At 43.4% G+C, this 111,735-nt stretch overlaps 1 protein-coding gene across 4 annotated transcripts; it reads left to right on the forward strand.

The window, feature by feature from the left end:
• Nucleotides 1–10,784: 10,784 nt before the first annotated feature.
• dhx9 (DEAH (Asp-Glu-Ala-His) box helicase 9) lies at nt 10,785–95,509 on the forward strand. Of its 4 annotated transcripts, none has more exons than XM_085982594.1 (28): nt 10,785–10,892; nt 15,559–15,711; nt 19,725–19,865; nt 23,488–23,590; nt 26,773–26,879; nt 27,768–27,916; nt 31,403–31,449; nt 33,564–33,700; nt 34,769–34,858; nt 38,643–38,804; nt 43,534–43,611; nt 48,982–49,173; nt 49,972–50,113; nt 51,386–51,468; nt 53,584–53,740; nt 54,611–54,714; nt 57,262–57,475; nt 58,589–58,683; nt 67,819–67,892; nt 71,290–71,442; nt 73,412–73,572; nt 74,318–74,429; nt 79,597–79,758; nt 79,879–80,006; nt 81,383–81,612; nt 82,220–82,335; nt 83,544–83,741; nt 91,291–95,509. In XM_085982594.1, the coding sequence occupies exons 2-28, from the start codon at nt 15,601–15,603 to the stop codon at nt 91,625–91,627; spliced, it is 3,783 nt and encodes a 1,260-aa protein (XP_085838720.1). In that variant the 5' UTR covers nt 10,785–10,892; nt 15,559–15,600; the 3' UTR covers nt 91,628–95,509. The 4 variants fall into 4 exon arrangements, with proteins under 4 accessions (XP_085838720.1, XP_085838721.1, XP_085838722.1 ...); XM_085982595.1 differs by lacking the exon at nt 10,785–10,892 and adding an exon at nt 11,038–11,127; XM_085982596.1 differs by lacking the exon at nt 10,785–10,892 and adding an exon at nt 11,228–11,298.
• The last annotated feature ends 16,226 nt before the right edge of the window (nt 95,510–111,735 follow it).

A 111,735-nucleotide genomic window follows, 5' to 3' on the forward strand; every position in this document is an offset into this window, starting at 1 on the left:
AGAAGATGCAAAAGAGATTCACTAGAATTATACCAGAATCATAGAATGGTTACAGCACAGGAGGAGGCCATTCAGCCTGTCGAGCCCGTGCCGGCTCTCTGCAAAAGCACTTCAGCTAGTCCCCCTTTCCCCGTAGCCCTGCAATTTTTTTTCCTTCAGGTACTCATCCAATTCCCATTTGAAAGACACGATTGAATCTGCCTCCACCACCCTTTCAGGCAGTGCATTCCAGATCCTAACCACTCACTGCGTAAAAAGGTTTTTCCTCATGTCGCCTTTGGTTCTTCTGCCAATCACCTTAAATCTGTGTCCTCTGGTTCTCGGCCCTTCTGCCAATGGGAACAGTCTCTATCTACTCTGTCTAGACCCCTCATGATTTTGAACCCCCCCCCCCATCAAATCTCCTTTCAACCTTCTCTGCTCCAAGGAGAACAACCCCAGCTTCTCCACTCTATCCACGTAACTGAATTCCCTCATTCCTGGAACCATTCTTGTAAATCTTTTCTGCACCCTCTCTAAGGCCTTCACAACCTTCCTAAAGTGCGGAGCCCAGAATTAGACACAATACTCCAGTTGAGGCCAAACCAGTTGTGATGAAATATTCCATTCATCACTGCCTGTGACTGTGGTTGGTTTCAGTTTCATTTCCCTTACCTCAGTTCCGTTTCCTCACCATTGTATTGTATATTGTAATGTATTGTGTGTAGGGCTCCGCCCATACCTGGCCCCGATGTAAGCAAGCTCAGTCTGGCCTCATATCCAGTACTGCAGACCTCCGGATGGAAGATACCTCTCTCCACTGCGTGTTACCTTCTAAGTTAATAAAAGCCTTGTTTTGTTTCGCTAACATCGAGTCTCGGAATTATTGAGGCACATCAATTTTATTAACTTATTTTTCAACACAATGGATCAACTCCTGAAACCCGAACGTTTGGATTTGGACCAGCATGCTTCGGACGCATCGGCACGCTTCGGACACTGGTTTATGTGTATGGAATTCTTCCTGGACAATTCCGCAGCCGTCAAAGACGCTACAGACGCTGCGAGTATGAAACTCGGAATTCTGCGGAATTGGGTAAGCCACCGGGTTTACCCCCTCATCCAAGACGCCGACACGTACCTGGCTGCCTGTGACATCTTAAAGGCACATTACCAGCAGCCTACGAATGAGGTGTATGCTAGGCATCTGCTCGCTACTCGCGCACAGCAACCTGGGGAATCGGTGGAGGAGTTCCTAGGCACCCTGAAAATGCTTGGCAAAGACTGCAAGTGCCAAGATGTAAAAGCCGCAGCGTACACTGACGAGCTTGTTCGCGATGCCTTTATCACAGGCCTCAGCTCCACTTACATCCAGCAGAGACTGCTGGAAAAAACGGGATTGGACCTGAAACAGGCTGCGGACACAGCGCGATCCCTGGATGTGGCCCAGAGAAACTCGGACGCCTACTCTTCAGCCCGTGCCGTCCACGCCGCCACGTGTGCACCAAGGGCGCCGCCATCTTGGAAAGCATCTTCCCCGCCTGGCAGCCCGACACCGTCGGGGCCCCGCTCTCCCCCCAGAAGCCCTACGACAGCCGCGACGCGGCGGGGACCCAACTGCTACTTCTGCGGGCAGCCAAAGCACACCAGAAACCTGTGCCCGGCGAAAGGCACCACCTGCTTTAAGTGCGGTAAGAAGGGGCACTTCAGGAAGGTGTGCAGAGGGAACCCCGCCGGAAAACCCGCCACCGCCGCGTGTGCGCCGTGGGAGCGGCCATCTTGGACGCCATCTTGCCCGACCTCGTGGGGTCCGCCATCTTATGAGCAGACAGCGTGGACGCCATCTTGTCTCGATCAGGGCCCTACAGTGGCATCGGTCACAGTGGACCAGACCAGGCCGCACCCGCTATCCAAATCAATGGTGGACATCGAGGTAAACAGGTGCCGGGTTAAATGTTTAATTGACATTGGAAGCACGGAGAGTTTTATCCACCCTGAACTGGCACAGCAACTCTCCCTAAAGGTGGTCCCTACTCAGGGTACCATCTCTATGGCTGATAAAACCCAGACATCGACCATTCTGGGTTACTGCACGGTACAATTGTCCGTTAACGGAACTGTATACGATAATTTTAAAGTATTAATCATGAAGAATCTATGTGCGAGCGTGATCTTGGGCCTGGATTTCCAGTGCAACCACCAAAGCATCACGCTCAAGTACGGTGGGTCCCAGCCGCCCCTCACAGTGTGCGGTCTGGCTACCCTGAAGGTAAAGCCGCCTTCGCTATTCGCGAACCTTACCCCTAACTGCCGGCCAATAGCGACCAAAAGCAGGAGGTACAGCTGGGAGGACAGGCGGTTTATCGCGACCGAGGTAGACAGGCTCCTGAAAGAGCGCATTATTGAACGCAGCAACAGCCCGTGGCGCGCCCAAGTGGTAGTGGTAAGGGGTAGCGAGAAGAAACGGATGGTGATCGACTATAGCCAAACGATCAACAGGTACACCCTACTAGACGCCTACCCGCTACCCCGCATATCAGAAATGGTGAACCAAATCGCCCAATACCGGGTGTTCTCCACCATCGACCTCAAGTCAGCGTACCACCAGCTCCCTATCAGACCAGAGGACCGCCCGTACACCGCCTTCGAGGCGAACGGACGCCTCTACCAATTCCTCAGAGTCCCCTTTGGGGTGACGAATGGGGTCTCGGTCTTCCAGAGGGAGATGGACCGCATGGTACTTGCAGGCAACCTTCCCCTACCTCGACAACGTCACCATCTGCGGTCACAACCAGCAGGATCACGACTCGAACCTCGAGAGGTTCCTGAAAACCGCACAAAAACTCAACCTCACTTACAACGAGGACAAGTGCGTTTTCAACACCACGCGCCTCTGCATACTAGGCAGCGTGGTGGAGAATGGGGAAATCGGACCAGACCCCGACCGATTGCGCCCCCTACGGGAGCTGCCCCTGCCCAACACTCCCAAAGCCCTGAAAAGGTGCCTGGGGTTATTTTCTTATAATTCCCAATGGGTCCCCAACTACTCCGACAAAGCCCGCCCCCTCTTGAAAGCATCCTCTTTTCCGCTCTCTGCTGAGGCCCACGCCGCCTTCAAAAGCATTAAGCAGGATATTGAGCGGGCCACGCTACAGGCAGTGGACGAGAACACTCCATTTCAAGTGGAAAGTGATGCGTCTGACTTTGCCTTGGCGGCCACCCTCAACCAGGCGGGGCGGCCCGTAGCTTTCTTCTCGAGGACCCTCCAAGGGCCCGAGATCAGACACTCCTCCGTGGAAAAGGAGGCCCAAGCCATCGTGGAGGCAGTGCGCCACTGGCGCCACTACCTAGCCGGCAAACGCTTCACCCTACTTACCGACCAGCGGTCGGTAGCGTTTATGTTCAATAATAAACAGAGGGGGAAGGTTAAAAATGATAAGATTCTTAGGTGGCGGATCGAGCTCTCCACCTTCGAGTATGACATCATTTACCGGCCAGGGGCCCTTAACGAATCCCCTGACGCCCTCTCACGAGGGATGTGTGCCAGCGCCACCGGGGATCGGCTACAGACCCTCCACAACGACCTCTGCCACCCAGGGGTCACGCGGCTGTTCCACTTCATAAAGTCCCGTAACTTACCCTACTCGATTGAGGAAGTTCGGTCTCTGACCAGGAACTGCCGCACTTGCGCTGAGTGCAAGCCTCGGTTCTACCGCCCAGATAGAGCCCACTTAATCAAAGCTACACGGCCCTTTGAGCGGCTCAGCTTAGATTTCAAGGGCCCCCTCCCGTCCGTCGACCGCAATGTTTACTTCCTGAACATTGTGGACGAATACTCCCAGTTCCCATTCGCCTTCCCCTGCCCAGACATGACCAGTGCCACGGTCATTAAATGCCTCAACAGCCTGTTCTGCCTGTTCGGTATGCCGAGCTACATCCATACGGATAGGGGGGCGTCCTTCATGAGTGAAGAGCTACGCCAGTACATGCTGTCCAGGGGGATCGCCACGAGCCGTACCACCAGCTACAACCCCCGGGGTAACGGTCAAGTGGAGCGAGAGAACGGGACAGTATGGAAAGCAGTCACTCTAGCTCTAAGGACCAAGGGCCTCCCTATCTCCCGCTGGCAGGAAGTCCTCCCAGATGTGCTCCATTTGATACGGTCGCTATTGTGTACTGCCACGCCTCATGAACGAATGTTTGTCTTTCCCCGGAAATCCACCTCAGGCGTATCCATGCCGTCATGGCTCTCCACCCCAGGTCCGGTATTCGTGCGAAGGCATGTGAGGGGCCACAAGACGGACCCTCTCGTGGAGCCAGTGCACCTACTCCACGCCAACCCCCAATACGCGTATGTCCGGCACGCCGACGGAAGGGAGGACACCGTGTCCATAAAAGACGTCGCCCCAGCCGGTAACGACAACAACCACGGCAATAGCAGCAACAACGATCACAGCAACTCTTACCCACCCACTACTCTTTCATCACCCCCGGAAGAACATCGACCAACGGCACCCCCACCAACTACCCCTTCAACAACCCTGGCGGCACCCCCGGCAGAGACCCAGGAGGCCACCGGGGACACCCAGCCGACACCCGCGGCACCACAACAGCCACGTCGGTCGCAGAGGACTATCAAACCCCCGAACAGACTAAATCTATAGAAGGGGTGAATGTGATGAAATATTCCATTCATCACTGCCTGTGACTGTGGTTGGTTTCAGTTTCATTTCCCTTACCTCAGTTCCGTTTCCTCACCATTGTATTGTATATTGTAATGTATTGTGTGTAGGGCTCCGCCCATACCTGGCCCCTATGTAAGCAAGCTCAGTCTGGCCTCATATCCAGTACTGCAGACCTCCGGATGGAAGATACCTCTCTCCACTGCGTGTTACCTTCGAAGTTAATAAAAGCCTTGTTTTGTTTCGCTAACATCGAGTCTCGGAATTATTGAGGCACATCACCAGTGTTTTATAAAGGTTCATCATAACTTCCTTGCTTTTGTACTCTAAGCCTCTATTTATGAAGCCCAGTATCGCATATGCTTTTTTAGCTGCTTTCTCAACCTGCCCTGCCACCTTAAACAATTTGTCCACATATACCCCTAGGTTTCTCTGTTCATGCACCCTCTTTAGGATTGTACCCTTTAGTTTATATTGCCTCTCCTCGTTCTTCCTACCAAAATGTATCATTTCGCACTTTACTGCGTTAATTTTATCTGCCACGTGTCTGCCCATTCCACCAGTCTGCCTATGTCCTCTTGAAGTCTATCACTATCCTGTTCACTATACTTTCAACTTTTGTGTCATCTGCAAATTTTGAAATTGTGCCCTGTACACCCAAGTCCAAGTCAATATATATCAAGAAAAGCAGTGGTCCTAGTACCAACCCCTGGGGAACACCACTGTATACCTTCCTTCAGTCCAAAAAACAACCGTTCACCACTACTCTGTTTCCTGTCACTCAGCTAATTTTGTATCCATGCTGCCACTGTCCCTTTTATTTCATGGGCTTCAACTTTGCTGGCGAGCTTATTATGTGGCACTTTATCGAACGCCTTTTGGAATTCCATGTACACATCAACCGCATTGCCCTCATCAACTCAATCAAGTTAGTTAAACACGATTTGCCTTTAACAAATCTGTGCTGGCTTTCCTTAATTAATCCACACTTGTCCAAGTGACTGTTAATTTAGACCCGGATTATCGTTTCTAAAAGCTTCCCCACTACTGAGATTAAACAAACTGGTCTGTAATTGCTGGGTTTATCCTTAGAACTGAGAAGTTATTCCTAACAGGAAAGATTGAACAGGCTGGGATTCTTTTTTCTCAAAAAGAGAAGACTGAACGGGGACCTGATAGAGGTCTTTAGATTATGAAAGGGTTTGACACGGTAGCAACATTAACAGCTACCATATGAGGAAACAATTCCTTTAAAAAAAAAAAAAATTCTCCTGTTTCCTCACATGGTAGCTGTTAGAGTCATAGAGTTATACAGCAGAGAAAGAGGCCCTTCGGCCCATCATGTCTGCGCTGGCCATCAAGCCCTGTCTATTCTAATTCCATTTTCCAGCACTTGTTCCGTAGCCCTGTATGCTATGGCGTTTCAAGTGCTCATCTAAATGCTTCTTGAATGTTGTGAGGGTTCCTGCCTCTACCACCCTTTCAGACAGTGAATTCCAGATTCCAACCACCCTCTGGGTGAAAAAGTTTTTCCTCAAATCCCCTCTAAACCTCCTGCCCCTTACCTTGAAACTATGCCCACTGGTTATTGACCCCTCTACTAAGGGGAAAAGTTCCTTTCTATCTACCCTATTTATGCCCCTCATAATTTTGTACACCTCAATCAGGTCCCCCCTCAGCCTTCTCTGCTCTAAGGAAAACAACCCCAGCCTGTCCAGTCTCTCCTCATAGCTGAAGCGCTCCAGCCCAGGTAACATCCTGGTGAATCTCCTCTGCACCCTCTCCAATGCAATAACATAATTCCTATAGTGTGGCGACCAGAAATGCACACAGTATTCCAGCTGTGACCTAACTAGCGTTTTGTACAGCTCCATCATAACCTCCCTGCTCTTATATTCTATGCCTCAGTTAATGAAGGCAAGTATCCCATATGCCTTTTTAACCACCTTATCTACCTGTCCTGCTGCCTTCAGGGATCTATGTACATGCACACCAAGGTCCCTCTGATCCTCTGTCCTTCCTAGGGTCCATAGAAACATAGAAGATAGGAGCAGGAGTAGGCCATTCGACCCCTTAAGCTTGCTCCACCATTCAATGAGATCATGGCTGATCATCCAAACTCAGTACCCTGTCCTTGCCTTCTCCCCATATCCCTTGATCCCTTTAGCTTTAAGAAATATATCTAACTCCTTCTTGAATATATTTAATGAATTGGCCTCAACTGCCTTCTGTGGTAGAGAATTCCACAGGTTCACCACTCTCTGGGTGAAGAAATTCCTCCTCATCTCTGTCCTAAATGGCTTACCCCTTATCTTTAGACTGTGACCCCTGGTACTGGACTCCCCCGCCATCGGGAACATCCTTCCTGTATCTAGTCTGTCTAGTCCGGTTAGAATTTTATAAGTTTCAATGAGATCCCCACTCATTCTTCTAAACTCCAGCAAGTATAAGCCCAATCGACCCAATCTCTCCTCATACGTCATTCCTGCCATCCCAGGTATCAGTCTGGTGAATCTTCGCTGCCTTCCCTCCATGGCAAGAATATCCTTCCTCAGATCAGGCGACCAAAACTGCACACAATATTCAAGGTGTGGTCTCACCAAGGCCCTGTATAACTGCAGCAAGACATCCTTGTTCCTGTACTCAAACCCTCTCGCTACGAAGGCCAACATACCATTTGCCTTCTTAACCGCCTACTACACCTGCATGCTTACCTTCAGCGACTGGTGCACAAGGACACCCAGGTCTCGTTGCACTTCCCCTTCTCCCAATCTATTGCCTTTCAGATAATAATCTGCCTTCCTGTTTTTGCCACCAAAGTGGATAACCTCGCATTTATCCACATTATACTGCATCTGCCATGCATCTGCCCAATCACCCAACCTGTCCAAATCATACTGGAGTTTCTCGGCATCCTCCTCACAGCACACACGCTCACCCAGCTTTGTCGTCTGCAAATTTGGAGATATTACATCTAGTTCCCTTGTCTAAATCATTAATATATATTGTGAATAGCTGGGGTCCTAGGACCGATTCCTGCGGTACCCCACTAGTCACTGCCTGCCACTCAGAAAAAGACCCGTTTATTCCAACTCTTTGCTTCCTGTCTGCCAACCAGTTCTCTATCCAAGTCAGTACCTTGCCCCCAATCCGATGTGCCTTAACTTTACACACTAATCTCTTATGCGGGACTTTATTGAAAGCCTTCTGAAAGTCCAAATACACCACATCCACTGGTTCTCCCTTATTTATTCTACCAGTTACATCCTCAAAAAATTCCAGTAGATTAGTCAAGCACGATTTACCTTTTGTAAATCCATGTTGACTTTGTCCAATCCTGTCACTGTTTTCCAAGTGTTCTGCTATTACATCTTTTATAATAGACTCTAGCATTTTCCCCACTACCGATGTCAGGCTTACCGGTCTATAATTCCCCGTTTTCTCTCTACCACCTTTTTTGAATAGTGGGGCAACATTAGCTACCCTCCAATCCATGGGAACTGTTCTATAGAATTTTGGAAGATGACCAGCAATGCATCTACTATTTCTAGGGCCACTTCCTTAAGTACCCTAGGATGTAGATTATCAGGCCCTGGAGATTTATTGGTCTTCAATCCTGTCAATTTCCCTAACACCATTTCCCTACAAATACTGATTTCATTCAGTTCCTCCCTCTCATTAGACCCTATGTTCCCCGACATCTCTGGGAGGTTATTTCTGTCCTCCTTTGTGAAGACAGAACCAAAGTATGTAATTAATTGGTTTGCCATTTCTTTGTTCCCCATTATCAATTCCCCTGATTCTGACTGCAAGGGACCTACGCTTGACTTCACCAATCTTTTTCTCTTCACATATCTATAAAAGCTTTTACAGTCAGTTTTTATGTTCCCTGCAAGCTTACTCTCATTCTATTTTCCCCCCTCTTAATTAATCCCTTTGTCCTCCTTTGCTGAATCCTAAACTTCTCCCAATCCTTAGGTTTACTGCTTTTTCTGGCCAATTTATATGTCCTCTCCTTGGATCTTATGCTATCCTTAATTTCCTTTGTTAGCCACGGTTGAGTCACCTTTTTGTTTTATTTTTATGCCAAACAGGGATGAACAAATTCTGTAGTTCACCCATGCGATCTTTGAATGTTTGCCATTGCCTATCCACCGTCAACCCTTTGAGTGACATTCCCCAATCAATCCTACCCAACTCGCGCCTCATACCATCATAGTTTCCTTTATTTAAATTCAGGACCCTAGTTTCTGAGTCAACTACTTCACTCTCCATCTTAATGAAGAATTCTATCATATTATAATCGCTCCGCCCCAGGGCGCCTCGTGTAACAAGATTGCTAATTAATCCTTTCTCATTACATAATACCCAGTCTAAGATGGCCTGGTCTCCAGTTGGTTCCTCGATATACCGCTTTGGATATTGTTGAGGGAGATGGCTTATCAGGGGAAGGAGCAGCAGCCAACTTCCTGGCACAGGACGGGAGGAAAAAGAGGGGTAGAGCTGTAGTGATAGGGGATTCTATTGTAAGGGGAATAGATAGGCGTTTCTGCGGCCGCAAACGAGATTCCAGGATGGTATGTTGCCTCCCTGGTGCAAGGGTCAAGGATGTCTCAGAGTGGCTGCAGTGCATCTTGGAAGGGGAGGGTGAACAGCCAGTTGTCGTGGTGCATATAGGTACCAACGATATAGGTAAAAAACAGGATGAGGTCCTAAAAGCTGAATATAGGGAGTTAGGAGGTAAATTAAAAAATAGGACCTCAAAAGGTAGTAATCTCAGGATTGCTACCAATGCCACGTACTAGTCAGAGTAGAAATAGAAGGATATTTCAGATGAATACGTGGCTAGAGAAATGGTGCAAGGGGGAGGGATTCAATTTCCTGGGACATTGGAACTGGTTCTGGGGGAGGTGGGACCAGTACAAACTGGACAGTTTGCACTTGGGCAGGACCGGGACCGAATTCCTAGGGGGAGTGTTTGCTAGTGCTGTTGGGGTGGGTTTAAACTAAAATGGCAGGGGGTTGGGAACCTGAGCAGGGAGACAGAGGAAAGGGAAACAAGGATAGAAGCAAAAGACAGGAAGGAGAAAAGCAAAGGTTGCAGTCAGAGAAATCAAGGGTTTAAATGAAACATGGCCACAGTAAATAATAATTCTAAAAGGTCTAAGAGTGTTAAAAAAAAGCCTGAAGGCTTTGTGTCTTAATGTGAGGAGCATTCGTCATAAGGTGGATGAATTAGCTGCGCAAGTAAAGGTAAACGGATATATGATTGGGATTACAGAAACATGGCTCCAGGGTAATCAAGGCTGGGAACTCAACATCCAGGGGTATTCAATATTCAGGAAAGACAGGCAAAAGGAAAAGGAGGTGGGGTAGCATTGCTGGTTAAAGAGGGGATTAACACAATTGTAAGGAAGGATATTAGCTCTGATGATGTGGAATCTGTATGGGTAGAACTGAGAAATACCAAGGGGCAGAAAACGTTAGTGGGAGTGGTATACAGACCCCCAAACAGTAATGCGGAGGTCGGGGATGGCATTAAACAGGAAATTAGAGACGCATGCAATAAGGACACAGCAGTTATCATGGGTGACTTTAATCTACATATAGATTGGGCTAACCAAATTAGTAACAATACTGTGGAGGAGGAATTCCTGGAGTCCTACCATTCATTGTTTATTCCCTTGCCTTGTTAGTCCTCCCAAAATGCAGCACCTCACACTTTTAATGTTGCTGCCATCATCATTCACACATCATCTAGAGCCATCTTTTGTTTCTTAACTTGTCCCATTATCTCTCCTTTTGCCTTGCACTATCATCCCCTTCGTCAGTCAATCTCTCCTGCCTTCCAGCCTGTCACAGACCTTTCCTTTGTTCAACACACACCAGAGCAGAAAAATAATTATCTATCAAGAGATGAAATGGAAAACAGGAGATGGTCCAGTGGTTATGAGGAAGTCGGAGCAGATGACAGATACAGAGGATGCGCTCAGTCTCTGTGATTGGTGTATTTGTTGAGCGCCTCCTGCTCTGCTGCCTGTTTCTCCAGCTCTCTTCAGGTCTGAGGAAAGGTTACACACCCAAGAGGAGAACTTGCTGCTGATTTACCTGCTCCGCACAGCCAGCATCTTCCCTGCGAGTCTGCGCAGTCACCGCCACACGTCATCCCGCATTGTCTCCAGACAGACCAACTGGCTCCAAGAGAAGGGGCTGAGCAAGAAAGAATACCAAGTAATAGATTAAACTTTAATTGATCCTACCATCATATTGCAGTATTACAGCAAAATTATAGTGTTTCAACTGTAATAGTTGTCACTGTTCAAGTAATGAGTATGTTTTAAAAAATGTATAACGAGTGTGTCGCGAGGTGCGGTCCGCTTTTACTGTGCAAGTTGCTGGCCCGGGTGTCCGGTCGCCATTTTGTCTGTCCCGGCTCCGAGTCGGTGGTTGTTTGTTGCGCCAGTGGGTGAGACGAGGCTCTTTATTGATTGGGGCTGCCGTGCGTGGGTGAGGGTGCGAGGGGTCAAAGAATCAGCGATGCAGGAAAGCTGAGAGTGGAGTTGGACCGAGGGGTGTGAGGCCCGCTGCCGCCGATCGCCTTGGCTCCCCTGGGCACTGTGGCGCCGAGCTGATTGTGGTCAGTGCTGGTCCCCGGGCCTCGCTCTGCAGCAGGAGTGCAGACTGCGGGCGGGTTGGAATCGGAGCTCCCGTGCAATGCAGATTTGCACCCAGTAGCAGTTTTTATGTAGAAACGTAGAAGATAGGAGCAGGAGTAGGCCATTCGGCCCCTCAAGCCTGCTTCGCCATTTAATGAGATCATGGCTGATCATCCAAACTCAGTACCCTGTCCCTGCCTTCTCCCCATATCCCTTTAGCCTTAAGAAATATATCCAACTCCTCCTTGAATATATTTAATGAATTGGCCTCCAGTGCCTTTTGTGGTAGAGAATTCCACAGGTTCACCACTCTCTGGGTGAAGAAATTCCTCCTCATCTCTGTCCTAAATGGCTTACCCCTTATCCTTAGACTCTGACCCCTGGTTCTGGACTCCCCAGCCATTGGGAACATCCTTCCTGCATCATTTGTGATGGTTTCAGAGAATCTGGTACCGTCCCAGGACAAGTTGTAGAAAGTGAAAGTTTGAGATTTGCAGCAACTGACGATTTTGTTACGTTCGTGAGACAGTTCGATGTCATTAAGTTTCTCTTTCCATATTTGTGTGTGTTTGTCTTATATTACAAATCTCATTAGAAAAACGTCTTACTATAAATTCAAATGCCCACGTTTGTCATGGAAACTGCCTTTGTAAGCTTGTCACATTGTAATCACCCCCTCCTGCTATTAGTCATAAGGCACAAAGAGGCCATTCGGCCCATCGAGTCCGTGCCAGCTCTCTAGAGCAGTCCAGTCAGTCCAATTTCCCCGCAAGTTTATTTCCCTCAACTGCCTATCCAGTCTCCCCTTGAAAACATTGAGTGTCTACACTTCCATTGGCAGCGAATTGCAGGTCCTCACATTCCCCCTGTATCTCTTGCCAAAAACCTTAAATCTGTGTCCCTTAGTCCTTCTACCATCAACTAGTGAGAACAACCTTTCCCCGTCTAGCTTATCCAAACCTGTCCTAATCTTGTACACCTCTATCAAATCACCCCTCAACCTCCTTTGCTCTAATGAAAACAAATCCAGCTTCTCCAACCTGCCCTTGTAGCCAAGATCCCCCCCATCCCCAGAACCATTCTGGTGAATCTCCTCTTTACTCTCTCGCGTGCCATCACATCCTTCCTAAAGTGTGGTGACCAGAACTGGACGCAATACTCCAGCGCTTTATAAAGGTTCAGCATAACTTCTCTACGTTTGTACTCGGTACCTCTATTTATGAAGCCCAAGATCCCATATGCTTTGTTAACCACTCTCTCAATATGTCCTGCCACCTTCTGGGACCTATGCACATTAACTCCCAGGTCCCTCTGTCCCTGTACACTCTTTAAAACTGTGCCATTAAGTGTATATTGCCTCTCCCTGTTCCTTCTGCCAAAATGCATCACCTCACACTTCTCTGTATTAAATTCCATCTGCCACTTGTCTGCCCATTCTGCTAGCTTTTCTATGTCCTGTTACAGTCGATTGGTATCATCCTCACTGTTTGCCACACCTCCAAGTCTGGTGTCATTGGCAAATTTAGAAATTCTATTCTGTATTCCAATATCCAGGTCATTTATATTTAAAAAAAAGCAGTGGCCCCAGCACTGACCCTTGGGGAACACCACTGTCTATCATACTCCAGTCTGGAAAAACAGCCATTTATCACAACTCACTGGTTTTTGTCCTTAAGCCAATTCCTTATCCAAACAGCCACTGACCCACCTATTCCGTGAGCCTCAGTTTTGTTAACCAGCCTTTTATGTGGTACTTTGTCAAATGACTTCCTAAAATCCATGTAGACAACATCCATTGCATTCCTTTCATCAATCCCCCCTGTTAACTTCATTAAAAAATTCAATTAGATTAGTCAAACACGATCTGCCTCTTACAAATCTGTGTTGGCTCTCCTTAATTAGCTTAAACCTCTCCAAGTGCCTGTTAATTTTTTCCTTGATTATTGTTTCTAAAACTTTACACACCACAGATGTTAAACTGTAGTTACTAGGATTGTCCTTACACCCTTTCTTGAACAATGGCGTCACATTTGCCACTTTCCAATCTCAGGTACCCCCCCTGCATCTAGGGAAGATTGGAAAATTATGGCAAGCCCTTCCGCTATCTCCTCCCCCAATTCCCTTAACAACCTGGGATGCAATCCATCCAGACCACTCTTAAGCATACCCAGCCTTTCTAGTACATCCTGGCTATCAATTTTCACCCCTTCCATTGCTTCTACCTTTTCCACTTCTACCGATATTGGTGAGACTGCAGCAGCCCAGCCCCACCGATGGAATTATATCGTGGTAGTTTCCATTATAAATGTGAACATAAGAATTTATAATCAAAATATAAAAATAAGGATAGAATGTACAATGAAAATGAGGACTGAATTACGTTTGTGTACTCTGGTCTAATTATCTCCTGCCCTCAGCCTGCTTCAGCTGAGCACTCGACTTGGTTTTGAACTCCCCGTGTGAAATGCAATGGGAAATTGACCAGTAGCTTTATAGAAAGAGATAGATTAGTCGGTTACATTTTTGAGAGATCACATCGTGTGCTCAACAGTTGTACAAATCAGGTACTTTTTAAATTGTAAAATTAGAAGGATTCATTACATTTCCGATAATATAAATATGTATTTCTGTGCACAATGGGTTTAGTATCTATCGTAAACTGTTTCAACTAGACACTAACATTCTTACAGTTTAGACTTCACGTTTTATTGTGGTAGTGGGTTGTGAGACGTTATGTTACATGGGTGTAGGGAGACCTGTCATCTTTGAAGCTGGCAGGACACGTTGGTAAAGCTGTTAAAAGAGCATAAGGGATCCTTGGCTTTATAAATAGAGGCATAGGAGTACAAAAGCAAGGAAGTTATGCCAAATTTTTTATAAATCACTGGTTAGGCATCAGCTAGAGCATTGTGTCCAGTTCTGGGCACCGCATATTTGGAAGGATGTCAAGGCCTTGGAGAGGGTGCAGAGGAGATTTACCAGAATGATGCCAGCGATGAGGGGCATCAGTGATGTGGAGAGTCTAAAGAAGATGGGATTATTCTCCATCGAGCAGAGAAGGTTAAGGGGGGGGATGTAAAAGAGGTGTTTTTGTTAGAGTAGATAATAAGAAACTGTTTCCACTGGCGGGGGGTCGGTAACCAGAGGACACGTGTTTAAGATAATTGGCAAAAGAAACATAAGGGAGATGAGAAATTTTTGTCTGCAAGTTATTATGATCTGGAATGCATTGCTTGAAAGGGTAGTGGAAGCAGATTCAATAATAAATTTCAAAAGGGAATTTGATAAATACTTGAAACAGAAAAATTTACTGGGCCACAGGGAAAGACAGGAATGGGACTAATTGGACGGCTCTTTCAAAGAACCAGTGCAAGCATGATGGGTTGATTGGCCTCCTTCTGAGCTGTATAATTCTATGATCTGCACAGCATGAATTTTAAAACCGACAATTTACTCAACATAAAGAAGCTAGACAAATGAATTTGTGTTGGTATCTTAAATGATATTGTGTAAAGATTTAAAACAAAAACAGGAGGTCTGATAGTATCTGTAGAGAGAACAGGTATTCAGCGTTTTGCTTTGTACCATTCTTCAGAACTCAATAAGAGACGAGCAAGTATACTCATAGAATTGGAAAAAGGCGTAGGGGAGGGGAAAAACAAAATTAGAGAGGAAATATTAGTGTAATGATTGTTGGATGGTGTAACTGACGATGTTGGTCTTTTTACTCCATTATTCAAACATTTCTGCAAGGAAGAGCTACAAGATGGAGAGTGGAACATTTGAAGTGTTTTTGCATTTGTTTACATTGGATTACAAGAGAGCATTGCCCATTCAAGTTTCGCACAATCTGAATAAGCCCCTGTGGGCCTATGATTCTGTTGGTGGGATAAGATAGCTAAATTTAACAGTGTAAAACACGGTCAAAATAAAATGCTAGGTAAAGGTGCTTAGAGAGACACCATTGTGAAGATAGCTACCCTTTATAAAAAAATTTAAAAAAAATTGTCTTCTTGCATTGGTATTTGTTTGCGGGAAGAGGTGGCAGTAGTTAGCCACTGAGAAATAAGGGAGAGAGGAGGTAGAGATGGGGTAACCTATTTTGCAAATATAAAAGCAAAAAGAGTGAACACTATTTCAAGAATGGACTTTTACAAATTGTACTATTATTTAAGTGTGTCTCGGAGACTTTTCCATATTTCTATTCTTGTTTTTCATTTAATGCTGTTTTATTTCTACAGGGAACATTTAACGTTGACAGTGGCTAGTAATCAAGTGGAACCATGACAGACATAAAGAACTTTCTGTATGCTTGGTGCGGAAAGCGCAAGGTCACTCCAAGTTATGACATCCGTGCAGCTGGTAACAAGAATAGGCAGAAGTTTGTTTGTGAGGTATGACATTTTTAGTTTCCTGTTCCAATTGGATTCCATCGAGATATTAAGAGTATTGGGTGTAAAACATAAACGGTTTGCAGAAGTGTATTGGAAAGGGAATAAATAATGGATGGAGTGCGATGTTTAGACCAGTACTGAGACTTCGACCTAGATTTGAGCACAGACCAAGATTTCAACATTAATAGAATTCGATCAAATGCTGAAAAGTCTTGAGATACTTTTCACTGAAGGTGTCCTTAAAACTATAAAACTCGATTAGGATGCATTTTATACAAAGCATGCAGCTGAATTAACATCGGCCCTTTAATTCTGGGCCATGACAACATAAACCTACATTTACAGTCTTATAGTCCTATTGAATTCATTTCTCCTCTATTAAACTAAATTAACTTCTGATTAATTTTAAATCTAAAATCGAGAGTTTAAATGTCTGATAACATGAAATCATGAAAGTGAATTAAATCCTATCTAAATAGAAGTTGGGGAAATAATTAAACTGAAACTACAAAAGGCTTTTGCTCAACATTAATACATTTTTCTCATTGCTCCTCCCCTTACGCTGTGCAACAGGCTCCCCCGTCTGTTTGTATCAGGCATTAACATTTTCAGGGTAATTAATGCACAGTAGGTGGGCAATTAGCACATATAAGGCCAGTAAGGACGGCAGATTTCCTTCCCTAAAGGGCATTAGTGAACCAGATGGGTTTTTATTACAGTTTCATGGTCACCGTTACTGATGGTCGCTTTTTATTCCAGATTTATTTAACTGAATTTAAATTTCCTAGCTGCCGTGGTGGGATTTGAACTCGCGTCTCTAGATGTCAGCTGTGGCTCAGTTGGTAGCACACTCGCCTCTGAGTTCAGAAGGTTGTGGGGTCAAGTTCCATTGCAGGGACTTGAGCACATAAAGCTAGGCTAACACTCCAGTGTAGTGCTGAGGGAGTGCTGCACTGTCGGAGGTGCCGTCTTTCGGATGAGACGTTAAACCGAAGCCCCGTCTGTGCTCTCAGGTGGATTAAAAGATCCCATGGCACTATTTTGAAGAAGAGCAGGGGAGTTATCCTGGCGTCCTGGCCAACATTTATCCCTCAACCAACATAACAAAAACACATTCTCTGGTCATTATCACATTGCTGTTTGTGGGAGCTTGCTGTGCGCAAATTGGCTGCTGCGTTTCCCACATTACAACAGTGACTACACTTCAAGAAGTACTTCATTGCCTGTAAAGTGTTTGAGATGTCCGGTGGTCATAAAAGGCGCTATATAAATATATAAGTCTGTATTTCTTTTATTAGTCCAGGCCTCTGGATCACTATTCTAGTAACATAACCACTATGCTACCATATTCTACGCCATCATACCGACTGCAAATTCATGGCCAATATGTTTTAGCCAAACTGGGCAATTTCACAATCACCTACACCTAATGAACAACATTAGCTGATTGAAAGTCCAGTGTGGCCTCCCCTAACTTAACGCAAAACTTTAAGATGATTTTTTTTTAACTGAGGATGTGCATTTTTCCCTTTAGGTTTCTCTTCTAGCTTTCCCCACAGAACGTTGCACTGCACTACCTATGGGTTACAGCACCTAATTTTCGCGCTATAAAAACAGAAAATGCTTGAAATAATCAGCCAGTCAGGCAGCATCTGTGGAGAGAGAAACAGAGTTAACGTTTCTGGTTGATGACCTTTTGTCAGGGCACCTGATGAAGGGTCGTTGCTTGGTTTGAAATTTTGAGTGGCTCTCACATTGAGTATCAGACAGTGTTCTAGATTCTTTAAAGTCTTGGGCCTAGAAATCCAGTTGTTTGCACCAGCCGCTAGCGCCTTAGGAGGAGGAGATGTGGGGCGCTAGGCGGCTAGCGGCCGGGCGCAGCGCGATCTGCGCCTCTCCCCAACTTCAGTAAAGATTTAGCGGCGGCGCAAAGCCTTTGCGCGCGCTCAGCTGCGCGCGCAGATCCTGACGTCATTTCATCGTGCAACGCCCTTTGTGTGCCCCGAACCGGAAATTCAGTGGCGCCGCCCTTCTTTGCGCCTGGCGCCCCCAGCGACTGGTAGAGGGGAACGGTTCCCAGTCACTGCGGGGGGCGCTATTTAAAGGGGACTCCTCCTGCAGTATAAGTGGCAGCCATTTTGTGCCAATCCCTCTGTGTGAGAGACGGATATTTGGAGAGAGACAAAGGCAGAGAGCTTTCTGCTTTGACTCAGCGCTTGCACAGGTACTTGTGGCTTCAGGCCAGAGCTTTGCACTTGGATTTCACTTTCAGTGCCATAGCCTTGAGTTGCCACATATAATGGGGGCTGCAATGGGTGGAAACGTTGGCTTTCTGCATTGCATTCAAAGGGATCAGAGACGCCGTGAGAGAGTGCCTGTCATGGCCAGACGGAGATTGGCCAACAGGCGTCGGCACAGGAGGCCTTACCCACCCAGGGTATACCGCCAGCAGTTCTCATATCTGAACATGTCTGAGGAGCAGTGTGCTCGGAGGATGCGATTCAGAAGGGAGGTGGTCACTGAGATCTGCCACCTGCTTCGCAGAGATCTGCAGCCACAGCTGAGGAGCAGGATGTCTCTGTCAGTGGCAGTGAAGGTGACGGTGGCTCTCAACTTCGATGCCACTGGCTCCTTCCAATCCGCTACTGGGGGCATTGCCAACATCTCCCAGTTCGCGGTACATTGCTGCATCCGCCAGGTGAACAATGCCCTTTTCAGAAGGAGACGTCAGTACATCTCCTTCCCCATGACCCTGGACAAGCAGCAAGAGCGTGCAATCGGCTTTGGAAGAATAGCGGGCTTCCCCATGGTTGAGGGCATAGAACTGATGAACCAGCAATGGTCAGGCCTTGCTTCAGGGCTGCAGTGTGCAGGGCATGGCAGCCAAACAAGTCGACCCTTCCCCTTTAAGAGCTGACCGGCGCCAGCGTGTCTGCCTTCATTGAGCAACTCGCCACACCTGCGCTGCGCCCGTCCTCGGTGTTAGCGCCCCGGATCGCCGGCTTAGCGCCTAATGATAGTCGTGCATCGCCTGCTTTAGCGCAGCAGCAACCTCTTGGGGCGATGCCACTGAATATCGGCAAAGGTGGCGCGAAGTTGCGCCGGGCGCAAACTTTAGCGGCCGCCCAGCTGTAGCGCCCCAAACGTGGCTATACTGAATTTCTAGGCCTTGGTCTTTTACACCACAGTTCAAGTAGTTACTGTCATGACGAATAGGGTCGGGACCTGAGAACCTCTATTAGAAGTACCTCCCTACTGATCGAACCACACTGCAGTTCACTTACCAGGGAGAGGGGATTCGTGCCTTTGGCTCGTATACGGTTAACCACACCAATAAATAGATTAGTTAAAATAATTAATTGTTTATTTAGCATCTGATTTTTCCACATACATAAATCTCACTTCAGGTGGCTTAGTTCAGTAAAAACGCAGGCATATTTATAGAACAGTTTACGTACACAACAGCAGTATAGTCAAAAAAAAATAAACTCGCCCACAGTTAATCTATTTATTGCTGAGCAGACAGCTACAGATCATCTGCTAAGCTTTCATTTCCCATGGGGTTTGGTTTATATCCCCATCTAATTCGCAGCTAAATCCTCTCCTCCTGCAATGCCATTTTTATTCTTATATTGGCCCCCCTTTTCTAAGTAAGCTGTTGTTTTCTTTTCTTCCCCTTCCATAGCACCTGCTTCCTTCTGTGTTGAGCCCCTTGTGCCCAGCAGTTCTTTCCTTTTCAAGAAAAAATGGCCAATTAAGAAGGAAGGGGCCCCAATCTCTGCAGGGACAGTATTCTGGAAGGGGGGCGGTGGTGGTGTCAAGTGATCTGAAGTGCCCTCATCAAGATGCAGACCTATCTTGTGTTCTTGAGTGACATGTCCATGTTTATACATTTATACCTAGTGTAAGCAGCCATATACAGAATAACTAACTGCTTAGATGGATAGTCAACAAAAAGGCATTTGGAAAGAGGAAACAGACTGCATTCAACCGCAACACTATATTTTGTTTAGGTTCGGATAGATGGGTTTAATTACACTGGTATGGGAAACTCTACCAGCAAGAAGGATGCCCAGACGAATGCTGCCAGAGACTTTGTCAATTACCTTGTTAGGACTGGAGAGATGAAAGCAGATGAGGTTCCCAACTTGAAGGTTAGTACATAATTACTCTCCTTTTAAACATAGTTTATGCTGATAATGAGTAGAAGTATTGAAGACTTTTTATATTTTCTGTGTTGGTGTAGGTCTTTTGCTGTTGAGCCAATTCTATGTGAGTGCTAACAAATCTTAGGATGTAGGCAACCTAAAAAAAAAATCTTCCAACCATTGGGATACATTTAGCTACATTCTTCTTTCTTGCTCTTGTCCGGAATGCATTTATCAGAAAATTGTTTTAATTTTTATGTACAAGTTTGTGTACAGTACACAGGTTTTAGATCAGTATTACATATTATAGAGTGGAAGTTTCATGTTTGCTGTTGCCTGAACTTAAACTATGCATGAAATAACTAAAATCAGTATGTACCTATAAGAACATAACATAAGAAACAGGAGCAGGAGTAGGCCACTCGGCCTTTCAAGCCTGCTCCGCCATTCAATGAGATCATGGCTGATTTACTGCCTCAACTCCATTCACCGGCCCTATCGCCATATCCCTTGATAGAAACATAGAAGATAGGAGCAGGAGTAGGCCATTCGGCCCCTCGAGCCTGCTCCGCCATTCAATGCGATCATGGCTGATCATCCAAGTTCAGTACCCGGTCCCTGCTTTCTCCACATACCCCTTGATCCCTTTAGCCTTAAGAAATATATCCAACTCCTTCTTGAATATATTTAATGAATTGGCCTCTACTGCCTTCTGTGGTAGAGAATTCCACAGGTTCACCGCTCTCTGGATGAAGAAATTCCTCCTCATTTTTGTCCTAAAAGGCTTACCCCTTATCCTTAGACTGTGACCCCTGGTTCTGGATTCCCCGACCATCGGGAACATCCTCCCTGCATCTAGTCTGTCCAGTCCTGCCAGAATTTTATAAGTTTCAATGAGATCCCCCCATATTCTTCTAAACTCCAGCGAGTACAAGCCCAATCGACCCAATCTCTCCTCATACGTCATTCCTGCCATCCCAGGTATCAGCCTGGTGAATCTTCGCTGAACTCCTTCCATGGCAAGAATATCCTTCCTCAGATAAGGCGACCAAAACTGCACACAATACTCAAGCTGAGGTCTCACCAAGGCCCTGTACAACTGCAGCAAGACATCCTTGTTCCTGTACTCAAACCCTCTCGCTATGAAGGCCAACATACCATTTGCCACCTTAACCGCCTGCTGCACCTGCATGCTTACCTTCAGCGACTGGTGCACAAGGACACCCAGGTCTCGTTGCACTTCCCCTTCTCCCAATCTATTGCCATTCAGATAATAATCTGCCTTCCTGTTTTTGACACCAAAGTGGATAACCTCACATTTATCCACGTTATATTGCATCTGCCATGCTTCTGCCCAATCACCCAACCTGTCCAAATCATCCTGTAGTTTCTCAGCATCCTCCTCACAGCACACACGCCCACCCAGCTTTGTGTCGTCTGCAAATTTGGAGATATTACATCTAGTTCCCTTGTCTAGATCATTAATATATATTGTGAAAAGCTGGGGTCCAAGGACCGATCCCTGCGGTACCCCACTAGTCACTGCCTGCCACTCGGAAAAAGACCCGTTTATTCCAACTCTTTGCTTTCTATCTGCCAACCAGTTCTCTATCCAAGTCAATACATTGCCCCCAATCCCATGTGCCTTAACTTTACACGCTAATCTCTTATGTGGGACCTTATCGAAAGCCTTTTGAAAGTCCAAATACACCACTTCCACTGGTTCTGCCTTATTTATTTTACTAGTTACATCCTCAAAAAATTCCAGTAGATTAGTCAAGCACGATTTACCTTTTGTAAATCCATGTTGACTTTGTCCGATCCTGTCAGTGTTATCCAAGTACTCTGCTATTACATCTTTTATAATGGACTCTAGCATTGTCCCCACTACCGATGTCGGGCTTACCGGTCTGTAATTCCCCGTTTTCTCTCTACCACCTTTTTTGAATAGTGGGGTAACATTAGCTACCCTCCAATCCATGGGTACTGTTCCAGATTCCATCGAATGTTGGAAGATGATCAGCAATGCATCGACTATTTCTAGGTCCACTTCCTTAATTACCCTAGGATGTAGATTATCAGGCCCTGGGGATTTATCAGCCTTCAATCCCATCAATTTCCCTAACACCATTTCCCTACAAATATTTCTTTCTTTCAGTTCCTCCCTTTCATCAGACCCTATGTTCCCCAACATTTTTTTACTCGTCAGAAATCTATCAACTTCTGTTTTGAATATACCCAATGACTGAACCTACACAGCCCTCTGGGGTAGAGAATTCCAAAGATTCACCACCCTCTGTGTGAAGAAATTTCTTCTCATCTCAGTCCTGAATGGCCTACCCTTTATCCTGAGGCTGTGGCCCCTGGTTCTCGACTCCCCAGCCAAGGGAAACATTCTCCCAGCATCCACCCTATCAAGCCCTGTAATAATTTTATATGCTTCAATGAGATCCCCTCTCATTCTTCTGAATTCAAGAGAATACAGGCCTAGTTTACTCAATCTCTTCTCGTATGACAGTCCTGCCATCCCAGGGATCAATCTCGTGAACATTCGTTGCACTCCCTCTATGGCAAGTATATCCTTCCTTAGGTAAGGAGACCAAAATTGTACACAGTACTCCAGGTGTGGTCTCACCAAGGCCCTATATAATTGGAGTAAGACTTCTTTACTCCTGTACTCAAATCCTCTTGTAATGAAAACCAGCATACCATTTGCCTTCCTAATGGCTTGCTGCACCTGCACATTCACTTTCAGTGACTCATGTACAAGGACACCCAGGTCCTTTTGAGCATCTACATTCCCCAATCTTTCACCATTTAGGAAATACTCTGCCTTTCTGTGTTTTTCTGCCAAACTTCAAATTTATCCACATTATATTCCATCTGCCATGTTCTCACCCACTCACTGAGCCTGTCGAGATCCTGAAGCCTCTTCACATCCTCTTTGCAACTGACACTGCCACCTAGCTTTGTATCATCAGCAAATTTGGAAATGTTACATTTAGTTCCCTCATCCAAATCATTGATATAGATTGTGAATAGCTGGGGCCCAAGCACCGATCCTTGCGGTACCCCACTCGTCACAGCCTGCCATCCTGAAAAAGACCCGTTTATCCCTACTCTTTGTTTTCTGTCTGTTAACCAATTCTCAATCCATGCTAGTATATTACCCCCAATTCCATGTGCCCTAATTTTGTTCGCCAACCTCTTGTGTGGGACCTTATCGAAGGCCTTCTGAAAATCCAGATACACCACATCTACCGGTTCCCCTTTGTCTACTCCACTAGTTACATCCTCCCAAGAACTCCAATAGGTTTGTCAAACAGGATTTCCTTTTCATAAATCCATGTTGACTCTGCCCAATCTTACAATCTTACTTTAGCTTATGTCATTTCTGTTTTTAATTCCAAAAATAAGAAAGCTTATATAGAATGTAGATTTATGTGCTTAATTTCGGTCATTTCCTTTTTTCAGGTAAGGAATCTTGGTAGTAATTTTATGTTTCAACCAGAACCAATCTTTACACTAGTCTTTCTGATCACTTTTCCATATATTTATGTGAATAAGTATCTCATAGATATAAATTATTTAATTAAATGTTGATGGTTAGTTTCTTTACTTTTGTTAGGGAATTGAACCCGATGCTGTTGCTAGCAGTGAAAGTGATGTGCCGGGGGAATTGCCAACCAGTGTGCCCTGCGCTCCTCACTTAGCTATAAAGAATGCAGCAGGTGAGTGTTTCTGCATTTTTTTTTTTTTAAAAGTGGGACTATTTCAGGCATTTATAATGCACTTTGAACATATTCCTCTGTGTGTTTGTGAGATGTTAAAATAGGAGACAAAAGCCAATTAAAGCTGGAGGTGCAATAATGGCCCAGAAATTCGGGTCGGAGGCTTCCAGAGGGTGAAAGCCTCCGCCCTGCACTTAGCTAGTGTGGTAAACCACTGTCATACCTGTCTGTGTCTGTATGTGTATTCCACTAGGTACAGGTCTGGACATGCCTCGGCTGACTCCTCCCACTATTCCAGGTATATAAGTGACTACCTCCCAGTCCCTTAGTATTCTGGACGGGTCGACCACTCGAGACAAGACCTTCATTCTTTAGTTAATAAAAGCCTGATTGTTACTCGCTCAACTTCAGTCTTTTGAGTAATTGATGGCGCATCAGCTAGCACGCTGGCCGTTGTGCTGTGGGCCCGCATGGGATTCCGATCCTGGGCCTGCTCCAACTGCCGGCGCGCAGTGCTTGTGTATCCCGGGGCGCAGTTAGTTCGAAGCGTCCCCTGGGATCACGTGGGCCACAGAGAGCCAATGGTAGCAGGGAATCTGTATTCATAGATTTGACAGGAAGAGCTGTCAAATGTATGAATACAATTCAGCCCCAAAACATCACTAAATCTTCAAATAATTAAAAAAAAAATCACATTTTTAATATAACTATAAATTACATAAAATAACTATTTTAAACAATTTAAATTTTTGAAAAAATTAATTACAGTTTCTAACAGGGCTAAAAATAAACTTACCTTTCTTTAAAGTATTTACAATAAACCTGTGGGGAAAAAATGTTTTAATTTAACTTAATTCACCACTTACCTTGTTAAAAGCAGGCCTTGCGACTGCTTTTTACAAGCGTAGCTCCTGGAGACTTGCCCTCCCGGAGAAACCTGCAAAAAAACTGAAAGTTCCAGGCGTACGCGCTGCCTCTCTGGCGCACGCGTTTGAGCTGTGAACCCCTTTTAAGGGAACGGAAGTTCCGGTTTCCCGCGCATGCGCAGTGCATGCACAAAACCGGCACTTTTGTTGGGCCTACGCATGAGTACCCCCGTGGGGACCCGAAGTTCTGGCCCAATGTGTTTTATTTAGTGCATTTCCTCCTATTCACAGTGAAACATAAATTACAATTTTCACCAGATGGGCCAAGAACAGCTTGTGTACTTAGGTTGATCATGCAATAATATCTGCTTTATTGTGAGATTAATCATTCATCTACTTGGTTTATTCTTTTCATACTTTATGGTGGATTAGTTGTAGCCATTTCCCTCAGTTCAGAAATTGTTAGTTTTATTCTCCTCTTTGAAAACAATGGCAATGGGCATTGATTTATTAAATATTACTGTCATAGACAGAGAGGAACTGATCATCTTGACATGAACAAACTCCATTCCACTTGCACTGTGTAGAACATCTGGCCAAACTCTTCCCTCATTTTTGTTTATGCGCGAGTCTCAAGGTGACACTCACAACCATGAAGGAGCTTGTAAACTAGTTGATCACAGTATCATGTGGTAAACATTGTGGAATTTGCAACAACTAAGAATAAAAAGAATTTCTTCTCGGTCTACAGATGCCCAGAATATCTTTTTTTGAGGATTTTTCAGCTATTTCTCCCTCCCCAAACAAAAATCAGCTATGTTTAATTAAGAAATCATGGGGTGAAATTGACTACCAAGTCAAAAATAAGCTGCGATTTGACATGTTACGTGCCAAATCTACTACCTCCCTATGATCCTTTTCCAGTTCAATTTTAAGTATTTCTGCATGATCCATATTGTGACCAAAAAAAACCCTTCCAATGTGTATGTAACTCTGTGAATTAGTCTATATTGAATGTCATCTGCCATTGATTTGCCCATTTGCAGATTTTATCCTTTTCCTGCTTCCAACTTAACTGCCTCCCCAACTTTTGTATCATCTGAGAGTTTGGCCAGTGTGCATTAGGATTCTGAATTAATTTCATTTGATGGATATTAGGAATGATAGGGGCCCCATCACCGAATCCTGAATCCTGAAGCATTTTATTCCATACTTTTCCTTTCCCCCCCACCTTGACGTCACTACCCCAATAAATATCTGCTGCTTCAGTGAATTCTTTATCTACGCCCAGGTTTTACTATAAGTTTCAGTTGACCCAAGGAGCTTTATCAATGCCTTTTGTAAATTTAAATATACCATGTCAGGTGGTTGTCCAATGTCCACTTGGGGTGTCACTTCCTGAGAAAAATTAGGGTGTGTAGTCAGGCAAGATCTTGTTTCTCTAAAGTCAATAAGACTAAGTTCAGATTTCATACAGAGTAAGAGAAAGAAAGACTTGCTTGCAATGTAAGCCCATTCAAAATACTTGAACAGCACGGGGTACGTGGACAACACAGGATACGCGGCTCTCAGATATAACACCCCACCCTCAGTATAAGACTCCCAGTTATAGCACTCTCTCTGATACACACCCCACCCTCAGTATAAGACTCCCAGTTATAGCACTCTCTCTGATACACACCCCACCCTCAGTATAAGACTCCCAGTTATAACACTCCCTTTCACATCCCACCCTCAGTATAAGACTCCCAGTTATAACACTCTCACACCCCACCCTCAGTATTAATGGAGAGGTCAATAACCAGGGGGCGTAGATTTAATGTAATTGGTAGAAGGATTAGAGGGGAGTTGAGAATTATTTTTACCCAGAGGGTGGTGGGGGTCTGGCACTCACTGCCTGAAAGGGTGGTAGAGGCAGAAACACTCATCACATTTAAAAAGTACTTGGATATGCACTTGGAAGTGCTGTAACCTACAGGGCTACGGAACAAGAGCTTGAAAGTGGGATTAGCCTGGCTAGCTCCTTTTCGGCCGCACAGACACAATGAGCCGCCAAATGGTCTCCTTCTGTACTGTAAATTTCTGTGTTTCTATGATAATGCCTTGACTAGCTCTTGTAAACCCAGTGAAAAATGGGTCTTTGCCACTGGTCTAAAAAAATATCTCCGGTTTGCATTGATGTGACTGGATGCAGAAGGTGTGCTGCAGGAACCAGCAACTAGAAAGCAATATCAGAGTGCCTTTACACTTGATCTGAATGTATTGTGGAAAAGGTTGTAAAAATGTTCTTTAAATTGTATTGCTTTACCTTTGTAGATTCTGGCTTTGGAGGAGGCAGGGGAGGAGGAATCAGTGGCTATTGGGAACGTGGAGCCAATCTAAAGGAGTATTATGAGAAGAGGGATGAACAGGAAGCCCAAGCAGTAAGGGATATGTATATAATGTAAAGTAGAGCTGTAATGTGACTGTCTTCAATAATTTTGTTAATATATTCAATAAGATAGTTTGAGAAGTATTTTCTGCATAAAACATACCAATAAATGACAACTTAAATTTTTCCCTAATTTGCAGTATTTAAATTCAGATTAAACCAAGTCGTGTTAAGGAACCCAGTGTTGTTAAAAAAAAAGGTTGAAGCCTCTGAAATGAAAGCTGCTCAGATTGTCTTTTGTTGAGATTGTGGATTCAGAAATGTATTCTCTCCTCTTTGCATTACATGTGCTGATGTACTGGATAATTAATAAAATAAACGCCTAGGTATGAGGTTCCCCAGTGCCTTAAAGGGTAAATGTACAGTGTAGTATAGCATTGGGTTACACAAGGAGGTTGGATCTCTGATCTACGATGAGGTACCTGGTTGATGGTAGTGGTGGTGTAATTGGTTTGATGTCTCTGGATTATGCAGCAAGCAAGATTAGCCAGTATTCCCACTTCTGCTGGAAGAGTATGTATACAACACTGCAGGAAGTTGATCAGACTTGGCTGTTATGGATCCTATGCAAATAGGAGCAGGAACCTTGGCCAACCTAGTTTTGACTCTTCTTCCCCTAGTTCAGGGATGCAGCACCGGTTGAAATTGATAGCTCAACACAGACCAAGAATTGACCCCAAGTGCCTCACCACGCTTGACAGTCCTTTTAGCCACTTAGCCATCACAGGAATAATTGCATTTCTTCATGAGCGCCTTTTTTGGTAAGCTTTATGAAAACACAGCTAAGGTCGTTTGTGTTTGTGCATTTATATTTTTATATATAATAACAGCAGTAACATTTCTGTACATGTCTTTGTAAGTAGAGAACTTTTTTTTCCAGACTCTGGAATCTGAAGGCTTGGATTTGAATGCTGGTCTTCATGGCAACTGGACACTCGAAAATGCCAAAGCTCAACTTAACCAATTCTTCCAAAAAGAGAAGATTCAAACAGACTATAAATATGCACAAGTGGGACCTGATCACAACAGGTTTGGCATATTTTGGTTGTGGAATAATCAGTTTGAGCAATTCTACAATAATCCTTTTCATGGTTTTCATTTCATGCAATTCTGAGATGGTAAATCAGTATCCTACCAATCCCCACCTATGAAATGAGGTTGGCTTTCAGCGATGAGAACAATGTAACTGTTGTTTGCTCAGCCTGCCCACATTGATGGTGGTGGGTGTGCTGCTCTGCTTGAAATAAAAATAGCAATTTTACCAGAAACCACAACAATTAAGGAATAGCATGCCTTTTAAAGCCCATATAGTTGAATGATTGGATACTTAAATAAAGCTACTTTGAGTAACATAGAAGGAAATGTTAGCCAAACATAACTACAATGCACTGTTTAGTTGGTTTTGAATACTTCAACATTAAAGCACAAGAATTGACTGTTTTGCTGTTCCTTTAACTCAAGTAGAAGTGGCAGAGTGTAATCCTCATACATTTTCAACACCAAAAGAGCAGAGAAGTAGGATATTTTGTACTCATCTGTGAGAAAGCCAGTGTGAGCAAAATAGTTTTTGAACTGATCTAGAATAAGTGTTCCAGGTGCAGCAGAAGATTTCTGTTCTATTGAAAACTGAGTTATTCCATACTTCATGGTATGGTACCAGTATGTTTCTCAGCCAGCTTGCCTTGTTATATAGAGCTTTCTAGGGGGTAATTGCCCAGTACCCCTATGAATGCTAAGAATACTTATAAATATGATATAGTAGACATCTGCTAATTGGGGAAAAAATTCAGCAAATTGGTGAATTTCTGTTGGACTTCACTTTTGAACAGTATATTGCATCTTGGTGATTTCCATGAATTGGAAATTCTGTGACTACTGGGCCAAATAGCAGGGGTCTACTATACAAACGCGTTCCTCTGTGTTGACTATTACTTTTGGGAGGGTACTAAATTACCTAATTCCTTCACAATGTGCAGTTTTGTTGCATCTTGAGTATGCAAAATATTAATTGCCTTTTGAGGGTTAAACATCAGTGTACATTAGTTGTGCAGTTTGATAACTCAGCGGACAAAGGTTTAAAACCTGTGTACTTTAATGTTCAAAGGTACTATGATTTCAAAAATTAGAGTCTGTAATGGCAAATATTTTGATTGCAGAGATGAATAGAATGTAGATACAAAACTTCTGAATAAAAGTGACAAGCCTGTCGCTCCTTTATCTGATCTTTCATGGGGGCATGGTGACACCAGAAATCTCTCTTGCAAACATGTGGCGTTGCTTAGGCTGCACTAAGCTGTCACATGGTATCCTTCCATTGTAGGAATGATGGTACAAGCAATCATACACAGCTATTGATTTCTGGTGTCACTTTTCCTGTAGGTGTTCTAGGGGACCTAGGGCTGATGGAGATTGGAACTTTACTGAGCTTGGCAGAGAAACATACTGGCATCCAAGAATGGTGGATATTGGGCCTATAAACAGGCTTCTCTGAATCGTGAAGTTGCTGTGCTTGATCTCAGTTGACCAAATATAGGATCAGAAGTGAGTTGTACAGATAAAAAGACGCACGTATAATACTGAAGAAAAACTGTGGACACAGAGAACTAGATTCCAGGACTAAGTGATATATTGGAAGAGTAACCTTTCTGTCACACCATTTGTTTGTTGTGTCCAAAACTGTATGACCAGAACTTGTGTTTGGATGCGTGTGTATTAAAGCAATAGATAATGGCCCAGAAATTCGGAGCTGTGGGCCCGCGTGGGATTCCGATCCTGGGCCTGCTCCAGCTGCTGGCGCGCAGTGCTTGCGTATCCCAGGGGCGCAGTTAGTTCGATGCGGCCCCTGGGATCACATGGGCCATGGGGAGCCAATCGGAGCAGGGAATGCTCCATTCATAAGATTGACCCGAAGAGCTGTCAAAACTTATAAATACTACGGGCCCCAAAACATCACTAAATCTTCAAATACATTTTTAAAAACATCACATTTTTAAAATAAACTACAGAATTTCTGGGCCAATTTGTATGACCACATAACTCCATGTTTTACTTTATTCTTTAATGGAATTTGGCCAGTCAGGAAGCTAGTTCCAAGTCAACAGTTTTCCATTCAAATGCTAATGCGTGGTTGAAATTAATTATATATAAAATGCTGTTATGTTGGGTACAATTCCTTTTTTTCTTTCATACTAAATGCATGAATGTATTTTTCTTAAATACGTCCCACTGACACTTTTTAAAATTACAGGTTGTACATCTATCGGTACCAGTGTAAATGGAGAAAGTCTTGGTGCACCTTAAAATCTTTATATGACTGTGTCTCATTTATTTATATCAGCGCATGCTTTTAAGTTTGTCTCTATAATATAAAAAGGCTGTCTGAATTGACTGGATAGGCAGTTTGATAGCAATTGATTATGACCGGATTCAGAATTATAAAATTGCATGCAAAAGCTTGGGCACTGGATGATAGAGCACAAAGTTCTTTAGAAAACCAGCAAATTCAGTGCTTTCTAGTAACCATTGTTTTGTTATGAACATCAATCATTCATTTTGTTTGTACCACAGGTAAAAAGTGGATTCATAAATGACTATGCTTCCACACCCGTGTATGGCAAATATTTCCACAGCTGTTTACGGCAAATACTTCTAATCCCGTGTATGGCAGAGGATGGGTTGCATAAGCTGCTGTACTCAGCTGTGATGCACAGTAAGACAATGAAGTTTAACCAAACTTTGCTTGTGGGGCTTAAAAATAAGTTCCATATCATGGATGCCCTACCAGTTATGGCTAAAAATTCTTCTGTTTATGCCAAGACTGTGGTGTAAACCCAAATAAGCATTTTAAACTAAGCTTTTTTTTGTTTTATTTTTGATTGATATTCGGCTTTCTCTGCTGCTACTCAACATTTTTGCGTTTAAAGGTATGACCATCTGAGGAGTTCTGCCAATGCTGCTCTGTAACCATCCCCTTGGAGGTATGCAAGTGGATGGGTGTGACTCCCCTCTGGTGTTTCTAACTAATTGCATACCTAAAATTAGAACGTCACCTTGTGAGGAGTCATGGGTGTAAACGTTTGTTCTGTAATTCCTGCACAACAGCCAAAAGTGTTGTGCCATTGTGCACTATCTTAAATATTCTCATTGCTTTACTGAAATTGGTTACATTTGTTTTTGAATCCCTAGGAATGTTGAATCTGTTTACTATTTAGGCATATCTGTTTGTCACCTTCAGAAGCTAAAATATATGGAACACTTAAATTCAATCTTAAAATTTCTAAATTACTACTTTCAGCAATTTTATCTCCTACAACTGAGATATTTGCATAGCGTGCTGTATTCCCTCTTCACCAAATCACGCCTGTGGTATAAGAATGAAATATTCAAATCTTTTTTCCATTTGTTCAGAGTGTGCTGGGCATTATTTTGTTCAATTTATCGCACATTTAGATATCACTGGGCTGATGGAAGTGCTGAAACTACAGGGTTAATTTGATGTTGTGCATGTCATTGCAGGAGTTTTATTGCAGAGATGACTCTTCACGTGAGACAGCTGGGAAGAAGTAAGTCGCCACTTATATTTTAACATGAATAGCTTTACTCTTGACTGTCAGGCTTGTAAACATGGTTTTTATAACAAGTTGCAATAAAAGCTCAGCTGCCATCTAAAAGTGTCTAAAGGACCTTCAGCCCAGCAAATCAGCATGTATCAAACTAATTCATTTTATCAAGAACAAACTGGGAGAACATTCTTGATATAGCAACTCTTTAAAAATGAAATTGCTTGAGAGAAATTTTATTTTTGGTGAAGGGCTGAAGGTTGTAAGTAAGTATGGAGTCTAATAGAATAAATCAGAAGAATATGAATGAAGCACATAACATTTGAGATTTTTATCTAGATAAATTGGAAGCTTCAAATTTCCCAGTTAATATTGTAATACTTTCCCAGGTTTCTACTGTAAGCATGTAGAGGTACAGTGGTTATATATACGAGCATATAAGACTAGAAATTTTATGTCTCCGTTCGGGGTTAAAAGGAGAGTGGTTGTCTTATACTTGAATCAAATCCTCAATCAAGTTTTCATCCTGGTAGGGTTCTCTCTTAGCAAAGCAATTTTGCCAAAGTTGATGGACACAGAAGCAGCACTCTACCAGTGTATTCCTATCAGCTATTGTTATTTATTGCTCTGCTCCTCTAGCGCTTTGCTATTTAAATGCCAACTTTCCCTAAGCTGAGTTAAAATTAGAAAATGCCCAGCAGGATAAATGCAGGGCGATTAATTCTAACGTCAGGAGCAAGTACCAGGACTAAAGTTAGGAGGGAGCATATAGGATTACACTGGTTGAAAAGCAAGATAATGTATTTGCAGACACCAGCTAACGTGAAGGTGAGAATCTTGATGGATAGAAGCTTTGTACTGTTGACCCTCATCTTATACGAGAGTCATGGATTTTTTTGAGGTGGAATTTTGGACAGGGGTTCATCTTATATGTGAGTATATATGTCGATCCTACAATTGCTGTCAAGTGTAATGTTTCATCAGCGCAGTGAATAAAATAAAACTTCTGCCATATTCTGCTGCTATGAGAAGAATTATGCCTCATGGGTGATGGTGACTGTAGCACCATTATATCGGCAAATAATTGCAATTTTTTAATATAGTTAAATTGCATATAATAAAGAAATACAGGTTCAAACTAGAATCCAGTGCTGATCCTAGGAATAGGAAGCACTCTTCCGACCTGTACGCAAAAAATCTCTACATGGTTGGGGCCATCACCCTGTTCCAGAGTGCTTTTCCCAACTGTGCTTTAACTTTGGTTCAGACAAGTTCACTTCAATCTTCATTTGGAAGTAGGGGAACTTGAAAATGAGACATTCCTTTGCCTTAACTGTTTCTGTCACACACCGTGTTGAATAACATTTCTGCTCTCCCTTGCTCTCACAAGATTCAAAAGAATTTCAAGTTTTTGTTCAGTTGTCTTTCTATTTAGAGCGCTAACTTTCTAATTACACACATTGTATCCTTAATAAATCCTTTTCAGTAATGAGTCCGAACACATGACAATTATGTGAAAGATTGTGGGTTATCCGTACAACTCCCAACTGGTCCATCAGTTGTCGTAATAGTCAAGCTAAACCTCACTCACTCAAATGTATATTCCTTTTAGCCAGCTGAACATTTCTATGTAGAAATAATTTAGTAAAGTAAGCAGGAATAAGCCAGTACAGTTATAACCTACTGAAAGGTTAAGTGCTATGGTAGTTAGAGGTTTAGTTCACAATATTTAAGATGGTGACGGTCACATATTTTAAAAAGGAATATATGTTTTTATATTTTCACTGATGTTGAAAATTAAGTTCTTGTATAATTTACAAGAACAGTTTTTGATTGTATAGGAATATGGTGATCTGTATGAAGATTCGCACACCCAAATAGTCCTGCAGTTTGTGTATTACAGGAAAATTAGTCACCACAATATTAGAACATAGCAATCATAAATGGTAAGAGATGGGATTCCAGAGCGTCTTGTTGCCTGAAGTGACTTTTATCTGTTTATTATTGAGTTGCTAGATTGGGCACCCTGTGCAAATGAATGTGCTGCATAAATAAAATTGTGAAGTTCATGCTGAAATGTGGATTAGAACTTTGTATCATTTCCTCCCTCTGTTAAGGAATCACAGCCCGTGAACATGGTTCAAATAAGAAACTGGCTGCACAGTCATGTGCACTGTCATTGGTCAGACAGCTTTATCATCTAGGCGTGTTTGAAGCTTTCACTGGACATACAAAAAAGAAAGAGACTGAAAAGGTGAGTCACTTAATGGCTGTCACATAGAATGTTTCATGACCTGTTATTGTATTGCAAGATAAAGGTGCTATTTTATGATCACCATTACATTTTCTTTTATCAAATCTTCCTTTTGTGACTGTTATTTGGATTGCTTTGTAATGTGTGCTGTACTTTTGCCATAAACTAACCTACAAAGTGTTTTAAGTACCTATTGTAAAGGCTCCCTCATTAGCTCAATAGGTTTAACAATGAATACTTGAGCAGACCAGGAAGGTCACATATTTGATTCCCTGGTCTGTGCGGAGTTCGCTCCTCAGCTAAAGGGAAGAAGAACTACAATGGGCTTCTATGTGTCTTGATTAGGGAAGGAAATCGATTAAGGTTCCTGTTCCTGATCATTATCCACTAATCCCTACTTTAAGTGTGAATGTTGGATGAGAATAGGAAAGGGCTCAACTGTAATGTTATCTGCATTTGAATAGCCTGCTGACAATCATTGTCAATGTTCACACATTATGAATGGCCATGTGGTTCAGGAACTGGAGGATGCTCAGCACCCATAGAACATTGTGCCAGGAAAGAGTTCATATCTTCAAGAAAGGAAGGGAGAAAATTACTGAGAATAGGGGAAATAAATGCTTGCTGTAATGGCTTCAAGGAGAAGGTAAGTGGCAGTAGATGAGGTGGAATAGAGTGCTTTCATTTCCCTCTTCCAAGAAAATATGGATAATACCAAGTCCCAGATGGAAACATTTTTAAAATGTTGTAACTTCCAAGCCCAGTGAGGGACATTCTAATCTTCATAGTTCTCAAATAGGTGTGCTGTATCTACAAACCACTTTGTAATGTCCAATGAGGATCAATACTGTTTCAGGTTCTAGACCCATCCAAAATTTCAACACTTGCCAAGTACACAGTAAGAAACTATTTCTGGAATGGTTTTGTATCATGCCAGGTATCTCTCTTACATTTGGATAAAGATACAACTTTTTTGTTTCTCTGAGTCACATTCTTTTTAAGCTAACGTGTACTTGTGTATGCTTGACTGGTGAAGAAGGGTTTTAAGTTTGTCATTTTATTCTTTAGGTGGAACCATATGATCTAAATATTACTAGTGATTTGGAACGTCAGCTAGAGACTGTTGTACATGAACTGGGATTGCAGCTTGCGCCACCAGTAAGTACTCGTAATATTTATCCAGTATATGTGAATTGAAACTTGAAACTCAATGGAAACATTGAGGAAAAACTGGTCTTAAGTATCCTCATGTTACTGGTTAGATTAAAGTATTACATCAGTGTTGTCCCCAGTTTTTCTTCTATATGGTAAAATGAAATTCATCTACTATTCTTGATACTGCTGAAAGCAGTGATGCAGCATATTGGAGGACCACTATATGATGGCATACAGTCTTAATCTGTAGCTTTTCAACCCATGCTGCTCAGTTCCTGATGTCAGTCAGACCAGTGTGGTAAGTGACGAGTGTAAGCCAAGTACCTTTTCACGAGTTGGGAAGTCTGAGGGATATCTTTCACTGGACCACTCTTGGTATAGCTATTAATGGCCAATTTAAAAGACCATTATCGGTGGAGGCCTGAAAATAGGTTGCTCTTAGTGGGATTTGCAAAGGAATATAAGGGGCAAAAAGGGGGGACTTTTTATTATAAATAAAATACTCTGACTATAGTTTTATTTCGTAAGCTTATTGAGTTTTTTGGGCAATTCAGTTTTGGAATTTGTTTAAACTGTAATCTAGCCTGTTAATCTATATCCACACACATTGGGCCGGATATTCCGATCCCTACGGGTGGGTACGCGCTGTGTGTGTACCCACCCGTAGGGACATCAGAAATGCCGGTGTTAGGCATGCACAGCGCATGCGCTGGAAACCGGCTTTTCCAATCTCAAGAAAGCTCTTGACAGATCCTCCGGCTGCCCTGGAGAAGGGCCTCTGCGGGCGGATAGTTCCGCTTTTTGGAGACCCTCTGCCCGCAGAAAACACTTACAATTCTTGCGCCTGGTAAAAGTTGAAAAAAGTAATTAAAAAAAAAATTAAAAAAAATTTCCCACTGATTTATCATTTAAAAATACTTTTTTAAAAAAGGTAAGTTTATTTTTAGCCCCGTAAAAAAAACTTCAATTATTTTTTTCAAAAATTTAAAGTTTTGTTTAAAATAGTTAATTTATTGGACTTTCAAGTCATTTTAAAAATGTGATTTAAAAAAAAAATTATTTAAATTTTACTATGTTTTAGGGGTGATCTCCATTCATATATTTGACAGATATTCCTGTCAAATGTATGAAGGGAGATTCCCTTCTTTGATTGGCTCCCCATGGCCCACGTGACCCCAGGGACGCTGCAAACTACCTGCGCCTCGGATACATGGGCCCTGCACACCGGCACTTTGGGAGGCCCAGCAGCGTCTGGGCCTTTGTATCCCTGCAGTTGCCCTACACTTTATTACCTTTATTGTTCTAAAGATGATATATACATAAACTCTTAGTCATTATCAGAAGCATTTGGGATGTGTTGTGAGTTAATGAAGCCTTTTTTCTTCAAACACTTGAAATTTGGAGAAAAGATCTCAAGACTCGTGACACATTATTTATGCCTAGAGATAGATTTGATGTCTCTACCTCCTCTTCGTGAAACAGCCCTATTTAAATTGTGGAATAGTGTCCATCACGAAAAATAAATATGGCTGGCACCAAACTATCTCTCTCCTGTTTCTGTTCCATCCAACCTTCAAATGGTTTTAGTGAGCATTTGCCTTTGATGTTGCTTCTCCTTGCATTATTGTTCAAGATGAGGGATGAAGGTTGTGGAACTGTCTTACAGTCAGGACACAATCGGTGGGTATTGGAGTGATTTAACAGGATTGAAGGCCAGCAAATACAGCTTTTTAAAAAATTGATTATGATAAACTCACTAGATTCCTTTTGGTATAGGATAGTTGTTAGATTGAAGTGTTACGGGTTTAGCATAGTGTGTAAAAAGGCACAAAACAAACGTATACATTCAGTTTTTTGGGAAGGGGGAGACCCTTCCCAGGGCACTATTCGAAGAAGAGTAGGGGTGTTTTCTGAGTCCTGGCAAACATTTATCCTTTCAACAACACCTAAAAACATGATCTGGTCATTTATTTAATTGCTGTTTGTGGAACCTTGATGTCCGCAAATTGGCTGTCGCAGTTCCTGCATTACAACAGCGACTACACTTCAAAAGTACTTAATTGGCTGTCGAGTGCTTTTGGACATCCTGGGGTCATGAAAGGCATTATATAAATCCTTGACCCTTCTGTCCTTAAACAACCATCCCATCCCCAACCTCCCTTTTCTCTCTAAAGCCCTTGACCATGTTGTCGCCTCCCAAATCTTTTCCCACAACTTCATGTTTGAACCTCTTCAATTCGGTTTCTGACCCTGCCACAGCACTGAAATAACCCCACTCAAAGTCACAAATGACTGACCATGGTGCACTCTCCTTCCTTGTCCTTTTCAACCTTTCTGCAGCTTTTCACATGGTCAACCGCACCATCCTCCTCCAACACCTCCATTATCCAGCTAAGTGGCATTTTGTTCACTCTTAACTATCCAATTGTAACCAGATAATCTCCAACAATGGCCTCCCTTCCCAACCCCATCCACTGTTACCTCCCGGAGTCCCCCAAGGACATAGCCTTGACTTCCTTCTATTCCTCATCTATATGGTGTCCATTGGTGACATTCATCCTGAAGACATGGCATCAGGTTCCGTGTGTATGCTGAAAAACACCCAGCTCTATCCTCCACGTCTTCCAGCCCCATTGCAATTTCCTCCAATTAAATGATGGGAAAACCAAAACCATTGTCCTTGGCCCCTGCCACGAACTCCGTACCCTTGCCACCAATTCCATCTCCTCCGGCCACTCTATCAGACTAAACCAAACTCTTTGCAACCTTGGCATCCTATCCAACTCCATATCCTCTGCTTCACAAAGACTGTCTACTTCCACCTCCATAACCTCTGCCTCTGTATGTCTCCTTCTGAAACCCTCACCCTGCTTTTGTCACCTCTATACTTGTTTATTCCAATGCTATCCTGGCTGGCCTCCCATCCTTTACCCTCTATAAACTTGAGGTAATCCAAAACTCTGCTGCCCGTATGCTAACCCACACCAAGTACTGCTCGCCCATCACCCCTGTTCTTGATGACCTATATTGGCATGCCATCCGTCGACGCATCAAATTTAAAATTCTCATATTCTTCTGTTCAAAACCCTTCATAGTCCTGCCCCTCCCTATCTCTGTAACCTCCTCCAGACTTCCAAGAACTCTGTGCTCTGGCCTCTTAAGCACCTCCCAGTCCCTTTGCCCCACCATGGGCAGCTGTGCCTTCAGCTGTGTACCTGAATCTCTGGAATTCCCTTCCTAAAAATGTTCCCTCTTCGTCATTCTCTCCTCCTTTAAAACCCTGTTCAAAACTTACCTCTTTGACCAAGCTTTTAGTCATCTCTCCTAATATCTCCTCCTTTGGCTCCGGGTCAGTTTTTGTCTGATTATGCTTCTGTGAAGCGCCTTGGGATGTTTTCCTACATTAAAGCCAATACATAAATGCAAGTTGCTGTTGCTAGGTTCAGTGTTGGTTTTGTGGAGAAGCAATTGAAATGTCAAGTGGAATGTTGGAATACATAGTCAGAGCAGTGATTGGTTACAGGTTGATTTCCAACTTGATTTGGTTGTCTAGTTTGCTTCTGTTTTTTTCAAGGAACAAGGAGGAAAATAAAAACCAAAATTTAGAAATTCTGTAAGAAAATACTTCTGGGTGATTGGTGAACAAATGACTTTGTTGTGAGTGCACAATATGATTGCACTTTGGTAGTTCATATGATTAATTTGCTCAGTGATGCATTCAAAGCTTTTATCGTGAATACATGCATAGAAATTGTTACCATTGATCTGCAACCATTTGATTCTGTAGCCAGAAGACCCGAACAGTCCAGTTGCACTTACTGTTGGAAAGCTTGCCCATTTTGAGCCATCGATTCGTCAGACCTTTGCAGGAGTTGTACCATGGTCACCTCCACAAGTCAATTGGAACCCTTGGACCAGTAGCAATATAGATGAAGGACCTCTTGCATATGTAAGTGAAAATACAGTGACTATTCCCGAAAGCAAGGGAATTGTAAAACCCCACAATTGTGTAGTTAAGATCACCATTACACATCTGTTTTTTTTAAACAAAACTACGTTTAGTTACTATGTGTACAAAACAGTTGATATAATTTTCAAAAATGATACTTTTGTGATCTCACACGGTGGGGTGTGCGGAGCACAGAATTTTGTTAACCAAACTTTTTAAAAATTCATTCATGGGATGTGGGCGTCGCTGGCAAGGCATTTATTGCCCATCCGTAATTGCCCTTGAGAAGGTGGTGGTGAGCTGCCTTTTTGAACCACTGCAGTCCGTGTGGTGAGGGTACTCCCACAGTGCTGTTAGGGAGGGAGTTCTAGGATTTTGACCCATCGACGATGAAGGAACGGCGATATACGTCTAAGTCAGGATGGTGTGTAACTTGGAGGAGAACTTGGAGGTGGTGGTGTTCCCATGCGCCTGCTGCCCTTGTCCTTCTAGATGGTAGAGGTCGTGGGTTTGGGAGGTGCTGCCGAAGAAGACTTGGTGAGTTGCTGCAGTGTGTCTTGTAGATGGTACACACTGCAGCCACGGTACGCCGGTGGTGGAGGGAGTGAATGTTTAAGGTGGTCGATGGGGTGCCAATCAAGCTTCGTCCAGGATGATGTCGAGCTTCTTGAGTGTTGTTGGAGCTGCACTCATCCAGGCAAGTGGAGAGTATTCCACCACAGTCCTGACTTGTGCCTTGTAGATGGTGGAAAGGCTTTGGGGAGTCAGGAGGCGAGACACTCGCCGCAGAATACCTAGGGCTGGATTTTGGTTGAGGAGGCGTGTAGGAGGCGGGACTACAACTTTCGGGGGTTGTAGTCCCGCCTCCATCGACTTGTGGCCAACCCACGCGATTTTCACTTGATTGACCTTGTTGAGCCCGCCCAGCGGGCTCAGGAGGCCAATTAAGGGCCACCCGGCAACAGGTGACGTCACAGTGACATTTCATTGACAGATGAAATATCAGCATTTGACAGCTGTTTGAAGCTGCCAAACACTGACAGTCTGTACTCCAAGTTAATTCCTGCCTCTCAGGCTGATTTAGAGATCTCTCCAGAACAGAAAGCTGAATGCTGCAACTTTTGCCAGATCGCAGCCATTCTGCTTTTTGTGCCGGTGAGATGAGGGATTCCCGAGACCTGAAGGAAGGAAGGCTGTAAAGGTAAGTAAATGTAAGTAAAACTTCTTTAAACACTTTACACACACCAAACACACTTGTCTCTGAACTCATGCACCCATCACTCACCTGAACACCGGACATCTCCAACCCTCCAAGCCCTTCAGCCAGATGGCCCCCCTCGCTAACTTGGCGTGGTTTGGAGCCGTCGGGAATCCCACACTTCAGCAATAAAAATAGGGATTAGGCTAAAAACTGCCTGTTAACTACCTGTTAACGGACAGTTAATTGGCACTAATCCCCTTCCCGCCTCGGGGAGGCGGGTCCCAGCACAGGTCGAGTATCCGCCTCCTTTGAAACTGGCATGGAGGCGGGTTGGGGGTGGGATGGGTTCGTGCCCCCCGATTTCGAGATTTTAACCCCCCACACACCTCCAATCCCGCCTCCACGGCCCAATGAAAATCCTGCCCCTAGCCTCTGACCTCTTGTTGTCACAGTCTTTATGTGACTGGTCCACTTAAGTTTCTGGTCAATGGTGACCCCCCCCAGGATGTTGCTGGTGGTGGATTCGGCGATGGTAATGCCGTTGAATGTCAAGGGACAGTGGTTAAACTCTCGCTTGTTGGAGATAGTCATTGCCTGGCACTTGTGTGGCGTGAATGTTACTTAACACATATCAGCCCAAGCCTGAATGTCATCTAGGTCTTGTTGCATGCAGACATAGACTGCTTCATTATCTGAGGAGTTGCGAATGGCTCTGTGCAGTCATCAGCGAACATCCCCAGTTCAGACCTTATGTTGGAGGGGAGGTCATTGATGAAGCAGTTGAAGATGGCTGGACCATGGACACTGCCCTGAGGAACTGCCCTGAGGAACTCCTGCAGTGATGCCCTGTGGCTGAGATGATTGACCTCCAACCACCACAACCATCTTCCTTTGTGCTAGGTATGATTCCAGCCAGTGGAGAATTTTCCCCGATTCCCACTGACTTCAATTTTATTAGGACTCCTTGATGCCACACTCGGTCAAATGCTGCCTTGATGTCAAGGGCGGTCACTCTCACCTCGCCTCTGGAATTCAGCTCCTTTGTCTATGTTTGGACCATGGCTGTAATGAGGTCTGGAGCCAAGTGGTCCTGACTGAACAGTGAGCAGGTTATTGGTGAGTAAATGCCGCTTGATAGCACTGTCGACGACACCTTCCAACACTTTGCTGATGATTGAGAGTAGACTGATGGGGTGGTAATTGGCCGGATTGGATTTGTCCCGCTTTTGGTGGACAGGACATACCTGGGCAGTTTTCCACATTGTTGGATAGATGCCAGTGTTGTTTCTGTACTGGAACAGTTTGGCTAGAGGCACGGCTAGTTCTGGAGCGCAAGTCTTCAGAACGACAGCCGGGATGTTGTTGGGGTCCATAGCCTTTGCTGTATCCAGTGCACTCAGCCATTTCTTGATGTCATGTGGAGTGAATCGAATTGGCTGAAGACTGGCTTCTGTGATGGTGGAGACCTCTGGAGAAGCTCAAAATGGATCATTCGCTCAGCACTTCTGCCTGAAGATGGTTGTAAAAACTTCAGCCTTGTCTTTTGCACTCATGTGTTGGGCTCCATCATTATTGAGGATGGGGATATTCATGGAGCCTCCTCCTCCTGTTAGTTGTTTAATGGTCCAACACCATTCACAACTGGATGTGGCAGGACTGGAGAGCTTTGATTCAGTCTGTTGATTGTGGGATCGCTTAGACCTGTCTATAGCATGCTGCTTCTGCTTTTTAGTATGCATGTAGTCCTGTGTTGCAGCTTCCCCAGGTTGGCACCTCATTTTTAGGTATGCCTGGTGCTGCTGCTGGCATGCCCTTCTACACTTCTTATTGAACCAGGGTTGGTCCTCTGGCTTGATGGTAATGGTAAAATGAGGGATGCCATGAGGTTACAGTTTGTGGTGGAATACAATTCTGCTGATGGCCCACAGCACCTCATGGATGCCCAGTTTTGAGCTGCTAGATCTGTTCTGAATCTGTCCCATTTCGCACGGTAGTAGTGCCACACAACACGGTGGAGGGTGTCCTCAGTGTGAAGATGGGACTTCGTCTCCAGAATGACTGTGCAGTGGTCACTGCTACCAATGCTGTCATGGACAGATGCATCTGCAACAGGTAGATTGGTGAGGATGAGGTCAAGTAGGTTTTTCCTCTCGTGTTGGTTCTCTCACCATCTGTCGCAGGCCCAGACTGGCAGTTATGTCCTTCAGGACTCAGCTAGCTCAGTCAGTAGTGGTGCTACCGAGCCACTCTTGGTGATGGACATTGAAGTCCCCCGCCCAGAGTACATTCTGTGCCCTTGCTACTCTCAGTGCTTCTTCCAAATGGTGTTCAATATGGAGGAGCATTGATTCATCAGCTGAGGGAGGGTGGTAGGTGGTAATCAGCAGGAGCTTTCCTTGCCCATGCTTGACCTGAAGCCATGAGACATCATGGGGTCCGGAGTCAATGTTAAGGACTCTTAGGGCCACTCCTTCCCAACTGTATACCTCTGTGCCGCCACCCCTGGTGGGTCTGTCCTGCCGGTGGGGCAGGGCGTACCCAGGGATGGTGATCGAGGAGTTTGGGACATTGGCTGAAAGGTATAATTCTGAGAGTATGACCTTCCACATAATGGATTGGGGGTCATTTTTGCTACAGAAACTAATAATTCATTACATATTGTAAAAGATTACCATCTTCATTCAGCACTGGTTAAATCACAAGCCTCGGCCGCTTTGATTAAGAGTGAAGCGTCATCATTGTGTGACTTAGGCTTCCGAACCAATAGTAATATTCTCAGTGCAGATGAAATGGGAGTGGGCAGAATCTCCCTTGTATATTCTGAATCCCATGCTACCCTAAGAGGGAATGCAGCATTTTGTTCTTTGATAGTTATACTTGTTTGGTTACATTAGATATGCAGATGACGTTTACAAGCAAATGTCCTAAAATTCAGACTCCGATAACAGCAGAAGGTCCTAGTCATGAATGGATATTCTCTGCATTTGGAAATTTGAAATTGTTGGTGTAATGACAAACCATGTTCCTGTTACAGTGAAATCTGTATTAACTGTCATAATGGAGGAGAGCCCCCGCCCCATTGTATAATCAAGAGTCCCCAAATCACTGCTGCTAACTGCCTTCACCAGCCGCCCAGTCCAGTCCTCTCCAACAGCATTTGCCTCCTTTACCTAAGTAAGAGTAGATGATTCTTTGTCACATAGTCTGCTGGCTCACACCTACTCATAGTACTTACCCATAACTTCAGCTGCCAGATCTGCCACAGAAAGCTCTAGTCAAAAACACTGCTTTGAAGCCAACCATGCCACCGCCCTACTGCATGTAAGGAGTGGACAGTACGTAATTACCCCCAGCGATGCAGTCAGTTGGTTTATTGATTTCAGCCGTGCTGGTGACTTGAAGACCAGTATAGAAGGTGCTTTTTCAAATGTATTTTTTTTTAATTACTTCTCATCTTTAACTAAATGTTTGTCCTTAACAGCCATAATAATCAAAAGTACCAGTGTAATTCAGTTATGCTTTTTATAGGCGACACCAGAACAAATCAGTATGGACTTAAAGAATGAACTACAATACCAGATGCAGAATGATAGCAATCTGCAACATGTATGTACCTTTTTCCTTTCTAATATGTACTTTTCAGTTTTTTTTGTACAATGATAACTTCTTCAACTGGTATTTCAATTACTGACCTATTGTTGAACACTTGATAGTTTTACATAGTACAGGTTATAACTTAGTGGCTTATTGTGTTAGCTTGGCTCAATCGGTAGCACTCTCACCTCTGAATCAGAGATTGAGTTCAAGCCCCTCTACAGATTTAAGCACATAATCTAGGCTGACCCTTCAGTGCAGTAGCGAGGGGGAGTGTAGCCTTGTCAAAAGTGCAGTCTTATCGGATGACATGTTATCACCTTAGTAAATCTCTTGTCACCCTCTCCACATCCTTGACACCCTTCCTAAAGGATCTATCGATATATTAAAAATCTTGTATCTACACCCACTTCCTATCTGCGCAATTTGACTTTCTGTTGTCACTTTTTTGTTCTTGTCAAATTTTTCCCATTTGAAAATGTCTGTGTCCTCATTATTATGGGTGCATAAACTCACAACTCTGCTATCTAAACACTGGGTTCTCAGATTCCAAAAAAGAGTTGCTAACAGTATATATGTCATTATCGGAAAGGGGGAGCAGGATAAATCACTTCCTGTTTCTAAACCAGAACTAAATTCACTTACAGATTACCTGAACTAAATATCATGAACACAGGAGTGAAGTTCTTCAAAATTAACCATCTTACGAAATAAATGTAATTGAAATGTTTTGCGTGCATGTGTGGGTTTACAAAACAAGATTGTTGTAAATAGCAATAAGTTCTATTACAAGGTACTGCACTTATCTTCAAACCTTCCACAATTGTTTACACACCTTAACCTGGTTTCAAATAACTTCAGAGTTCAATATCATTATTGACTGAATGAAGGCCCGTGGGTACGCACTGCCTCCTCTTTCTCCACACTCCCTCCTTCAAGCGGTTAAATCTGAAATTCAGTAATTTGTTAAATAATTGTAAAATTTAATTTTAATGGAACTTTTAAATGCTGCATGATTGGACTTTAGATCTCTTTAAACCTTTCCAGCTTTTAATAAATCGTGCTGGCCACGAAGATAACCTAATTCATGCAATTTACTAAGATTAAGACAATCAACACACATTTACAAGTTTAGTTTATATTTTAAAACATGGTATTTTAGTAGTGAGTTTTACACTAATAATCCATCTTGTGAAATCTTTTACACAGTTTCTATTAATATTCACAATGCATAGCTAATATTTTTAGATATGACAAATTAGGGTCTAAATCAAAAAGCAGAACCATAGAGGTAATAATCTCTGGATTACTACCTGAGCCACGAGCAAATTGGCATCGGTTCAATAAGATCAGAGAGTTGAATGCATGGCTCAAGGATTGGTGTGGGAGAAATGGGTTTCAATTCATTGGGCACTGGCACCAGTACTTGGGAAAGAGGGAGCTATTCCGTTGGGACAGACTTCACTTGAACCATGCTGGGACCAGTGTTCTGGCGAATTGAATAACTAGTGCTGTAGATAGGGCTTTAAACTAAAAAGTGGGGAGGAGGGTTCAAACGAGTGGAAATTTAGAAAGTTGAAGAGAAAGGACAGGGCAATAGTGCAGGGTAACAATATGGGTAATGAAAACCAGAGTGTGACAGGAAGGGACAGAGTGTACAAACATAAGAGTGCACCAGCAAATAAGGTCAGAGAAGGGAAAATGATAAGACAAAATTAAAGGCTCTTTATCTGAATGCACGCAGCATTCATTAACAAGATAGATGAATTGACGGCACAAATAGAAATAAATGGGTATGATCTAATAGCCATCACAGAGACGTGTTTGCAATGTGACCAAGGCTGGGAACTGAATATTCAGGGATAGTTGACATTTTGTAAGGACAGACAGAAAGGAAAAGGAGGTGGGGTAGCTCTGTTAATGAAGGATGAGAACAGTACAAGTGAGAAATGATCTTGGCTCGGAAGTTCCAGATGTAGAATCAATTTGGGTCGAGGTAAGAAATAGTAAGGGAAAGAGGGCACTAGTGGGAGTAGTCTATAGACCCCCTAACAGTAGCTACAGTGCAGGACAGAATATAAATCAAGAAATAATGGGGGCTTGTAAGAAAGGCACTGCAATAATCGTGGGCGATTTTAATCTTCACATAGATTGGACAAATCAAATTGGCAAAAGCAGCCTTGAGGACGAGTTCATAGTGTATTTGGGTCAGTTTCTTTGAACAATACCTTGTGGAACTGACCAGGAAACAGGCTATTTTAGATCTGATAACGTGTAATGAAACAGGATTAATTAATGATCTCAGTAAAGGACCCTCTAGGGAAGAGTGAGCATAACATGATAGAATTCCACATTCAGTTTGAAGGTGAGAAACTTGGGTTTGAAACTAGAGTATTAAACTTAAATAAAGGCAATTACAAAGGTATGAGGAGAGAGTTGGCTAAAGTGGACTAGGAAAGGCAAGACGGTAGAAAATCAGTGGCAGACATTTAAAGAGATATTTCATGAATCTCAACAAAGATATATTTCAGTGAGAAACAAAGACTCGAAGGGAAGGATGAACCAACCATGGCTAACCAAGGAAGTTAAGGATGGTATCAAATTGAAAGAAAAGGCATACAATGTTGCAAAGATTAATGGTAGCCCAGAAGATTGGGAACATTTTAGAAAGCAGCAAAGGATGACTAAAAGGGAGAAAATAGCTTATGAGAGTAAACTAGTAAGAAATATAAAAACTGACAAGAGCTTCTATAAGTATATAAAAAGGAAGAGAATAGCTAAAGTAAACGTTGGTCCCTTAGAGGACGAGACTGGGAAAATAATAAGGGGAAACGAGGAAATGGTAGAGGCATTGAATAAATATTTTGTATCTGTCTTCACAGTAGTGGACACTAAAAACGTCCCAGTAATAGTAGAAAATCAAGGGGCAAAAGGGAGGGAGGAACTATTACTGGCGAAAAAGTGCTAGGCAAACTTATTGGTGTAAAGGCTGACAAGCCCCCTGGACCTGATGGCATGCATCCTAGGGTCTTAAAAGAAGTGGCTACAGAGATAGTGAATGTATTAGTTGTAATCTTCCAAAATTCCCTTGATTCTGGAAAAGTCCCAGCGGATTGGAAAACCGCAAATGTAATGCCCTTATTCAAAAAAGGAGGGAGACAGAAAGCGGGAAACTAGGCCAGTTAGCCTAACATCTGTCATTGGCAAAATGCTCAAATCCATTATTAAGGAAGTAGTAGCAGGGCATTTAGAAAATCATAATACAATCAAACAGAGTCAGCATGGTTTTATGACAAGGAAATTGTGTTTGACAAATCTGTTAGAGTTTTTCGAGGAGGTAACGAGCAGGGTGGATAAAGGGGAACTAGTAGATGTAGTGTATTTTTATTTCCAAAAGGCATTCGACAAGGTGCCACATAAAAGGTTACTGCATCAAATAGGAGCTCATGGTGTTGGGGGTAATATATTAGATTGGATAGAGGATTGGCTAACTAACAGAAAACAGAGAGTCGGATAAATGGGTCATTTTCAGGTTGGCAAACTAACTGGTGGGGTACCACAGGAATCACTGCTGGGGCCCCAACTATTTTCAATCTATATTAATGACTTGGATGAAGGAAGCGAGTGTATTGTAGCCAAATTTGCAGACGATATAAAGATAGGTGGGAAAGCAAGTTGTGAGGAGGACAGAGTCTGCAAAGGAATATAGATAGGTTAAGTGAGTGGGCAAGAATTTGGCAGATGGAGTATAATATAGGAAAATGTGAAGTTATCCACTTTGGTAGGAAGAATAGAAAAGAAAAATATTTTTTAAATAAAGACTGCAGAATGCTGCGGCACATAGGGATCTGGGTGTCCTCGTACATGAAACACAAAACGTTAACATGGAATATTGGCCTTTATTTCAAGGGGGATAGAGTATAAAAGTAGGGAAGTCTTACTACAACTGTACAGGGCGTTGGTGAGTCCACACCTAGAGTACTGCGTACAGTTTTGGTCCCCTTATTTAAGGAGGGATATACTTGCATTGGAGGTAGTTCAGAGAAGGTTCACTTGGTTGATTCCTGGGATGGTAGGGTTGTCTTATGAGGAAAGGTTGGGCCTATACTCATTGGAGTTTAGAAGAATGAGAGGATGTTTCCCTTCGTGGGGGAATCTAGAACGAGGGGGCATAGTCTCAGAATAAGGGGTCGCCCATTTAAGACGGAGATGAGGAGGAATTTCTTCTCTGAGGGTCGTGAATCTTTGGAATTCTTTACCCCAGAGAGCTGTGGAAGCTGAGTCAGTGAATATATTCAGGCTGAGATTCAGATTTTTGAGCAACAGGGGAGTCGAGGGTTATGGGGAACAGGCAGGAAAGTGGAGTTGAGGCCAAAATTGGATCAGCTATGATCTTATTAAATGGCGGCGCAGGCTTGAAGGGCCGGATGGCCTGCTCCTGCTCCGATTTCTTATGTTCTTAAAAAAAATTGAAATGCTCAAAATATAAAATTTACTGATTCACTTAGGATTACAGTAGGACTCCGATTCTGGAGACTTGCAAAATAATTCTATAAATTCTTCTAGTCACCCCTGTGTTCGCTGACCTACATTGCCTCCCAGTCTGGCAATGACTTGATTTTAAAATTCAAATCCCTCCATGGCCTCATCCCTCCCTATCTATCTCTGTTACCTCCTGCAGCCTTACGACCCTCTGAAATCTCTGCGCTCCTCCAATTCTAGTGCATCCCCGATTTTAATCACTCCACCATTGGCAGCTGTGCCTTCAGGTGCCTGTGCCCTAAGCTCTCAGATTCCCTCCCTAAACCATTGTGTCTCTTTTCTCCCTTTAAGACACTCCTTAAAGCCTACCTCTGACCAAGCTTTTGGTTACCTGTCCTAATATCTTCTTATGTGACTTGGTGTTAAATTTTGTTTAATAGTGCTCCTGTGAAGCACTTTAGGATGTTTTATTATAAAGGCACTGATGCGCCATCAATTACTCAAAAGACTGAGGTTGAGCGAGTAACAATCAGGCTTTTATTAACTAAAGAATGAAGGTCTTGTCTCGAGTGGTCGACCCGTCCAGAATACTAAGGGACTGGGAGGTAGTCACTTATATACCTGGAATAGTGGGAGGAGTCAGCCGAGGCATGTCCAGACCTGTACCTAGTGGAATACACATACAGACACAGACAGGTTATAACAGTGGTTTACCACAGGCACTATATAAATGCAAATTATTGTTGTTATGCCAGTAGGTTTTTGTTTGTAAATTATATGGGACTTTTGGGGTAATGTATCCTTGGGGGAACAATAAGCCCAATAACATGTTCTTTTGAAACCTGTTTTTTAAATCAAAAGTTGGGTGTTGATAATTGTGTTTTGTCTCTCTCACTACAGATACTGAATGAAAGAAAGCAATTGCCAGTCAAAAATTTTGAAGATGATATCCTTAAAGCAGTCAATTGCAGTCCAGTAATCATTATTCGAGGTCAAACTGGGTGTGGTAAAACTACTCAGGTCCCTCAATATATCCTTGATGATTACATCAGAAATGGCAGAGGTTCTGAGTGTAACATTGTAGTCACACAGGTGCGTGAGAAATGCTTGAGGTGTAAATGGCTCACTGAGTTAGCGTTGTAATACGGACGTTAGTCTATCTATGAGAAATGTGCACATCCACTTATTCGCCTTCAACTCCATCTCCAAAGGGATGAACCTGTCCACTTGGTTCCAAATAATCCTGCAGTGGGTAGATGGTTCTAGATGGATAGATAAATAACAGGAAGCTTGTGGTTCTCTGTACTAGTAAGCTGCATAGTTTCAGGTCTGAGTGCGTTGGCCATTAAAAAACCTCACCTAAGTTCTCTGGGTTTAGGTAAGTAGGTTTATCTCTGTGTAGAATTCATTCTGTATTAGGCAGATAGAAACTGCTGTGGATTTCTCAATAGTTTGGTTTGGAGGCTCTTCAGCATGGTATTTAAAACATCTGGCTGTCAGAAAAAAAATACTCTTTTTTTCCCCCCACCCCCTCCCAAAAAAATAACTCCAAATAGATGAATGTCAACTTGACATTTTAGGTTAGTCAGATAAGAGTAGTGGTTAGTAGTTAACCATTTGCACAACAAGACAAAAAAAACACTTGCAGTCTACATTTCAAACTTATGTTGGAATACAAATTTAGTACATGCAGGTATGTTAATGCACTTTTAATGTGATCAGTTAAATAGTATTTTGAAAACTTAAAAAAAGCAAATAAATGCACTGATTTTTTTTCTTAAATGCTGGAAAAATTGTGTTTTTTGGGTACTGAATTCTTCCTCGGTACTGGAAGTAATGCATATGTATGCAAACCTACATTACTTTAATTCCTGTTGTATTATTTTCCAGCCTCGACGTATTAGCGCTGTGTCAGTTGCAGAACGTGTTGGTTGTGAACGAGGAGAAGATCTAGGCAAGAGCTGTGGTTACAGTGTTCGTTTTGAATCCATTTTGCCAAGGCCGCATGGCAGCATAATGTTCTGTACTGTAGGTTAGTATTGCATTGCAAGGCAGCTGACTTGCACTAAAATTGTTTTGGGTCGAAAACACAAAGCTAATATCAATCCTTATGAGAATATTGTCCTCATTTTTATTTTGTTTTGTTTTTGGAGGGAAGAGGTGGTTGGAAGTCTTGTGCTCCTTTTAAGTAAAGGATATTGGTACCTTGGGCAAATTAGAATGTAATTCTGTTTTTTTTTAAATTAATCTTATTGAAGCATGGTTTAGATTAGAGTTGCCTTTAGCAACAATGTCCAAGCTTTTTTCCTTTGTAGGCTACTTAGATTTGTACTGTGAAGCCCTGTTGGCCACATACAAAGTTTGTGAAAATTCTCATTAATTTGTATACATTTCAAAGCTGCTGATATGAACAGATCTTCGTGTTGATGTAGCCACTTTTGAGGCAGTAGCACTCTCCAAAATTAAATAGAACAAAGCATCAAGTAGTATATTAAGTGTGAATAGGGCTGCGTTGCTTGTGTTTCATGGGCTGCTTTACCAGGGCTTGTGGGCTGCACATTGCCCCATGGGCCATAGTTTGAGCATCCCTGACTTAAAGCCCAACTTAAACACTTTTCAATCAGTGCACCTTAAATGTTTGCTTCCCCTCCCTCCCAGCATCTATGTTTGTGAATACCTGTCACACTTCAATTATTTATTATACAGTAGTGTGATATGAGGTGAGTGTTCGGAGAACAGCACTGGGTGGCACTGCATTTCAGCTTGTGAATCAGAAACCAGTTTATCAACAGCATAGGAAAGAAGAATTGAAGAAACATGAGCAGTTGGGAGAGGGAACTCTTGAGGGAAAAACAAGAAAGCAGAAATGAGTATTGTTGTCTATTAGTTGTCTATTGGGTTATGATTGTTCCATTAATGGTGATTAATATTTGTGTTTTGGCTGCCAGCAAGTTTCCATTTGACATTCTTCAGAATCCACACTCCCCAGAGATCTGGATACTAGATTCACAGTTTTTTTTAAAGTAGGTGGTGTGTAATCACCAGAAACAAGAATATCTTGCAAATTTCAACATGGTGAGCCTTTGAAAGTTAGTACAAGTCTAGTGCAGTAAGAGCTGCCTGTAAATATACGGCCAGAAACATATTACAGCAAGTTTGTGCAAGTTGCAACAAATTAAATCGCGCTTTTTAGCGGGTCAGGAGCAACCTGATGCACCCCATACAATCTACCTAAAAGTATGACATAGACATCAAATAAATTGCTTTGTGCTTAGTGAAACTGATGACTATTATACTCTTTTAGGTGTTCTGCTGAGGAAATTAGAAGCTGGCCTTCGTGGTATAAGCCATGTAATAGTGGATGAAATCCATGAGAGAGACATCAATGTGAGTATCTGCATACTGTTTGCTTCCAGAGGGACATCTAATATGACTGTCTTCAATTTTGATATTCTTTTCTGAAATTTAAATTTTTTTGTTGGGGGGCACTTGTATTTCACATAGCGTAGGTACCCTCTCCAGCCAGGAAAGTGTATGCTTCCATAGCCATCAAATCTATTCCATCATGTTTACACTATTGGTCAAAACAGCATTTTTTGCTGGTTGCAAATTCAGAAGGCCCCAATTTGCAACTTTTAGCACACATTGCTTTTGGTGCCTATCCCTTTGTCAAAATCTCATCGTACGTGAAGTCTCTACAAACTTTGATTGTTGTAAAGTGCAGGAGGTCCCAGAAGTATTTTTGCAGTAAAGCTTCAACTATCCTTTTTCCTGATTATCAACCAGAGGTTTAGCTGGACAAAGCTGTGTAAAATGCTGCTTTATTGCGCAACATACTAACGTCAATCCTGTACTGTCTGGCATAAATCAGTCTCGCAGCCCGAAAAAACACATTCAATTCATGTTTATACTGTTCTTGACTTAATTCCTATACCTAGGATATTGCAGTAGAATACGTACAAGGTCAAAATCTGGAAACACTCATTTATTCATCAATTTCCATTATCCACCGTTCATGTGGCGACTGGATGTTCCACTTTACTATATAATACAAGATATCTTTAATAAAGTGAAGAACCCACAAATATTTTGTTTCTAAGACATAGTCGATTCAAAGAATTAGTTTTACTATGAAGCTTAAGGGTCCAAACCCAGTTTCACTCATTGCCTCTTTGGGCTTTATCCTGTGCATTGAGTTCCCAGACACCTGCCTGGGTTAAGGTTATGTCCAAATCCAGTATGATTTGGACAGGTTGGGTGATTGGGCAGATGCATGGCAAATGCAGTATAATGTGGATAAATGCGAGGTTATCCACTTCGGTGGCAAAAACAGGAAGACAGATTATTATCTGAATGGCAATAGATTGGGAAAAGGGGAAGTGCAACGAGACCTGGGTGTCCTTGTGCACCAGTCGCTGAAGGTAAGCATGCAGGTGCAGCAGGTGATTAAGAAGGCAAATGGTATGTTGGCCTTCATAGCGAGAGGATTCGAGTACAGGAACAAGGATGTCTTGCTGCAGTTGTACAGGGCCTTGGTGAGACCACACTGATGTAAGAAAACTACTAGGCACTTGGTCTAAGCGTTAAACAAAGCTTTAATTAACTGTTTTACAACATGGAGGTCTAGTTGTGTCCTTCACTAGTTCCTGTTAAGAATGTCCTGTGCAAGCTGGGCCCGTGCCCGATTATTTATACTCTCCCTGGACAGCGCCACCCGCAGGCTGCTCAGTATTATTTCATAAGTCTTCCTTTCATGAATGACTGATTCATGTCACACACCTTGAGTATTGTGTGCAGTTTTGGTCACCTTATCTGAGGAAGGATGTTCTTGCCATGGAGAGAGTGCAGTGAAGATTCACCAGACTGATACCTGGGATGGCAGGAATGACGTATGAGGAGAGATTGGGTCGATTAGGCTTATATTCGCGAGAGTTTAGAAGAATGGAGGGGATCTAATTGAAAATTCTAACAGGACTAGACAGTCTAGATGCAGGAAGGATGTTCCCGATGGCGGGGGAGTCCAGAACCAGGGGTCACAGTCTAAGGATAAGGGGTAAGCCATTTAGGACTGAGATGAGGAGGAATTTCTTCACCCAGAGAGTGGTGAGCCTGTGGAATTCTCTACCACAGAAGGCAGCTGAGGCCAATTCATTAAATATATTCAAGAAGGAGTTAGATATATTTCTTGAGGCTAAAGGGATCAAGGGATATGGGGAGAAAGCAGTGACAGGGTACTGAATTTGGATGATCAGCCATGATCTCATTAAATGGCGGAACAGGCTCCTACTCCTATCTTCTATGTTTCTATGATAGCTGGCACCTCCAAGAAGATTTTGCAGACTTTCCCTTCTCTCCATTTCTCAAGAGGCAGAATTGAGTGTGTTCAGTACCATGTTCCCTTTGAAGGAGCTCTTGGTATCAGCAAAGGCCCTGATCATATAGTCTTTGCTGATTTTTTTTAAATGTAATTTCTAACCAAAATTATCCCTAATTCCCTTTCAGACTGATTTTCTCCTTGTGGTTTTGCGGGATGTTGTCCAAACTTATCCCGATATCCATGTTCTTCTCATGTCTGCCACAATTGACACCACCATGTTCAGAGAGTACTATTTTAACTGTCCAATAATCGAAGTATTTGGAAGAACATTCCCTGTTCAAGGTGCGTAAGAACCAGTGTAATTGCATTTCTTATAAGATGCAAATTAAAGGTTATGATTGCAATACAGCTGCTTATTTTGTAATTTTAATAATTTATGTATAATTTAAGCCACACACTACTCATATCCACTATTTTAGTTAGCTGTTTGGGTAAATAATTTAATCGTTGAAGAAGAACTTTATTAGAAAATCAAGTAGTTTGCTGACAGCATCATTCACCAAACTAAATTCCAATGTTACCTCTACACTAGAGAAATCTCAGACCTGCAAGGTTTGACTTTTTTCCAAGGAGGGGAGGTAGCAAAAGTAACTGATTTATTAGTTGGTATTTTGATGCTTCAACACTTTTACAGTCCATTCATAATAAGTAGGTTGTGAAAAATTACACTTTGGTGCACTATAGAAACTAAACATTCTAGAGAAATAGAGGATTTATTTTTGCAGTGTTGTCTTGAGTAAATCTAGCAAGCTGTGTAGCACAATACTGCTTCAGTGCTGAAACAGCGCCTGATATAATAGCTTTTCTATGTTTAAAAAAAAATGACGACTGCATCAAATCTTTTTTAAACTTTTACTGTGCATCCATTTTGTTTTTATATTGGGTACAAGTTTTAGATAAATAATATCAATCTCTGATAGAATTGTGGAGTGCCAATCCAGAACATTGGAAAATTCACAAATTCCAAGAAATGCCGGAATTTGACTTCTTCAGTCAGCGTAAACCAGTGGCCATTGCTATAAATCTTTACCATTGCTAAACACAATTGCCTGCCCTTTTGGATTTCATGTTCATATTACTAAATATTCAATTTTGCTGTGCTTCTGCCTTGATGATTTTAGAACTTCAAGTACCTTTTGTTAATTATTTCAGAATATTTCTTGGAAGACTGTGTCCAGATGACTCAGTTTGTTCCTCCTCCGAGAGACAAGAAGAAAAAGGACAAAGATGAGGATGGTGGTGGAGATGATGAGGAGGTATAAACAGATGTGAATTTTGATCGGGGCTATTTAAACTATGTCAAAATCAAACCTCCACAACATTCTCTAAAACCAGATTCTGGTCTGAAAGTAGTAGTGTTTCCACAAATTTGCATATTTTTCAGATTGAATAAGGATTACAGGATTAAAACTAAATATCAAGAATAATTGCATGCCATTACTAAACTCTTTGTTGTCAATATCCATTGCATTTTTGTTCTGTGCTTTTTAAAAAAAAAAAAAAAAAAATTAGCGTCCTCCATCGGAGATGAGGAAAGCAAGATGGCTCTGGATATAATGGGCTGAATCTTGCTGGCGCTCAAAGGGCGGGTTTGGAGGCGGATCAGCTGTCAAAATAGCAAAGATTGACCGGGTAGGGAACCCGCTGTCAACCTGCCTCCACGCGGGTCTCCCAGGTGTCGGGTCTGTCGGCGCTGAACAGACCTGACACCAAGTGACAGGGGAGGCAATTCATATCATCAAATGGCTTGTTAACATCCAATTAACTGTTATTTAAGCCTACATTTCAATTTTACATGCTCCCCCACGGGTTACCCGCTGCTCGGGGAACACATCAGCTCAGCATGTCCTGAGTGGGTTCAGCATTGAATTATCTCATGACCTGACAGCTGCCAAAGATTTATAAAAGATCCCATGTTACAGCTGTTCACTTTCAAAGCTCAGAAACTGTTGATTACTGCATTTGGGAGACATACTGAGCTTTCTGCAGCTTGCAAGTGTTTGGAGCCAACTCTCTCCAGTGCCACCTCATTGGAACAACCTCTCTCACCATTGACAGATCACTTCTGTCATCTCAACCTCACCTGCCATCTATTCCATCAGCATCGTTGCCCTTGAAACTATCTCACCTTGGTCCCCAGAATTCCACCAAGATCAGCCCCAACACCAGCATCACCGGGCACACCAGCAGCAACAACACCACCAGCCTTCTCCACAATCAACTGATGCTGCACAGGACAGAGGGCAACAGCTCCTGGGATGGCCTCACCTTGGCCAGATTTACTTCACTTGATGCTGTACACCCTGGATGCTACATGATGCGCCAGGTTGGCGCCACCCCACACCAACACCATAAAGCATCCCTACAATGCCCAAGCCATTTCCTTCACACTCATGACCATTGCGGGGGGTACCATTATGTCTCACCATTCACAACTCACTAAGCCACTTCCAAAGGGGCACACAGATCTGTCCAAGAACGCAAAGTGCTGAAAATAAAGGTTTCAATGTTTGACAGCACATTACCACAAACTTCACATGAACATTGGCTAAACCACCCAAGTGCCTACCCTTGTGTGTTGTTAGTTGGTGTGATTGCACTAGGATAAGGGTGAGTGTGAGGGGTGGCAAGTGAAATGGGGAAGAGATAATATAGATAGAGAGGGATGGGTGGAGTTGCAAAGTAAGTTGGTGTGAGTAAAGATGTGCAGGAGTAGGGTAGGGAAGGCAGAGTGATGTGAATGTGATGAGTGGCACAGCTGGATGAGGTTGAGTGTGGCTTTGCAGTGACGTTTAGTGATCTATTGAGATCATTGAAAGGTTTGCGCCACTGCAGCCTGATCCTCCTGACGACATCCCTGCTTGTGCCCTCCTGTGCAATGTTGATCACCTGGGTAGGTCTCTTCCGCCATGGGAAGGGCAGAGAACCTCCCTGCGTGCAGTGACTCCCTCCATAAGCACATGGAGGGTGTCATGGGAGAGCCTGGGTGTAGCCGTGTACCTTTGTGCAGTGCTTGTCAGTGTCTGTAGCACCTCAATGCTGCAGAACACCGATGGCAGAACTGTCAAAATCAATTTGGACATGGCCCCTTTAAGGGAACCGGCTGATGACGCATCATCAGACCCGCTTTTTAATTGGCCGGAACCTCGCAGGGCGGGCTTAACAAGCCCTATTAACATAAAATCACTGAGTGCTGGCTGCAGTAGGCAGCAGGCTGGGACTGTGACCCCGGCCGCCCCAGACCCGCTTCAGTCGGCGAAATTGCGGCCAATAAATACTTTGATTATCTTCCACTAAAACTGCAGCTTGGATCTCCTGAAGGCTCAGTGAGTTTGTCCAATGATCAACTGAGCGATGTGGACCAGAAGGTCCCAGGTTCAATTGCTGATCTGTGCTGTTACTTGATCATAGCTGGGCAGCAGTAGAAGTACTACAACTCTGCTCAGCACAATGGGTTCTCTCCGGAGGATTAGCATTGCAGCCAGGTTGGTGTCGGGTAAAGGAAACGCAGACCTGCCTGGCTGGAATGATAATTGTAAATTAGATGTGCTATAAAAGCACAAGTTAAGAAAATTTGAACTGTAAAGATAATCAAAGAACTTGATAAAATGAGAGAAAATTGTAGTTACTGGTAATTAAGAAAAGCAGAAGAACAATTTATGCTTTTCTTGGAGTTGCAATGTACCAATGACTTGAGCAACTGCTAGCTCAGATCTCTGGATATTGGTCCAGCCTGGAATAATGTATGTTTGATGTTGCAGTCAAGTTTGTTGAATTATAATAATTAATGTCTGTCTTGCTAGGTGAACTGTAACAACATCTGTAGTGATGAGTATGGGCCAGAAACCAAACGTGCTATGGCACAGATGAGTGAGAAGGAGACCCCTTTTGAACTGATAGAAGCAATACTCAAGTACGTTGAAACACTGGATGCAGATGGGGCAGTTCTTGTTTTCTTGCCAGGCTGGAACTTGATTTTCGCAATGCAAAGACACCTGGAAATGAACCCTTACTTTGGTATGTGTCTGTTTTGTTTTTATGCTGCCATTTTTTAATCCAGTTTGTATGGTGACATCTTTAAATAAATGCTTTTTATTATTATTCCCATTTTTGTGACCCGTGGTTTGAGTGGTGACGCTCTTTTTGTGCTATTAGTTCTTGGTAGGTCAACTCGCTAAGTGGGAGAAGGGAGTTGTTCAATTAAACATTTTCACTCCCCTTCCTGGATCATGCACCATCCACATGCAGAAGACTGAAAGATTTGCTTCCAGCCTTCCACCAGTGAGCCACAAGGAAGGATGTCAGAAAGGCTTCAGGACAAGATTGCTTCTGTTATTTTCCCAATTCCAAGAAGCCTCACTTTTTCTTCTTTCACCAAAGCTGTGTTTATTTTACTTTTGTTTTCCTTGAAATTTCCTCCTTTTTTCTCCTCATCCCTCCGTTTCCAAATTCAAGCTCTTGTGCAGCTGTGTGGGTGTTGGTGTGCAGGCACACACACCTTCCGGCTGGATAGTGATTTAGGAGAAGGAACCTTGGGTGATTTTCACCTCTCTAAATCCAGGGGCACTGCGGCAAATTATAATGTCCTCATTGGGGTCCCACACGTGATCAGCTAACTCAAGGGACTGTGGCAAAAACCTGGGACGTTCCTGGTCTCTCTGGCTCAGCTATTCACTGAGTAAACTCACTTCGCCATTGGGGAGTGGAAAATGCTTTCTAAATGTCTGAACAAAGGATTCATATGTTTTCAAATACAAATCCGGGTCATGGAGGTGAAATGATCTCAATGTATGATTTCCTATGGAAGTCCAGTGTGTGTCCAGAAAACACCTCAGATATAACTAAAAGTAATAACTGCTTAATAAATTGAAACTCTGCAAACTAAATAAGTTTCCATTGCTTGACTTTTGGTCTTCAAATATTGAATGAACCTTTAAGCTAATAAATATAAACCTTTAAACTAATAATATAGTATTTATAGACCTACAAAGCCTTAACATTAATTGAAAAAACTTAAAATTACCAGACTTGTTTTCAGTGTTATTGATGCAATTTATAGGTCAGTTCCTTCTAAAATTACAATAAAGTTTTATTGTGCAATAAACACTAAAACCTTCTTCTACTTAACAGGAAGCCATAGATACAGAATTCTGCCGTTACATTCGCAGATTCCAAGAGAAGAACAGCGCAGAGTGTTTGATCCTGTGGCACCAGGAGTCAGAAAGGTAGGACAGTAAATTATAATTTAGAGCCAAGTGTGAATTTAAAGTGGAAAGAATATGTTATTTAGCTCTTAATTAGTTGGCAGTATAATAGTATTTTGTGTACGGTGCTAAAATTTAAAGCCTGATGCTGTAGTTTTTGAATGGTGGGGGTGAGGAACATAAGGCCTGCATATGTCTTAACCTAGCAGTTTGTGATTGCCAGTCTTTTTCATATTTGTTAAAAATTGATGATGTAGATGGAAGGAGTGATGTGGCGTGCTAATGCCTAGAAGAGAATATTACTGTGGCGGGGGGGGGCGAAGAATTATGTTTCAGCTAATGCACTTCCTCCCACTCCTTTCAAAATTTGAACAAGGATTAGTATGCATTCTGGATGTTGATCCTTAACACATGAAGTTCAGTAACTGCAAACGTTTGAGACACCGCAGGTACAAAATCTTACAAATGTTGATGTCCAGATAGGCATTCAGGAGCACTGGGAAGGATGCCTATCCTTGTTTTGGTCAGTATCAGCTGCCCAGCTACAGACCTATCAGAATAGTCTCCGAGTGAATAGTTTCTGAGCTAGGAGACTTTAATCTGATAGGACTATGGAAAGCTGCTTAAAACCAGGTAAATAGTACACTTCCTCTTCCAGATTCACTGCTGTGTTTGAAGGGACTACTTCAGAATCGATTATATTAAAGGTATTTTTGTTCCCCCCCCGCCCCCCCCCCCCCCACACACACACACACACTCCATGGTTAAGCTATTTTTGGGAGCGAAGGGAGAGAGGGTTGAAAGGATTGTTTTACAAAGCACAAGATGTTGGTATTTTAAGAGCAGCCAGTACAGAGTGATCTGTCTGAGATCTGCAAAATAGATGAAACCTTGCCAGTATCCTTAAGGAATGTAGAGCAGTCTGTAATTCTGTGATCAGGACAATCCAATCAGTTGTATGGAGTTGCTACACAGGTAGAAAGAGGGACGAGGTTCTGCAAGCAGAATATAGGGAGCTAGGAAATAAATTAATTAAAAAGCAGGACCTCAAAGGTAGTAATCTCTTAATTACTCCCAGTGCCACGTGCTAACGAGAGCAGAAATAGGAGAATAGACCAGATGAATGCGTGGCTGGAGAGATGGTGTAGGAGGGATAGATTTAAATTCCTGAGGCATTGGGACCGATTCTGGGGAAGGTGGGACCTGTACAAGCTGGACGGATTAGACCTCGGCAGAAACGGGACCAACATCCTCGCAGGTGGGTTTGCTGGTGCTGTTGGGAAGGATTTAAACTAGTTTGTCGGGGCTGGGAACCTAAGTGTGGGCCCAGAATGGAGAGAAACAAAGCTGGAAGTGCAAGTTAGAAAAGTAGTCAGCAAAACTAGTAGGGAGCAGAAACAAAGGCCAACAGTAAAGAGGGTCAAAGTGCAGAAAAATATTAGACAGGCAAAGTTGAAGGCACTTTATCTAAATGCACGTAGCATTCGCAACAAGGTGGATGAATTAATGGCACTAATAGAAGTAAATGGGAATGATGTAATTGCCATTACAGAGACATGGTTGCAGGGTAACCAAAGCTGAGAACTGAATGTTCCAGGGTACTCAACATTTAGGAAGGACAGACAAAAAGGAAAAGGAGGTGGCGTAGCACTGTTAATAAGGGATGAGATCAGTACGGTAGAGATAAAAGATCTTGGCTTGGCAGATCGTGATGTAGAACTGGAATCAGTTTGGGTGGAGCTAAGAAACAGCAAAGGGTGGAAAACATTGGTGGGAGTTGTGTATAGGCCACCAAACAGTAATGGTAATGTAGGGCACAGCATCAATCAAGAGATTAGAAGTACATGTAACAAGTGCAATATGGTAATCATGGGGGACTTTAATCTACATATTGTCTGGCAAATCAAATTACCACTAATGGTGTGGAGGACGAATTCTTGGAATGCATGCAAGATGGTTTCCTGGATCAGTATGTGGATGAACCAACCAGGGAACAGGCTATTCTGGATCTGGTATTGCGTAATGAGAAAGGGCTAATCAACAATCTTGTGGTAAAGGGGCCTTTAGGGACAAGTGACCATAATATGATTGAATTTTACATTAAGTTTGAGAGTGATTTAGTCCAATCTGAAACTAAGGTCTTCAATCTAAACAGAGGAAACTACAAGGGTATGAGGGACAAGTTGGCCATGGTAGATTGGGAGACTACACTAAAAGGTATGAAGGTCGACATACAATGACTAACATTCAAGAAAATGATGTATAATTTGCAACAAACATATATTCCTCTGGGGCATAAAAACCCAAAAGGAAAAGTGATCCAACCATGGCTAACAAAAGAAATTAAAGCTAGTATTAAGTCAAACGAGGAAGCTTATAAAGTTGCCAGAAAAAGCGACCAGCCTGAGGATTGGAGTCTTTAGAAATCAGCAAAGGGGGACCAAGAAATTGATAAAGAAAGGGAAAATGGAATATGAGCACAAACTAGTGAAAAATATAAAAACGGATTGTAAAAGCTTCTATAGGTATGTGAAAAGGAAAAGACTGGCAAAGGTAAATGTAGGTCCTTTACAGTCAGAGACGGGAGAATTTATAATGGGGAATGAGGAAATGGCAGAGAAATTAAATAAATACTTTGTTTCTGTCTTCACGGAGGAAGACACAAAAACCTCCCAGAAACACGTGAAAACCAAGGGTGTGACGAGAATGAGGAACTTAAAGAAATTATTAGTAGTAAAAAAAACAGTACTAGCAAAATTAATGGGACTAAAAGTCGATAAATCCCAAGGACCGGATGACCTACATCCTAGGGTTTTAAAAGAGGTGGCTGTTGTATCCGTGTGTTAATGGAGACACGGAAGGCAGGAGTTGGTTTCACAGGTGTTTACTGAACAAAGTCTGGAGGTGAACTAACAGATACAAGACAATATACAGGCTTATATAACCCGAGTGGCCATTACCGGCATTACAGTACACAGGGGGCTCTTAAAGGCACATACACCACAATTCCTCCCCTTTTAGACAACCAGTACATAATATTTTAAGTAATCATTAATTAACATGTTACAAGAACAATAATCTACACATTTGCTGCAGTTAATCAATTATAAGTCAGTCTCTCTGGAGGCTTCCTGACTTGGTCCGGATAACGCCTCGGTGGTGTAGTAGTTTCTGGTGGTGTAGTAGATTCTTTTGGCAAGGCTGATTCGGCTTGAATGCCAGTGTTGGGTTCATCTGGTTCCAGTATCACCGGATCGGAGGTAGATACTATGGGTATCTCTACTTCATCATTAGGCGTATAGAGTTGTGGTGTAGGTTGTCCCTTTTCAGACGACTCTATGATCTGGTCAGCATGGCGCCTTATTATGCTTTCTCCAATGTCCACGGTATACATCAGCGGTCCTAGTCATGTGCAAATAGTTCCAGGCTGCCATTTCTCGGTACGGTAGTCCCGGGCCAAAACTTGTTGACCTATCTGGAAGGTTCTAGTTGGCCTTTCACTCACTCAGGCCTTGAAATTGCCGGTTCTCCACGTCCCTTCTGATGTTTGGCTTGATCAAATCCAGCCGGCATCTTAGGCTTCTATTGAAGAACATCATGGCGGGAGTTTGGTTTGTAACCACATGTGTTGCATTCCTGTATGCAAACAAGAAGTTATCTACCTTATGCTGAAGTTTTATGTCTTCATTACCCATGGCCTTTATGGCCTTCTTGAAGGTCTGGACAAACCTTTCAGCCAATCCATTGGTGGCGGGATGGTATGGGGCGGACGTGTAGTGCTTAACCCCATTGTTTTTTAAGAACTTCCTGAATTCTTTGGACACAAATTGCGGTCCATTATCAGAACAGATCTGTTCAGGCAGCCCATTCCTGGCAAATATGGTCCTTAATACTGTGATGGTTTTTTTCCGTGGTGGTGGAGGACATCTTTATTACCTCCGGCCACTTGGAGTGTGCATCCACCGCGATTAAGAACATGGAGTCCATAAATGGACCAGCAAAGTCGATGTGTACCCTTTGCCATGGAGATGAGGGCCACTCCCATGGATGTAGAGGGGTGTTTTGGACCTTCTGGCATCCTAGACAGCTCTTGGTCATTTCTTCGATGTCTCCATTGATACCTGGCCACCACACAAACGCTCTGGCTAGGTTCTTCATTTTCACTCCACCCAGATGCCTCTCGTGAAGCTCCTTTAGCACTTTATCCTGGAGTTTGGGTGGAATCACCACTCTGGATCCACACATCAAGGTTCCTCGGCACACTGACAGCTGTTCTCTTCTTTGCGAGAATGCTGGCAACAGTGGTTCGCCATGTGCTGGCCATCCCTTCACCGTTAAATCGTAGACTCGTGAGAGAGTCGGGTCATTTCTCGTTTCCTTTTCAATGGCAGAATTTGTTACTGGTAGACATTCCACTATGGTTGAGTGGAACATCTCCACTGGGTCTACTGTAGGTGCCTCTTCTACCGTTGGCAACGGTAGGCACGATAAACCGTCAGCATTCCCATGCTGTTTTGATCCTTTGTATTCTATGTCATATTGGTGTGCCCCTAGGAAAAGGGACCACCTCTGTAGCCTTTGCGCTGTCATAATGGGAACACCCTTTTTAGGGTTGAATATGGAGACGAGGGGTTGATGGTCAGTCAACAAGGTAAATTTTTGTCCGTGTAGGTAATGGTTGAATTTCTTCACTCCCCATACCAGGCTGAGTGCTTCCCTGTCGATCTGGGCATAGTTACGCTCAGCTGAGTTCAATGAGCGTGACGCTAAAGCTATCGGCCGCTCCGAGCCATCAGGGAATCTATGCGATAATACCGCTCCTACGCCGTAAGGGGATGCATCGCACGCCAGTCTGATTGGCAGTGATGGGTTGTAATGAGCCAACGCTTCCTTGGACGTGATCAAGCCTTTGCATTTATGGAAGGCACGTTTACAGTCTTCGCTCCATTTCCAAATTACTCCCGTTTGTAGCAGTGCGTTAAGAGGGTGCAGAAGAGTTGACAAGTTCGGTAAAAGTTTATGATAGTAATTTATCAATCCCAGGAACGACCTTAATTGTGAGACATTTTCAGGTGCTGGGGCTTTTATGACCGCTTCAATTTTTTCAGGTGACTTATGCAACCCTTCCTCGTTAATTATGTGGCCACAATATGATATTTGTTTCTGGAAAAATTCGCACTTGGGGCGATTTGCTCGTAGGCCCCGTTCTCTCAGCCTAGTGAGCACCTGCTCCAAATTGGCAAGGTGCTCGTTGTCGTTTTCTCCTGTTACAAGGATGTCGCCTAGGTAGCATTGAGTCCCCGGAATCCCTTGCAGGACTTGCTCCATAGCTCTTTGCCAGATAGCTGGAGCTGATGCTACTCCGAAAACCAGTCGATTGTACTGGTACAGGCCTTTGTGTGTATTTATCGTGAGATACTTTTTAGAGGCCTCTTCAACCTCCATCTGCAGATATGCCTGTGCCAAGTCAATTTTGGTGAACCGTTTCCCTCCAGATAGTGAGGCGAAAATATCTTCTATCCTCGGAAGAGAATACTGTACCGTGTGAAGGACCGGGTTTACAGTCACCTTGAAGTCCCCACAGATGCGAATTTTTCTCTGTTCTTCAATTTATCATTATTCAACGTTTTCTTCATGACCGGGACGATGGGTGTTGCCCACTCGCTCCAATCTATCTTGGATAATACGCCTGCCTTTTCCAAATTCTCCAGCTCTGCCTCGACTGCTGGACGAATTGTGTATGGCACCGGCCTTGCCTTAAAAAACTTGGGAATTGCCGCATCTTCCACTTTTATTGAGGCGGTGATGCCTTTCAAGGTTCCTAGTTTCTGTTGAAACACTTCCTTGGCGTTGGCCAAGATGTCTTTTAATCGTTCAGGTATGACGTCATCATCATTTTTTTTTCTTACTGGTCACCGTCAGTGCCTGAATGGGGTGCCAGTCTAAACGTATCTTCCTGATCCATTCACGTCCCAACAGCGGTGGACCACCATCTTGCAGAACGTATAAATACAACTTCTGTATTTCCTTGCCGTTGTATACAACAGGCACCCTTATTTTCTCTTTGGGGTATACTTTCTGCCCGGTATATGTCTTCAAGACAATGGATATGTCTTTCAAAGGTATATGCGGAAATAGCCGCTCGTAATCCCGTCGACTTATGACGGTCAGAGCTGATCCTGTATCTAGCTCCATTTTAACTGGGGACCCCGCTATCGTGAGGGTAACCCAAATGGCCTGGTAATCTTCTTTGGCAATTACATTATGTAATTTGAGACAGCTTAGTCTCTTGTTTCCGGAGTCGCTATCGCTCTTCTGGTCTTCGGAGCTACTGTCCGTCATCATTTGTACCTTTCTGTACTTTTCCTTATTGATTTTTTTTCTGCCAGTGGATTTTTTGTTTCCAGATCGGCATACACGTGCAATGTGTCCCATCTTTCCGCATTGCCTGCATGCTTTGTCCTTGAACCAGCAGTCCCTCTGGACATGGGTGGATCTGCCGCAGCGATAACATCTCTCGAAACCCCGTGTCATTTCATGGGTGCCGAAGTCCTGTGGCTTTTGCTGTATCTCTGCAGCTCCTCTTGCTGCTGCTTCGTATGATACAGCCACACTGAAAGCCTTGTCCAGTGTCAAATCTTTCTCAGAAAGTAGCCTTTTCTGTGTTCCTTCACTTAGGAGACCGCAGACGAATTTGTCTCGTAGAGAATCTGCCAGTCCTGCCCCGAATTGGCAGTGCTTTGACAGCTTTCTTAATTCGGTGAGGTAATCAGTGTTACTTTCATTCTTGTGCTGATTCCTCCTGAAGAATTTGAATCGTTCCGCTATCAGCAGCGGTGTTGGGTTTAAGTGCTCCTGTAGGGTATCAACAATCTCCTTAAAATTCTTGTCCTTTGGTTTGGCTGGAGTGATTAAGTTTCGTAACAGCCCGTATGTCCTTGCGCCCATTAGATTTAGAAGTACTGATGCCTTTTTATCATTTTCTATTTCATTTGCTGTGCAATAAACCTCCACTCTTTCCACATATGTGGTCCAATCCTCTATATCGTTATCGAAAGCATTAATATTGCCAGCCTTAGGCATCCTGAAAAAAAAATGGCGCCTCCTGCGCTTTCCTTTCTTCCCTGCAGAAAAAAATGGCGCATCCCGCGCTTTCCCGCCGCCGCTGCTGCTGACAACGCTGTTTTCCGCAGTTTTTATTTACAGGTGGAGACTCGTTCCCGCCGGACTCTCTGGGACTTTTCCCTCCCTCTGCTTGGTCCGAACGCCGACCTGCTTTGCAGCGCCGGCCATCTCCCGAGTGCTCCCCCCCTCTGTCTCTGTTTGCCTCCGCCTTCGCTGCTCGGCCCCGCTGCAGAGCCAGCCGATGGAGCCCCAGCCCGCCGCCCAGGAAGGATTATTGCAGTACCTGCCACCAGCTCGGCTAGCTGGTGAAACCACAGTTTTTTTTTTTTTCTTTCTTGCTTTTCTTCGACTTTCGTCTGAGGAATCGATCTCTTTGAGGTGCTGCCGAATTGCAGGTAAGTCCGTTTCCAATTCGTTGCCACTGTTGCATCCGTGTGTTAATGGAGACACGGAAGGCAGGAGTTGGTTTCACAGGTGTTTACTGAACAAAGTCTGGAGGTGAACTAACAGATACAAGACAATATACAGGCTTATATAGCCCGAGTGGCCATTACCGGCATTACAGTACACAGGGGGCTCTTAAAGGCACATACACCACAGTGGCCATTGGGATAGTGGACGCATTGGTTGTCATCTTCCAAAATTCTTTAGATTCTGGAACGGTTCCTGCAGATTGGAGGATAGCAAATATAACCCCGCTATTTAAGAAAGGAGGGAGAGAGAAAACTGGGAACTACAGACCTGTTAACCTTACATCAGTAGTTGGGAAAATGCTGGAATCTATTATAAAGGATGCAATAACTGGGCACTTGGAAACTAATAGTAAGATTGGGCAGAGTCAGCATGGATTTATGAAAGGGCAACCCTGTTTGACAAACCTACTGGAGTTCTTTGAGGATGTTACTAGTGGAGTAGACAAAGGGGAACCGGTAGATGTGGTGTATCTGGATTTTTAGAAGGCCTTTGATAAGGTCCCACACAAGAGGTTGGTGAACAAAATTAGGGCACATGGAATTGGGGGTAATATACTAGCATGGATTGAGAATTGGTTAACAGACAGAAAACAAAGAGTAGGGATAAACGGGTCTTTTTCAGGATGGCAGGCTATGACTAGTGGGGTACCACAAGGATCAGTGCTTGGGCCTCAGCTATTCACAATCTATATCAATGATTTGGATGAGGGGACTAAATGTAACATTTCCAAATTTGCTGATGATACAAAGCTAGGTGGCAGTGTCAGTTGCGAAGAGGATGTGAAGAGGCTTCAAGGGGATCTTGACAGGCTCAGTGAGTGGACGAGAACATGGCAGATGGAATATAATGTGGATAAATGTGAAGTTATCCACTCTGGTAGAAAAAACAAAGGCAGAGTATTTCCTAAATGATGACAGATTGGGGAATGCAGATGCTCAAAGGGACCTGGGTGTCCTGGAGTACTGTGTACAATTTTGGTCTCCTTGCCTAAGGAAGGATATACTTGCCATAGATGGAGTGCAACGAAGGTTCACGAGATTGATTCCTGAGATGGCGGGACTGTCGTATGAGAAGAGATTGAGTAAATTAGGCCTGTATTCTCTTGAATTCAGAAGAATGAGAGGGGATCTCATTGAAGCATACACAATTATTACAGGGCTTGATGGGGTGGACGCTGGGAGAATGTTTCCATTGCCTGGCGAAGTCTAGAACCAGAGGCCACAGTCTCAAGATAAAGGGTAGCCCATTCAGGACTGAGATGAGAAGAAAATTCTTCACACACAGGGTGTTGAATCTTTGGAATTTTCTACCCCAGAGGGCTGTGTAGGTTCAGTCATTGGGTATATTCAAGACAGAAGTCGATCGATTTCTGACTAGTAAAGGCATCAAGGGATATGGCGATAGGGCCGGTGAATGGAGTTGAGGCAGAAAATCAGCCATGATCTCATTGAATGGCAGAGCAGGCTCGAAGGGCCGAATGGCCTACTCTTGCTCCTATTTCTTATGTTCTTATGTGAGCAGTGCACTTTGTTTGAATTCTGTATGCTTTACTACCAGGTTATTTTGGCCACAAACATCGCAGAAACCAGTATTACCATTAATGATGTGGTTTACGTCATTGATTCGTGCAAGTGAGTGATGATCTCTGCATCTTGATTTTTGAGGAAATTGTGATTTATACTTGTTAAAAACTTTTAATAAAAAGAAAAGCTTGAATTTATATAGAATGTTTCAGAATGTTCCAAAGTGCTTCACAGCCAATGAATTATTTTTGAAGTGTAATTACTGTTATTTTGCAGGCAAATACAGCAACCAGTTTATACACCGAAAGTCCCACAACCAGCAATGAGCTAATGACCAGTTAATCTCTTTTGGTGGTATTGGTTGAAAGATAAATATTAGCCAGGACACCGGAAGAAATCCCCTGCGCCTCTTGGAGTAATGCCATGAGTTCTTTTACATCCACCTGAACAGGCGAACAAGGCCTCAGTTTAACATCTCATCCAACAGATGGAACCTTCCCCCCCGCCCCCCGTATTACTTTGAAATGTCATGCCTAGCTTATGTCCTCTAGTAGGGCCTGAAACCATAATCTTCTGATTCAGAGGCGAGAGTGTTAGCACTGAACCAAGCTAAAACAAAATGTATTATTACAGCTCGTTGATCTCCATGGAATTGCACACAAGGTGTCAAGACCAAGTGCATTATTCAGGTCAACCAGAGTTAGATGTGGGGAAAAGGGAGGAGGCAGATGGAAGGAAAGGGGGGCAATGAGGAGGAAGGGAGGGAAGGAAAGGGTGTAGGAGAGGGGAGATCACTGGAGGGATAGGTAAGGAAATGACCTCTGAGGTGGTGGGGTAGGATGCACCAAACTTTCTGTGGGGAATGCGAGGGGTCTGGAATTTACCCATCTGGCGTGGGAATATCTTCTCTTGGTGGTGGGGGGACGTGGAGGTGCGGGGGGCAGTTACCTTCCCTCCACAAGGGCTGGATTTTCATCTGAGAGTTGGGGAGGATTATGGTGACCAACCCTTCCTGGATTTTTATCTCATTTAAAGGGAGGGAGGTCAACTCCCTTTGCATTATCTGATTTCAGGAAATTATTATTACAGCAGGAGTGATGGAGGGGGGGTGGTGGTGGTGGGGTTACTTCAAAGAACAAGAGATTGGCCATGGCAAGATGACCAAGTCTGGACAGCCAACAAAACTTGGCAAAGCTGCCAATAACAGAATACCAGTAAAGGGGAATGTATTATTGGCCAAGTGTTTCCGCTTGGGGGAAGAGGTGGGAGGGGGGGTGGTTGCAGACAGTCAAGTTTCTGCATTGCATTTGGTCACTTCCCTTTCCCTATGGGACTGGGGAGACAGGCGAGTCCAGTATCACAGGGGAGCGGGAGAGATTGAGCAACATTGCCAAAAGCATGGTTCTGCACCAGGTGTTAACAGGGCAGCAGCTGAGTGCAAGTATAAGGTGCTGGATCAGACAGAGGAGGTAATAGGTTTCTCTGTCAGGGTAAAGACTACCCATGTGGGGGTTGCAGAAAAGATTTTCAAAGAAGGGGTCCAGGGGAGGAAAACCATTTTAGAGGGTGACAGTGAATGAAAGGCAATCAAGGGGCTGGAGAAGATGCCAGTGAAGGGAATATAATCTGTGTGTAGTACGGCAGGTCAGGCCATTCTTGCCCGATGTCTGGAGGGTGCATTTTTTGATGTCTGAATTTGGCTACATTTTCCAACAAAAATGATGAATGCTTTTATTTAGAACCAAGATAGCTGAATCAGCAGATCATCTAACTTTTAAGTAAACAGTAACAAAAGTGATCTGATGGCCAGGGTGCAAGACCCTGTTCCGGTAAACAATCTTGTATTGTCGGCCTTGCCTCCAAGTCAGAAGCTCATGGGTTCAAGCCCCACTTTATGACTTGAGTGCATTAATCTAAGTTGACATTTCAGTGCAGTACTGAGGGAGCATTGTTGGGTGTGATGTCTTTCAATTGGGAGATTAAATTGAGGCCTTGTCTCCCTGCTCAGGTAGATGTACAAGCTGCCAAGGCACAATTCAAAATAGATAAGGGGAGTTCTCCCGGTCCTGGCCAACATTTATCCCTCAGCAGACTAACTGATCAATTATCACATTGCTCTTTGTGGGACATATGCTCGTTTTGGCTGCTGTATTTGCCTGCAAAACAGTGAGCACACTTCAGAAGTAATGCATTGGCTGTGAAGCATTTTGGGACGTTCTGAGGACATGAAAAGTGGAATATAAATGCAAGTTCCTTCTTTAACTCCACTACTTTATTATACTTAATAACTAAACAGTTATGTTGGCCCGGAATTTGTGGTCAGTGGTGAACGAACAGCGTTTGCCGTTCATTACGCTTCAACTTAGCTGCAAAATTTCAGTGGGCTTTTACACTGTGATTTGCGGTTATCAGTCAAAACAGCACGGCACCTCCACAGAGTATCTGGGACCTGCGTGAACAGGGCAAGCAACAGCGTGTCTCAACCAATCAGATTGAGGAAGCCTTACTGAGGCACGCAGAGTCTAAACGAGGAAGTGTTAGATAGAATATTTAATTCAATGTAAAATCATGTACAGAAAAAAGAGAGGGAAGAAAGATGCGATTTAAGAGAGCGAGATAAAAGTGACAAAGAACATTTTTTTTTTAATTATTTAAATTTTTTAAAATCCCCAATAATAATTAGAATTTGAAGAAATTCGATTCCACAGTTGTAAAAGTAAATTTTCAGTGCCAGAGAGGTTGTTTGGCAGTAATTAAGACTTATCACAGAGTTAAAAATTAACTAACACTGGAAGGGGACAAGCCCTAACTTTTTTTTTCTGGTGGGCAAGTACAGCAACTTCATGCACTTCACGTGTTTCAATGCCGAGTCTCTTGGCGAGATACCAGTGTAGTGAAGCTTGTGGGGCAGCAGGTCAAATCGGATCGCAACTTCCTGATTTCTGCCTTTAACTGCGCATATGCGGACGCCTGAAGTTACTGTCCAATTTACTCCTTTAATAACAGTGAGTGCTGATAGCGTCGCCGTTGTTCTTACCGCAAAATCCGGGCCGTTGTGTCGAGGGAATGAGACAATGAGAGTGAAGCGCTTGCTGCGCTGCCACCCAGTGGCTTTGTGCTGAAACTGCATACTAATTTGCTGGAGCAAAATATAGTAGAACTGATGTAATATTTACCTGATAATTTGACATTGAAAGGCCTGTCACATCCGCACCGACAGATGTGATCTACCTACTGTTTTTAATATATAATGTTACTTAAAAGGCTGGCGTTTAGGATATACACACAAGATCGCAGGGTAATTTGCATGTGTGAAGAATTTATAAGCAGCTAACGAATAGATCACAATCTTAGTATTGGCCCAATTAATAGCACAGTATTTGTGTAATTGAAGCGTACCCCTCAAGCAATAGAGATTGCATCATGCCTTTACCCCACTTCCAGAGTAATAGCATGATAACTGTTGGTCTCTCTTGACTATACTTTATTTGAATTTATTTTTCAGACAAAAAGTGAAACTGTTTACATCTCACAACAACATGACCAACTACGCTACAGTATGGGCCTCTAAGACCAATTTGGAACAACGACGGGGTAGAGCAGGACGTGTCCAACCTGGCTTCTGCTTCCATCTCTGTAGCAGGGCACGATTTGAGAGGTATGAATGAAATAATTGATGATTAAGGTTCAATACAAGCAGATATATTGGCCGAGATTTTGCTCACCTCGGCGGGTCCAGTGCAGTCGGTGGTGGGTCGCTGCTGGCTCCATCCCGCTGCCTAAAACGAACTTAGCTCAATGGGGTTTGTTTCCCGGCCCAATTAGATGGAGCGGGTTTGGTGATGTCATTCATGACTCGTCTAGAGCCGGTTTCTTTAAAGGGACCATGGCCACATTACTTTTGACATTTGTGCTGTCAGTGTTCTACAGCATTGAAGTACTGCAAACACTGACAATTACTGCACAGAAGTGCAGGGCTGCACCCAGGTTCTCCCATGACTCCCTCCACAGCACACAAGGAGGTCCTCTACCCTTCCGATGGGTGGAAGAAACCTCCCCAGGAGACCAAGACAGCCTGGTTGCACATTGCAGAGGAGCTCACAAGCAGGGGGGGTCGTCGGGAGGACCTGGGTGCAGTGGCGCAAACCTTTGAATGATTTCAGTAGATCAGGAAATGTTAGTACAAAGCCACACTCCACCTCATCCTGCTGTGCCTCTCATCACATCTCCCTCACTGCCTTCCCTACCCTACTCCTGCACATCCTTACTCACACCAACTTAACTTACCTTGCACCTCCACCCATCCCTCTCTATCTACATTATCGCATCCCCATCTCACTAGCCACCCCTCACACTCCCTTTCATCCTAGTGCAATCATACCAACTAACAACACACAAAGGTAGCCACTTGGGTGTTTTATCCAATGTTCATGTAAAGTTTCTGTTAATGTGCTGTCAAACATTGAAACCTTTATTTTCAACATTTTGCATTCTCGGACAGACTTGTGTGCACCTTTGGAAGTGGCTTAGTGAGCTGCAGTGAATGGTGAGACATAATGGTACCCCCGCAATGGTGATGTGTGTGAAAGAAATGGCTTGGCCATTGTATGGATGCTTTATGGTGTTGGTGTGGGGTGGTGCCAACCTGGCACATCATGTGGCAACCAGGGTATACAGCGCCAAGTGAAGTAAATCTGGTCATGGTGAGGCCGTACCTGGCTTGTCGGGTGCTGATGCCCTCTGTCCTGTGAAGCATCAGGTGATTGCGGAGAAGGTTGGTGGTGGTGTTGGTGCTGCTGGTATGCCTGGTCATGGTCAGATTCTGAGGACCAAGGTGAAACAGTTTAAATGGTACCCAGGCTGATGGAATAGATGGCAGGTGAAGTTGAGATGACAGAAACAATCTGTCAATGGTGAGAGAGATTGTTCTAGTGAGGTGACACTGGATAGAGAGTTTGCTCCAAACACGTGTAGCCTGCATAAAGCTCAATCTGTGTTCCAAATGGAGTAAGCAGCAGCTTCTGCACTTGGAAGGTGAACAGCTGTGAGGTAGGAGCTTTTATAGTGTATTTCAGGCTGTCAGCTGATTCAGTGGCCATTCAACTCCCGCCTCAGGTTAACAGACGTGGTCCACGACCAGTGTGGACCCCATAGGCGAGCAGTTAAAGTGAAAAGGTAAGGTTAAAACCATCATTAATGGTCTGTCAACAAGCCAATAATTGCTTTAATTGGTTCACCCACCTCTGCGGGCTGGGTCTGATCCGAGATCACAGACGCGCCATTGGGAAAGGCGCTTTGTGGCAGAATGACGGTGGGTTCCCGACCCGTTGTCAAAAAAATCAAATTTCCCACCCGACCCACCACCCATTCTGCCCGCTGACCACCGCCCCCCCCCCCCCCCCCCCCCCCCGGAAAATTCCGGCCATTGTGTTTAAGTAGTTTGCTTTGCAATACAAGTCACTGAACTGCCTTCTTTGGTAAATTTGTAATCAAGTTCAAGTTTCGAGGAATAGGTTTCAAATTTACATAGTTAATTATAAAATTGTTACAGGAAATGATAAATTCCTGGAATTGTGTAAATATTCTGAAGTGTAATTTCATTAACAACTATCTTTGCCCACTCTCAGACTTGAAACGCACATGACTCCAGAGATATTCCGCACACCTCTTCATGAAGTTGCTCTGAGCATCAAACTTCTTCGTCTGGGAGGAATTGGACCATTCTTGGCTAAAGCTATTGAACCTCCACCGCTGGATGCAGTTATTGAGGCAGAACACACCTTGCGAGGTAACTCCTAGTTATATGGTGGTAAAGCTGCTTTAAAAAAAAAAAAATGGTAAAAACTATAATGTCCCCAAGAGACTATGGTACCTTGCACTAAATTACTGTTTAATTTTATGTAGAATGATTGTGCAATGTTTTAACCTCAACTTAATGTATAGGAAATAATAGAAAGAAATTAACTAATTTAACAGAGTGTTCTCAAAACGCTTTAAATTGCAAGGCTCCATGATTTCTTTTTTAATGTAGTTATCAGCCCTTCCCTGAATATTACAGCATTGAATTCCTAAACTGGGAGTTGCAATTTGATTGATTGCAGCACTGGATAAGTTCTTTATATCATCCAGAGTAAAATTTTCTTCCGCCTTTCAGCGCAATGCAAAGTATGAAAATGACCACCATGTAAATCATTAAAATCTTGAAAACATCATTTCAGAAGCCAATTATTTTCAATTTTACACTTGACTTTTAAAAATTGTACTTGTGACAAGTACCTGCATTCAGCTGAAGCAATCATTTAATAACTGTGCAAGTGTGCTACAATAAATTGCTGGTTCATGGTTTAAAATCTCCCTTTCCACCACAAAACTGGAATCATAAATTGTTCATCCGAGTATAGTATCAGAAAACTCTTCAGAGAGTAACATCTATGATGCCTGGACTCTAGAAGCAGTTTCTTTATATGTAACATAATGTGTGTATTCGGGCTTAATAAATGAGGGATATTTAAACTTGTTCTCTTCTTTCTCAGAACTTGATGCTTTAGATACTAACGATGAGCTGACTCCTCTGGGCCGTATCTTGGCCAGACTTCCTATTGAACCACGTCTTGGCAAGATGATGATTATGGGCTGTATATTCCAGTGAGTCAAAGCAGAGAATAATACTGGGAAAGGATCATATTCAGTAGACTAATAAGTACGGTAATACTTCTCGGGCCTAAATTTTTCTGTTGTAAAATTAGAACAGAAAATACATATTTCTAATGTAGACTTCATTAAATGCCCTCTATCTGTTGCATAGATCATTTGCAATACATGGAGGAAACATGAAATTGGTGACCTGTTGTTGGATGAACCAGAATATGTGGAGCAGACTGCATGACATTATGCCTTTACATCAAATATGCACCCGTATGAAGCTTTCTTTGAACTGACTTGAGCTCACACAATGAATAGAAATTTATTATTAACTGGCTTCTTTTTCTATTGATTTTGTAATAATGGTCATATTCTGCTTTCATTATACTTCACATTATTAAGGATAATTAGTTGGAACACCTGTCTTTTAAGATCTTTTCCAATATCCACTGTATCTGTAAGAATGATTGGAGACCGTAAAGCCTCTTCCTGACTTAAAATTTCCCAGCATCCATACTGATTGGCATAATGATTGAGTAATTTCTGAAAGTTAAATTTATTTCTAGAGTTCAGATTTTGGGGCAGACCTGAACCATATGAGGCATCTTTATTTCCCCCATACAAAACTCACTGATATATTGTTTCTGTGGACATCCTTCCTGTTGTCACAAAGTCAAAACAACTACAGTGGCACCTTGGGGTGCTGGGATTTATAATGTTATTAACCTAAGGCTCATAAATTTCAATTGTGATGTGTGTATATATGTCTGTATCTTACCCCACGATCCCCACTAAATTTCTATTCATTGTGTGAGCTCAAAGAAAGCTTCATACGGGTGCATATTTGATGTAAAGGCATAATGTCATGCAGTCTGCTCCACATAGTCTAGCCATCCGATAATGTTGAATTAAATTGATTTCTAAAATATTTATAATGTGTTGACATTCTAAGATTCCAATCATAATCCTGTGTAAATTCAAAGAAGGCAACAAAATGGCTCCAAATGGCAAAACATTGAACACAAGAGAATGACTGACTATTATTGTGCATTAATCAAAAGCAGAGGGGGAAGCCGTATTTTTAATTCTCTCAGTCCCATTCTACTTAATGCCCTAGCAGAGAGACACCACCATGGGAAAAACAGATAGTCATACCTGTATGATACTTCATGCCTCCTGACAGCTGGCCAGAGGTGATAGGACGACAGGGGGACTGTGGGGCAAGATTTTTCATGGAGGCAGCTCTAGGTAGATCCAGGGTACAAAGTTGTGAGCGTAAAGCACCAACATATAGATTAGTAACAATACTGTGGAGGAGGAATTCCTGGAGTGCATACAGGATGGTTTCCTGGACCAATATGTCGAGGAACCAACTAGAGATCAGGCCATCTTAGACTGGGTATTATGTAATGAGAAAGGATTAATTAGCAATCTTGTTGTGCGAGGCCCCTTGGGGCGGAGCGATCATAATATGATAGAATTCTTCATTAAGATGGAGAGTGAAGTAGTTGACTCAGAAACTAGGGTCCTGAATTTAAATAAAGGAAACTACGATGGTATGAGGCGCGATTTGGCTAGGATGGATTGGGGAGCGTTACTTAAAGGGTTGACGGTAAATAGGCAATGGCAAACATTTAAAGATCGTATGGATGAACTACAGAATTTGTTCATCCCTGTTTGGCATAAAAATAAAACAAAGCAGGTGACTCAACCGTGGCTAACAAGGGAAATTAGGGATAGCATAAGATCCAAGGAGAGGACATATAAATTGGCCAGAAAAAGCAGCAAACCTGAGGATTGGGAGCAGTTTAGGATTCAGCAAAGGAGGACAAAGGGATTAATTAAGAGGGGGAAAATAGAATATGAGAGTAAGCTTGCAGGGAACATAAAAACTGACTATAAAAGCTTCTATAGATATGTGAAGAGAAAAAGATTGGTGAAGTCAAGCGTAGGTCCTTTGCAGTCAGAATCAGGGAAATTTATAATGGGGAACAAAGAAATGGCAGACCAATTGAATACATACTTTGGTTCTGTCTTCACAAAAGAGGACACAAATAACCTCCCAGAGATGTCGGGGAACATAGGGTCTAATGAGAGGGAGGAACTGAATGAAATCAGTATTTGTAGGGAAATGGTGTTACATAGAAACATAGAAGATAGGAGCAGGAGTAGGCCATTCGGCCCTTCGAGCCTGCTCCGCCATTCAACGAGATCATGGCTGATCATCCAAACCCTAGCACCCGGTCCCTACACCGACAGCCATCCCACCCAACCCAAGGAAATTGACGGGATTGAAGGCTGATAACTCCCCAGGGCCTGATAACCTACATCCTAGGTTACTTAAGGAAGTGGCCCTAGAAATAGTAGCTGTATTGCTGGTCATCTTCCAAAATTCTACAGACTCTGGAACAGTTCCCATGGATTGGAGGGTAGCTAATGTAACCCCACTATTCAAAAAAGGTGGTAGAGAAAAAACGGGGAATTATAGACCGGTAAGCCTGACATCGGTAGTGGGGAAAATGCTAGAGTCCATTATAAAAGATGTAATAGCAGAGCACTTGGAAAACAGTGACAGGATTGGACAAAGTCAACATGGATTTACAAAAGGTAAATCGTGCTTGACTAATCTACTGGAATTTTTTGAGGATGTAACTGGTTGAATAGATAAGGGAGAACCAGTGGATGTGGTGTATTTGGACTTTCAGAAGGCTTTCGATAAGGTCCCGCATAAGAGATTAGCGTGTAAAGTTAAAGCACATGGGATTGGGGGTAAGGTACTGACTTGGATAGAGAACTGGTTGGCAGACAGGAAGGAAAGAGTTGTAACAAACGGCTCTTTTTCCGAGTGGCAGGAAGTGACTAGTGGGGAACCGCAGGGATCGGTCCTTGGACCCCAGCTATTCACAATATATATTAATGATCTAGACGAGGGAACTAGATGTAATATCTCCAAGTTTGCAGACGACACAAAGCTGGGTGGGCGTGTGTGCTGTGAAGAGGATGCCGAGAAACTCCAGGATGATTTGAACAGGTTGGGTAATTGGGCAGATGCATTATAATGTGGATAAGTGCAAGGTTTTCCACTTTGGTGGCAAAAACAGGAAGACAGATTATTATCTGAACGGCAATAGATTGGGAAAAGAGGAAGTGCAACGAGACCTGGGTGTCCTTGTGCACCAGTTGCTGAAGGTAAGCATGCATGTGCAGCAGGCGGTTAAGAAGGCAAATGGTATGTTGGCCTTCATAGTGAGAGGATTCGAGTACAGGAGCAAGGATGTCTTGCTGCAGTTGTACAGGGCCTTGGTGAGACCATACCTTGGGTATTGTGTGCAGTTTTGGCCGCCTTATCTGAAAAAGGATGTTCTTGCCATGGAGGGAGTTCAGCGAAGATTCACCAGACTGATAGCTGGGATGTAAGGAATGACGTATGAAGAGAGATTGGGTCGATTGGGCTTCTATTCGCTGGAGTTTAGAAGAATGAGAGGGGATCTCATTGAAACTTATAAAATTCTAACAGGACTAGACAGACTAGATGCAGGAAGGTTATTCCCAATGATGAGGGAGTCCAGAACCAGGAGTCACAGTCTAAAGATAAGGGGTAAGCCATTTAGGACAGAGATGAGGAGGAATTTCTTCACCCAGAGAGTGGTGAACCTGTGGAATTCTCTACCACAGAAGGCAGTTAAGGCCAATTCATTAAATATATTCAAGAAGGAGTTAGATATATTTCTTAAGGCTAAAGGGATCAAGGGGTATGGGGAGAAAGCAGGGACCGGGTACTGAATTTGGATGATCAACCGTGATCTCATTAAATGGCGGTGCAGGCTCGAGGGGCCGAATGGCCTACTCCTGCTCCTATCTTCTATGTTTCTATGTAACACAAAAATTAACCATAGGGTAAGGAAACAAATGCCTTTACAACAACAACAACTTGTATTTATATAGTGCCTTTAACGTAGTAAAACGTCCCAAGGCGCTACACAGGAGTATATTAAAACAAAAAAAAATTTGACACTGACCCACATAAGGATAAATTAGGACAGGTGACCAAAAGCTTGGTCAAAGAGGTAGGTTTTAAGGAGCGTCTTAAAGGAGGAAAGCGGGGTAGCGAGATAGTTAGGTTTAGGCAGGGAATTCCAGAGCTTTTACTGGGAATTGATTGATGTGGGGACATGAAATATTTTTTAAATGACAAATGCATTTTGTACACGATGAAGAAAATTCAGGGATATACCTAAAGACTCCACAATCCTCAAGTTAAACTCCAGAGAAAACTCTTCACACGAGACTTAACTTATGAAATAAATTCCCACTCAGAATAGTAAATGGCCACATTCAGAGGGGAGCTGGACTGATTGCTAATTCAGCAAGAATTAGTTAGATTTGGATTTGGAATAGATGATGTCGGAATCTGTGGATGATGGGTTGGTCTAGTTGCTGTTATGTACAAAATATTAGGCTACAGGTACAGAACAGTACATATTATATGATGGGATTTCTGCCAGCGGAAATCTGATCTTCCACCCTTCAAAAATCCAAACTCATCCAAAACTCTGCTGCCCGTATCCTAACACTCACCAAGCCCCGTTCACCCATTACCCCTGTGCTCGCTGACCTACATTAGCTCCCAGTTCAGCAACGCCTCGATTTTAAAATTCTCATCCTTGTTTTCAAATCCGTCCATGGCCTCGCTCCTCCCTATCTCTGTAATCTCCTACAACCCTCCGAGATATCTGCGCTCCTCCAATTTTGGCCTCGTTCACACCCCCAATTTTAATCGCTACACCATTGGTGGCTATGTCTTCAGCTACTGAGGCCCTAAGCTCTAGAATTCCCTCCCTAAACCTCTGTGCCTCTTTTTCCTCCTTTTAAGACGCTCCTTAAAACTTACCTTTTCTGCCCTAATATCTCCTTATGTGGCTCGGTGTCTAATTTTGTTTGCTAACATTGCTGTGAAGCACCGTTGGACGTTTTACTACGTTAAAGCCGCTATATAAATGCAAGTTGTTGTTGTTGAAATGCTTATTATTTTGTTTGAATAGTTATGAATATTTGTTTCTAGTTTGATAGCTATAGGATTCTATTTTTTATAGATGTCTTAGTTATGAATGGAGTTGGAAAGCTGTTGCTATTGATAGAGATGTTATTATGAACTTCTTATTTGTTGCAGTGTTGGCGATGCAGTGTGCACCATATCTGCTGCTACCTGTTTTCCAGAGCCTTTTATTAATGATGGCAAGCGTCTTGGCTACATGCACAGGAACTTTGCAGGAACCAGATTTTCAGATCATGTGGCTCTGCTTTCAGTTTTCCAGGCCTGGGATGATGCAAGGTATTATTCTGGTGATGAGTAGGAAAACAAATGCTTGCTAAATTGTGTTTATATTGTTGTACAGTACTTCCTGAATTCTGTAAAGTAAACTTCATGTAGGCATTTGCAATTTTTTTCTAGGATGGGAGGGGAAGATGCAGAAATACGGTTTTGTGACCATAAAAGGTTAAACATGGCAACTTTGCGGATGACATGGGAGGCTAAGGTTCAGCTGAAGGACATCCTCATCAACTCTGGTTTCCCTGAAGGTATCATTAAATGATTAAAATTGTGTTTTACTGCTTTTTTTTGATTTTTGAAATCTAAAATATAATGTATGTTTATGCAGGTTTTAAAAGTATTTTGTTAAAGTTATAACACTGACAAAATAGAAAGATGCATTTCAAGTGATGTACACTATTCCTGTTTACTCTTTTTCATTCTAAGTGATCCTACTAAAGACAAATCTTTTTAAAACACGGGTATATATCAACCTGGTGACATGATTTAATTTGTTCAGTGTGGTAAGAATCAATTTCTTGGCTTAAGGGCAGAAAACAGTGAGTTGTGGTAAATGGCTGTTTTTCAGACTGGAGGATGGTAGACAGTGGTGTTCCCCAAGGATCAGTGCTGGGGCCACTGCTTTTTTTGAGAGATATATATAAATGACCTGGATATTGGAATGCAGAGTAGAATTTCTAAATTTGTCGATGACACCAAACTTGGGGGTGTGGCAAACGGTGAGGATGATACCAATCGACTGCAGCAGGACATAGGCTAGCAGAATGGGCAGACAAGTGACAGAGAATTTAATACAGAGAAGTGTGAGGTGATGCATTTTGGCAGAAGGAACAGGGAGAGGCAATATACACTTAATGGCACAGTTTTAAAGAGTATGCAGGGACAGAGGGACCTGGGAGTTAATGTGCATCGGTCCCTGAAGGTGGCAGGGCATATTGAGAGAATGGTTAACAAAGCATATGGGATCTTGGGCTTCATAAATAGAGGTATTGAGTACAAAAGTAGAGAAGTGATGCTGAACCTTTATAAAGCGCTGGTTAGGCCACAACTGGAGTATTGCGTCCAGTTCTGGTCACCACACCTTAGGAAGGATGTGAAGGCCCTTGAGATGGTGCAGAGGAGATTTACCAGAATGGTTCCAGGGATGGGGGATCTTAGCTACAAGGACAGGTTGGAGAAGCTGGATTGGTTTTCATTAGAGCAAAGGAGGTTGAGGGGTGATTTGATAGAGGTGTACAAGATTATGACAGGTTTGGATAGGCTAGACGAGGAAAGGCTGTCCCCACTTGTTGATGGTGCAAGGACTAGGGGACACAGATTTAAGGTTTTGGGCAAGAGATACGGGGGAATGTGAGGGAAAACTTTTTTACACAGCGAGTGTTGATGATCTGGATCTCACTACCGACGGAAGTAGTGGAAGCGGAGACACTCAATGTTTTCAAGGGGAGACTGGATAGACAGTTGAGGGAAATAAACTTGCAGGGCTACGGGGATAGAGCGGGTGAATGGGACTGACTGGATTGCTCTACAGAGAACTGGCACGGACTCGATGGGCCGAATGGCCTCCTTCTGTGCCGTTATGACTATGACTCTGACAATGTTTTCTCCTTTTCCTTCTGAACAGAGTGCCTGATGACGCAAGTATTTAACAATACTGGACCAGATAATAATCTTGATGTGGTTGTCTCACTTCTTTGCTTTGGACTTTATCCCAATGTCTGCTACCACAAGGAAAAAAGAAAGATCTTAACCACAGAGGGGCGCAATGCACTTATCCATAAGTCTTCTGTCAATTGTCCCTTCAGCAACCAAGATACAAAGTATCCTTCCCCTTTCTTTGTGTTTGGGGAAAAGGTGAGTAATGTATAGCTTCTCAGTGTCCAAAACAACCCAAAGAGCTATTCCATTTCAGACATCTTGACTCACAAATCATAGTTTTCCAATTAATTTGTTTTCTGCTACTTTCCCCATAGTTCCTTCTGCTAAACCTTTGAGATCACTTAAAAACACAGTGGGATCTGTGAACTATTTGTACTGTTATTCTCCCCCCTGCCCCCAGTGCTGTTTCTCTTTAAAATATGGTAGGATATAATTCAGCAAAAAACTAAAATTCATGAGTGTATAACAAATCTGACGAGTTCGATCATAGTCATGTAGGTGTGCTACCTTTTCTTTGAGAGTCCATTAGATCCTCAGGAAAATTGATCTATATAAAACTCAATAGACTTCAAACTGGGCGCCCGGAAAGATTTGCATTCGATACCAGTTTTTAATTTGTTGTTACATCAGATACTTAGGTATGGCCGGGCAACATTGTACAGCTACATTCTAACCTAATTTTTTTTAATTTAACAAGTTTGCTATGGTAATGAATAGTTTTTTTTTTTTTTTTAAAGGGTGTGGGGAAAATCATGAGCTTGACCAATTACTGAGATACTAATGGACTGGCATTTCTCCTCAGATCCGAACTCGGGCTGTATCTGCAAAGGCGATGACTTTAGTTAGTCCACTCCAACTACTCTTTTATGGTTCGAAGAAGGTGACAGCAAATGGAGAAATTATTTTGATGGATGAATGGTAAGAAAGCTTGAAGCTCCACAATTCTTTTACTTTCAGTTTCAGTAGAAGGTTAATATCCAGTAATGTTTGGTGCTTGAGAATCATTTGAATCTGTCAGTTGTGCATGAATTAATTGCAATTGCCCTGTGTCTAACCATGATGATGGACAACAGTTGTGATAATTCAACAAGGTGATGACATTTGGCAGTGTTGAATAACATAATGTAAAAGTGTGTGGAGTACTACATGATCACTGATTTTAACATTTGTGATGCAGCCCATTTCATTGGTTCCTGATAAAGCTAGTGAAGTATTGTATGTGCTTTGCTCACCCCATTGGATCTGATCTGTTCCTGAAAGGTGATATTGAATTGATTACTCCGGTTAACTTCAATGTCACTGCATTTGACTTAAAATTGTTACTAGTCCTGGTAGAACACCGTGGGCAGTAATGAAACTGATGTCCACATAATCTGTTCCTGTTACTGCAAATGAAGTTTTCTGTGATTTAAAGCCATTGGAGACTTTCATGATCTAGAAGTATTTGTTTTTTGGCTGTGATATGAATCAGTCGCTCTGGACTCATGTTTCATATCTGAGCCAAGCAGACATCTGGTCACGGGTATGTTTTTTTCTCACTAATAAGAATGCAACATGTTATCCTAGATAGTTTGCAAGATGAAGAGATTTTCTCATTAAGATAGTCAAAACATTCTATATCCTTGGCTTGTCACCTTTTTTATGCTTCCATAATCCTATACTTAAGCTATTTTTTTAATCAAGTTTGGTGTGTACTCTTATACAGAGATGTTTAGGTACTGTAAATAATTACTGCTTCCTGGAGCATTGGTGACAGTGATGTTTGTTCAGTCTGCAATGGAACATCCACCTTCTCACAAACATCTGGCGATGAAAAAATGTTAATCTTCCTAATTATGACTTTTAAGTAATGTAACTCATCTATTAACTGTGTTCTCCCTAAAAACTGTTACTTGTAGTTTAGCCATATTCGAAAAGCTATCAAGTAGTATTAGTTTTTATCATATAGGTTAAAGTGTTCTGCAATAAGACATGTTTCCCATTGGTCTGCATATTGTTATTTGCTGTTGTATGGTTTTACAGTTCAGCTCATTAATTTCAGGGTAGCTTTTGCGGAGCAACTAATATCTTTTTGATCCATTTGACATTGGTTGTGTTAAATGCTAAATATAATTTGTGCCTTTTAGGATAAAGTTGAAAATGCCTCATTATGCAGCAGCTGCAGTGGTTGCTTTGCGTGCAGGAATGGAGGCACTGGTTGTCGAAGTTGCCAAGGATCCTGAATTCATACGGCAACTGGATCCCACACATGAACGGTTGCTGAACATGATCCGGCAGATTTCAAAACCTGGGGCAGCGGGCATTAATCTTCTGGCAAACACAAGGTGAATTGCATTGTATGGTTTTAGACAACACTTTGGGTGCAGTTGTGTGAAGCTTGAATGCTCTCATATATTTTAGTAAGAGCCACAATTCATGCTCCAATCAATGTGAATCCTGGGACTGATTGTAGCAACCGTTGTACCTGATGCAAGGCTGTTGCAATCAAATCTTGCACAGTGGTCTTTGAGACGGTGCTCATCCCAGATTGTCAATCAACTAGTACATATCTGAATTGTTACGGCTGTGTTCTTGAGAAAGGCATGCAAAAGGGACACTGGTTACATTCTCCACCCCCCATGTAACTGCCCTCCCCCCCCCCCCCCCCCCCCCCCCCAACCGAGCAGGGTGGTGCAGATAGGTGGAAAGCCCATGAAATTAACCCAATTGCACACTTTCTGGCATAAAAACAGACTCGACTATTTATAATTTTGTTTGCTCATGCTGTTCATAACTAAAATACAGATCTGCAACAAATCGGACATCAGTAAGATATATAAGTAAGTAATGTTGAAGTTTCATCCCATGTCTTGACACCATGCAGTCATAACACTCGTTTAATCACTATGTTTCCAAATTATCTTTTAATGTTTATCAATTTAGGGTTCTGTATTATGGGCTTAGATTTGGCAGTTTTTTTTAAAAGCACACAAATTTCACAGTTGACTCCACTAAACCAGAAGTGCAAATAATGGCCCGGATTTTGCAGTAAGGTTATCAGCGCTGACCGTTATTAAGGAGTAAATCAGACAGCAACTTCGGCATCCGCAATGACCTTTCGTCAAAACTGAAAAGTTAGAGATTTAACAGTATATAAGCAAGTACGGAGGCAGGGAAAGGGGAGCAGAAAGAGAAAGAACAAGTCTGTGATAGGGTGGAAGGCAGGAGAGATTAAATGACAAAAGGTATGATTGTACGAAGCAGAAGGAGATGGTAATGTGACAAGTAAAGAAACAAAAGATGGGTCTAGAGGAGCTGTAAATGGTAACAACAGAACCATTGCCAGCACCTGCTGCCTGGAAAAAATGGAAGCAGTGGTTATGATCTGAAGTTATTGAAAAGTGCCCAATCGAAAGTTCCTTGAGCTTCCGTTAAGTTTCATTGGAACCGTGTAGGAGTCTGAGGTCAGAGTGGGAGTGGGCGGAGAATTAAAATGACAAGCAACTGGAAGCTCAGGGTCACGCTTGGGGACTGAATGGATGTGTTCCGCAAAGCGATCACCAAATCTGTGTTTGGTCTCCCCAATGTAGAAGAGACCGCATCGTGAGCAGCGACTACAGTATACTAAGTTGCAAGAAGTACAAGTAAATCACTGTTTCACCTGGAAAGAGCGTTTGGGGCCCTGGACAGTGTGAAGGGAGCAGGTGAAAGCCAGGTGTTGCATCGCCTGTGCTTGCACGGGAAGTTGCTGTGGGAAGGGGAGCAGGTGTTCAAGGGTGATTGAAGAGTGGACCAGAGTGTTCCGGAGAGAACAGTCCCCTTCGGAATGCTGGGAGGGGAAGGTAAGATGTTTGGTGGTGGCAGAAATGGTAGCGACTGGTGGGGTGGAAGGTGAGGACATGGGGAACCCTATTGTGTTTCTGGGAGGGAGAGGAGGGGTGAGATCATAAGTGTGGGAACTAGGGTTGCAAAATTCCAGGAATTTTTAAAAGAGGAAACTTTCCATGGGAATTTATGGGAATTTTGAATTTTTTTGCACACTAATGGTTTTTGTCTCTGACCCTTATATTATCTTTGTCATCAAAATAGACATACTGTTCCATACAAATAAAAACAGGCTTTCAAAACTTTATTTAGGTTATAATTTTGAACTTTATTGAACCCCCACAAAAAAGACCCATCTAAAATAAAATAAAAAGAGCATCAGCTTATTTAGCCTGTAATTTGTCCTTATTTTGTCCCTTTGACTATTCTACTCATGAGTCTTCTACTCATCATTGCTCCTCCTGATTCTCTGGCTCTGACGTGTCCATTCCCTCCTCTGTGTCACTGTCTAGCTGTGTGGTGGACACTTCTGTATCTGGCTCAATAAGTTGTAGGAAGCCCGGATAGCCACCAGTTTCTCTACTCTCTTGTTAGTCAGCCTGTTGCGCACCTTTGTATGCGTATTCCCAAAAAGTGACCAGTTTCGTTCAGAGGCCGCTGATGAAGGTGGGATTTGGAGTATCAGCGATGCAATGGGTGACAGGGCCTCAGATACACAAAGTCCCTTCCATCAGGTATGTGCACTGATATGCTTGCATGATTCCCATATCCCATCCCCATTCCAAAGACCTTGCTTGGTAGAGAACTTTGCCAGACTTCCCAGAACTTTGCCCACGTCCAGATTGAGGTGGCGTGAGAGGGTAGAAATCACACTGTAAGCGCTGTTGATCTGTTCTCCAGAAAGTATTGGTCTCCCAACATGCTTTGGGTGCAGCATGAATCGGCTTGACACAAAATTCTTGACGCGTCTATATGAATTGAACAATTGCCTTCTCCTCTGCTTTGAGCAGCGGGGATGTGGGTTGGCCAATGCTGATTTGTTCTTTTAAATCAGCAAAAAGCCTAAGAACATCTGACAAGACAGCGTCATCTCCTTCAATCTGAGCAATTGCAGATGCTACTGGTGAGAGTAGTTTAAGGCTGCTAACCACTCTCTCTCCCAAAACACATCATCCAGCAGTATTTTCTTGATGGTGGTTTCCATATCCTCAGACTGGGATATTGCCATTTCTTGCAGCGACTCCTTACCCTCCGGAAGGCTGTTGTACGTTATGACACGCCACCCCATCTAGTGTTGCTGGGCAGCTTCAGTGTGGTGTTCTTGTTCTTTGTTGTTTGCTTGGAGTTGTAGGTTGCTGCAACTACTGTTTTCCCCTGACATACTTAACACTGTACAAGAGAGCCAAGCAAGTTGTTTCCATGGTTCTCAAACCCATGATGTCCATGAGGAGCAGGTTGAGCCCATGAGCTGCGCACCCAATAGACACAATATGAGGGTACGCCTCCTCCACTTGAGCTCAAGCAGCCTTCATATTCGCAGCATTGTCAGTAACTACTGCAAAGACCTTTTGTGATCCAAGATCGCTGATGACCGCTTTCAGCTCATCAGCAATGTGTGTGTCTGTTGTCCTTCGTGTCTATGCTCTTGAAGAACACTGGGAGAGGATTGGAGACAATGTAGTTTATGATGCCCTCCCCTCGTACATTTGACCACCCATCTGAGATAACTGCAACACAGTCTGCCATCTCTATCATTTCTTTGAGCTTTCCTTGGACTCTGTTATACTCAGCCTCCAGCAAATAAGTAGACAAAGCATGTCTGGTGGGAGGACAGTATGCAGGGCGAATAACATTGAAAAATTTCTTCCAGTACACATTGGCTGTGAGCATGAGGGGTGAGCCTGTCACAGATACAGCTCGAGCAAGGCACTCATCTGCATTCTTCTGGCTATGGCTATGGTTATCCATTGTATCAAAGAACCTTCCAAGTGGGCCAGGAGTTGCTGATGATGAGCCTGATGCTGAATGTGAACCATCATCTTCTTGAATGGAAGCAGAGGAACTCTGGGCTGACTGCTGTGAGCTTTGAGTGAAGCTGTTGCATTTGGATAAATGCTGCTGCATCTTTGTGGCATTCTTTACATATGGCTTTGTACAGTGTTTGCACATGTACACAGTCTTTCCATCTTTAATGCCTGGGGAAAAATGCTTCCACGCATCCGACGGTAAACGTGGCATTGTTCTATACAGAGAAATAAAGGGCATTCGTCTGTGTCGAACTGCGGTCGATCAGCACGATTGCAACAGGGTGAGTAAATTTTTCCTGATGCTCCATGTGATGGCGCACAACGCTACATCACCAATAGAGGGAGCTAATCGCTCATCCAACCAATCAGGACACATTTGTTCACAGTCACACATAAAACTTGTAATTATTAAAACAAGCCAAGTAAGAAGATAAACATATATTGATTAAGAAATTCCTTAATAATTAAGATCCCATCTCTGTTAGTAATTTTAAGAGAGGACCTGTGGGGGAAAAAAATAGAGTCCTTACAGGAAGTGGGTGGGAGGAAGTGTAATCAAGGTAGCTGTGGGAGTCAGTGGGGTTACAACAGATAATGGTGGACACCCTCTCCCCAGAAATGGAGATAGTGATATTGAGGAAGGGAGGAGTCGGAGATGGACCATGTGAAGGTGAGGAAGGTGTGGAAATTGGATGCAGAATTCATGAAATTTTCCAGTTCAGGCGAGAGCAGGAAGCAGCACCGATCTAGTCATCAATGTACCGGAAGAAGAGGCGGGGGAAGGGACCTGAATAGGACTGGATCAAAGAATGTTCCATGTAACGCACGATAAAGCAGGCATAGCTAGGACCCATACGAGTTCACATAGCGACACCTTTCATTTAGAGGACGTGAGTGGAGTCAAAGGAGATGTTCAGTGCAAGAGCTAGTTCAGCCAGGCGGAGGACGATGGGGACTGGCTGGGCCTCTATTCAAGCAAGAAGCGGAGAGCCTGCAGGTGGGGGTGGAAGTGGATGTCCTTGGTGCAAAGGAAACGGTTAGGGCCAGGAAACCGGAAATGGTTAAAATTGGCAGAGGACGTCGGAAGAGTCATGGATGTAAGTCAGATGAGACTGGACAAGGGGAGAAAAAATAGAGTTGAGATAGTAAGAACTAAGTTCCGTGAGGCAGAAACGATTGGTCTGTCAGGGTAGTCCTGTTTGTGGATCTTGGGCTGTGCCAGGTTGGAGGACTCTTGAGGTTGGGGGCCGTGGGGGAAGGTTTCCAGATGAGATGCGGTCAGTGACTGTCTGGGAAACAATGGCTTAATATTCAGTGGTTGGGTCATTTTCCGGGGGAGGTAGGAGGAGGTGTCGGAAAGTTGGCATTCAGCCTCTGCAAAGTAGAGGTCTGTTCGCCAAACAACAACAGCACCACCCTTGTCGGCAGGTTTAATGACAGTGTGAGGGTTGGACCTGAGAACGGAGTGCTGCAAGTTCAGAGGTAAGTCAGTTAGAGTGAGCAAGGGGAGTAGAGAAATTGAGACCGCCGATGTCATGCCGGCAGTTCCCAATGAAAAGATCGAGAGGGTAAGAGGCTAGAGGGAGGGGTCCAGGTGGAATGAGAATATTGAAGACGGGAGAAAGGGTTCACTGTGCAGGGGGAAGACTCCTGGCCAAAGAAGTGAGCACGGAGTCAAAAGCAATGGAAGAAGAGCTCAACATCGTGCTGAGCTCTAAATTCATTGAGAGGGGGCCTAAGGGGATTATGCTAAGGACCGATCGTTCCGGGTCAGAGAGGGGAAGGTCAGAGGGGATAGTGAAAACTCAGCAATGGGTGATGTTGGAAGGTGGGTTGGGGTCAGAGGAAAGTGCCGGGGATATCCTGAGGGGTCTGGACAGAGTAGAGAGAGAAACTGTTCCCATTGGCAGAAGGGTCAAGAACCAGAGGACACAGATTTAAGGTGATTGGCAGAAGAACCAATGGCTTTTTTACTCAGCAAGTGGTTAGGATCTGGAATGCAATGCCTGAAAGGGTGGTGGGGGCAGACTCAATCATGGTTTTCAAAATGGAGTTGGGAAAGTACTTGAAGGAAAAAAATTTGCAGGGCTATGGGGAAAGGGCGGGGGAGTAGGACTAGCTGAAGTGCTCTTGCAGAGAGCCAGCACGGGCTCGACGGTCTGAATGGCCTTCTGTGCTGTAACCATTCTATGATTCTAAGAAGGATTTGGAGGGGCGTTGGTATCTAAGAGTTGTTGACACTTGCGGTCCTTGCTGAAAGGAAGACAAAACTGTTTTGTTAAATCGCTGGATGATCGAAAGATGAATTGGAACTGCGAACCAGGACAACTCTGAAATAGTGAGTCGATGCTGCTGAAAAGAGGTCGAGAGTGTACAAACGGCTTTAAGCATGGATCTTGGGGAGACAGCAAGAGCAGCTGTTTGAGGAACGCAGATATTGCCATGGTATTCAGAGGGCAGCATTTCAAAATGAAAGATTATCATGAGTTGTTTGCAGATTCTGTTTCCTTCTCGTGATTTTATGGTGTATTATTGACAACAAGGGCACACATTTTATGGCGTATTTCTTATTGACAGCAAGAACACATGTCATTCCTATCCAAAGAGATGTTTGATTTTAATTGTTGGTAACTTATAAAAAGCTCCCTCTTTTAAATTTTTAATTGGTGTTGCCTGCTTTTATCTTCAGACCAGGGTCTTTTAAAATTATTAGCCCTTGAGAGTGCCAGCTGGTTCAGCCAAACATTGATCTCCAGGGTGGGGTGGGGGGACAGCAAAACTCCTGTCCAGATAAGAACTAGAAATGGTTAGATTGATGACATTGACATGTTTTTTTCACATCCGATGCTCCAGATCAAAATATCTTTCCACAGTGAATACCAGGCAGGAATCTTGCTTCAGGAGCCTTCTAACATTTTGTCTGGTGGTCAGGATATCTCAAGTGCAAGCCAAGGAATCTTCCCCATACTGATCAAGAGTAGTGCGTGGTCTGTCCAGATCATTATTGGACACCAGTACATTTAACTAAGCTGCATAAGATTACTTTTCCATCAGCTACAGAGTTTCAGCCAGGGTTCTTGTTCTTCAGCGATTCCTGTCTGTGGACATTGGGTAAAGACAGGGCCAGGCTTGGCCGTTACACACCCAGTGTTGAATAGCCTACCACTGCTCAATGTGTAGACTACCGTGTGAAGAATGGGCACTTGGGCAGGTACTAGAGTGTGACTGGTGCTTATGCAACTATTTAGACAAAGTCAAGTTTTAAGAGGTGAAAATGGGAGGGAAAACAAACAAAAAAATGATTTGGGGAACAAACCAATTCAATTGGAATTGTCCCAATTTCTGGATTAATAGAACAATCCCTACTTTGAAACAATGTTTGGTAAATAATGGTTAATTTCAAAGTCAGAGCCACATTAACCCATTTTCACTTGGAAATAATAAATGATGGAATATGTACAGGTACAAGTACCAAAGTGGATAAGAGATAAGATAAAATTCAAGACCGAACGCTTTTAGTTGCACTTTCCTGTGTAAGAAAAACAGCTTGGTCTGTACTTGAAGCAATTACAAGGAGCCACGGCCACTGAGAATTGAAGTTTACTGTGGCAGTCAGCATTGCTTATTTGGCAAAATTAATTTGAAGTTGTAAATGCATTCTGAGATTGTAAATTCTGAAGGAAGAGTTAGCAAGAAAACTAAACTAATGTTTAGGTTTTCTGGTTTTGATTTTTGGCTGTGGTGATTTTCTACATGAGTAACAAACGGCATTGTAATTGCAGTTCACTCTTGATAGCCTCTGTTAATAAGCATTTACATGTTCATTTTGCTCCACCTATGGTTGTGCTTTCATACTAAACATTATTGGGATTGAATGGTTTACTTTGTGGAGAATATAAACATATTTAAATTAGTAGGACAGATTGTTTATCATCTCACCAAACTTTATTTTTGTTATAGACTACCTTCATACTATTTTTTATGCTATGAATTTGACTTGTTATATAGTGTTTATGTAATCCATTATTTTGATTTATTACAGATTTGGTGATGGTCCTCGTCCTCCCAAAATGGCACGTTATGACAACCAAGGATTTGGTGGAAGAGGGGGTGGCCGTGGTTCTGGTTACAGGGGAGGAGGTGGTTATGGAAGAGGAAGTGGCTATGGTGGTTCCCGTGGCAGTTACAGTTCTGGATATTATGGAGGAGGAAGAGGTGGTAGTGGAGGAAGCTACCAAAGTGGTGGTGGTGGCAGTAGTGGAAGTGGAGGATACAGTGGCTACCAAAGTGGTGGTAGTGGTGGTGATGGAGGATTCGGTGGTAACCAGGGTAGTGGAGGATACAGAGGAGGATATAGTGATAGCAGAGGTGCCTACTAGAAAAATGCAGGAGACCAAAAGTTGCATTTGTGCACAATTTATTTGTATTGATAGTAATACAGCTTTGTATTTAATTATTTTCAGAAAAACAACAGTGCATGCACATTGCAAATGTTGTAACCAGTTTGTCAGTTCTTTTTATGCAAATATTTTCTGTACTTAGTGTGCACTTTAAAGTGCGGTCTTACAATGAGGAAATGTACTTGTGACACATCAGAAATAGCAGTTTAGAATCCCTAAGAATATTAAAGTTTACTTAGCAAATGGCTAGTTCGAATGTTTTCATTTGATTTTCGTTGTATTGCAGAGAAGAAATAAAAGTGCAGTTACGGAACAAGAATATTTGGATTTGCGTATTATTGCCCATTTTAAGTATATTTATACTGAAGCTGAGCAGCTTAACATAAAAAAAAACTGTTCTGACTTGAAGTGATATATTAAAAGCATTAATCAAGACTAGCAAAATTAAATGGACAACTCTGAAAACAAACCCCTTTCTTCAATGCCTGTTAGCATCAGGTGAATTCAATAAAGGGGCATGTTGATACAAGTTCTTATTTATAATACATTTGCTATGCTCAAAGGGGGGAGAAATTTGAAACCGTGCCAGTGTTGATTAATTTGTAGTATTACATTAACACTGAATAGTTATGTTAACCAGAGATTACTGTGAGTTAATCACTTTGCTCGTGAAGGATCCTGCACCAGTCAGCGTGGAGGGAATGTTGCATGCATTCCGTTCAACCAAAAGTTTAGTCACACTGCCACCTTAGCCAACATTTAGCCACCTCGGTCTACCTTACTGAAACAAATTATCTGGTCATACATCTCATTGCTGTTTGTGGGACCATGCTGTGTGCAAATTGGCTGTTTTTTATTCATGGGATTTGGGTGCTGCTGGCAAAGCCAGCATTTATTGCCCATCCCTAATTGCCCTTGAGAAGGTGGTGGTGAGCTGCTGCTTTGAACCGCTGCAGTCCGTATGGTGAGGGTACTCCCACAGTGCTGTTGGGGAGGGAGTTCCAGGATTTTGATCCACCAACGAGGAAGGAACGGCGATATATTTCCAAGTCAGGATGGCATGTGACTTGGAGGTGATGGTGTTCCCATGTGCCTGCTGCCCTTGTCCTAGGTGGTTTTGGGAGGTGCTGTCGAAGAAGCCTGGTGAGTTGCTGCAGTGCATCTTGCAGATCTTGTAGACACTGTAGCCACGGTGTGCTGGTGGTGGAGGGAGTGAATGTTTAAGGTGCTGGATAGGGTGCCAATCCTGGATGCTGTCGAGATTCTTGTGTTGTTGGAGCTGCATTCGTCCAGGGAAGTGGAAAGTATTCCATCACACTCCTTACATGTACCTTGTAGATGGTGAAATTGAAACTGCACTTCGATGGTTTTTATTTTGGGGGGATGGTGATGGTGGGAGTGAGAAGCTGCCAATTTAAGGATGAAAGGTGATGTTTACAAGCCCTTGGGACACTGACATATGTTTGCGACCCCACCCCATGATCTTGGCAATGGATCTTTTTGCATAGAAAGCAATGCAAAGCATCATTAGAGTGGTTGCCCTAATAGTTTAACCATGCACAGCTTCATGGTAGAGACCAGAAACTGGGAAAGAAATTTCAGTCTCCTTGCTTTTTTTGTCTCGAACACAACCAGGAGACGATCCAGAATTTTTCACCTTGAACATTCTGTGGCCCACAATTTGGATCTGGCTATCAGCCTGTGGGATATAGAGAAAATGGCATTACATTTGAACTTGGCAATGGAATAGAGGACTAGTGTCAAGACCTGCCCTGGAGATTGGAGCCTGAAGACCCAGTTACAACTGCATTTACCCAAGTTATCACCACTCTTGAGGTATTGGCCACATTTAGGCAACCAACAGATAGGGCAACTCCAGGCAAAAGTAGAATATGGTGCCACGCTGGGAACATACTCCCAAGTAGCCTGCCCATAATTACTGCTCGTGTTATAACTGAAATGCATCACCAGAACCACATAATGATAGTTGATTTACATTTTGGTGGAAGAAACTTTGTACTGAAAAAGTGGAGGAAATGCTCTCCAAGTTCTGACACACTCAGCAGCCCATAAACATGGTACCTAGTTCTCTCAAAGGAAAAAAATAACTATAATTCACAGGATATTTGCATTCCAGTGGTGGCAACAATACCTTCTCAGTGTATTTCAAGAGACCTTGTTTGGGATCCATCACAACTAACATTGGATACACTACAAGCATCTCTACTGCTCACTCATACCCATGAAGCCATTATACTCACCTGTCCATTGTCTCATCTGAGAGCTGAGTGGAAGGGCTCTTTATTATGTTTTCAGTCAATGAAAGGACCAAGATTTCTATCAAACAAAAAAAATGCTCTTTATTTCAAAAGGTTGTCCTAGTTTAAATATTTGTTATTGCAGGGTGGCAAGCTCAACATAACAGACATCTAAACTTGCCATTTAATTAGAAGAGCAGCAGGTTTATTTCTGCTTCTCTGTGATCTAAAGACTAAATTTTCCAGCAAGCCATCGATATGTGTTTATTATTGAAAGAAAAACAAAACATATCCAGTCATTAAAGAAGCCGCAGTGATTTTTGGCAAAAAGTACAAATGTTTCCAAATTAAAAGAGGCGTCATATACTAATGTTTAAAGTTACACCTCTTGCAGTGTTTGATTGCAGTAAACAGAGTAAGTGGATAAGAATAAGGCCAGCACTTATTGCCCATCCCTAATTGCCCTCAAGAAGGTGGTGGTGAGTTGCCTTCTTGAATACAGCTGAGTGGCTTGCTAGTAAATGGGTAAATGCAGTTGTAACTGGGTCTTAAGGCTCCAATCTCCAGGGCAGGTCTTGACACTAGTTCCCTACTCCATTGCAAGGTTCAAGTATATTCAGTGGAAAATATTGACTGCCCTAATGTTTGCAGAAGCACAAAAGAATATAAAAAGGATCAAAATAGATGATTTCACCTTGTTCTGATTACACATTTGAAAGCCAGAGGAATTGAGAGGGAATTTAGACAGGTTCATTACAGTTTTACGAGAACATTGTGGTTATGGAGGACTGTTTAATGCATTTTTTTTTTAAACTCCTCAAAAGGAACTTTCTGTGCATGTCTAACTGTTGCTTTATATAAAAGTTTGTTTGCTTCCGACCCCATATCCTCTCCATCACCAAGACCGCCTACTTCCACCTCTCTAACATCACCTGTCTCTGTCCCTGCCTCGGCTCATCTGCTGAATCCCTCATCCATGCCTTTGTTACCCCTACACTCGACTTTTCCAATGCTTTCCTGGCCATTCTCCCATCTGAATCCCTCATCCGTGCCTTTGTTACCCCTGCACTCGACTATTCCAATGCTTTCCTGGCCATTCTCCCATCTTACACCCTCCACATGATCTCATCCAAAACTCTGTTGCCATGTATCCTAATTCACACCAAGTCCTGTCCACCCATCATGCCTGTGCTCGCTGACCTACATTGGCTCCCAGTCTGGCAAAGCCTCTATTTTAAAACCCTCATCCTTGTTTTCAAATTTCTCCCTGGCCTCATCCCAACCTATCCCTGTAACCTCCTACAGCTCTCCGAGATCTCTGCGCTCCTCCAATTCTGGCCTCTTGCACATCCCCAATTTTAATCACTCCACCATTAGCAGCCGTGTCTTCTGTTGCTAAGGCCCCTAGCTCTGGAATTCCTAAACCTCTCCGCCTCTCTCCTCTCTCCTCCTTTAAGACGCTCATTAAAACCTGCCTCTTTGACTTGTCCTAATATCTCCTTATGTGGCATGGTGTCAAACTTTGTTTGCTAACGCTCCTGTAAAGTATCTTGGGATCTTTTACTATGTTAAAGGCACTATATAAATGCAAATCGTTCTTCAATACTGGTTGCAATTGCTTTTTTGAGAGAAGGTGGATATTTCTTGGTGTGAATGCATTAACTGGCTTTATTTAGCAATTCCTGTCGCTCTATCTGTGGAATTGCCACAGTTGGGGAACAAAAGGCATGGGATTGGAGTGAGGTGCTTTACTTAATTTAAAAAAAACTTAGCATTACAATTGGCTCCAAAATGTCAATAAATGCATCGACTCAGGTGTCAAAAATCAAAATCTTAGAAAATATATTCATTTTTTCTGTCTTCAACACTCGCATCAACTTTCTATAACACCACTGTTAAATGTTTTGGTGTACTGAAGTGATGAAATCTTGGATATACCTGCAGTTTAGGTGATGACAAGCCCATATATCATTGTGATCTCAGTCTAACTCCTTGTCTTTTTATGTTTTTGAGCTGTTAAAACAGTACCAAAACGACTCTTACCAAATTTTAAATTTGGTCACGAATGATATCCTAATTGATTGCGACAAAGGTAAGCTATCCCTTCTTGACCTATCTGCAGCCTTTGACACGGTTGACCACAAAATTCTGCTCCAACGCCTCCACCGTTGTCCAGCTGGATGGGACTGCACTCGCCTGGTTCCATTCCTATCGTTCCAGCCGTAACCATAGAATCACCTGCAATGGCTTCTCTTCCCCCTTCCGCACCGTCACCTCTGGTGTCCCCCAAGGATCTATCACTGGGGCCCCCTCCTATTTCTCATCTACATGCTGCCGCTCGGTGACATCATCCAGCGACACAGTTTTCACATGTACACTGATGATATCCAGCTCTACTTCTCCTCCACCTCTCTTGAACCCTCGACTGTCTCTATACTGTCAGACTGCTTGTCCAACATCCAGCACTGGATGAGTAGAAACTTCCTTCAGTTAAATATCGGGAAGACCAAAGCCATTGTCTTTGGTTCCCGCCACAAATTCTGTTACCTTGCCACCGATTCGATCCCTCTTCCCGGCAACTGTCTAAGGCTGAACCAGACTGTTCGCAGCCTTGGTGTCATATTTGATCACGAATTGAGCTTCCTACCTCATATCCGTTCAATTACTAAGACCGCCCATTTCGATCTTCATAACATCGCCCATCTCCGCCCTTGCCTCAACTTACCTGCTGTCGAAACCCTCATCCATGCCTTTATTACCTCTAGACTTGACTATTCCAACACACTCCTGGCCGGCCCCTTGATCTACCATCCATAAACTTGAGGTCATCCAAAACTCTGCTACCCGTGTATTAACTCGCACCAAGTCCTGCTCACCCATCTCCCCTGTGCTCGCTGACCTACATTGGCTCCCAGTTAATGCCTCGATTTTAAAATTCTCATCCTTGTATTCAAATCCCTTCATGGCCTCACCCCTCCTTATCTCCGTAATCTCCTCCAACCCTATAATTCCCCTAGATCTCTGCGCTCCGCCTATTCTGGACTTTTGAACATTTCCGATTTTAATTACTCCATCATTGGTGGTCGTGCCTTCAGCTGCTTAGGTCCTAAGCTCTGGAATTCCCTCCCTAAATTTCTTTGCCTCTCCACTTCTCTTTCCTTGCTTCTTTAAGACGCTTCTTAAAACCTACCTCTTTGACCAAGCTTTTGGTCATCTGCCCTAACATCTCCTTATATGGCTCTGTCAAATGTTGGTTTTTTTTTTGATAACGCTCCTGTGAAGCACCTTGGGACATTTTTACATTAACGGTGCTATATAAATATAAGTTATTAGCTTTTTGGGGGCTGTCAACTTTATTAGTTTTCTAGGTTGCCATGAATGATTTAGGCAGTGCAGTAGTCTGAAAACAATTGGGAAAAGTCGTGTCGTGTCCTAAGAAAATTGTATGAGAATGTCTGAAAGGAAAACACACAATTCCATTTGTAGGTGTACTTCTGGGACACTTGCGTTTTCACCCAAAATGGGCACACAGGTAGTAAATTAGCAAATACCACTGCCCTAACAGCTCTGTTTTTAACTAAAATAACAACAGAAAATGCTGGAAAAACTCAGCAGGTCAGGCAACATCCATGGAGAGAAATTTGAGTTGACGTTTCGGGTCGAACCCTTCTTCAAAACTTCCAGCATTTTCTGTTATTTCGGATTTCCAACATCTGCAGTATTTTGCTATCGTCTGTTTTTAACTACTTGTATTACTCTATGTGGTAGATCTTCGTTTACAATCATGTTTTTTATTATTCGTTCCTGGGATGTGGGCATCGCTGGCAAGGCCAGCATTTATTGCACATCCCTAATTCCCCTTGAGAAGGTAGTGGTGAGCCGTCTTCTTGAACCGCTGCAGTCAGTGTGGTGAAGGTACTCCCACAGTGCTGTTAGGTAGGGAGTGCCAGGATTTTGACCAAGCGACTATGAAGGAACGGCAATATATTTCCAAGTCAGGATGACTTGGAGGGGAACTTGGAGGTGATGGTGTTCCCATGCACCTGCTGCCCTTGTCCTTCTAGGTGGTAGAGGTCGTGGGTTTGGGAGGTGTTATTGAAGAAGCCATGGCGAGTTGCTGCAGTGCATCTTGTAGATGGTACACATTGCAGCCACGGTATGCCGGTGATGGAGGGAGTGAATGTTTAAGGTGGTGGATGGGGTGCCAATCAAGCGGGCTGCTTTGTCCTGGAAGGTGTCAAACTTTTTGAGTGTTGGAGCTGCAATCGTCCAGGGAAGTGGAGAGTATTCCATCATACTCTTGACTTGTGCCTTGTAGATGGTGGAAAGGTTTTGGGGAGTCAGGAGGTGAGATGCTCGCTGCAGAATACCCAGCCTGTGACATGATCTTGTGGCCACAGTATTTATGTGGCTGGTCCAGTTAAGTTCCTGGTCAATGGTGGCCCCCAGGATGTTGGTGTTGGGGGATTCGGCAATGGCAATGCCGTTGAATGTCAAGGGGCGGTGGTTAGACGCTCGCTTGTTGGAAATAGTCATTGTCTGGCACTTAAGTTGCAAGTAACATTCGTGCCACATATCAGCCCAAGCCTGAATGTCGTCTAGGTTTTGTTGGATGCGGGCATAGACTGCTTCATTATCTGAGGAGTTGCAAATGGCACTGAACACTGTGCAGTCATCAGCAAACATCCCCACTTCTGACCTTATGATGGAGGAAAGGTCATTGATGAAGCAGCTGAAGATGGTTGGGCCTAGGACAATGCCCTGAGGAACTCCTGCAGCGATGTCCTGGGGCTGAGATGATTGACCTCCAACACCCACTTTGTGCTAGGTATGACTCCAGCCAGCGGAGAGTTTTTCCCCTGATTCCCATTGACTTCAATTTTACTAGGGCCCCTTGATGTCACAATAGGTCAAATGCTGCCTTGCTGTCAAGGGTAGTCACTCTCATCTCACCTCTGGAGTTCAGCTCTTTTGTCCATGTTTGGACCAAGGCTGTAATGATGTCTAGAGCCAAGTGGTACTGACGGAACCCAAACTGAGCATCAGTGAGCAGGTTATTGGTGAGTAAGTGCAGCTTGATAGCACTGTCGACAACAACTTCCATCACTTTGCTGATGATTGAGAGTAGACTGATGGGGCAGTAATTGGCTGGATTGGATTTGTCCTGTTTTTATTGGACAGGACATACCTGGGCAGTTTTCCACATTGTTGGATAGATGCCAGTGTTACAGTTGTACTGGAATAGCTTGGCTAGAGGGGTGGCTAGTTCTGGAGCATAAGTCTTCAGCATGACAGCCAGGATATTGTCACGACCCATAGCCTTTGCTGTATCCAGTGCACTTGGCCGTTACTTGATATCATATGGAGTGAATCAAATTGGCTGAAGACTTGCTTCTGTGATGGTGGCGACCTCAGGAGGAGGCCGATCTGGATCATCCACTCAGCACTTCTGGCAAAGAAGTTTGCAAATGCTTCAGCATTCTCTTTTGCACTCACGCGCTGGGCTCCACCATCATTGAGGTGGGGATGTTCATGGAGCCTCCTCCTCCCGGCAGTTGTTTAATGGTCCACCACCATTCACGACTGGATGTGGCAGGACTGCAGAGCTTTGATCTGATCCATTAGTTGTGGGATCACTTAGCTCCGTCTATAGCATGTGTAACCCCTTCACGGTTCTCTAGATATATGTGAGATGTGGTCTCTGTTGTAGACAGTATTCTATAGTCCAGTAAGGAGATCACTACTACAATGGCTTAATTCTAATTATCTTACTTTAACGTCAGACAGTATAAGAAGATTACGGGTCAATGACCTAAATTAGACATTTGCATACATTAGAATGAATCTAGACATAATAAACATACATTCTCCATTTATATGGATTCAAAGGAGAATCTGTCCCTGTGTCCAAATTTGAGTGCACTCTTTCGTTGGCGCGCTTAAGTTGGAGCTCATGGTATGTATAATGTCTGCAAGACTTACGACTCCGAACCCCTTCGTTGAATTCTCTTCACGATCACTGAATCCCACTTTGAGTTCTGGATGCAGAGCTACTAATACGAAGGGCGGCGGCCAAGTCTGGAAGCCCGGGACGGGATGCGGCAGCCATTTGCCTCCTGAGCCCTCTTTTCAGAGCTCCTGCCCTCTTCTCTTCCAGTCGCTCCCGTTTCCCGCTCGAAAAACCCGAGTCCACCCCTTCTGGGGTTTCTGCCTGGAGACTGCGCAGCCTCACTGTCTGCAACAGTTGATACTGGTGCAGAATTATGGAAAGTCTGCTCTTAGTCACATTGTGTCCTTAAGTTCTTGCCGTACCTTCACATGGGCAACTTTAACCCAGGGATTTATAACAATGATAATACAGTGTCTAAGTTAAAGATTGATAACCATACTTAGCGTACATAACATTTCCAGTGGGTATTACACATACCACTTCCGTTGTTTAGCATGCATGTGATCCTGTGTTGCAGCTTCCCCAGGTTGACACCGCTTTTTAGGTACGTCTGGTGCTGCTCCTGGCATGCTCTTCTACACTTCTCATTGAACAAGAGTTGGTCGCCTGGCTTGATGTTAATGGTAGAGTGAGGGATATGCCGAGCCATGAGGTTACAAATTGTGGTGGAATACAATTCTGCTGCTGTGGGTGGCCGACAACACCTCATAGATGCCCAGTTTTGAGCTGCTAGATCTGTTTATATTCGTTCATGGGATGTGGGCGTCGCTGGCAAGGCCAGCATTATTGTCCATCCCAGGTTGCCCTTGAGAAGGTGGTGGTGGAGAGCTGCCTTCTTGAACCGCTCCAGTCTGTGTGGAGAAGGTACTCCCACAGTGCTGTTAGGGAGGGATTTCCAGGATTTTGACCCAGCGTCGAAAAAGGAACAACGATATATTTCCAAATCAGGATGGCGTGTGACTTGGAAGTAGTGGTGTTCCCATGCGCCTGCTGCCCTTGTCCTTCTAGGTGGAAGAGGTCGCAGGTTTGGGAGGTGCTGCCGAAGAAACCTTGGCAAGTTGCTGCAGTGCATCTTGTAGATGGTACACATTGCAGCCACGGTACACCAGTGGTGGAGGGAATGAAAGTTTAAGGTGGTGGATGGCGTGCCAATCAGGCGGGCTGCTTTGACTTGGATGGTGTCGAGCTTGTTGAGTGTTGTTGGAGCTGCACTCATCCAGGCAAGTGGAGGGTATTCCATAATACTCCTGACTTGTGCCTTGTAGATAGTGGAAAGGCTTTGGGGAGTCAGGAGGTGAGACACTCACCACAGAATACCTAGCCTCTTACCTGATCTTGTCGTCACAGTATTTATGTGGCTGGTCCAGTTAAGTTTCTGGTCAATGGTGACCCCAGGATATTGATGGTGGGGGATTCGGCAATGGCAATGCCGTTGAATGTCAAGGGGCGGTGCTTAGACTCTCGCTTGTTGAAGATAGTCATTGCTTGGCACTTCTGTGGCGCGAATGTTACCTGCCACTTATCAGCCCAAGCCTGAACATCGTCCAGGTCTTGTTGCATGCGGGTATGGACTGCTTCATTATCTGAGGAGTTGTGAATGGCACTGAAGACTGCAGTTATCAGCGAACATCCCCATTTCTGACCTTATGTTGGAGGGAAGATCATTGATGAAGCAGCTGAAGGTGGTTGGGCCTAGGACACTGCCCTGAGGACCTCCTGCAGTGATGTCCTGGGGCTGTGATGATTGACCTTCAACCACCACAACCATCTTAATTTGTGCTAGGTATGACTCCAGCCAATAGAGAGTTTTTCCCCCAATTCCCATTGACTTCAGTTTTACTAGGGTTCCTTGATGCCACACTCGGTCAAATGCTGCCTTGATGTCTAGGGCAGTCTTGGCGGAACCCAAACTGGGCATCAGTGCGCAGGTTATTGGTGAGTAAGTACCACTTGATAGTACTGTCAAATACACCTTCCATCACTTTGCTGATGATTGAGAGTAGACTGATGGGGCGGTAATTGGCCAGATTGAATTTGTCCTGCTTTTTGGAAAGAAACTTGGAGTGGGAGGGGGAGGATCCAGTTGTCGTGGTCCATGTTGGTACAAACGACGTAGATAGGATAAGGAAGACGGTTCTGTTAAAGGAGTATGAGCAGCTAGGGGTCAAATTAAAAAACAGAACCTCAAGGGTAATAATCTCTGGGTTATTACCTGAGCCACGAGCGAATATGGCTAGGATAAATAAAATTAAAGAGTTAAATGCGTGGCTCAAAGACTGGTGTGGGAGAAATGGGTTTTGCTTCTTGGGACACTGGCACCAATACTGGGACAGGAGGGAGCTGTTCCGTTGGGACGGACTCCACTTGGCCAGTGCTGGGACTAGAGTCCTGGCAAATCATATAACTAGGGCTGTAGAGAGGGCTTTAAACTAATTAGTGGGGGGGAAGTTTCTAGAGAGCAAATAATAGAAATGACAACAGAGAAGGTCATAGACTTAGGTAGCAGTGGGGGAATTAAAAAACAGAATGTGTCAGGAAGGGACAGAAGGTATGGAGTAAAAAGTAAAGTACTAAAAAGGGAAAAAACAGGAACTAAGTGTCACAAAACATATTTGAAAGTTCCTTATCTGAATGCACGTAGCATTCGTAACAAAATGAATGAGTTAACGGCACAAATAACGACATATGGGTATGATCTTGTGGCCATTACAGAAACATGGCTGCAGGGTGACCATGACTGGGAATTAAACATACCAGGTTATTTAACAATCAGGAAGGACAGGCAGGAAGGGAGAGGAGGTGGGGTGGCTATGTTAATAAAGGAAGGAATCACTATAATACAGAGAAATGATATTGGGTCAAAGGAGCAGGATAGTAAAACAGTTTGGGTTGAGATAAGGAATAATAAGGGGAAAAAAACACTAGTGGGTGTAGTCTATAGGCCTCCGAACAGTTGCAACTCTGTTGGACGGAGTATTAATCAGGAAATAGTTGAGGCTTGTAATAAGGGAACAGCTATAATTATGGGGGATTTTAATTATATTAACTGGACAAATCAAATTGGGCAGAGCAGCCTTGAGGATGAGTTCATTGAGTGTATTAGGGATGGGTTTCTTGAGCAGTATGTAACTGAACCGACCAGGGGGCAAGCAACCTTAGATTTGGTCCTGTGTAATGAGACAGGATTAATTAAAAATGTCCTATTAAAGGATCCCCTTGGAATGAGTGACCATAACATGGTTGAGTTCCATATTCAATTAGAGGGTGAGAAGGTTGGATCTCAAACAAGCGTGCTGAGCTTGAATAAAGGAGACTATGAAGGTATGAGAGCGGAATTGATTAGAGTGGACTGGGAAAATAGATTAAAGGGTAAGACGGTACATGATCAGTGGTGTACATTTAAGGAGTTATTTTACAACTTCCAAAAAATATATATTCCACTGAGGGAAAAAAGGGTGTAAAAGAAAAGATAGCCATCCGTGGCTAAGTAAAGTAATTAAGGATAGTATCCGACTAAAAACAAGGGCATATAAGGTAGCCAAATCTAGTGGGAGGATGGAAGATTGGGAAGTCTTTAAAAGGCAGCAAAAAATAACAAAAAGATTGATTAAGAAAGGGAAGATAGATTATGAAAGTAAATTAGCAAAAAATATAAAAACAGACAGTAAAAGTTTCTATAGTTGTATAAAAAGAAAAAGGGTGGCTAAAGTAAATGTTGGTCCCTTAGAGGATGAGACCCGGAAATTAATGGTGGGAAACATGGAGATGGCAAAAACACTGAACAATTATTTTGTATCAGTCTTTACAGTAGAGGACACTAAGAATATCCCAACACTGGACAAACAGGGGGGCTCTAGGGGGGGGAGGAACTAAATACGATTAAAATCACTAAGGAAGTGGTACTTGGTAAAATAATGGGACTCAAGGTGGATAAATCCCCTGGACCTGATGGCTTGCATCCTAGGGCCTTGAGGGAAGTAACGGTAGGGATTGTGGATGCATTGGTAATAATTTTCCAAAACTCACTGGACTCAGCAAAGGTCCCGGCAGATTGGAAAACTGCTAATGTAACACCCTTATTTAAAAAGGGTAGTAGGCAGAAGGCTGGAAACTATAGACCTGTTAGCCTAACATCTGTGGTTGGTAAAATGTTAGAGTCCATTATTAAGGAGACAGTAACGGGACATTTGGATAAACGTAATTTAATAGGACAAACTCAGCATGGTTTCATGAAGGGGAAGTCATGTTTGACAAATTTGCTGGAGTTTTTTGAGGAAGTAACATACAGGGTGGATAAAGGGGAACCGGTGGACATAGTGTATTTAGACTTCCAAAAGGCATTTGACAAGGTGCCACACAAAAGATTATTGCTCAAGATAAAAAATCACGGGATTGGGGGTAATATTCTGGCGTGGGTGGAGGATTGGCTCTAACAGAAAGCAGAGAGTTGGGATAAATGGTTCGTTCTCAGATTGGCAACCAGTAACTAGTGGTGTTCCGCAGGGGTCAGTGCTGGGTCCCCAACTCATTACAATCTATATTAACGATTTGGAGGAGGGGACCGAGTGTAACATATCAAAGTTTGCAGATGATACAAAGATGGGACGGAAAGTAGTGAGTGAGGAGGACATAAAAAACCTGCAAAGGGACATAGACAGGCTAAGTAAGTGGGCAGAGATTTGGCAGATGGAATACAATACTGGAAAGTGTGAGGTTATGCACTTTGGCAGGAAAATCATAGAGCAAGTTATTATCTTAATGGCAAGAAACTGGAAAGTACTGTAGTACAAAGGGATCTGGGGGTCCTGGTGCACGAAACTCAAAAAGTTAGTATGCAGGTGCAGCAAGTGATCAAGAAGGCCAATGGAATGTTGGCTTTTATTGCTAGGGGGATGGAATATAAAAACAGGGAGGTATTGCTGCAGTTGTACAAGGTATTGTTGAGACCGCACCTGGAATACTGTATACAGTTTTGGTGTCCATACTTAAGAAAAGACATACTTGCTCTCGAGTCAGTACAAAGAAGGTTCACTCGGTTAATCCCGGGGATGAGGGGGTGGTCATATGAGGAGAGGTTGCGTAGATTGGGACTCTACTCATTGGAGTTCAGAAGAATGAGAGGCGATCTTATTGAAACATATAAGATTGTGAAGGGGCTTGATCGGGTGGATGCGGTGAGGATGTTCCCAATGATGGGTGAAACTAGAACTAGGGGGCATAATCTTAAAATAAGGGGCTGCTTTTTCAAAACTGAGATGAGGAGAAACTTCTTCACTCAGAGGGTGGTAGGTTTGTGGAATTTGCTGCCCCAGAAAGCTGTGGAAGCTACATCATTAAATAAATTTAAAACAGAAATAGATAGTTTCCTAGAAGTAAAGGGAATTAAGGGTTATGGGGAGCGGGCAGGAAATTGGACATGAGTCTAGGTTCGGAATGGTCATGGCCCTGTGGGTAGTGGAGTGGGCCCAGGGGCCATGTAGCCTGGTTCTGCTCCTACTGTGTTCTAATTCTGTTAGATTTCAGGAGATGGTTTTATTCCTGTTCCTGGCTGGGGTGGAGATCGCTTTTACAGAAGGTAAGTACTGTAGAAAATATAGGGACAGAGTGATCTCCTGGAAGAATTTCGATCGCCTAGATGGGTCGGAGAGGAATTTCCCAGATTTTTTTCTCCCAAATTGGCCATTGGGTCTTTATCTGGTTTTTCGCCTCTCCCGGGAGATCACATGGGTTCGGGTGGATGCAGAGTGATAGAAGATTTGAGGTTAGGATCAGATCAGCCATGATCTTATTGAATGGTGGAGCAGGCTCGAGGGGCCGATTGGCCTACTCCTGCTCCTATTTCTTATGTTCTTATGTTTAGGACATACCCGGGCAATTTTCCACATTGTTGGATAGATGCCAGTGTTATAGCTGTACTGGAACAGCTTGGCTAGAGGCGCGGCTAGTTCTGGAGCACAAGTCTTCACGTTAGCTGGGATGTTGTTGGGGCCCATAACCTTAGCTGTATCCAGTGCGCTCAGCCGTTCCTTGATATCACGTGGAGTGAATCGAATTGGCTGAAGATTGGCTTCTGTGATGGTGGTGACCTCAGGAGTAGGCCGATATGGATCATCCACTCGGCACTTCTGGCTGAAGATAGTTGCAAATGCTTCAGCCTTGTCTTTTGCACTCACGCGCTAGGCTCCACCATCATTGAGGATGGGGATATTCATGGAGCCGCCTCCTCCCGTTAGTTGTTTGATGGTCCACCACCATTCACGACTGGATGTGGCAGGACTGCAGAGCTTTGATCTGATCCGTTGATTGTGGGATCGCTTAGCCCTGTCTATAGCATGCTGCTTCTGCTTTTTAGCATGCATGTAGTCCTGTGTTGCAGCTTCCCCAGGTTGGCACCTGATTTTTAGGTATGCCTGGTGCTCCTCCTGGCATGCTCGTCTACACTCCTTATTGAACCAGGGTTGGTCCACTGGCTTGATGGTAATGGTAGAGTGAGAGATATGCCAGGCTATGAGGTTACAGATTGTGGTGGAATGCAATTCTGCTGCTAACAGAATGCCAGATATTCTTGGGGGTTTATTAAGAACAATCTGCCAAATCAATTTGGTCCCACAAACTCAGGATGTTTAACTGCGACACTTAAAATTATTCAACAAACTGTCATCACTTCAACATGCAAAGCCTTTTTTTAATATTACACCACTGTGAAGTGACTTTGGACATTTTCTACATTAAAGGCCTTACATAAATGCAAATGTTCCTCGGACATATTGGTATTAATAAGAACACAAGAAATAGGAGCAGGAGTAGGCCAATCGGCCCCTCGAGCCTGCTCCGCCATTCAATAAGATCATGGCTGATCTGATCCTAACCGCCAATCCACTATCACAGAACCATCTCCTGAATCTAACAGAATTAGACACACGAAATAGGAGCAGGATCAGGCTACACGGCCCCATGGCCCGCTCCACTACCCACAGGGCCATGACCGATCCAAACCTAGACTCATGTCCAAATTCCTGCCCGCTCCCCGTAACCCTTAATTCCCTTTACTTCTAGGAAACTGGCTATTTCTGTTTTAAATTTATGTAACGATGTAGCTTCTACAGCTTTTTGGGGCAGCATATTCCATGGACCTACCACCCTCTGAGTGAAGTAGTTCCTCCTCATCTCAGTTTTGAAAGAGCAGCCCCTTATTCTAAGACTATGCCCCCTAGTTCTAGTTTCACCCATCATCGGGAACATCTTCCCCGCATCCACCCGATCCAACCCCTTCACAATCTTATATGTTTCAATAAGATCGCCTCTCATTCTTCTGAACTCCAATGAGTAGTGACACTGGATTGCCCCAGGGTCACCAAACAAAAATTATCACAAGTGCCCCTTTTAGGGTACCACTAATGTGGGATGGTCCAATCAAACTAAAAAGATGCCAAAATAAGCATGGAATGCTACCAAAAGAAAAGGATACCTTTCCAACTAAATTAGGATTTTATTATTGATATCTACAAGATGCTCTACACCCTGCAGTGCCCACTGGTCGTGGAAAGCATCAAGCATACCAGTGGTCACCGCATGCTCCCTCTCCAGGGCCACCTGGGCATGGACAAGAAAGTGCAAGAGAGGCAGGCACCCAGAGATCCTTACACCGCCCCCCCACCCCCAGCATAAACCCCGCCAGTCCTGGACCTACAAATTGCTGCTTGAGCCAGGCCCAAGAGAAGATCCTCTGATTTACCTACACCACTCCACATTGGGTGGCCAAAGATGAAGCTAAAATGTGGCCAAAAGTTGAGGCGCAGCCCCTTCAGGTAACTATACAGGGGCTACAACCTCTCACATTCTACAGAAACATGGACAGCGGATTCCTCTAGACCGCAAAAATCACATGCGGCCTGGGAGTCCATGAAGGTGCTTAAAAACCTGTTGCACACAACTACTCCGTGCAACACTCTCCACCTCAGATCCCCAAAGGTGCAGGGAAGGGTTCCTGCATAGGGAGCGTTCCATTGGGGCTCTCCGCCTCCACCGGATGGCAAGAAGGTATGCCAGGGTGTGATCGGATGGGAGACTAAGGCAAAGGCGAGGAAGTGGAGAGTGTGCAGGCACAGCCTGTACAGGAAACTCCTCCACGCAGTGTGGAATAGCATGGAAGGAATTTGCACGATCCTGGGACTGGACAGGTTTGCTGGAACAAGGTGTCTTTTTTGTATGTTCATACATTTCTCTACTCTCCTTTGTGTAAGGCCTTGCTTTTAACTGCACCATTAGTTCTTACCTGCGACAGATCTTCCTGTTCTTTCCCACATCAACAGAAGTTCTATTTACCATTTAATGGTTCTTGGTTTTATCAAAACAGTCCATCTTTGGCTCCAGTGAAGTCCTTTCTTCCAGTGTTTTGTTTATAAAGATGTAGTATCCAAAGCTGTTCAGCATGCCATCTGTGTAATGACCAACAATGTTTGATTTGGCCTTGCCCACTTGACTATGCCAACTCCCCCAGGTTCCAAATTTTGTGTTGTACATCATTATTCCTTCCTACTGACTGTATTATGTGATACCTATTTACACAGGTATTGTGTTGAAGCTTAATTCCTCCAGGAATAGGTTCTAGTTTGTTTCTGAACCACTCCTCCACTTGTTCAAACTGGTGATTGTCACATTTTTGGGTTATTACATGAGGTATTTTCTTGGGATCAGCATCATTGGTCACTCCTGTAAGTGAACCTCACCTCCTCTCCATCATTGATCATTCCCATAAATGGAGCTCACTTCCCCGACCCTCTGGATTGCACATTTTCCTGCCCAAAATCTGGATAACGGATAATAGGACTTGAGGATCATAACAGAGAATTTTTAGTGTACACTGGCTATCCAAATATACCACATACTGTCACGTTAATTCTCTCTCGTACACTCTTACTAAAGGGAGACACATGGAACGATTTGAATGAACAAATGGTTTTATTTACACGAGATAGATGAATAAACGGTATAGCACAGTAAAATATATGTGCTCCTAATCGGAAAAATATTAAAAATACAACTCACTTTCATTCTAACCATTGGCCCCAAAATTGCTTGGGCTATAATTTCAGTACTCATGGCAGGATCACATCAACAGTGCTCTCCACATACTGCTTTTATATTGTACTGTTGCTGTATCCTCTTGGGTGCACAACTAACATCAAAAGTGCAGTATAAAATGGGTAGTGGTATACTAATTTATCATTATTTGTGCTGCCTGCTCGTCACAGGACAAAGCCTTACATAAAGCACTTTTGTACTGAAAGTGTTTTCAACAGCACATCTGTGGTACACCTACTGTCGCTGGCACTTTGCTATGAAGGAACGGACATCCAGACAAAATTAGACACTCACATTTGAGTCCCCTAACCTGCCGTTAGATTCTGCATTGTCTGTACTTACTTGCAAAACCTGTAGAACCAGTTCCCCGCATCTGTATTTGAGAAGCATCATGTGCAACAGCCTTATCGTATTGATGTCTAGGTGTATGCGTCATAGCCATGTCATATTGCTCCACAGTTCATGCCTTCCCAGTTATGAAAATGACTGACATATAGCATGCAAGTCTTCACTAAGAACATGGCCTCCAAGAGAAGCAGCAGATCACAAGATAAATTAGGAAGAGTTCCATATAAAGGTCTCGAGTCTCTGCGCAATGCTCTCTTCAGGACCAGAACATGAAAGTACCTTTGTAGTGGAGTAGAGGAATATTTCCAAACCATGCAAAATGCTATTTTTCTTAAGGTCAGTGTCTTCAGATGATTTCCTTTGCAGGTTGATGCCAATATCTTATCTAAAGTTAGACTGATAAAAAGCATCTTTAGTTCAAAAGAATAGTTTATTTTAATAAACAATTTGTATAGCGTCTTTAGTGTAAAGACCCAAAATGCTTCAGAAAGGTTCAAGGAAAATGGATATTAAACCAGGAAGTTAGAGATTAGGGGGGCTGGCCAAAGACTTGGTTGGGGAAATATTTTGAGACGGTTATAAAGGAGTGGGAAGGGGAGAGGTTGAGGGAGAGAATTCCAGCGAGTAAGACCCAAGCAATTGATGTATCTGCTGCCAATGGAGGGATGAGGGGGGTGGGGTTTACAAAAAGTAAAAGTATGTTCTGGGAGTATGTAGGCTGTTAAAGATTGCAGTGATAGGATTAGGTACAATGAGGACTAGGATCAAATTTAATGCGCTGGAGGACAGCGAGCTGATGTAGGTCAGCGAGGACAGGGATGATGGATGAGTGGGACTTAGTGCAGGACAGGGTGCATATAGCAGTGTTTTGCACAAGTTTGAGTTAAAAGAGGGTGGAGGAAGCGAGACCACCAAGGAGAATGTTGAAGCAGTCAAGTGGTGTAGGAGTTAAGCAAGAATTCTTCTGCTGTGAGATTGGAGATAACCACATGACTTCTGAAACTGTGACATTTCTGGAGGGACAATGTTCTAGTGACTTTCTCCTGATTAAATGAGCCTGTCCTAATCTAAGTGGGCATGTAATTTCTATTCTTCAATTTAAGGATTACATCAAGTTTCTTACCTTGTTTCAGCTTTGGGCAAGTGGGTAATGAAGAACCCCACAAGATGCCAATATAACTATACCCTTCAGCTAAACTGGGCATCCTTGAAAATGCTGTATCCCATTGAAGTGCTTTCCGAGATCTAAGCATCTTAGTAACAGCTCCTTAACTGATGGTTGACCCATTTAGATGTCTGGTGTAGATGTTTTTGCACTACTTGGCCAATATGGTGAGAACCACTGGCCAGAGGAGGGAGAAGGAGAGAATGTCATGGCCCCATAAGTTGGGTTGAGGCTGAGGCTTTGCAGTTACAGAATAGTTGCTTCCTTTAAATCCAGGATCTATATCCTTGTAGTTTGTATGACAGTTTTACCTGGCAAATCAGTGCTGATGTAACAGAAATGGTCATTGTGTGAATTCAAACATCAATAAGCATTTTGCTGTTGGTCAATAATTTCTCAGTTGCCACTTTAAATGTGAGAACAGATGTAGTCAGACAACTCTAAATCAGTAAGTCTGATTCTGATGCAGATTTATTTTATTTTAAAGTTTAGGGCTTATAGATTTCAAATCAATCTGCACAAAGCTTGTAATTCTGCTGAGGTTTTACACCCAAACACTTGCACTGACTGCTCATAATGCAGTGTCTGCAGACACATGCATCTGACAGTGAAATCATACATCATTTAATGAAATGCATACATACTGTATTACACCCTTAAATATACAACTACTAGCTGGGGAGCCCCGCGTTGCGAGGGCAATTTTGGGGCGCGAGGGCAATTTTGGGGCGCTTGGTCTCCCTGCCCCTGTGTGTCCCCCCTCTCCCTGTCATGTCCTCTCCCTGTCCTATCCCTCCCTCCCCTCTCCTCCTCTGTCTCCCTCCCTCCCTCCCCTCGCCCTCCCCCCCCCGCTCCCCCACTCCCCTCCTCTCCCTCCCTCCCCTCGCACACCCCCACCCTTCCCGTCTGTCTCCCTCCCTCCCCCACTCCCCTCTGTCCCTGTCTGCGGCCCCTCCCCCTGCCTACCTGAGGTCCGGTGCCGTTGCGAGAGCGGGAATGCTGAGCGGCGGCCGGCGCCGGGAGTGGGCTCTCGCGGGCGGCGCATGCGCGGTCAGTGCGACCGGTGCACGCGCGGTCAGTGCGGCCGGCGCGAGCGCCCCGCGATTTCCCGAGGCTCTCCCCCCCCGCTATTAAATTGTTATTTAATTCCCTAACACATCATTAAAATATTTACCTTAGTTCCCTAACACACAGAAAGTGTGGGGGAAAAAATTCTGAAAAATCAAGATGGCGGCCACTCACCTCGGTTCAGAAGGATAAGGCCCGCCCACACACGCACCGA

This window comes from Somniosus microcephalus, chromosome 3 (assembly GCF_052327205.1).
Source record: "Somniosus microcephalus isolate GS21.2 chromosome 3, FLI_Smic_1.0, whole genome shotgun sequence".
NCBI lineage: Eukaryota > Metazoa > Chordata > Chondrichthyes > Squaliformes > Somniosidae > Somniosus > Somniosus microcephalus.

What these genes read in the sequence shown, in the direction of transcription:
- dhx9 (XM_085982594.1), top strand. Translation starts at nt 15,601, where the DNA reads ATGACAGACATAAAGAACTTTCTGTATGCTTGGTGCGGAAAGCGCAAG. An exon ending in GTGGGACCTGATCACAACAG is followed by an intron (nt 27,917 to 31,402) that starts GTTTGGCATATT and finishes ATGTCATTGCAG; the next exon opens with GAGTTTTATTGCAGAGATGA. An exon ending in TGGCACCAGGAGTCAGAAAG is followed by an intron (nt 58,684 to 67,818) that starts GTAGGACAGTAA and finishes CTTTACTACCAG; the next exon opens with GTTATTTTGGCCACAAACAT.